Source organism: Corvus moneduloides, chromosome 21, assembly GCF_009650955.1.
Source record: "Corvus moneduloides isolate bCorMon1 chromosome 21, bCorMon1.pri, whole genome shotgun sequence".
Lineage (NCBI taxonomy): Eukaryota > Metazoa > Chordata > Aves > Passeriformes > Corvidae > Corvus > Corvus moneduloides.
Genome location: NC_045496.1, coordinates 4,818,686 through 4,940,581, shown reverse-complemented (window position 1 = coordinate 4,940,581; position 121,896 = coordinate 4,818,686). Strand labels below are relative to the sequence as shown.

At 48.7% G+C, this 121,896-nt stretch overlaps 5 protein-coding genes across 9 annotated transcripts in view; 3 read left to right on the top strand and 2 right to left on the bottom strand.

The window, feature by feature from the left end:
* Positions 1-2,546: 2,546 nt before the first annotated feature.
* Positions 2,547-11,122, top strand: PRDM12 (PR/SET domain 12). Its single transcript, XM_032130946.1, has 5 exons — positions 2,547-2,765; positions 3,558-3,748; positions 4,707-4,862; positions 8,509-8,620; positions 9,532-11,122. The coding sequence occupies exons 1-5, from the start codon at positions 2,552-2,554 to the stop codon at positions 9,912-9,914; spliced, it is 1,056 nt and encodes a 351-aa protein (XP_031986837.1). The 5' UTR covers positions 2,547-2,551; the 3' UTR covers positions 9,915-11,122.
* A 937-nt stretch (positions 11,123-12,059) lies between these two features.
* EXOSC2 (exosome component 2) lies at positions 12,060-16,247 on the top strand. Its single transcript, XM_032131077.1, has 9 exons — positions 12,060-12,217; positions 12,299-12,400; positions 12,485-12,530; positions 12,794-12,883; positions 12,995-13,060; positions 13,207-13,275; positions 14,128-14,304; positions 14,480-14,608; positions 15,449-16,247. Exons 1-9 carry the CDS (start codon positions 12,093-12,095, stop codon positions 15,527-15,529), a joined length of 885 nt encoding a protein of 294 aa, XP_031986968.1. The 5' UTR covers positions 12,060-12,092; the 3' UTR covers positions 15,530-16,247.
* A 5,603-nt stretch (positions 16,248-21,850) lies between these two features.
* ABL1 (ABL proto-oncogene 1, non-receptor tyrosine kinase) lies at positions 21,851-99,930 on the top strand. 3 transcript variants are annotated; one of them, XM_032130593.1, is made up of 11 exons: positions 21,851-22,707; positions 77,018-77,191; positions 77,922-78,217; positions 83,319-83,591; positions 87,435-87,519; positions 87,883-88,060; positions 90,230-90,414; positions 92,536-92,688; positions 93,328-93,417; positions 93,740-93,904; positions 96,258-99,930. In XM_032130593.1, exons 1-11 carry the CDS (start codon positions 22,572-22,574, stop codon positions 97,955-97,957), a joined length of 3,435 nt encoding a protein of 1,144 aa, XP_031986484.1. In that variant the 5' UTR covers positions 21,851-22,571; the 3' UTR covers positions 97,958-99,930. The 3 variants fall into 3 exon arrangements, with proteins under 3 accessions (XP_031986484.1, XP_031986486.1, XP_031986487.1); XM_032130595.1 differs by lacking the exon at positions 21,851-22,707 and adding an exon at positions 67,235-67,840; XM_032130596.1 differs by lacking the exon at positions 21,851-22,707 and adding an exon at positions 75,046-75,091.
* Positions 99,931-103,139: 3,209 nt separating this feature from the next.
* QRFP (pyroglutamylated RFamide peptide) lies at positions 103,140-105,368 on the bottom strand. Its single transcript, XM_032131305.1, has one exon. The coding sequence runs from the start codon at positions 105,366-105,368 to the stop codon at positions 104,982-104,984; it is 387 nt and encodes a 128-aa protein (XP_031987196.1). The 3' UTR covers positions 103,140-104,981.
* Positions 105,369-107,664: 2,296 nt separating this feature from the next.
* The window catches only part of FIBCD1 (fibrinogen C domain containing 1), a 17,081-nt gene continuing 2,849 nt past the window's right edge, over positions 107,665-121,896 (bottom strand). For all 3 annotated transcript variants that reach the window (XM_032131302.1, XM_032131301.1, XM_032131303.1), the window contains exons 2-7: positions 118,131-118,607; positions 117,064-117,223; positions 116,208-116,344; positions 111,130-111,226; positions 110,613-110,792; positions 107,665-110,332 (exon numbers count right to left, since the gene is read on the bottom strand). In XM_032131302.1, the coding sequence (XP_031987193.1) occupies positions 110,073-110,332; positions 110,613-110,792; positions 111,130-111,226; positions 116,208-116,344; positions 117,064-117,223; positions 118,131-118,604 (1,308 nt within the window). In that variant the 5' untranslated portion in view covers positions 118,605-118,607 and the 3' untranslated portion in view covers positions 107,665-110,072. The remainder of the gene's footprint in view (positions 110,333-110,612; positions 110,793-111,129; positions 111,227-116,207; positions 116,345-117,063; positions 117,224-118,130; positions 118,608-121,896) is intronic.

Sequence of the window (121,896 nt, the reverse complement as noted above, 5' to 3'; positions counted from 1 at the left end):
AAATTGGTCTCAAAAAGACCATGAAAGATTGATTTGCTCCACTTTTCTTCTGCCTGACATTATTTCTGAGGGTCCTGAATGGGAAACCAGAAAGTCTGGGACTGGAATAAAGATGTTCTCTCTGTAAGGGGGAGACGGGGGGGAAAAATGCCCATTTACTCCTGGCCCATCAACCCTGCAAAACAGAGCAAAAGAAAAGAGGACTGTGGCTATTCAGAGTCAGACCAATATGTACACCTCCCAACAATATGCCAATATACTGAGGGCTTCTCTATTAACACCCATGAATATTAAAGTGCTCACTAAACGCTCAGAAGGAACTTTGGGAATATACACATGAAAATACAAGCAGCATTGTGAGGGGCTCAGAACAATGGGGCGGCGATAATGGCCCTTCTCTATTAACAGCCATGAATATTAAACTTGTTTCCTCTTAAATGTTAAAAAGGAGGGATAGCTGCGATATTAAAAAAGAGAAATGAAGAGCGAGGGAGGGCGGGGGGCACACAGCAAAGCACCTTCCTAGGACCGGGAAGAAGCTTTGGGAAACAGCTGGGGATATTTAAAACCACACAGAAAATGGAAGAATTTTTTTTCCACCTTTTTCTATCACTCCCCCCCGCACCGCCGATCCCCCGCAGCCGGGAGCGAGGTTCAGCGCAGTCCGCACCAGAGCCGCAGGGGGTTCAAGAGCATCTATTATTTTTTGTCCCGGGATAACTTGAAGGTTTTCCTGGGGGGGAAAAAAAAAAAAGGCAATCCGAGGGCTGGCTTGCCTCGGCGGCTAAAGGGAGCCGGTGTTTGGAACCTTTCCACCTGATGCGTTATGTTTAGCAAGGCTGAAATATTCTGATGGCTCCTCTAGCCAAAGTCCAGAAAAAGAAAATAAACTTATTTTTTACGCTTATTAAACCCCAAACCAATCCCTGGCAGGTTGTTAACCTCCCCTTTCCAGGACAGCGCTGCCTCTCGCCGGGCAAAGATCCGAAGTAAGCGCAGGTTTGGGTGCGTTCCTGATATCTGCGTTGCTTCTTGATTGGATTAATAGAAATAATTGCACATGGGTTGTAACATCATTTCACCCAGGCCAGAAGACACGCCACAGCTTCACCCTATAAGACACCCACCCAGGGGATAGGGTGGGGATTTGGGCTGTGCTTGGCTGCTGCTCCGGGCACGGTGAGACTCGGCGGGGCTTCCCGGGACTCCGGGGTGCGGGAACCGGCCTTTGAGCGCCTGAGGATTTTGGGGGCCCAGCCTTCTTCCCCCAGCCCTTTACAGCCCCTCGTCCCCATGAAAATCAAAAGAACAAGGCTAAGGAGAGGGCTCTAAGCTCCGACACAGCAGGACTGGGTTTAAATCCGGGAAAGATTAACCCTTTGCTGAGCCGGCAAAGCTCGGGTCCGGAGGGAGCGCTGGGTTTGGGGGCACCGCTCTGATGCCACCTTGCTGGGGAGCAGTGGTGGCTGCGGGGCTCCTGGGCTCGTCAAGGCGGGGATGGGCGCCGTGGCTGTCCGGGGAATGTCTTCGGGTGTGGGGACGGGGGCCATGCGGCGGCAGAGCCCCGGAGATACTGCAGCCTGCCCCGGGTTCGGGGTCTGGCCCTGGGGGGGACACGGCACGACATGGTTGCTATTGCAAGTAGACGGGGGATCCACGAGCTGTCCTCGGGCATCCCTGGGCACAACTCTCACAGGGATGTGGGGCTGGGGACCTGCCGGGCTGGCGGCGGCAGCCAGGTGAGCCCTGTCCTGGGGTCAAGCGGGGATCAACCCCAGGAGCGCGTCCCACCCGCCCCGTGCTTGGGGACCCTCTCCTGGATTTTGGGGGAGCAGCGCCGGAGCCTCCCGGTGCTGCCGGTCCTGGCCGGGAGAGCCGGGGATGCGGGGGGCAGCGGGGAGCCGAGCACGGTCGGAGCCAACTGCGGGAGGCTCGGCTCGTTCCCCCAGGGCCGCAAGGGCCAAACTCCGGAGAGCACCGGGAGCTGTCGGGCTCGGGGCCGCCGATTTCGTTGTGGTGCTCAACGGCCCTAAAGCGCAGCGTTTCAGCCCCAAAAACGAGCGCGGGGGCCAAGTGGGGAGCGGGACCATGCCCGAGGGTGCGCCTCGTCCGTGGGACACCGGCGGGGGCATTTCTGCCCGTTCCGCTGCTGTTCTGCCGTGCCCGGGGGCAGGTGCCTGGGTTTGGGTTTGGCCGGGCCGGGAGGTGCGGGGGGCCGAGCCGGTGCGTGTATGTTTGTATATGTGTGTGTGTATGTGTGTATACGTGTGTGTGTGTGTGTGCGCTCGCCGTGTCCCTCCCTCTCTCCAGCCACCCCACCCCCGGGAGGGGAGGGAAGGAGGAGATGGTGGGGGGGGCTCCGACGGCTCGCCTCGCTCCGGCAGCCCCAGTCTCTCCGCCAACGTCAGGGAGGTCATTAATAACCAATTAGGAGGGTCAATGAAGCTCATATATAGCCGGGCGGGAGCCGCCGAGCCGAACGGAGCCCAGCCCGCCGCCCACCGCCCGCCGCGCCCGGCCCCGTCGCGCTCGGCCCCGCCGCCTCGCCCCCATGATGGGCTCGGTGCTGCCCGCCGAGGCCCTGGTCCTCAAGCCCGGGCTGAAGCCGCAGGGGCTCTCGCTGGCCGAGGTGATCACCTCCGACATCCTGCACAGCTTCCTCTACGGCCGCTGGAGAAACGTCCTGGGCGAGCAGCTCTTCGAGGAGAAGAGCAGCCCCAAGACCGCCTTCACGGCCGAAGTCCTGGCTCAGTCCTTCTCCGGAGGTGAGTGACCCCCCCGGACCCTCCCCGATCCCCCCGGTTTTCCCCATCGGCCCCGGGCCGGCTCCCGGTGCCCGGCGGCGGGATGCGGTCCAGGCGCCCCGCTCGCCCCGGGCGTGGGACTGGGGAAAAAGGGCTTTAAATTCATTTGGTTAACTTGGGCTTGACCTGAGAAAGTTCCCACTTAAACCGCGGGCTGGGGGGGCCGGGGCCGTCCCGCATTCAGCCGCTCGGGACAATATCTTTTCTCTCGCCCCGGCATCGCCGGGGCGTCCCGGCTCCCTTTTTCCCCTCTCGGATTTCTGTTCCTCTCTTAATTTACCATGAAGGCTAATTCCATTTCCATTCACGATATGTCAACCATCTCATCTCCCCATTTTGTAAGAGGAATTCCTGGGCCCTTTTAAACAAGCCCTCGCGCCATTCAGGCACAATGTACCGCTACAGCATTCCTAAAGGACTAATGAATTTAGAATTAGCAATTTCTTTCTAGTTGAGTTTAATGAATGCAGATCACTTTAACAGCATGACAAATTGCTGGATGGGCCGAAATAGACACCATTTAACCTCCTTTCCCAGCCCCGCTCCCTCGCCCAGCCCGGGATGCTTTTCCCAGGTACCTCCTCAATGCCCCGGGGGAACCTTGTACCGCTTTGTGGGAGCCCGGCTGGGCGTTTAAAAGGCTCAGCCCCGGGGTCTGGGCTGGGGCGGGGGTTGGGAGGGGTCCCCGCCGCCCCCGGTCTCCCCCTCTCTCCCCCACCTGGGTCCCTTTCTGAGCCGTCTCCCCCCTCGCAGAGGTGCAGAAGCTCTCCAGCCTGGTGCTGCCGTCGGAAGTGATAATCGCCCAGAGCTCCATCCCCGGGGAAGGGCTCGGCATCTTCTCCAAGACCTGGATCAAGGCTGGCACAGAGATGGGGCCGTTCACGGGCAGGGTCATCTCCCCCGAGCATGTGGACCTGTGCAAGAACAACAACCTCATGTGGGAGGTAACGAGCCTCCTGAACCCCGAGACTGGAGCGGTTTGGCAAAAAGCAGGGACGGGCGCTGGGGGTCTGTGCCGTGCTTGTGCACCTTCAGGCACCATCCTTGTGCCTCAGTTTCCCCACTCATGCAAATATCTGGGCAGGTGGGTTTAGGAACCCCTTGCAGGAGAAGGCTGAGGTTTCCTCAGACCTCGGGTGCAGCCAGCCTATAGAGGAGCCCCGAAATGCTGTTGTTCATGTCCCATACAGCCGGATCACACCCTGCCCTGCCCATCCCTGTCCGACTGGTTGCTGCCCACACTGGCCACAGTGGGCAAAAACAGCTCTACCCTGTCCCCTGCTCCCTGCTTTGCCCCAGCCCTGGTGAGGTTAACCACGAACAAAACTGTGGGGTTTGGGGGGGATCTGAGATGCCAGGACGTTGTGCACAGCCAATTTTTTGTTTCCTATTTTTTTTCGTTTGTTTGACTCAGACTTGCACTTCTTAACTATTTTTAATTACTATTATAATTTCATGCCTAATAGAAACTTGTCTCATCTTTCCTGCCACCCTGCAAAGCATCTTTCCAGGTCTGGCAGGCCCCTCCACCCAAGGCATTGTACCACTCCCAAGGCAGGTGCAGGATAATGAACAGCCCCTTCCTCTGGGGCTGAGTTGCTGGTGGGGCTCTGATGAGAAGGGAGATTGAGGAAGGGAGCTGGGTTATCCAGGGAGATAGGGGCTGGCAGGACCAGCCATGCCAGTGAGAGCAGGGCGCATTTCTCAGCCCCGCTGCAGAATCACAGTCCGGCACCACAAGCAGGAAGGGTTCGGCATCTCCCGGCTGCTGTCAGGGTCTCAGCCCTGAGGCTGTGCTGGCTTTGAGCTTGTCCCTGTCCAGGCTTTATCCCAAAGGCAGGGGGTGGAGGGGCTCAGCCCACTGTGGGCAGCATCACTACCAAGTGCTCTCTCCCTTCACAGGTGTTCAACGAGGACGGCACGGTGCGGTACTTCATTGACGCCAGCCAGGAGGATCACCGCAGCTGGATGACCTACATCAAATGTGCACGGAACGAGCAGGAGCAGAACCTTGAGGTGGTCCAGATCGGGAACAACATCTTCTACAAGGCCATTGAGGTAAGTGGGGCTGAAGGGCAGCTGGGCATCTGCAATAGAGGAGCAGGGTGGTGGGATCCCTCACCCTACAGACTTTTTCTCCCTTGTTCTTTGGGCTGTTGGTGGAGTGTCTGTGGAAGGACATGGCAGTTTTTCCATCCTTGGCACTCAGATCCATCAGGAGAGGTTGAAACCACAAGGAAGGGCCATTGCACAGGCTTCAGAGAGTAGTAAAGATCCCTTCTCCTCTCTGTTCCCTTTCTGTGGGCTCATGGAGTGATGTGTGTTAAACAGAGGGAGAATAGATCTTCGCTTGGGGTGCAAAGCATGAAAAGAGCTGCAATTCTGACCCAGATGGGGTTTTGGACAAGGACAGGGGTTAGATGCTCTATTGAAAAAGCAGGATCTTGTGCAGAACCTGCTTCTTTATAGCAGGGTAAAGTTTGGGAGGTCCTGTGAAACCCAGGTGCTGAGCACAGGCTGAACCTGACTCTACACTGCTTTGCCTGGACATCACACTCCGGCTGTGCAGGGAGCAGGGAGCCATGGAGCGGGTAGGGAGTGGTGCTGGTGCAGTCGTGCCTTGGGCTTTACACTGCGGGGAAGGGACTCTTCCTGCCCCCCTTATCCATGTGCTCCTGTATGAAGTGCTGGTTGGTGCTGGCGTGGCACTGGAGCAGGTACAGGGTCCCAGGGATGGCAAGGCTGCCATGCAGTGGGGTGATGGCTGAAGGACGCTCACAGCTCCCTACAGGAGACTCTGGGATGGAGGTGGGTGACTGGCTCCCCAGCATTCCTGATGACACGTGCCTACATATTGATGACAGTGCCAGAGCAGGGCGATGGTGGGGACCAGCCCTGCTTGTGTGCAGTGTCCCCATAACCCAATGCTATTGCAGGTGGAGAAAGGTGATGGCTTAGGGAGATGTCCTTGTGCAGCAGCTTTGGCTTTAAGAGTCACAAGAGGGAACATGTCCCAGTCCATCCCAGACCTGCACTGTGGGATTGTCCCCCTCCAGTATTGGGTTCAGAGTCTCACCGGAGGAGCGTTTGCAGCTGGGAGAGGGTGTCAGCCGGGAACAACCATGAGTGCCTGCTGGTTCCATGGGCACGGGCAGCTCTCTGGATCTATCCAGGTAGTGCTCCTGCACTGGCTTACAGAGCAGCACAAATTCAAATGCTCCATGGCACAGGACCACAACCCAACCTGCACTGAGCGAGCAGGGCTGGGTTAGGGATTGCTGCAGTTGGTTGGGAAAGGTGAATGGGTGGGTAGGAAGAGGATCAGATATTCTCTCCTGCTGCAGGAGGGTCCTGTGTCACCCTTGGGCTCTGCCACCTTTCCCAAGAGCTCCACACACTTCCCTCCTGTTTTCATGCTGATCACCCCTTCAGCTGTTCCCAGTTTAAGACCTGATATTCCTGTGGGCAGCTGTGCCTGTTGTGACAGCACCTTAAGTGTTTTTTATTACTGTTCTTAACTTACGCAAGTAAATAAAATAGTTCCAGGTAGCCGTGGTGTGATTAGGAACACAGCTGTGGATTTTACACCTTGTGCAGGCACAGATGAGGGGGTGAGTGAGTGAATATTTGGGTATAGCCATGATCCATCTGTGGGCTTGTTCCTGAGGCTGAAGCAGCGAGCAGCGGAGCAGGATGAGTTTAATTCCCTTGGCGTAAGCAGTGAATTTGAGATGCTGAGAGCGCTGAACGCCAAATGATGTGTGGGAGGAGGTGGGCATGAAGGATCCCTGCTGTCACACTGCTCCTCAAGCTCAGCAGGGCACGCACACACCGACCTGAACTTAGCACTGCCCTGCTCAGCACCACAGGTGTCCGTGTGCAGCCACTGTCACCCTCCATCCCCTACCAGTCCTGGTGGCTTCCCCACCTCCTGTCCCCCTGTACAGCCTCCTGCCCCTGCCTGCCGTGCCCTGGGCACAGTGGGCACAGTGAGCTCCCTGGTTCCTACTGCTCTGCACCCACCTCCGCTGCACCAGGGCTCCAGCAAAGCATCTCTTTGGATGCCTTTCTCACCTACCTGCCAAAAAAATCAGATTTATTTGGTGCTTTTTTCCCCTATTTGCCTTTAATATTTTAATGTGTTTTGCCTGTTCCTGCCCTTATTTGCTGATTTGTTTTTCCCGTCCTCTTTCTCAGCAATACCAAGTTGCTGCTGCTGGGAAATAAACCGAGGGCAGAAAGTTTTGGCCTTTGATCTGAAGGCCACAAGATTTCTGGGGGGCAATTTGAATTTGCTTTGGGATGTGTGCACATGGATGATCACCTGCTGCTGATGTGGCTGCAGCAGCTTCAGCAGAATAAAACACACACATATATGCATCCATGCAGATTGTTTTATCCTTTCAGCAATATTTTATTTGCTTGTATTAAAAGTGACTAATTTCCTGTTAAGAGCAAATAGCACCAAGAAACAGCGTCATCAGTTTGGGATGCAAAAGGATATCAGCTTCCTCTGCCTCCCAAATTCCTCCTCTGCAGCCCCAGTGATGTCTTTATGCAGATGAACAAAGATATGAAGCTAAATTCCTATTAATTTCAGATGCCTAAAATTTAATACATTTTCAGTGTTGAGGTGATTGAACTTCGGATCTGTGTTTCATGTGGATGTTGTTTTACTTGGATCTAACATGCTTAGTGTACAGAAATGCAGGACATTCCTATTTCTAAATTAGGTTCTTAACAGTAGGGACTGCTAGGGAAAATTTGTATTTTTTTATAAAGTGATGTTGTTATTAGTGTTGTTTGAACTGGTCTGAGAGGATCCATCTTCCCAGCCACGGCTGCTGCAGGAGGGGAGCCTTGAGCGGCGTTTCCTGGTCGCTCGCCTCGGCCATGCGGGAACATGACAGAACAGCAGGGACAGGAGAAGTGCCATCGCTTCAGGGAAATGGGAGCGTGGATGATGCAAAACCCCTGCCCTGGTCCTGTAGCTGTCCTTGGGCTCTTGCAGGCACTGCAGCTTTGGTGTGGGATATAAACAGCGTTTCACACCTGAGTCATGGTCTCTTACAGCAGCCCCGAGCTCTCCTCTGCTCTGCGGGCTGATGAGCCCTTTGCTGGTGGATCTGCATTTCCATCTTCTAAAATCAGCCCCGGCAGAGGTGGGTGGGAGATGCTGCCTGTGCCCTGCAGCAGGAGGCTGCTGATGGTTCCATCCAAAGACAAAATGCTCTGCTGGAGTCCTGAGCTGGGGCTGCGTGTCCCAGGTCCCTGCTTTGGTCTCTGCCACTCATGCTGGTTGTGGCTCCACAAATGATTTATTTCTCCATGTCTCTGTGTTCTGCCCTGTCCTGGTCTCCCCAAGCTGCTGGGACCTCTGGGTCCTGCACTCCAGAGACCCCAGATCGGTCCCTGTGCTCTGGAGCTGCATATTTGTCCATCACCCTGTTTGTGTCCCAGCTTGGGGGAGAGCCTGGAGTGGGTTTGTGCTGGTGCTGGGTGGTGCTGAACTGTGCCACCACCTCCCGTGCTGCATGCTGAGCTGTTCTGTGCCTGCGTGGGGGTGTTGAGGACTGCTGGCAGGTCCCAGATGGCAGCAGGGTCTCACAGAAATGGGGCACAGCCAGGGTAGATCTGAATGGATCAGCACAGGAATGGATGTTCATCACCCCCCCAACAACCCTGTCTTTATCTCTCTTTCTAGATGATTCCTCCAGACCAAGAGCTGCTGGTCTGGTACGGGAACTCCCACAACACCTTCCTGGGCATCCCAGGTGTGCCGGGGCTAGAAGAGGAGCAGAAGAAGAACAAACATGGTAGGTAACAAGGGTGCAACATCCCTGCCTGTTCACCCTGTGCCCAGCTCTGAGGCCGTAGGGCGGGCACAAGGCAGGGACATCCCAGGGGTATGTCAGACATCTCAGTTGTCTGTGGACAAGCACAGGGCTGTGACATGATCCATACAGCTTGAGCAGGCCCTCAGTAATTCAGGGTGATGCCTCCAGGCCAGTTTACCCACGGCTGTTGTTGGTGGGGTGTCTGGCAGTTGCTGCCTGACCCAGCCAGGCAGGGAGGAGCAGCGCAGGGTGTGAGTGGAAGGCAGCCCCAACACTCTGTGAAACACCAAGTGGATGCAGCTTCTACATCCCCACTCTGCATTTAAGGGACCTTAACCACCAACACAGGAGACTTTTCTCTCCTTGGGCCTTCGCTCTCCGCTTGTCTCAGTGACTCCCTGAGGTGCTTCTCTGTGGCACAGTACAGCTCAGGCTGTGTTTGGAGCCACTTCTGTGCTCCCTGACCCTACTCCCCACTCTGAAAGAGCCACGTCTGAGCCCAGCAGAGTGAGGGGAGAAGCTGGGACCAGTGCAGGGGCTGGACAGCATGGTTGGGGGTTCCTGAGAGTGCCTACACCCACCCCCTCCAGCTCTGCTGAAGTCCGGGCAGGAGAAAATTGGTCTTGTGTCCATCTATAGGGGATTCATTCCGCTCAGCTTGAATGCTCCCCTTACCTAAATCTGGGTGAGCCCATTCCTAGCACTGGCTGCATCCCAAAATCCTAAGAGCCAGCCTGGATGCCAGTCTGCCCAAGATAGGTGACCTCAGCAGCAGGGAGCCAGCAGGAAGGCACTGGGAGCTTTCCAGGGCACTCAGCACGCCAGGGCCTTGGGGTGGGGCGAGCTGCTGTGCTGCAGGGCAGTGCCTGACTGTCGCCTGTCATCCCCAGAGGATTTCCATGCGGTGGAGACGGGGGCCAGCACGACGGGGCGGATGCGCTGCGTCATCTGCCACCGCGGCTTCAACTCCCGCAGCAACCTGCGCTCCCACATGCGCATCCACACCCTGGACAAGCCCTTCGTGTGTCGCTTCTGCAACCGCCGCTTCAGCCAGTCCTCCACCCTCCGCAACCACGTCCGCTTGCACACGGGCGAGCGGCCCTACAAGTGCCAGGTTTGCCAAAGTGCCTATTCCCAGCTCGCAGGGCTGCGGGCACACCAGAAAAGCGCCCGCCACCGGCCCCCCAACGCCTCCCTGCAGGCCCATTCGCCCGCCCTGCCCGTGCCCCATCCCGCCTCCCTGGCCCATCACATCCCCACCATGGTGCTGTGAAGCCCCGGTGCGGCAGCAGGATTTGGGACAGCAAAGACTGGTGCTGAGACACGCGATGAACTGGCGGGGTGGCCCTTGGCTGAGCTGGGGGGCAGAGGCAGAGCTGCTTTGTGTCTTGGAGGGGTGTTGGGCTGTTTTTGGGCATCACTGACTGTGCGGGTACAGCAGGAGGGGAACCCCCAGCTCTGCAGTTGAGCCGTGCGGGATCATCCCCAGGGAGATGGGGCACAGGGTGGGCTGGTGGCCCCTGGGGTTGGCAGGGGAAAAGGGACTCAGCGGGATGTCCTGTGTGGGCTTGCCAGTGCACTGGGGAAGGACTGGGGCAGCTGAAAAGCTGGGCCTAGGTGAGTCACATCTGGGTTTTACAGATAAATTGGTGGAAAGAAACATTGCTCTTATCCCTCCTCCTCTGCTCCAGCAGACACATGCCCCATGGAAAAGCTGGCACAGCCCTGATGCGGCCATCCCTGTCATGCCTGTATGCCCCAGGAGTGGCTTTGGCCCCGGTGGCTCCTTTCAAGGGACACCTTTCCCTCCTTGGGAGCCCCGAGTTAGTGAACATTTGCATTTTCTCCCACCCGAGCCCCCTCTGCCTGCCCTGCTCCAGCCCAAGCCCTGCACTGGGGTCTGTCACCGCTCCAAGCAATGCCGTGGGCAGAGGGGACACAGTGCCAGCTGGGAATAACCATCCACAGGCAGGTTTTGCGGGAATCCTGAGCTCTGCCAGGCTGTGCCTGTTCCAGCCCTGGCAGCATTTCTCCCCATCCCTTTCCCAGCTGTGAAGGAACATTTTGGTTGGAACTGCTACTGCCCTCTGGGGACAGAGAAAACCTGTCCCCGGGCCAGCTCTGTCCCCAAGGACAACTCTAAGCGCCCTCTGGAGTCCCCATACTCCGGAGGAAGGCTGTGTACCATAAATCTTAAAAGAAGGTATTCCAATATTAATTATAAGTCTAAGATGTACAAAGTTCTCACAAACCGTGTTCTACTTCCAGAAGAAAATAAACAAAAACAAAAGAAAAAAACCCCCAAAACTGTCACTTTAACTTTGTAAATATTTATGTAAACATTATTTACAAGACTTTGATATTATATATTATTTGATTGTATATGTACACAGTGTAAATACATTTGTACCTCTCTTGTATTCTAAATAAAAATTACTTGGAACATTTATCATTTAGAAAAGGGAGAGCTTTATATTATGTGCCAGGGGAAGGATGTGGTTATTGGGGTGAGTGAAGGTCTTAATTAACACAATAATCTGTGAGTGAGATGTGGTGTCATCTGCGGGACCAGGAAGTGCATCTGGGAGGGGGAAAAACCCCAGGTTTTGGCTAAAGAAGCCCCTTTTCAGGTCTGAAAGCTGGGGTAAGTGCTGGCTCACTCCCACGCAGGTGGTATCTACAGATTCCACCCTGCCAGCCCTACTCTTGTGAACTTGTACAGTCGCTCTTTGAAGCCACAGCTATTGCTATCCTTCGATACATTCCATGAATTAGCACCCATATTTTGGCTGTGATGGGATACAGGTGCAAGCCCTGCTGGAAGGAAGCGACACATTTGCTGACGGTCATCGCTGACTGCTTTTCCCGTGGTGTTTCCACCGCAGCTCTGGGAGCCGAATCGGTGCTTGAATTAAATGGGTAAAACTTTTCAACGGATTTATCAGCTCCTGCTGGCAAAGCTCCGCCGAGGGGAAGGGGTCAATCCGGAGTCCCGCGGGGATGTTAAAGCCAAGCGTGAGCACCGGCCAGCTGGGGAGGGCAGCAGATGACTGCCCTCAGGGGGACACCTTGTGTGAGGGGCACCCCAAACTGGGGGTGCTGCTCCCCGCCTTGACCCACAGCACTGCAGCCCGGCCCGGGCTCTGGGGCCCGGTGAGCCCCGGGGCAGGCCCGCCGGGTCCTCCCGGTTTGCTGGGCGGGGTCTGGGGGAGCGGGTCACCGCCAGGGGCTGCCCGAAGGGTGCCGCACCCTGCCCATACTAAAGATGGCCGAGGCGTCCTTGGGCCCCAACGGGGCGAAGCCCGCGAGTCCCCTCCCTGCCAGGAACAAACATGGCTGCCCAGTCACCGCCCCCCGCTGCCCTCACTCAAGATGGCGGCGCCCGAGCCCTCAGGCGCGCTCTCGCCAGCAGCCATCATGGCTGGCGGAAGGCGCGTGCGGCGGGGCCAAGATGGCGGCAGTTACCATGAGGCTGCCGGCGCTCCGCGCGCCCGTGGACTCCGGCGCGCCCCGGGGCGGCGAGAAGCACCTGGTGGCACCGGGGGACACGATCACCACGGACACGGGATATATGAGGTGCGGGCAGCGGCGGAGGGGAGGTGGCGGCGGCGTGGCGCGGCTTCGGGCTGTCCTTAGGTAGCTGCTCTCTCTCCCCAGGGGCCACGGTACTTATGTGGAGGACGACAAGCTGATCGCCTCGGTGGCCGGCGTGGTGGAGAGAGTGAACAAGCTGGTGTGCGTCAGGGCGCTGAAGGCCAGGTGAGCGCGGCCGCGGCGGGTGCGGGCCGGCGGCGTGGCCTGGCTCGGCAGCGTGAGGTGTGTGACCGCCGCTCTCTCTGCCAGGTACAACGGCGAGATCGGCGACATCGTGGTCGGGAGGATTACGGAGGTAAAGCCCGGTGTTTGCCGCGGTGCTGTGTAGGAGGAGGAGAGTGGTCGTGGCTCAGTCCGACCCAAAGAGTTTCCCGGGCTCCTGAAACGCTGATACACATCAGTGTCCCTGCGCAGGGTACTGGGAGAGCGTGGATTTTAACCGCGATGAGGCTGGAAGAAGCCAGCAGAGATGTCCCCTTCTGCAGCTTAGTGAGCTGCAGCTCCCATTCCGTTTTTGAGTGTGTACCAATAGGTTTTGGGGTTTTTTTTCCCCCTTAGGTTCAGCAGAAGCGATGGAAAGTGGAAACGAATTCCAGGCTGGATTCAGTCCTGTTGCTGTCGTCTATAAATTTACCTGGTGGGGAGCTGGTGAGTGTAGCTGGTTGTGTTTTACATGGCATCCTAAGGTCCCCCACAATGAGCTACTGATGGTTGTTTTCTCATTCTGGGCTCCATGTAACTTTTCTTGTGATGTTTCAGAGAAGGAAATCAGCAGAAGATGAGCTTGCGATGAGGGACTACCTGCAGGAAGGGGATCTCATCAGTGTATCCTTCTGCTGCTCCCATTGACAGAACAGCCAAGGGTATGGGAAGAACAGGCAGAGTTTGGCTGGCCTGGCTGGGGGTGAGAGCTGTGCCAGGGTGGCACTGGGCAGCCTTAGGGACCCTGTTTCCTTAAGTGGCACCAACAGGCAGAGGTCCAGTCTATATTTTCTGATGGGGCTGTATCGCTGCACACCCGGAGCCTGAAATACGGGAAGGTGAGTTGTTCCAAAGCCCTTGATCCTGGGATAATTCTGCACCAGCTGACTTGTATAAGGCCATTTGGAGGCTTTTTAAAGAAAAGAGCTCTCGAGTAGAGCAGGATGTTGCTATAACCCATTCCTGTAGGATAGGAAGACTCTCAGCTCCTATGTGGGAGCACCAAGCAGTTTCCCTGAAGTAGAGGAGGTGTCCTTGTGTTGCCCTTTGAGCCACTGCTCTCCCTGTCCACAGTTCCAGCCTGCTAGTCCTGTTTCCTCCACTAGCCACTTGGGAATTAAATCCTGGGGAGAAATCTCCTCACTCCTCTTCTGCTGGCTGTTGCCCCTGTGACTTGTTCCTCTCCCCAGGGCTCTATTTTAGGCTTTACGCAGTTGGCGTTTATCTCTGGTTTTGTGCATTGATATAAGCCAAGGGGCCGTTGGAGCGTAGGCTGCAGTTTGGGATTACCAGACCAAGGGTATTAGCACTTAAAAGATGAAAGGGAAGTGTGCTTATTGCACAGAGGGTGAAGGACAGTGATTGGATTACGAGGGAAAGTGTTCTGCTAAACTGGGCCTCTGACTCCTCATTTTTCTGCAGGGATGGTTGATGTGTAGTTACGATCAAGATATTATGAACATCCGTGCTAAGCACTTAGAGTATTCTTTGTCTTCAAAGGGCTGCACAGGCATTAGCTAATCCTCCCAGCGCTCCCAGAGGCAGGCAGGTTTTATATTCACTGTTTCACAGGAAAAGGTGTTAAAAAAGAGTGGTTCCTAGGCCAGGAATGGAGTGTGTATCAGTGACACGGTGTGGTCTGTGGTGGCTCATGATGTCTCTCATGCTGAGCCTCATGGTCTCCTCTCCAGCTTGCCCAGGGTGTGCTGGTTCAGGTCTCTCCCTCCCTTGTGAAACGCCAGAAGACTCATTTCCATGACCTGCCCTGTGGTGCATCCGTGATCCTCGGCAACAATGGCTTCATCTGGATCTACCCAACTCCAGAGCAGAAGGATGACGAGGCTGGAGGCTACACCACCAATTTGGAGGTGAGTGTTCAGGGAAGGTGAGCCTTCTCTTACCAGTGATGGTTTTTAGTCTGACATAGTCAGAGGCATATAAGTAAGCTGAGACTTTCAGGATCTTGTGTTAGGTTCACAGCAAGGCTTTTTTACTTGCATTATTTCCCTGTACGTTCATCCTTTTTCCCCTGTCCTTCCTCAGCCAGTTCCCTTGTCTGACCGGGAGGTGATCTCACGGCTCCGAAATTGCATCATGGCTCTGGTCACTCACAAGATGATGCTCTTTGACACCAGCATCCTGTATTGCTATGAAGCATCCCTTCCTCATCAGGTACAGGAACCAGTGGTGTTTATTCCACACTGAGGGGAGGGAACAGAAAGGCTGCATCAGTTGCTGCTGAAGTCAGAGTTTCCTTTGAGTTTCCAAAGCATCCTGTAGTAAGTGACAGTATGAGCTCTCCCCTTCTGCATAACATAAATTGCCTTGCACAATTTCAGGGATTGTTTGAAGAGTTCTGCTTCTGGCAGAGTCTAACTCTTCCTATAGAGAGATCAGCCCCTTTTTTGATAGATGTTGTGTATCCCTTGCTGGGATTATGGACCCTTTAATTCTTGTGAAAACACTTCTAAATTTAGCATTGTGTCAGGGTACAGTGCATTTTATGAAGCAATGAAAAAGTAAATGTCATGTATTGTACAGAGAACAGTCTCATGTCTCTATTCATATCCTGCGCTGCTGGAAGGCTGGCTCCATTTGACCTCTTGCTGTACAGCTTTTCACTGTGATTCCTGCCATCACAATCACAGGGAATTCTCTTCCCATAAATAAATGAGATCTGAATTGTCTTCTGCTTTCATTCCCAATGAGGCATTCTTCTGAAGTATAATTGTGTTTAAGTCATCTCTGCCCTTCCCAAATACAGTGTGTGTCCTCTAGGGAAGATAAGGAGGGTTAGTAGCTGCTCCTTTGATTTTCTTTGGTCTCTGTAAGAATTCCCGATTGGCAAAGTTGATTTTGCCTTGGACCCTCTGCCATAGGTCTTTTTTCACCACAACCCTCTAAACTCCCTTGCTGGTCACTGCCGTGTATCAGGGACCTTTGTCTCCCCACAGAGTGTGCAAAAGTAGTAGCTGCTTCCTGTTGCTAATACTGCTCTTCTTTCCACTGCAGATCAAGGACATTCTCAAACCAGAGGTGACAGAGGAGATCGTTCTGGAAGCTCGACAGAGGTTGCTGGATTTGGAGGGATAGGGCACAAGGCCAGAAGCAGTCATTTGAAATCCCAGCATGGCAGCTTTGATTCTCAGTATTATATGTTTTTTTCAGTGTTCTAGTCCCCAATATTCATTCCACACTTCAGAAACCACCAAAATTCCTCACTCCTAGGATATCTCCTGTGTCCTTTTAGTACACAGTAGTACTTAGGTACCATAGCCTTTTAGTGCAATGGCTTGAAAAATTGGTATCTGGCCTTTAAAAATATGCAGATGCAACTGGGACATGTCTCCTAGCACCTGTTGCTGTGTCTAGTGCCCCAGAACTTTGTGCAGAATAACAGAGAGGAAGGGATACATTTTGTGATGTTTCTCTCTCCCCAAAAGATGATTTGGATTTTAATTTACTTGTGATACAGATCTGCCAGTCTGTCCCCTGACTGAGAGCCCTTGTTTCTAAGAATGTAGATCCAGGCACAGGTGTTTAGAGAACAGGAGTATCCACACCCTTGCTGACCATAGTTTGGGTCTGGCTGTTCATGGCTTGAATGTCTCAGGGGTATGAGATGGGATGTGGCTGTCGCTGTCCATATGATCCAGGAGCTGTGCACAAGCAGTGTCCTGGTTTGTGTGTATCCTGCTGGGGGTTTTTTTATGCCTGATGTGGTGAGCTCCTCTTCTGAGGAGGCACCAGTATTGTTTTGTATTAAGTATTTTACATTTCAGTAAATTTTTTGAAACAAATCAGTCCTTCAGCAGTGTGTGCATTGGCTTGGTTTTGGTCTAGCTTGAGAGCTATGGTTGGCTCAAATTTCCTTGTGCCAGGACACCTGGAATGGTTACACAGTCTTATCTCCCCTTCAGCTGCTGCCCTTCATTCCAGCAGGACTTGACCGTCCTCTTCAGCCCTTACAGCGTTCCTCTGTAAGGATTGCCTGGTGGTGTTCACAGAGGCTTTCCAAGCATTGCTTCCCTGCAGGATCCCTGGGAGAGGTGAGTCAAGCAGAGGTGACTGGAGGATGACAGGGAGCCCAGTATGACACTGGTGAAGATCTTCAGGCCAGTGTAAGGGATGGACATGTGAACCAGGTGTTGGCAGGCAGTCAGTCACATTCTCTGTGCAGAATGTGAGGATTTCCCTGAAGCATCCTCTCAGCTCTAGGTGCCATATTAGAGCTGTTGTATTCTCTATAGTATCTATTTGTATTGCAAATACATCCTTCCACCACAGCACTGTAATTCTTAAAAAGGATGATAAAACTTCTGCCCCAATTGTCCGTGAAAACAACTGCACGTTGCAAATTTGCACTCTTGCCTCAGGCACAAGGGATAATCCTTTACTCGGTGTTTTCCTGGGAACTAGGAATTCCCTTCGTTGTTGTCCTTCCAGCTGGGGCTGCTTTCCCTGGGGTCCCGAGCAGGCACTAGATGGCACCTTTGGATCGCGTTTGTGGCACTTCCCTTCACCAGCAGCTCCGCCTCGCTGCCCTGCCAAACAGCAGGGCCTGGACGGCTGCCACCAGCGCTGCTGCCCAAATCCTAAAGCATAATGGGGCTAAGGACAAGCAAGGACATGGCTAATCCGTTCTGCTGCTGCACAACTGCCCGTGCTGCCTCTGAAAATAGTACTGAACTTGTTGGGGGTATTGCTGGAATGCTCCACAAAAGACCTGGGAATTGTTATTTTTGCATTTTAAGAGGATTCCCTAATAAGTGTTGCAACAATCACATCCTCAGGATGACTTGGGAAATTTGAAAACCAAAGCTTGGTGGTGACTTTCAGGTCTCCATGAGGCTGCTGGTAGCCACCTAACTTACACCAGCATGGACAAGACTGGTTCAAAAAGGCTAAAAAAGCTTTAACAGTCTGCATCCTTTACTTAGAAAAGTACTTTCCCCCCTCCCCCCACCCCTACCCAATTGCTGTAGTTTAGCAGCTGTTTATCTTATTACCACATGGTAAGATTCACATGGGGAGATTCAGGGATTTCTACTGAAAAACAATTCAAGATTTGGACTGCTTCAGTTCTGAGCTTTCTGATTCCTCCTGCTTGCTGTAGCATTCCTGATGTTTTGGCATTAATGATGTGTTAAATGGGGGAAGTATGTGACTCATCCAGTTCCCTTATTCCTGAATACCTGGCATTTTTGTTTTTAAACCCAAGAAGAGCACCAGCTGGTGAGGTTTGGTTATGGATCTTTCCTGATGGGCGGGAACCAAAGGTCTCAGTATTTTCCCCCGTGACCATGAAAGGTAATTACTGATCTTTCCACATTCAGCCAGTGCTGTGCCAAGACCTAAATTCTGTAACAAGGCTTCAGCAAGGTCATTGCTGGCAGTTCCTGCAACCCTATCCAGGACAGCTCTGCAAACCAGCAGGTAACAACAAGCCAGCAACAGCAGTGTCCCCTTGAATTCTTGAAATAGTCTGTGGGATTTTGCTGGGCAACCTCTAAGCAGGAAGGGTGAAAAGGAAGAAACTATGGCTTCTCTGGTTTGGAAAAAAAAAAAGTAGTTGAAAGCAGCAGTGGGGAAAACCTAGTAAATGTTCATTTTTATACGGGGAGCTAAAAGGCCCATGCAGGCATTAAAACAGCTCAGATCAACTTGATTTCTTTATTAAACAGTCTGACACTGTTTGTAAAGCAGCTGTAGCACCTCCTGTGCTGCTTACTCCAGGGTTAATACATGGTGCAGATGTGCTCAGAAGTTGAGTTAGTAGCTAGTTCCCTTGCTGGTGAGTGCTGCCTGTAGGAATGAGAACACAACATCACTCATCTGCAAAAATAATTTTCTTGTTTCTTAGTGCCAGTGTTCATGTACTAATAGGAAGAATTCCTTTACTCCTAGGAATAACCACTGGGATTTTAAATTTGTGCTAATGGGTTATTAATCCAATTACTGCTGCTTATTGCATTACTTCTGTCTCATCCGTGCACAGTTTTGCTGTTCAGCTGAGAATGGTACAAATAAAAAGCTTTGAGCAGACCTGAGAAGAGACTGAAATCCCACTGAGATTAGAGACATCTTGAAACGGTTGTCTCAGGTTCCTGAGGACTGTTAATTAACATGCTAAGTTTTATTATTTGGTGAAGAGGTTGAAGCTTTTAAGGTATTGTTATGAAGAAAACGTCACTGCAGCTGCTGGGTGAAGTATACCACACTTAATGGGAGGTAAACAGAAAAAGTACTGAAGTATCTCTTAGGAAAAAAAAATCATACATTGTACACAGGCTTGATTGAAAAAACATTCTGTCAGTTTTTTTATTTATTCTGGATTCACACAACTTTTCTGTCTCTGTCTTCTCTGACAATTTCTGAATCTACTGGGCAACTTCCAAGTTTAACATGAGACAACCATGTTCACAAAAACTGGCAGCAGGGTTGGGGACAGCAAATGTAATACCCTTCAGGAAGGGGAAGAAGGCAGGTATCTTGCTGTGACATTTGGGAGTGACCACCTGACTCATCTGCCTGCGTATTGTCCCACATTAACTACAGCAGTGCTCTGGGAAACAGGAAATGCTTTTGGAGAAACTGCTGAGTGGAAAGAGGCTGGGAACTGCTGGCAAAGAACCTGCCCCACTTTGCTGCTTATGCTTGCACAGCATCGGAAGGAATAACTGCCTGCTGGCCTGAATGACAAACTCACCTGGTCTGTTAAATAAAAAGTAAATGCATTCATCTGCACAGATCTCAGGTGAGCCAGGGAAGAGCATAGTTACAGCCTGTACCATCCACAGCACATCCCTGGAGGTGTTCAAGGGGCAACCTGATCTAGTGGAAGATGTCCCTGCCTGTGGCCGGGGGGTGGAACACGATGGCCTTTAGGGTCCTTTCCAACCCAAACAGTTCTGTGATTCTATGAAGTCCAGCATATTTGCAATTACTTTTGCTTAATTTGGTGAAGGTTTTCTGAGTATCGTGGACTCATGGTTGTCTTCTGGAGTTTACTCTGCTTCAGCCCTGCCGTGGTAGGAGAGATTATCCAGGATGCTCCAGTCAGACCCAAAAGAGAGTAACTTCTTCAGTGAAGAATGGTTGGTACCGGGTTTTGTAACAAATTTCTCTTGTGCTGCTTGGCCTGTGCTGACAGACAACTTCATTTCCTCACTTTACTTCAATCCATGGGAGCCGAGCAGGGGGTTAGATCACCTCGGTGAGAGGCTGATCTCCATTACTGAGATAAACCTGGAGAAATTCTGCGGAGTTCAAGAGATGTGACCCTGGATTTGTCTCAGCACGATGTATCAGAATTTCTCTCTCCTGTGTGTGTGCAGCACAAACAGCCTCAGTACCTGCAAATTGAGCCATTGATGGAGAAATCCAATGGAAATGGTTTGAGCTCAGTCTCCTGACTAAGAATTAGTGATGTAGGAGCAGCCTGGCACAGCAGAGGTGGAAGATCCTGCAGGGCTGTATGAAGTGCTACATTTTGGATGCTATTGTTAGAAGATGAAAAATACAGGTCTGCCAGAGACCTTGAATATGGCGTAGGAGACATGGAGTGTGTTTGGATTTGTCACAAGGGAGGAGTCAGCATAAACAAGCTGCTCTGTGTCCTGATGGTTGCCCTGAGCAGGAGGCTACAGCACAGAATTGCAATTGTGTGTTCTCCTGTTGTCGAGTGGGAGCAACCACAGACCTTTGACCAAAACACCTTGACCTCAAGCTGCTGCCTTGACCCTCTTCTATCCCCAAGGTGAACTGGAGAATGTATGAAAAACTAAATATCTTCAGCACCACCATCTGCTCTTTAGCTTAGGGAACTCTCAGTGCATGCTGAAGGATTCAGGAGTTTACCTCCATCTTTGTACCGAATGGTGCACAAAAATAGGTCAATAAAATATTTTTTTTAATTGTCACATTCACTGGCCTCAATGGCTGGTTTTGGTATCGAGTTCTGCATATGCTGACAGCATTAATAAGGAAGTGAAGTCCTTTGTGCAAGCAGGGTGACAGATTCCTGGCTGTGGGAAAGCTGATGGCTGTGCACAGAGCTGATCCAGTAAGGATCTTTTCTTCCCTGTCCATCTCTGCAAGCATCCAGGGTCCGGAGCTGGCCAGGGGCTGTGAGACGCCTGCAGAGCCAGATCGGTTGGAAAACAACTTGGGTGGCCTTTGTAAAGTGGTAGAGAATTTCACTTGAGCTTTTTGGGGCCTTATCTGGCTTCAATTTTCCTCACCTTCCCCTTCATGCTCTCTCCATCCACCTCTCCTTCCCCTTAGACCCCTTCATGGCACTCTCATGACTTCACTTTGGAAGTCATGAGGGACTTTTATCTCCCCCAGCCCCATTCCCTCATCTCTCCCCTCGCTGCCTCCTCATGGCTCACCTTACCCTCCTCTTCCCCCCCATTTCTCACTGACCCCCAACCCCTGCTCAGTCCCTCACTCCCCTCAGAGGTTTTTTTTCACAAAACCACAGATTAGTTGGGGTTGGAAGGGACCTCTGGAGATCAAGGCAGGGTCACCTGGAGCAGGTGACACAGGAATGTGCCCAGGTGGGTTTGGAATGTCTCCAGAGAGGGGGACTCCACGCCCTCCCCGGGCACCTGTTCCAGAGCTCTGCCACCCTCAACCTAAAGAAGTTCTTCCTCATGTTGAGGGGAAACTTCTCGTGTTTTAGTTTATGGCCATTGCTCCTCATCCTGTCACCAGGCACTACTGAAGAGAGTCTGGCACCATCCTCGGACATGCCGTGGATATTTACATGGATTGATGAGATTCCCCTCTCAGTCTTCACTTCTCCAGACTAACCCGGCCCAGCTCTCGCAGTGTCTCCTTATGAGAGAGATGCTCCAGCCCCCAAATCCTCTCTGTGCCCTCCGCAGGACCCTCTCCAGCAGCTCCTTGCCCATCTCGTCCTGAGGCGCCCAGCACTGGGCACAGCACTCCAGATGTGCCTCACCAGGGCCGAGTACAGGGAGGATCCCCTCCCTCGCCCTGCCGGCCACGCTCCACAGAGGCTTCTCCCCGGGAACCCTCCCCGCTGCCCTTCCCGGCCCGGCCGGTCCCTGCAGCCGGGAGCTGGGCCAGGATCAGGCAGCGCCGGGCGGGAGGCGGGGGCGGTGGAGGAGGAGGGGCCGGAAGGGGATGTGACCGCCCGCCCGCCGGCCCGGGGGTTCCGGGATCTCCCTCGCCGCCTCCGCCGCCCCCCGCCAGTCCCGCAGCCCCGGGGTACCCGCGGCCCTTCGCCCCGCTCCTCCCGCCCGGCCCCGCTCCCGCCGCCGCCCGCCCGCCCGGGGATGCGGCCGGCGAGGTCCCCCCCGCCTGCCCTGGCCCGGCTGCTGGGCAGGAACCGGCCTCCCGGAGCTCCCCGGCCTCGCAGCCCCGCGCCCGGCTCCGCCTGAGGCAGCGGGCACGGGGCGCCGGCCCGGCCGCCCCAGCGCTGCTCCGACGCCGCCATGGCCCCGCCGGGCCCCCCGGCCCCGAGGTAGCGGCGGTGGAAGGAGCCGAAGCCCGGTGACCGAGGAGCCCCCGTCCCATCCCCGCTCCCCAGGGAGCGTGCGGAGCCCACCCGGAGCTGCTGCTGCTTCGCCTGGAGAGCTGACATGGTTCCAGCGCACCTGGCCCTGCTGGACTTCAGCGCTACTTGAAGCCAAATCCGTGGCTCTTTGGCCTTTGCTAACTCAATGCTATGCAAAAGAAAAGGAGGAAAAAAAAAGAAACCTTGACACTGGTTGTGGTGGGAATGGCTGTTTCCTGCCCTGGGTGAGCCTATGTGTGGTTTCTTGCTTGTGTGATGAACTAATTCTCCTTTACCCGGTGGAAGACACACTACAGATGGCAACCTGAAACTTTAGTAATGCTTGGTCATTGCTGAGCGGTTGGAACTTTTACTCGGTTTTTTTTTGCATAAAGTCACCTAAGGAGCCTTGTTGCTGTCTTCAGGAGCATTGAAGGAATTTGTCTGTCTTAATTCTTCACCTCAAGTGACTTTATCCCACCGTGAGTGCGGCCAGTGCACCCACCTAAATACCTTCTCCTTCAAAATTCCTTCCCAGCCTGGAAGATCAGGGATCACAGACTTCTTCAAAAACTTCTCGTCCTGGGAAAGGCTGCCCAGAGTTACTTTATGGGGCAGCAGCCTGGAAAAGTTCTTGGGGACCAAAGGAGGCCAAGTCTGCCTGCCCTGCACTTCATCAAAGGAGCAGGGAAGAAGGAGTCATCGAGGCATGCGGGCCCACACTGCAACGTCTTCGTGGAACATGGTGAGAAGTTTCAATTGGTATTTGGTTTAATTTGGGTTTGCTGAGCTAGGTACAATACTGATTTATTCAAGACCACAGAGCAGATACAGGTGCAGACATGTACTTTATGAAAGTCTTGTTTTCTTTCCCTTCCTGCTTAATGCAACTCTTCTGTGATTGTTTAAGAAAATACTTGGGTCAGATTGCCTGAAACCTAAGGTGAGGTTATTGTACAGCTAAAAGTGAAATGCAAGGAAGTAACTTTTTAACGATGTACAAGTATCTCATTTCTGCCTTGGTTATGTCCTGGTTTGCAGTCTGGGAAAGTGTTTGATCCTTTTTGAATTGTCTGTGTCATGGTACAGACCATGCTGTGGTCAGTGACAGGTGTTCTTTAATTATCTTTACCGAAGAGACTTTGCTACTTGGAAGGGAAAAAACCCCTTATTTTGGAAAGTTTGTGAACTTACTGCTGTTGTGAAAAGAGTTTCTTGTTGCATTTGGAGCACCTTTGTTTAGTGATCTCTCATAGCTGGTTAAACCTTCATCTGTGCTGTGATGGATTGAAGTGCTAGAGGCCAAAAATTTGGGGTAGAGCAACCCTGTCACTTGCTGCAAAGTATGAGGGGAGTTCAGAATCTTAGAAAAGAAGCCAGATGAAAAACTCAGTGGGACTCAGAGGTATATTTGGTGACTGCATCAAATATTTTCTTCCTTAAACAAACAACAACAACAAAACAAAACAAAAAACCAAAAACACCAACTGCCCCCCAACCCCAAATAACAAAAAACAAACAAAAAACCACCCTGAAAACAAAGAAATTGTAAACTGAAGGCATCTCTACAGAAGTGAGGTGCAGAAATGCATTGTTTTGCTGAAACTCTCTGCAGTAATCCTTGCATTTGCACAACACTTTTTTAATTCTAACGTTCTCGGAGATGATGTGCTGCTGGCCGCTGTCTTTGGCTGGAGAATGTGATTTTGACAAAGCTTCTGCAACAGTTTTGTCCTGCAGAGGAGGATTATCTGTGAACAAAACAAAACTGCATCTGTAATCTTCATATAACTAAAAATTGAAATATTTGCTGTGTCTGAGAACAGAATCTAGTTACAGGAAAAGTTTTGATTTGTTCTTACTTTTAAGGGCTTTGCTTTCAAACTTTTTCTCATTCTGTGTTTCTAGAAGAGCCCAAGAAATTCTCTGCAGTGTTCAACAAACACACAGAGATCCTAGGTTTGTACTGCTCTGCTGAAATACTGTTTTGAGTTACTTTAATGTTTTATTTTCCCCCACAATCTCTGTGTGCTGAGGAACTTGAGGTAATTAAGGGAAGTATAAAGAGAGTATAAAGGCCGACTTGGCCCTCTGATGTTAAACCTGCTGCTGGATTTTTCCTTGCTTTCAGTCCTGTGATATACCCACTCCTCCACCCCCAGTTCCGTTCCTGCTTTTCCTACTTTGGACAGAGTTTCAAGGTCAGATGAGATACAGCCAGAGCACTAGCTGCAAGCAATACAATATTCTTAGTCCCTTTGGTGTTTTGCTGTAGCAGAAGAGCCAGAAACGCTCCTTTTTGATCATCTAACAGCAATAGGCAGATGGTAACTTCTTGCCAGTGTGACCTGAGGTCAGCAGATCCCAGCACATTCACGAGGAAAAATGGCATCTCTAATGTCCGTGTGCCATATGTCCACGAGAGACCGTGGTGTCTTGATTTAGAAAAGAATAAACTTGAAAGAGGACATCAGGGCTAGGACATCTGTTAAGAGAACTGCAAAAGATCAGCCTCGCTTATACGCATGAGGAAAAGTTTCTTCCTTTGAGTGGATGAAAAGGTTCTTCCAAGTCCTGGCAGTAGAAGGCAGTATCACCATTTTTTGTTTAGCTCTCTTTTGAATTTGGGCTGCTCCTGTCCTGAAAAATGCTATATTAAAATATCTGGACAAATTAAGAGGGGAAGAAAGTTCATTTTAGAAAGCTCTTCCTTTTCCTCTCAGTAGTTTGTCTTTGAAATACATAGACTGACATACTTTATAATTAATGAACAGATCAGTATTTAATGCCTTCAGTCCTGTTGAGATAATGTGCCATGGGCTGTTGTTCATAAAAATAAAATTGGTGTTTTTTCAGGGCTTAAATATTTGCACGTTTGCCTTTCAGTACTGTCATCACACAGTTTCTTCTAAACACCAGACACTGTATCTGGCTTCTCTGTCACACTGTGAGTACTAGTCTGTCCCAAGAAAACCGTGTTTCTGGCTTTTCGTGACTAAGAAATGCTTAAGGAGAAATTCCATGGTGGGCCACTTAACCCCCTAGAGACGGGTGAATTCTTAAATGTACTTGTCTGAAGTTCTTGTGTATTAAAGCCCATGATAAAACAAACAAAAGAAGTGGAACTTTTGGTGGCAGGGCTCTCCTTTTAGGGTTGTGTTTTTATAAAGGTATTCATGATCCTGTTTTGGTGAGACCACTACCTGCAAAGTCCTAGTGAGGCTCATTCAGCAGGCACTTAGTGGAAGGTCTGGACTGCTTCAGATTTTAGCTGAAAGGGTTAGTGAATATTATCAGGTACTAACTGCGTAAGGCAAAATAACTTTCAGGAAAGTAATTCCATTTCTCGGTCGTCGCACTCTCCGTAGCACCCAAAGCAACACACTGAGAGGCTTCTGAAAAGCCAAGGAGGCAACTGGCCAGAAATCAGCTCTGCTGGTGCTCAAATGCTCTGTGAGAATAATGCAGAAAGGCTCTAAATTTTGTCATGAGCTGACAATTGAGGAGTGCCTTAAGGGGAAAAAAGTAATCTATGGGCAAGTTTTGGTCTTCTCTCTTTGTGCTGTTACTTTCCCCATGGAGGGTGTTTTACAAGCTGGAGTTCATGCTCGTGTCGTTACCCGGGGCAGCAGAGTAGCCCTTGCTGGGATTTTACAAATTTCACCCTGCACATTACTCCAGCTCACATTTTGCTTGCAAGCTTGAACTTGAGAGGAATTATAAAGGCAAAGTTTGCTTCTTTCTCTCTGCTTTGCTTAGTGAGAAATGAGTTTATAGTCACTGCTTTTTGGGAATATCCAGCTGAAAGAAAAGCTGTGGTCAGTAGAGACAGTTAATGGGAAAGACTTTGTCAGTGCACCTTGAAATTTGCACACTAGTGTATCCTGTGCCTTTCCAGAACGTTAATTTCGGCAAAACTCAAACTTCTGAAAAGAAAGGTATGTTCCCACAGGGCTCAGCTCTGGTCCCAGAGTAGGCAGGAGTTGACTGGAGTGACTGGCAAACACCACACCTTCTCTGACTGTCATGTGGAGGTGTTGCTGCACTGAATGATGAGCAGATTCCCTGAAGCATCTTGGCTGAACAGTATCTCCAAGCAAAAGCAGCACTTGAAGGCTTAAAAAATGAAGTCTAATCATTACATATGTGATGCTGAGGTGAGGAAGAAACTGATAAAGCACTCAGACAAAAATGGCCTTTTCATAGTGATAGAATGTGGTCTTAGAGTTTCTCTTCCAGCAGGTGAGTGATAGGGAAGCTTAAATGAGCTGTTTACCTCACTGTAAAGAGAGATAAACTGCAGAACTGGGTCCATTTTTTTATACCTTTAGTGCTGAATATAGCTGAAGTCAGCCAACTACAGTCTCTGTCATATTAGATCTGAACTCTTTTTCTTACAAGGGTGCTGAAAGTTTTACTGCTTTAATTAGGAAGCAATTGTGCAAAATGGATCCATAGCACCAGCTTGCCACAGCTGCCAGTTGGAGATGTGCCCTATACAGTTCACTGTGGGGAAAAATCTCAACAATTAAAAGTACCCTTTCCTACATTATTGATTAAAAATAAAATTTTAAGGGTCTATGTTTAATAATATATCTTGTTTTATGCTGTTAAATTTCATGTTTCAAGTGTTTGAATTGTGAAAGCAAATAAATTACATTATAATCATTTCCAACCATATCCTGGGCTCATCCCACAGTGTGGGCAGCAGGGCAAGGGGGGAGATTCTCCCCCCTCTACTCCATTGTGCTGATACTGCACCTGCAGTGCTGTCTCCAGCATGGGAAGGACATGGACCTGTTGGAAAGAGTCCAGAGAAAGCCATGGAGATGCTCCAGGGGTTGGAGCCCCTCTGCTCTGGAGACAGCTAGGAGAGCTGGAGGTGTTCAGAGCCTCAGAGAAGGCTCCAGGAAGACCTTACAGCCCCTTCCAGTGCCTAAACAGGCTCCAAGAGAACTGGAGAGGGACTTTGGACAGGGGCCTGGAGTGACAGGACAAGGGGAAATGGCTTCAAACTGATAGAGGGTAGATTAGATATAGAGAAGAAATTCTGCCCTGTGAGGGTGGGGAGGCCCTGGCACAGGGTGCCCAGAGAAGCTGTGGCTGCCCCTGGATCCCTGGAAGTGTCCAAGGCCAGGATGGATGGGGCTCTGAGCAATCTGGGGTAGTGGAGGGTGTCCCTGCCCATGGCAGGGTTTTGGAACAAGATCATCTTCAAGGTCTGATTTTTGTACTCATTATCCTTTATCCTACAAGCGAGCTCAATATGTATTCGTTATATGCAATATACATTTATTAGATAGTCAATTGCCCATACATGGAAATGATTTAAATGAGATTCCTTCCATACTAGAACTGTTTCTTCAAACCCATGTACTTAAACCCCTCTGCATTTATCTCTTTCCATTGTACCTCAGGGCATTTTTATACTTTGTCTCTGCTTCACCAACTGCGAAACCTGAGACTTCAAAGAAACTGCTTTACTACTGTGGACTCCACTTTAGACCATTCACCTGAAATTGGATTGTTAGCACTGGCCTAATTGGAATCCATTTTTTAGAGTCTGCCTTCAGTATTTCAGGTCTTCATTCTGAACTGACAAAACTTTCTTCATTGTTAGGCTGGAGATTTGGCAGCTCCCAAATTTCAATTTCCATCTCTATTAGGAGAGACTTATCCCTGGCTTTTGGGATCATTGCTTCTGTATCCAACTTCACTGTGCCTCAGTATTAGCCTGGTTAATGCTGACATCTGCTGCATGCCGAATGCAGATTTGTTTATGGCCTCTGACTATATCCCTTTTCATGATAAAAAATGCTTGCTGTATTTTTGACTGCTCCAATTATCAAATACCACTAGGTTTTGCTAAGAAGCTCCTCCACAAAACTTGATCTGTGGTTGGAATATGTTTGGAAAGAGACATAAGACTTTCTAAACTGCTTTTCCACAAACCGAGGTGGATGATGATGATGATGGGGAAAGGCTAATCCCTTTCCTGGGCAAAAGCAGTTCTGTTTTGTGCACTGACTAATCTTTGATAACTTGCCATATTTAAGCAGTTGATCTCCTTCATGACAAATAGGTAGCAGTTGCTCATATGCCAGGCTTTCATGAACAGATTATGCTAGTTCTGCTTCTTATTTACAATTTTTAACAGGGAAGGCTATGGTAGGAAATCAGGACAGGGAGGCAAGAGAAAGCTGCAGGGTGTTAGAATAGAAATCTTTCCTTGTAGGTGATCATCTCTTCAGCACACCTCAACATTTACCATCAAGCTCGCAGTATTTTACATTGAAAAGTTTAAATCTTAAGCTTGAAAGTGTGAAGTTGACACAGTCCTGTTGCTGAGAGTTGACAATCCTGGATTTCATCCCTGGTGCTCTCAGGGTCAGGCTCTGTGGCATGTGGCAAATCATGAGGGTGCAGAAGGGTGAAAGTGGCCTTGGAAAGTCCTGTGCTGTTGACTGTCACTTCAAGGTGGGGATGCTGATGGGTTGTGCCTTGGAACAACAGGGATGTGTTTCCAGCTGTGCTTGTAGGAGCTGTGGTAAAGCAGACAAGAAATAATGGGATAGCGTTTTGATAGCCCTGGTATGGATGGGACTGTAACCAGTGCCTTGGCAGGTGCCAGGTGAGGAGTGCTCTTAGCTGACATCAGGCAGGGGTGGTGCAGGGCTGCAGGAGTTAGTCCAGCTCTTAACACCCAGCTGATACCAGTGTTGTGGTCAGTAAAGTTCATAGCACCCTGCCTTGAGTTTTGGAGTATTTTAGCATCACCAGGACATTCCTGCAGCTCCCTCAGTGTACTTGATCCACCCTGTAAAGTTTAAAACCTGGATGACCATGGTGCTGTGTGGGTGGACATTGGGTGCGTTGCAGGTGCCATCTCTTTCAGCTGTATAAAACACTCTGATTTGCATTTACAGAGACTGAAGGAAGTGTCTGAAATGCTAATGGCCTTCTGGAGTTACTGTTGCAGATGGACTTTGCTTTCTTTTCTTTGTCGGGGGAAGGGGCTGCCTTCTCTCTGCTGTGTCTGTTAAGAGCTGTGTGAGGAGCACCGGTGTCTGCACCCAGCAGCGCTCAGCCATGCTGTGCCATTCTTGTGAGAAGTAGTTAGTCTCCTTAGAAAAGGTCTGTTGTGAATCCCAGAAGTCCATTGCTGTAGGAATATCCAGAGCAGTTCCAGCAGAAGCAAGAGGGACTCTTGTTTCTTTGCTTCTGTGAGTCTCTCATCAGTCAGCTCTTACTCTGCTCTATGTTGATTGAAGATCGATCTAAACAATCTGTAGAGGTTATTAATCTGCTTGCCAGAGTGTCCGTTTAATTGGTTTAAGGAGGATTCTTGGGCAAAAAGGTAATGAACATTCAATTTTAGTGAGTAAAGCTGCCTAAGGCAATGTCTTTCCTTAGTTCTTAACTAAATTAGTTCTTACTTAGATCTTAGTTCTTAACTTTGGCCTTTCTTTAAAGTTCTGTGTTTAATGCGAGCGTTGCACTTAGATATTAAGTATAAATTTTTGTGAAATGGCTGGAAGTTTCATCATGCTCATGGCAAGATTTGATATAATTCTGCTAAAATGGTGTGTTGTGCTCTGGGAGGAATCCCTTTCCACACATCTCCTTGTAATGCCAGGACAAGTGTGTCCTGAATACCAGCTTGCTTTAGTTTTTGCTTAAGTACTTTCTGAAATTAGTGTTGAAATTAGATTTAGGGGGTTTTTTTGTGTGTGTTGTTTTTCTTTTTTCCCAGCATTTTTTCCGGGCTGTTACCAGCTGGGTTGTGAAAAGCAGGAGCTTGCTTTTATGCAGAGTGATTGCTGCTAATTTACATGGACGTAAGCGAGCTCATCATTCTTTCATGAGTGAGGAGACTGCCTGATTTATGTTGTGTCATCTCTGAGCACTGTTTTTACCTAATGAATAGAGTTTCACAACAGATTATTAATCATTAAGACTTTGGTTTCATTGTGTGTATTAAAGAATCAATATTGCTACACGTCGCCTGCCTTGAGAAGCTGCTTATCCATTAGTGACGCTTTTCTAAGGCATTCTGGTGCATTTATCATTTCAGCTGACTTTTCCTACCTTATTCCTGCCACATCTTCCTGGGGCCTGAGCTATGTCCAGTCTGCCTCTCTGTAGATTCCTCCTTTGAAGTGCTGTCTGAGCAGTAGCAAGTGTTTTTTAGTCCAGTCTCTCCTTAGAGCTCATGAAATAGTAAAAGGCTCAATGTTCCTCTGCTGTGGTTTGCACTCCACATTTGCATCAAAGAGGGAGTGATGGCCTCAGAAACTGGGAATAATGTGGGATGAAGACTTTATTGAATTACATACTCTGCTGCCTGTTAAATGCCTGGGGTTTGGATGGCAAGGCTTGCTGGAGGACAGGATTCCCCCGTTTGCTGACCTGCTGTTTGTTCCCTGTCCAATGTCCATCTCTGCTGGAAGTACAGAGTGACCTGGGCATGTTCCCTGTGTTTCCCGTCACGCTGACGCTGTAGAGGAGGAAATTTCACTTGCTCTGCGCATCCAGAATCTACCAAAACACACACACATGAGCTCTGTCAGGTTTTATAGTGACCCCAGTGAGCTAATCTCCTGCCAATCCACACCTGGGGGAACTGATGGCTATTTCACGGACTTTTTTTTGTGTGTGTGTTCCCAAAATAAACAAGGTTGTTTTTCCAGAGGCTGAATGTGTGAAATGGTAGTGGGATAAAGACATGGAAACTTTAAATAGGAAATTCTTTGGGCTTTCAGGAAATGTTTGCTATGTCATTCATGTTCAAGTTGCCCAAATTCAAAGGCTGCTTGTTAGGTTCTGCCTCATTTAACATACCTGATGAAGGGCTGTTCCCAAGTTCTCAGTTCCTGGACTGACCACAGAGAGTTATCACAGGGCTGTTATGCAGTAAACACAACTGTTTTCACTTGGATTTTTGTGAATAAAATTATTTAATTAATTTAAAGTGTTTAAAATTATTTACTTAATTAAAATGTAAGGTTTATTACAAAGGTGTAAAGCAAATGAAATTGTCATTTGGGGCACTGGCCACCAGATGTCTTCTGTGACTCTTCACTAACTTGCTCTGATTAAAACAATCCCTGCAGTGAGAAGCATCTTGGAAATGAGCAAAAGTTTAATGGTGAGCACCAGGGTCAGAAGTGACAACCGTGGGTTTCAGAAATTGTGGCTGTCAAGTCTTTTTAGATACTATTAGAACCTGTAATCTTTATGTGCTTGCTTGCTGATGAAAAAAAAGGTTGGTAGGTGATGTTTGCTTTCACTGTTAATGGGAAAATCTTGCTCCCTCTTCTCCTCAAGCTCCATTTCAGCCCGTTCTTTGTTTCAAAAAAAAAAAAAAAAAGAAATAGTTTTCAGTTCTGCATTCCTTTTCACTTATTGATATCTTCTGCATTTGATCTAATACCCCTACTTCTTTTGTTATGCTGCACTGACTTTTTTAAAACAGAAATACTTTCCTAATATTAATATTAAATATTAGATTCCTCTTGGTTTAGAAACTGATTTGGTAAATCTTCTTGTAGCATTGAGTTCAGCATTTGTGAACGTGAGCTTTTGCTGGCAAGGATGCTGAGGGAATATCTGGAAACAAATTCAGCCTGTGACAGTTATTTACACAGTTGGTGTTGTCTGAATGTCAGAATTGCTCTCACAGAGCTAATTGTGGAGTTAAATTGTTATGAAGTCTTAACAATGCTTACAAAAGCAAAGCTGTAATCTAGTAATACTCTATTTTACTCAAATCTCTTTTGTGTGGGAGAATTTTATAATAACGAAGATGATTTAGTGTATCTAGCAAAATAGTTTAAGCTATAAATAGGTGTGTGCAAATTGGGCTTTATTTTTATTATTTTTATTGGCTCTAAGTTCTTTTCATTCCTTATGTAAGTCTGACTACACGTAATGTTCATTTAAAAACGATGTCCCATTTTAGCTTGAATAACTGGAACAGCTATTAGAGCTATTGTTGTCTGGCTACATCTCATGTTTGCAAATAACTTAGGAAAGCTCAAATGAAAAATTTTGAATGAATGCCAAGCTGTTATTTCTTCTTTAATATATTTAGCTGGATAGATAAGAAGCTGCATTTGAAAGTCTCTGCAGCCAAACCTTTACTTCTTACGAGACTTATTGATGGATTGCACTAAATGTGTTTGCTATATACATTCTTTTTTTTTCTCAACGTGGAGCTATTTAATAGAAAATAGATGTCCTTTACAGGAAATGAACTGGAGGGAAGACAAGGCTCTTCCCATCATTTGATACTGTTGATGTTCATATAGAAGCTGCAATTTCCCTGGGCTCTGCAGATTGTCTGTTGTGTCTAAATAGTGCCTCCCACACTGAGGTTTGGATGTCAAGGTGCTATCATGTTTCAGGTATTAAGTAGTAATTATTGTTATGAGGTGATCACATTAGACAGTGTAAGTGTTGCTCAACCTTTCAAATTCCATGTCATTAGGAAAAAAAAAATGTGTTGGGGAAGCTTCAGTCTAATTTAGCCCTCACTGTGAGAACTGCTGGTGGGTTTTACCTTGCTCTGCTGAAAAGTGGGGGTAGAAAAGGCTTTTTATGACCACAGGTACACCACCAGGTGTGGTGTGGGTTGTTGTGCTTGCTAAATACAACTTGGAGACATAATCTGGGAGTTAATTGTGGACTTGCTGCAGCAGTGGGTCTGGAGAGGGCCAAATCCTGAAGGCTGTGGCTGGTTAGCAAAACACACTCAGCTACCTCTTAAGCGGGTAATATTTTGAGCCAACCAAAAGGATGAATTAGAATAAGAAAGGTTGGATTTTTGGAGGCAAATGCTAGCTTGAAATGTTAATGTAATCATCTTGGTGACTGCAGTTTTGCCTCTGCAAAGCAGAGGCAGTGCATGACATTTCATTGAAGACCTGCTGCAATGTTGATAAGCTGACCTCTCCTGAGAGGAATTGTGAACTTCACTGAGCAGCAGTGTGACTTTGTAATTGTGGTTAAAAACACAGGATTTGAAAAACATTAAATGAAAATAGATCAGTGCTGCATTTATTATCAGGTAAGGATTCAAAGAACTGTGAAATGTTAACTTGAAATACTTACATTCCACTCATAGGAATAAGTAGCACAAATCCAGTGAAGTGTTTTTGTTCTAATTTGTTAACTTGGGTTACTTTTCCCCAGAAAAGTGAGTATTGCTTTGTGTTGGCCATGCCCACATCATTTAGTCCTGCCTAACTACAGAGGCATTAAAAACATCGAGGTGAAAGACACAGACCAACAGAGCAGTCGCTTTCCAGCTCAGACATCTATGTCATCTGCAGCGTTCCCAAATTAGGAAGTGGTGGGCTTCAGCAGGACTCTGGAGCAGGATGATGTGGAGCCCCTGGAATGAGACACACTTCATGGCCATGGACAGTCTTGAGTCAGCCGGTGCTGAGGGTGCCTCGTCACCCCGGTGCCCATGAGTCAGGGCGGCGGCGGCGGAACTTTGTCTGCCGGGAGATAACGGGTGGATGTTGTGGCTGAAATGGGGAGATGGCTGGTGAGCCACTTCTGAAATAACTACATGGGATGGTAGCCACAGTGCTTGGTTGGGCTGAACTATTTTGGCCATTCTACCTTTAAATTGCTCCATGGATGTCACAGCTTTTAAAATTCCAGCTGTAGAAGGACGGCGGCTCTTCTGTGGTTATGAGGCTTTCATCTGCTGAAGTCGTATTTCAGAAAGTTGATGTGCTGCTTGTGAAATGCTCCCCTAAGGCAAACAAGCCCTTTGGGGAGGGGGACTGAGGGCTGGAGTGAATCAGACAGGCATTTTACATTTCAATTATTAATATAGTACTTTTTATGATTCTCAAATTGGAATTGCTAGCAGCTGAATTTTAAAAATGTACTAACTTCTAAAATTTTTAGGAGTAAAACTAACCCTGTGCAAGTAAAGGTGCTGTTTTCTACTCCAAGACCTCTTTACTACAGTCTTACACAATCACACTTGGATTTGAATTCTCTTTGTCTTGCTGCAGTGTGTTCTGCTGGTATCTGTGGTCAGCCATGTGGAGGTGTCAATTTGTGCAGGATCCATAAGGGATGAGTCCAGGGGAGCTCTGCAGCCTCCTCTGGAGAGTAAGGTCTTACCTGACAGGACTCACTCAAAAGGTAATTGCAGGGTGCATTCCTGACTTGTAACCAAATTCTGAATTATTTAAAATGGGTCCAGATAAGCAGTGCTATTAAAAATCATCATCACAAGGATGCTGAATGCAAAGCTGAACAAATGGATTTCTTTTGACTACAACAAACTGGATTCGAGTATATTGGACATTTCTCCTTGTGCCTCTCTCCCCATCAAAAAAAGTGTTTAAAAAAACCAATCTGAGTGCAATACTTCAGGCAAAAAAGGGGTGGAGGAGGAGGTCTGTGGGAGAGCTTTTGCTAAGTTCTGTCAGTGCACCTACACCTTGACTCCAAGGTGGGCCAAGCTGTGTGAATGCAGCTCCTGCCCAAACAAAGCCCTGCTGGAGCCAGGGATGTTGGAATTCACCTCCTCATGCCATGCAGCACTTCCCACTCCTCTGGAGTACAAACCACCCGTCCTGACTCTTGGTTTCAGAGGCTGACATGTCAATCTGAGCATCCAAGGTTTGCAGCTGTGGTGAGGGAATTGCTTTTAGCCCGGGATCATACCTGGGATGTTTTATGAAGCTTTGGCTTGAGGAGCTGGCCTTGCCATGGGTTGGCCTGGGGGTGTTTTATGAGATGCACAAGTAAAAGCAGATAACAGGGATGGGGGAGGAGAGCTATGGAAATGTTCACGGCTTCTCCCGGGCTCTTCTGCCGCTTCCTGCTGCGGGGGTGGCTGCGAGCCAGCCTGGGTGACAGAGCTCCTGTTACTGTGAGACCACAGATAAACCACGACCGGGGCCTTGGATCCTGCTTTCCCTTGTGCCACCTCCACTTTTCCTCCCACATCTGGCTCTTGCACACAGTTGCGATGTGCTACCAAACGCAGACCAAATAATACAGAAAGAAAAGCAGCTTTTTCTTCACTCCCAACATCAGTGTTATGTTGCGAAGAGTAATTGAGATTTTTTTCAATAATTTCTCCTCAGTGCTGGGATTGTCCTTGGATATATAAAATGTATATTTTCAGGCTGGGTAATTGAGGTTTGTGTAGGGAGTGATTCCAGCGGTGCACAGGTACTGAGGCAGATGAAATGCTGTGTTATTCCTTGCAGCAGGGAACAGCATCACAGGTAGTTAACAAGTACCTGCTTGGATTGTTCCTAAGTCAAAACCAGATCCTTCATCTTTATGTTCTTTATCATCATAAAGCTGCAACTTCTTGCTCTGTAACCCATATAAATTGGTTATAAGATTTCTTCGTAGAAGGGGAAGAGGGTTAAAAGTGTGGAAGTGCTTGAAGGTCCTCAGAGATGGAATAGTTTGTGTTTGCTGGTTTAAATTGGAAGCTCTGCCTTTTGTACAGGTATTGATGCCAAAATAGAATGCTGTGCACGTTTATTTGGCTTTGATTTATTCATTGGAGTGGGGGAAGATTAAACTGTTCCTGGATAATGCTCTCTAGTAGATGCCTATCCTATAGCCACCCAAATTTGATCCTTTTTAATCCTTCAAAAATCTGTGTTGTATATCCCCTGATATTTCACTCATCTTGTAACTGCTCACCTTTTGTCTTCCAGTGTGCTAAAGCTGATTATTTTTATTTGTTTTGATTATTTTGGGGTTGTTTGTTGTTGGTTTTCTTTGTCTCTATCCATTTGTTGCTTTTTCTCTTGGAGAAACAACTGTCCATTTTCAAATTGGATGCTCTTGCAGGTTGAGTGATTCCTTTGTATTGTGTAAGACTATGGAAATCCTGCTGTTGAGCTGAAGCAACTGAAATCCTTGTTTAGAAAAGAAAGTACTAATTTCTTACTGCCTCCTAGAAAAGCTGTTGGCCTGCTCCTGCAGGTGACCTGCCAAGGATTTAAGAAAGAAAAATTGGATTTTATCCTTTTTTCCCTGGCTTTAAGATAGTTAAAGCTGGCATGAAAAATGGTGGTTTTCTGAGAGGGGCTTTGTCTTCCCAAAGCAGCAAAAAAGAGCAAACCTAATCTTGTTTTTCTTCTCAGGTCAGCTTTTAAATTCTTGGATATATTAGCTTACTATTGAAAATAGTATTTCTTTTTCTGCCCCTTTAAGTAAAGGGAGATGGCTGCTTTGCCCACTCAAATCGATATTTTGGCATCTTTCTGTACTTGTTCCTTCTTGCTGCATTTTGGGAGGATAGTCCTTAGAGATTGGCAGTGTCCTTTTTGGGACAGCTGGACTTGAAAGGCCGGTGGCACTTGGGTAAAGTGTCATCCAGACATCCCTGACATCCCTGCTCTCCTCTCCCACCACAGCCTGTGACCCTTGAGCTATTGATCACTGCTTCTGTAATTATAATTGGTGTAACTCCTGAACAGCCTGATGGTAGAGAACACTTTTCCAGTCTCTAAGGTGCAAAATACCCCTCCAACAGCTCAGTGGAACCAGAAAATCAGACTTGTTCTTGGGAAACTTTTAGCTTTCTTGATGAGATGGATCAAAGTTTTTAGCCAAACTCATCTGTGTGACTGGATCCCTCTATCTGAACGAAGCCTGAAGGATTATGTGGACAGGATGCTGTTGTGAGTTATAACGAGAAGCTTTGTTTTGAAAACCGGTGTTTTTCTCCTACATTGCAATTACAGGGGATGGGGCTTAGATTTCCACTTTGTTCTCACCAGTTGTTGAGGCCTGACCTGGAGCTTGCCAGGAGGCTGGTGGTGTGATTGCAGCACTTTGGAGCAGGACAGGCACTGGGGACTTCCAGTTCAGACACTTTTTCTCATCCAGCCTGCAGATTTTTATCTCCTTTAACAAACAGACGTAGAAATTGAAGAAACAATGCACAGGTTCATGTCTTGGCAATATCTCTTCTTCCATGAACCCTGACCAACACAGCGGTGGGAAAGAAGAAACATAATTGTAGCAAAATGTTACACGTGTCTCCTTCAATCTTCAAAGCCTGTATTTGAGGGAAAATTGTATTTCTGGACTCAATAGTCCAGAAACATTGTCCTTCCATTTCCTCTACATTGTCTCTTTCCTACAAATATTATTTTCATAAAATGCAGTCTGAATTAATGCCTTTTTTTAATATGTCTTTTTTGTGTCATAAAATAACCATTCCAGCTGAGATCGAGTTCATCCTTCAGCATCCATATTCAAAGGAAAAGTCTTAAGGATTATCAAAAAGCTAAAGCTGGAGGAGGCCATCTTGCCTTCATGATCCTTCGGGCTTTGAGATTTTGGTTCGGAGCACTTGGTATTTTTTTTACCTCATGTCTGGGGACATTTTATCATCCTCCTCTTTCCTGTTCCAAGCAATTACCATTTATTTTATCTTCAAGCAGCAGCCTGTGGCAATAAATTTTAGGAAATTCCTTCCCGCCCTTTATTAAGCCCTACATAATAGCTTCCACTACTCACTCATACATTCATTAGGAAGAATTAAACGAGTGCTGGCGCCCATTAGCAGAACATTTAATAACCTCTCCAAGGGAAGGTGCAGCAGATTGGAATAAATGAACAGGACCAAAAACAAATGAAATAACTTCATAGAATATGCTCAACTAATTCGTTCTTAAAAAAACTGCTTATTTACATGAACGTAGCACTTCAAAAGGTGTCGGTTTGAAACCCCTGGCAGAGGAGTCCCTGAAGATCTACAGGCAGTGACAGTGAGAGCGTGGGTGTGGTGCCTGAGGGAAGGATTCTGGCCATTTTAGGGAGAGAAAGGGCATTTTAGTGTGTCCTGCCCACTTCCCCAGCTGCTGATGCTGTCTGCAAGGCTGATGGCTGTGCTTATTGACTGCAGGGAGGACATCTGTCCTGTAGGAGCTGGGCCATACCTAATAGCTCATCTCATCTGGTAGCAGCCACACCACACTTCTTGGATGCCTGTGATGGCTGATCCCTGTCAGGATGGGCTATGGGAAAATCAGACCTCGTACCAGTAAGGAAATTACCCTTCCTCCATTGGTGCTTAGCTATTGTTTTAAAGAGGATTCACACTCAGCCGACAGTTGGCATAGGAGAGATCAGAGTCTGAATACCCCTAAGTGGCTTTTCCAGAATAAAGATAATATTGGAGGTATTGCTGTAGGGAATTTCCTTAGGAAATCTCAACTTGAAAAGCACTGGGACTACAGATAGACCTGGAGCTGCACATTACAGGAAGAGTTTTGCTGCTAGTTCTAGTACTTTCCGTTGTTTGACAGTATTTTAATTTTTATGTGTATGGTTTGATCAGTGCAGACGAAGGAAAGTTGCTGGGACTCATGTGGATCCAAGTGTTGTTTTGCTGGATATGCATTTCCTCTTGTCTTGGTGGAAAACAAACAGAGCTTTAAGATCTACTCCTGCTTGTAACTCGTGATAGCTCCGTACCCTGGTGTAAAACAAACACTGTACCCACGGTGGACTTGCAGTGTCACAGTAAATGTCTCTCAGCCATGCTCAGCAGCCTTTCCTCCTCCAGAATCTGATACTGACATGTTGTTTTCACACACTTCAAAGCTTCAGACTGATTTTCTCTTGAAAAAAAAGAAAAATTCTAGTAAATAAACCAAATGAAAATTCTACAGTTGCAGTTTTTATGGCTAACGTTTCTTAACAGCAGTGCTGACAACCTTAATTTCATTTTGCTGTTACCTGTTTTGGAGACAAAAATGTCATTGTTCAAATGTAATTCAGGTCTTGTAGATGACAGATTGTTTTCAGATTTTGTGTTGTTGGATTTTTTTCTGTAGTCATTTCTGGTCTCATTTGAGGAGCTCAACGAGTTGAAAATGGTGACACAGTAATTGCTGTTATTGAACCACAGATGCAGTTTAAGACTTTTACCTGGATCACTACATTTGATTGATATTTTAATTTGGTTTTCTGGCAGATGAAAGATAATGAGAATCAGTTTGCAGTTGGAAATATTTGCACTGGAGAATTCCTAATTTTTTTTTAATTATTGCTTTTTCCCTGCTTATAGTACATGTGCAAGCTTCCTGTTTGAGACCCTTCATTATATTTCAAGCATCAACAGTATCTGAATGGAAGGAATCTGCACAAATCATTTCAATATGCTGCTAATACACTCAGAATATATTTTTCTAGTCTCTGTGCTGGATAATAGCTTGGATAACAGCTTTCAGACACGTAAATAACATTGCAGAGAGATGGTGCAGACTCTTTAATGGATAAACGTATTTATGAACCTGGTTATTTGCATTGCTTTTTAAATGGGCTGATCACACTTCATCTGAGGGAAGAAGTAACTTGGGTAGATTTTGAGCAGATTGGTTTTGGCTCTGTCTCCTGCTGTGATCGGTGGACAATGAAGTGTTACTTAGGGCAGGACTGAGCCTGCAGAAGAGCAGGGCGAAATGCTGCTGATGAGCTGATTTATTCCCGTGGGGTCACTCCCCTGCTAGTAAATAGCAGCGTTGGTAATTCTTGCTATTTTCTTGCAAGTTTGCAGTATTTCCTAGTTGAGCCCTGGCTGCTGGATAGAGGCAGTAAAAGCACTGATCACAACCATCCAGCAGCGCTCCCTCCATCTCCAGCTTTTCCTTCTCCCCCACTGTTTTCCTTGTGGTGCCAGTTGGTGGTACTGGAGGAGATCTCTTTCCATTTTAATTACTCTGGAAGCTTTTGTCCCGGATTTGAGAAACTTTCCTAAAGGCACAATGTAGATTGCAAATGGTTGCCCTCATGCTAATATAAGCTAAAAATTGTAATAATATCTTTATTGCCTTGGAACAATTCCCTGATCCTTCCGTCCTCTCGAGCGACAGAAGCCATTCAGCGCTGTGACATTTGATCAGGAGTTCAGGCGGAGCGGCAGCTTGCTAATGGATTTCTGATTGTTCTCCTGGTCCATTCTCCTGATGAATGGTGCTCTGGAAGTCTGGGGAGCTGATAGAAACGCTCTGCCATCATGTCATTACCTGGGAGAGGACAAGAGCAGGTTTCCTCTCCTGTCCCCATGGCTTGCTCTCCTACTCAATTAGAGAGAGAGAGAGAGAGGAGCCGGCTCCCTGTTCGAAGTTGAAATTAGTTTTACAGCTTATATTAGATCTGGGCAACTGGTGGAATCCCTGTTTGCTCTGGGGAGGCTTGAGCAGGCTTTCCTACGGCTGTTTCACTCTGTGAATGCCTTAAAGCACTGCTGTTGCAGAGCTGCATGATGTAGAGCTGTTTGTGGGAGGTGTGTTTTGGGTTGGGGGGGTTTCTCTGCCTCCTGGACAAAACACCTTTTTATGCCAGACCTCTCCATTTCATGCCGGGGAAGCCACGTCTGTCTGGGGTCAACGTGCAGGGTCCCTCTGCAGAACTGCCTTCAATAGGGCTTTTATGCAGGGAGTTCTTAAATGTGCTGTGAGTGTTGGTTTAGTAACTCAGAGTATATGGGTTTGGGATGTCTACTTGAGGGCTTGTGGGTGCTAGTGGGAAAATTCAGGGTGATCTCTTTATTCCAGTTGTTACAGGACAGCAAGCATCTTGAAAATAAAATAACAGTGTAGAAAGAAAAGTTTATTCTTAGGAATGATTAATTAAAATGCTCTTATTGAGTTAAAATCAGCATCTGTGGCCCCTTTATCATCCCCAAGAACCTGAACCAGCTCATTCTTTTCCCTTGAAGGATTGATTCCCTTCTGACAACTCCCAGAGAGCCACAAAAGGGAATTTTGGGCTTTGTAATTAAGATATCCTGAGTTATTTCTGATTTGTCAATATGACTGATGAAAGGGGTTGTGCATTTCCTTTTCTTTCACTGATACACTCTTGCACGTGGAGGCATTTTGGGGGTTCTGTGGGCATCAGTCTGCGGAGTGCCAGTCTACAGACTTTACTGCTGGAGCAGTGGCACAGCTCTGCCTGGGGAGATCCCCTTCAGGCTGTGCACTCACATGTTTTGTTTTCTGGAAAACTCCAGGCTAATTCCGGCTGGGGTGTTGAGCCTGTTGAAGATAGCTGGTGACAAACAGTATTGTAACAGACCTACATAATAAACATTAATAATGCCTTGCAGGATGTTTTATTCCCATGCATCTGAGAAATACCTGCTGAGTGATCTAGCTCATATTTCAGTAGATATTCATCACCCCCCCTGCCCCCACCAGTTTTAGAAAAAGTAACTAATGAACTGTTGGCTTAGCTCAGTTTTGTGGCTTAGAGGTTCAGGCCGTACAATTCTTTCTGTCACAATCTCATTATATCCCACAGCTGCCTCTGGCCTAGTTCAGATGAACAGTATTAGCTTGTATTTAACCCCACACCCTGTGTGCATAGGCTGTGCTGCCTTTGCCTTGCACAGGTGAGTTGTACCAAGGTAAATCCTTTCCCTGCAGGCAGCTGTCCCTAGGGAGAGCTGATGGGCAGTACAGAAGTGACCCATGATCCGTGGGTTTTCAGGAGCAATTTTGATTGGACTCATCTTTTTGTGAGGAGAACATAGTTTTCTCAGGACATGCTGTCTTTTCATAGGATTTTGAAATGGTGCTCCCATAGTTCTAAGAAGCTTTTAAGCAAGATCTTCCTACTTCTCTAGGAAGGAGAAGGCCAGTTTATCCTCCTCTCTTTCTATTACTCACTTGTTTTGACTGGTATTATTGCTCTTCCTGATTTTTTTTTTCCTGTTTCCAGGATCTTTCTGGCTCTTTGATTTCCTGCAAACTGCTCATGGATCAGTTTCAAAGCCATCAAATACTGACCTCCTGGGCTCCTCACAGGAGAGCCAGTGTTCAGGCCACAATACCTGACGGTGTCACATTGCCCAGTCCTGTTCCTGCTGAGATGTGCAGCTGGAGCTCCCCTCTCTGCCCTTTTGTTTGACTCCTCCATAAAAGCAAGTTGATTATTTCAACTTGTAATAGTTACACCCCTGTCCTGTGGACAGGCTAATACCAGGTATCTGCACAGGCTTCCATTATCACTTCATTCATAGTGCAGAAAATGTGAAGAAATGTGTGGGGGTTTTTTCCTGTCAATCTGTAGTACTTTGGTTTAGTAACTGGTTTGGGGCCTTGTTTGCTGTTTGAACTACTCCATTTGGGTTTTTAGCGTTTTTTGAAAGCGTGCCATCAGAACAGCATAGTCAAATGTTTCAAAACTTTCCCAATTACGTAGAGAATAATCACTGTGCCAGAACCACCAGGAATCTTTCTTATCATACATGTTTTTTTTTCTTTGATTACAGTCTTGCTGAAAGACAGTGTTTAGGCAAACATTCCTCTTTGTGTTCCCTGGGATGGGCTGTCAGTTTGTTAGGCTTCCAGCAGTCCTGTTTATTCACGTGTGCCTTTGGAAGAGTTGCGACACAGCAGGCCCATTTTGCCTTTGTTCAGTGCTAAACAATTAGAAAATAATTTATGGCTTTGCTTTTGCTTTTGAATCTCCTAAGGAAATGATGGCATATTCTTACCCCAAGAGCTACAGTGCTGAGCTCTTTGCATGAGAGAGAAGCTGTTCCTCATCTGTGTTGGCACAGCATTGGGGCACTCTGCTGATGATTGGGCCATTTGGCTGTTACTTAAAATTAAATGAATAATGAATTTTCCCATTCATCCAGAACCGGGTAAGTGTTAGAAGTGATGTATGTGTTAGATCCCTGCCTGGGAGCAGCAGTGTGACTGAAGAATCAAATGCAGTTCGGGGAGGCTGGAGTATCCATGAATGTGTGGGATCATTACTACTTTAGGGTCCATCTGCCCCCCGCTAGCAGGTAGTTGCTGTGTCTAACAAGCAATTGAGGTTTTATCCTAACCCAGTAAAACAATTCTGTTGTGTGTATGGAATTAGCACCTAGGCTTATTGATCATCTAAAAGCGTTATCTTGGGCTGTTTAACCTGTTGAAGGTTAATTAAAAATAGGAATGGCCAGCATAGGGACCTGATTGTTAATCTGAGTATGACTGTGCAGAAGTTAGTTCTTTATGCACTGAAATTGGTTTATAAGCCTTTTCTAGATTGCTTTCCCTCCGCCCCCTGCTCTGTGCCTGGCATTTTTTTCCCAGCTTGACATAAATATTTGGCTAAGGCTAAAGGGATGAACAGAATTGCATACTATCAGCAGAATTAGAGGGGGAAAAAAGGTTATTCTGCCGATCACATCATGCGCTGGGTAGAGCGAAGACTTGACTTAATGCATCTTATTGTATTTGGCATATGCTAAGCAGGATGAGGATCCAGTGGGTGCAGGTCATCGCCCACTGCCAGTTTCCCAGGCTTTGGGAGAGCCCTCCATCCAGGAGTTTCAGCGAGCTGCGGGCTGGAACGAGCGGCATGTGTCGGTACCCGCTCTGCAATGTGACCTCTGCTGCATTCCCCAGGCTCATTCCTGGCATAACTTGGCTTCTCCATCCCCACCCCCTGTCCTGGCTGGTTCATGGTCAGGCTGGAGAACCATGGTAACCCCAGAACCAGACTCAAGGCCTGCTTAACTGTGTGCTTGGAGCCTAGAGACCAGCTCAGGGCCTGAGCCCACCACGACACAGCAGGAATGATGTGTCAGGAGGGGATGGCACCTAGAAAAGACTCATCCTGTGACTGATGTGCTGAACCAGCCAGCCATCACTGCTGTCCTAGCAACACAGCTTGCCAAGCTTTAGACGTGTGCAGTCTTCACCATGCAAAGATACTTAACCTTGTTAAGGGTAGGGTAACCTCTTCTAAAGTAATTTAAACAGGAAAAGAAACCTGTAATGCTGGAGTAAGTGTAAATTACTGGGTTATGTGTCTGTATGTGTGACCTTTGGATTATAGCAAAGTGTCTAACAGGCAAGACCTTTTGCCTTGGGTTTTCTTCTAGAGTGTGCTCATCAGACTGAGAACAGCTGCTGGTATGAGATATAATTAAGGTTTAATTGGTGATGTCCATTAGGAGAATAGAGTAAGGAACACTGGGAGAAAATAAAGAGAATAAACTGTGAAGGTTGAAAAGAAGAAGAAAGTTTAAAGAATACTGAGCTGAGAAATGGGAGCTGATGCAATATTGGTGCAATGGAGGAGCAAAAGAAAGGGCTGAGGAGCCACACTGGAGCCAGAGGGCATTAGAACAGCTGAGCTGGCAGAGCAGATCTCAGAAGTACAATTGCCTGAATTATTCTGGGATGGAAGAGAAGAGGGGCTGAGGAACATCAGGGCATGAATTTGAAGAGCTTGGAAGTGAAAATCAGTGGGTTTTAGATGACAGAAGTATAAATGTTGAAGGGCAAGAGGCCAGTTGGGATGAAGCGATGAAGTGGGAAGGTCTTTTGCTGGAGAGCCCTGCAGTTCTTGGAGAATGGATTGTAATGGTTCTGCCCCAATGGATGGGAGTGGGTGTTGAATTGCTAGCAAAATGCCTTTTCTCCAAAATATCATTGTTAATCTCTTTTAGTGTCAGTGCTGTGTTCAAATAGGAGTTTACAGCCCTTGCTTTTGTCTTGTCAGTGCTTCGGGGGGGAGGGTGGTTGTTTATGTCAGGCACATTTGCAGTGGCACAAGAGAGGTGAATTGCTCTTCCAGTGGTTGGTGCCCCTGCTGCTGCTTGGGGACAAGGCCACCAAACATCACAAATCAAAAGCTCTGCAGCCATTCCAATGCTCCAGAGCCCTGCTTAGCAGACCAGTTTATCCTGGTGGAATTGCAGGGGTGAGAAAACCTGAGGGAGAACTCCCTACCTTCCTTGTGGCTCTGCAGGAACAGAGGCATCAGGAAATGCATTGGATTGTCCTTGGCCGTGTAGGGAGTGGGATGAATTGAAGGCTGATGGCCATTATGGATTGCCTGGGATGTTTTGCCCTATAAATTCTAGCCAAAATGAAAATAGCTCCTTTAAACAAAATAGTCAGGCAGGCTCTATTTAAACATCCCCTTCAGTTTCCTTTCTTTTATATTACTTGCCTATGTAAGTTTGAAATTCTGCTGTTGAAAATGGAAAACTGCACATTGGCAGTTTCCACTGAATTTTCTAATTGTGAGCATGTGCACTCAGTGCCTTCAGATTTTCATCGCGCCCTTTAGCAGGGTTGCTTCAAACTCTTTATGGAGGGAAGTGCCTTTTCCTAAGAACAGGGGAATGTTTGAAATGTTGAGAACAGATTTAATATCTTTTGATGAGAAGGTTAGCCTGGTGCTTAGAGCAAAGTCCTGGGAGCTGTAAAAGTGTAGGGCTATTACGCCAGCAGAGCCAACTGACTTTCCTCTCTGTATGACCTCCAGCAAGTCCTCAGACCTCTTTGCATATCATTCAACCCAGCTGGAAAACTTAAGTAAACAGCAGGAACCTTGCTGCAAGCCAGAAGCCTCGACTGACTGAGTTATTCTGGGGAAATGGACTAAATTGTGAATTAGAATCAGGTAAACAACATGTAGATTGAATTGCTTTAAAGAGAAAATAATTTTGTAAATGTCCGAAACTGCTTTAATTTGGCTTAGTTTGAGCGTATGGAGTGATTGCTTTGTCCTACTTTACAGCAAAGGAAAAAAAACAATCTACTTGCAGTTTCTGTTTTCATCAGACTGTTTACAGAGTCTGTAGAAATAGAGTTAATATTTCTATCAGACACATGCTTGGGCTCTATGCCACACGCACACATTTTTAAACCCTTCAATCTTGTATCATTTATGGAGATGATATTGTCAGAAATAGTACTGTAAATAATTTATTCTGCTGCCAGTGCTTTTTTAAAGGTCTCTAGGCATGAGGCAAGATTTCCTTCAGGAGCTGTAAAGCTTCCAGATCAGTTTGCTATGGCAGGAGGATTTATTTTTTTGAGAGAGACAAGAAGGATGGTGGAAATGATGGGTTATTTCAGGGCGTGGCTGGCGGCTGTTTCTTTTGCATCATTTTTGGGATCTAGAATAGAGCAATTAGTAAAGTGGAATCATTGTTTTGTGGGTTCTGTGGCACGAGTTGGGTTCCTTGGTGCTCCCAGCCTCCTGAATCCACAGATGTCCCTGTCTGTGTCAATGCCCTGGAGTGTGGGTCTGATGGGTTCCCTGTGGCTGTGGCAGCCAACTCTGGTGCTGGAAGCAGCCAAGGGGCAGCTAAACCGACCTGTTTTCAGCCCTGGCATGCAGGTGTGTTGTGCTGTAACAAATACCAGGCTTCATTCAGCCTGGCAGACTGTGTTTTTCACTGCATTGCACAGCCACAGCAGAAGCACAGAGACTCCAGTTTGCAGATTTGATGTTTTCCTCTCTCAGGTGATGCTGTTTTTAACTACGCTGTCAGCTGCAGAAGAAATGTGGCACCATCTTCTCTTTGTTTAGAGCAATTCCTTTGTGGGCGGCTGGTGAATCCAGCAGCTGGCGAATCCTTTGCAGCTGGGCCTGCCAGCCTGGAACAGAAGATGGAAATCTGTCAAACTTCTGTAACTTCTGAGAGACGGGAAACTTTGTTGATTGAAGAGAAAACCCTATAGCGGGCCTAAATAAACATCAGCTTTGTGCTGGGAGGCTTGCAAGAAAGTCACTACCTCCAATTTACTCTTGAAGGTCTTCCCAGATCTTTAACACTGTTTTGGATTTCTGGGTAACGAATAGAGAGTGCAAAGAAAATTCCATGTTAACTCAGTTTACTCCCCAAATAAACTAGAAGGTAAGTTTCTAACAGGAAAGCAGGCACAGGTAGCCTAAATTATCTCCAAGCTTCAGGACTTGATGACCCTTATGGGTCCCTTCCAACTCAGAGTATTCCGTGATTCTGTTATTTGCTGCAAGTTTAGACCCAGAGAGCTGATGTAGCTTTAATGATGGTGCATCAAAGCTCTTTCTAAAGCACTGGCAGCAGTTGTCAAGAGACTACTTGGGTATCACGTGCTCCATCAGTGTGCTCTGATGGTCTCTGTTCTCTGGATATAGTCTGTATATAAGCAGTAACCCATGAAAATTGGTTGTTGATGTAAATCTTGGTGGTTCCTGGCAATGCCCTTCCCTGTCTTTATTCACCTTCAGTTACATGTAGAGAGAGCACAACATCAAATGAATTAAGATCCTAAGCAACTTAAAAGAGAAACAGTGGCGTTTTTGCTGGGAGGAGTAACAAAAAGCACAGCCTGGCTACTGTTTTAGTGCAGATGGCTACTTACAGGTATGGGATGAAACAAATCGATCCTGTACTTCCTGTACGGATCACAGTGTGCCTGATGCAGCTGAGGAGTCTTCCATCCCTGTGGGCACAATGGTTTTGCCAGCAGCTTCACCAGCCAGGCTCCAGCTTGATTAATAGATGAATCCTCAAATGCCTGCTTTGCGTAGATGTATGTACTCTTAAAAATTGCCTTTTGTAGTGCTTTGGGAAAACACTAAGTATCATAGTTAAAAATAACTTGTATCACTTCGTGTCAGGTATAAAACATTGCATTTTGACTCAAACTGCAGATTAAAATGGGAGGCTGTGTCTTTCCTTCTTTTTGTTTTACAGCCCCCAGGGTGGCTGTTTCACATGAAACAGTGTCATCAGGCTTTGTTGTCAGTGATTTTTGTGCTTCAAAGGAAAAGATCAGAAACTGAATCTACCAGTTTTTATACTGAATGAACAAACCTCGCAGTATTTGAAGTTTCCTTCCGAGATAATTTTTTTTTTTTTTCCCATGGCTTATTTTGGTTTAGTTGCACGACCTATCCTGACATTTCCCTCAGTGTGCTGAGATGTCTTGGGACAGTGGATTTTTGGTTGTCTTGCTCCAGCTGATGGTGTGTTTGCAGCTCTGCTGACCTTGTGCAGCCGTTCGGAGCTCTGCCACTTGGTGACAGTCTTTTAAAATAAAATCATCACCACTAAAGGAAGGTTTGAGCTCAACTGACCAGTGTGTGTTTCTCCACAGCAAATCTCAGAGTAAAGGAGGATGCAGTTCAGGGATTTGTTTGCATGTGAAATAGAGTGCAGGGGTTCAGCTCCTCAATGCCAGTTTACTCTAAATACCATGTTACCAGTTCTCATTAAATCACTCCCTGGAATATCATGTGCTGGTGGGACTTTTTTTGTGGAGCAGTCAAACGTGGTAAATGGCAGGTCTCCATCACTGCAATGTGTCTCAGGTTGTCACCAGGGGTGACACATATCCACACGTTCACACCTTGTGAGCAGTGTCTTAAAGGCTGTTCAGGCCATGCTGCTCATCTTTCCATGCAAAGGCACAATCCTGGTGCTGGTGAGGTTTTTGCTAATTTATTCTAGACAGTGAATTTGTTAGCTGGCCTTTTTTCAAGTGAAGAAAATATGTTTCAGGCAGGTTTCCTGGGTAGTGTCTGCATGGTAGCTGGTCCACACCTAATAACTGATAGCCAAATTTAACCCAGGAATAGAGGGAGAAGCAGGGAAAGCTCATCTGTCAATCTTCCTGCACAGTAGAAGCTGGTGAGACCAGCATATATACTGTACTGGACTAATCACAGAATATCTTCATTGAATCATTCCACTTTATCTTCTCTTTCCATTCAAATCTGGCAAAATTCTCCCAGAATGTCAGAGCAGTAGAATAAAATAAAAAATTAAGTTTGCTCTTTTTGTGCTGCTCTACGGCAACACTTTGCCTGTTGAAACATTCATGAACCCATCCAGTATTAAGTTATTTTAGTGGATTTCATGCTGCTGGTGCCAGGAGAACCTTTCTAGCAGCGATAGTCCTGAAGCAAATCAGTAATCTCAAGAATTTTGGATCAATTTTCTTGGGTTCTGAAATCTGGTGTGCTGCAAAGTGAGATAATTTGTGTTGTGTTCAGTTCAGAGCAGAATTGCGGAGGTACCCAGTAAAGTCAAAGCGCTAGTGATTTTCACAGAATTATGGAATTGCTGAGGTTGGAAAAGCCCTCCAGGATCAAGTGCAACCATTAACCCTGCACTGCCAAGGCCACAACTGTCCCTTTTAGTGGTTCTTTCATTAATTTGCAGCTCTATTGCAGGATTATAAAACAGACAGAAAGAAAACCTGGTAAAGGCTAGTTTCCTCTAGAATAAACCAGCTTAATGGGATTGCTGAAGGCAACAGAGAGATTTTGATGTTGGGCCTGCTCCTCACCTAATGCAACCTTCGATTAAAACATTACAGTGTTTTGATTAAACATTACAGTGGAAGTTTCCTTGTTGTATTTTGCTTGTTTCTTAAATTCCCAGGGCAGGAACATTGGTGTTGTAGAAAATGATTTTCCATTTTCAGCATCATGATACCTCAGAGCTGTTTCTGAGCTCGGGGAGTACAGGTACCTGCACAGCACTGGCTCGGATGAGCGAGATTTCCCTGAGCTGAGGGCTGGACACAGGTGAGCAGGGGAAATCTGGCTTCTGGAACCACGACAGCAGTCCTCTTATGTTTCCATCTTGCTCAGTTCCAGGCAAAAAGTCATTCCCAAGACAAACTCTGAGGGATACTTGTTTTTGTGCAACCTGAGCTGCAGCAGCCTGTCCTGGTGGTGTGGGTGTCTGCTGTCTGTCTCTGACACAGGACAGCAGTCTCTCTAAGCCGTCTTTCTGTCTCCAGCAGCAGTAGATCCTCTGTCTGGGCAGAGGATCCTGTCTGCAGTGCTGCCTCAGCTGCTGCTTTCAAACAGTGTCAGATCTCGCCTTCTGATTCTTAATGGTCTGGAGAGGATGGAAGGGGGAGGAGAGGGCAGAAATCTTCCATATTCCTGATTTTGACATGGCAGCAGTGGTAGAGCTTGGTTTTCATTCTCTGTTTAAGGCAGGGTGTGGTTCCCTTCTGTAAATTCTCTGATGCAAAGAGAAACACTCAGAAAATACATCTTTATTACTGCAGGTGTAGGATGCTTTAGGGTTACCTTGTCAAGCTCCAAGTTTCCAGCATAATACAGTGTATTTCTCAGAGCTGTGGATCAGCAGCACCAAGGGTCTGACCCTCTTTCAGTAGGCTGGTACCTAGTTTTGGATTGTGTAAGTCATTAGTTTGGAACACGTGGCACAGAACCATAGCCAGAGGACAATATACTGGATTATTTAGATAGCTTGATGTGCCAGGGAGATGAATTTTGACTCCATTCCTTTCAATCTTGCTCATACACTGAAGGAGCAGGGGAGCAGCTTCAGCAGCTCAAAGCTGGCCTGCTCCAGCTGCCCCAGAAGAGCTCTTGGTTGTGTCAACACCAGAGACTCAGCTCTCTTGGAACCCAGGTCACGAAGGATAGCATGAGGCCATTTTTTCTGAGTTCTTCCCCTTTTCTGCAATTCCTGAAACATTAATCAGCCTTTTTGAAATAACTGCCATCGTTTTCCAACCAAGGGTGTCCGTGAAGCAGCGCTCTGTCGCTGGCCACGATGACACTGCTTGGCACGAGTGGCTGCCAGGTGAATGAAAGTTGATCTGGAGCTGTGGAGCGAGTGGAAATAATGTGGCCTGGGACATGTGTATGCAATTTGTGCAGATGATTCAAGTGAGAGCCATGGCAACTGAGATAAACAGAGGGAAAGATAGTGGAAAACCAGCAGTGGCTTCATTTTAGTAGCACAGCCTTGATTCCAGAGAGCTCAGATGTTTACTAGAAGAGCTCCATCTTCCTGCATCTCTTCCTTCCCACCACCCCCATTGCTCTGCATGCACTTAGTCATGAGATCAGATGGCTGCTTGGATGAAGCACTGCAGGCCAAATTCCACTGATCCTACTTGAGCAAAAAGCCATCACCTGTCTTCAAATACAGGCTGCAGAATTTCTCTCCCTGTTTGCACACCTGTGATTCAAAGGACCCTCATAAAAATGCATCTCAGAGCTTCCCATGAAACAAAACGCACTTTCTGAAAGTGTTGCAGATTATTTGACCTAGTACTGAGCTTGGGATGTGCTTTTCTTAGAGGTAAAACTATTGGGCAAAATCAAAGCCTCTGCTGTGCAAAGGTAATGTCTAGAATGGAAAGAGTGGAGTGGAGCACACCAGGATTAAAGCACACCACTGCTGCTCTTCCCGTGTGAAGTCAGAGTGAAGCTGGCTGATCTGGGGCTGTTGAATAACAAACAGCTCTTGAGAAGATCAAGTCCAACTTCCATGCCAGGGCTCCATCGCGTGCTTGGCAGCGGGGCCGTGCTGGTGTGTGGGCTTTGGGCAAGAGAAACCTCAGGCTGCAAGTGGAAACAACCCAGCGAGAGCAGCAGGCGCCTTGTGCTGTTCCGCCGGGAGAGGATTGGGAACGAGGACCTGAGTTCTGTCTCCAAGTAAATGATCCTGTGCTTGCTGCCCGCGGTTGTGTAATCTGGCATAGGGCTGCAGTTTGGGTATGCTTATCCCAAATCCACCCCCCAGGGGAGCTGCTGGTGATTCACCTCTCTGAATCATAATTCCTGACACTTTTCTAATCGCTGTCCTTAGTGCGTCCTTGGTTCACGGGCTGCCAATCCAGTCTGATTGGAAGAAAAGAGCTTTCAAGCAGTTTAAAAGTTTGCCAAATTCCTACACCAATGCATTAATCCCACATCAGGACTCTGTGGCTCATTTCTCTGTTGCTTTGAGTGAACCAGGAGACGCAAAAAAATTAGAAAAAGAAATTTAGTTAGCAGTAGAAATGTGATAAATGACCAGTAACTTGATAGTGAGCAAAAGCATTCCTTGTGTGCAGTTTTCAGTTCACAGTTTGTAAAACCGAGTGTGTTTTTCTGATAGAAAATCTGCTCTTTTTGTTAAGAACTGGCAGGATCCTCACTCCTCTGTCTTTCCAAGATAGTGCAAATACTAATTTAAAAATCTATATCTAAATAAAGTTGTTTGCATATATTAACACTAGATATCTTTTTCACATGTGGTTCAACATAAAGCTCCCAATGTCTGTACAGAGAATGCAAAGCTCTGTGTGCTTTTTTTTTTTAACGAATGACTGAAAATAAGGATTAAAGCAAGTTTTGCAGGTACCCTCCAAGTCCTCGTTTTGCAGTAGTAATGGAGCCAGGGCTGTGGTTTCTGAACTCTTGGCCCACGTGAAGCCATCCTGCACTTCTTAGCACGTACACGTTCTGGTCCTGCTGCCTGCTCTTCTCCTGGCGTCTCCAAGCTCCTCATCTGCTCCATATTCTTAGGCTCAGATATTGCAGTGCTTGTGATAACACGTGTTACTCTGCAGTGTGAGGAAATGAATGGCAGGTGCTCCCTGCGAGGCAGGAATCAGGAACCCTCTGGTAGGGAAAGGCTTTTCACATTCTGCTCTAGAGAGTGAAGTGTGAACAGGTTTGTCTTAGACATTTATCTTCCTTAAATTGGCTTGAATGGAATGAGCAGGCTCTCCAGCAAGAAGGCCTTTTCCCTAAGATGTGTGTTACTGATGTTAGTGGAGATGATAAAACAAGACACCCATCTTTCTCTCTAAATTTGTTCTCCACTTCATTATCCAGTTTTACATTTTTATGTCACTTCCAGTTCTCTTATCATGGTGAAATCTTTCACAGTGGATAAAAGCCGAAGGCTACAAGCAAGAAACCAGAATTTTTCAGCTGCCTTTGCTATCAAGCTGCAAACATCAGTCAGAAGTCCAGTGTTTATTTTGCTTTTGTTACCATTCCTGTATAAAAAAAAATGTACATAAAAGGGCTGTTTGCTGACTTGCAGTGACTGGGAGAACACAAAGAGCTGAGTGAAGGGATTCAGAAGGAAGAGAAACAGAGTTCAGTCTTGAGTCATGGAAAATGCTTTTCCCAATCCAGTGTTTTTTGCATGCATCTCTCCCCATGGTGGTTTCAGGTCTCTTCACAGAGTCCACCCAAAAGCACGTATGCTTAACCTGTTGGATTGTTCCCTAAACATTCCCTCCTGGAATAGATTTTCTTTTCTTTTACCTGCCTGCCCTTGCTGGGAAGATAGAACTGCAAAGGTGGGAATCAGCTTGGAAAATTTAAGTGTCATTTTAAATTTTCAGGGTGCTTTGAAAGGGTGCAGCTTGAGAGCAGAAGTTTGCACTCAATAATAGAGCTAGAACTACAAGCCCATGGGAGTAGGGGCAGAGCTAGATGGGTCAGAGGAAGTGGTGAACCAGTGCTTGTAGGTGTTCTGTCAGGACCAAAATATTTTCCACAGGATTCAGAGTGGAAACTTAAGCTTTCCTAGAAGTATTCCCAGGGAGAAGTGCCAGTGATTAATCCATTTGCAATAAGGATAGGAACCGAAGTTTGCCCCCTGCTTCGTGAGGTGATGCCTGCTCAGGAAGAACACCTAATTTTCATGGTTCTTTGGTGGCCACTTTCTGCCTGGAAATGTTTGGAGCCTGTTTTGAAGCCGTGCAGAAGAGCATGCTTGCGTCATCCCGAAAATGCAGTGAGTCAGTGGAGTCCTGAGGGAGCTGTAACAGCTCGAACAGAAACTTGGAAAACGAAATGGGGATGGATTTAAAGATACAGCATTTGTGGCTGCTGCTCTCTTCAGAGATGGTCTGCACTCATTGAAGGCATTGGTGAGGAAGGGGTTCAGGTTTGCTGCTGTAAAATACAAGTGGAGCTTTATGAGTGATCCACCCGGGACAGGGTGTGGAACTGGAAGAGGGTGTTAAGCAAGTTCTCCTTGCCATTATACTCAGTAATTTGGTATTCAGGGAATCTCCATGAATTCTTCATTGATATGTGTATTTTGGTATGTTAATGAATAACTTATGGGGAGGGACAGGAAGGAAGGTGGGGGCAGCCTCTTGGTTTGGCCCCCACTCATCCTTTTCCTTAACGTTTTCAACCGCCTTCAGATTTGGGATGGTTTCCACAGCATTACGAGCTGCGTGTTGCTGCAGTGCAGCTGTGTTGGGATTGCTCTTGGCCCAGCTCATCTGGCCCAGGAGATGCCCCAGGTCCTGTCAGAGAACCCTGTGTGGTTTGTAAGGATGTGCCCAGGTCCTTGCTGAGCTGTGTCACCACCATGGGGAGGTTTGCTGTCAGTGGATGCTGCTCTTTCTCTGTGTCTACCCCCAGCTAGACAAAGGGGACATGGTATACCTCCTTCCTTCAAACCCAATAGTGATCCACAGCAGGACATTTCAGGGATTAGGTGTACCCTCCTTAAAGTGCTTTCAGTTCCTGCTGTAGATGAAACAGCCAAGGTCTGTCATGACCATGTTGGTGTGCTGGTTGTTTTATTTGAAAGCTTTCAGGGGTGTGAACCACTGTAGTGTTTGGGTGCCTCAAACCCAAAGTTGAATTAATCTTTATGGTCTGTTTCTGGAGGGAAAAAATAGAAAGAAAAGAGGGAAAATGGCCTAGCATGGAAGTCAAAGACAGTGTCTTATGCTTCATATATTTCCTATTGGTTCTGCTTCAGAATTGAGAGCCCGTTTTCCTCATTTACCAGGCCAGCAGAACAAAGCTGTTCCTCCCAGCAGAGGTAGTAGAACACAGCAAAAAGTCCTGAAAAATCTCCCCTCCAAGTAGGCTCTTTCCCTGCTGGGACAGAGTAACTTCAGGTGCTGAAGTTTGTTGGTTTATCTGAGCAGGGCAGGGTAGCAGGCATCAAAGCAAGCAGGCCCTTTACAGGCAAGATGAACTTCCAGAGTGACTTTTCTGTAAATAAAAGAATGAGCTTCTGGAGAGGATGAAGAAAAATGAGAAAACCTGGCTTTTGCCATTCATTTGGGTTTTTTTGAGCAGGAGCAGCTCAGTCACTGGGCTCCCTCAGAGCTATTCTGACACTTTATTATCAAGAACATAAAAGCATTTTGTGACTGTGATGTGTATGCACCTCAGCACTACAGTTTAGCTGTTTTATTCAGACCAGGAAAGCTTCATTAGTTCATGTTGATTGAAGAGTGATACGGTTCCCAGCCATCCTAATGCAAATCGATGACTCATTTATATCTTAGAGTTGAATTTAAATTTCTATAAAATATTAGGCTTAGGCAAGTAATTGCATTACAGTTTTGCAACTTCTGTGGAAAATCTATTTTTTTTTTTTTACACCTGAGGCCATATTTCAAACCTGTGACCTCATTCTCATAAAGCAAAGCTATTTCATTACATCATAGCTGTGCAATTTGACTTCTGATAACTGGCATATACATTTATGTTGGAGCCATTAAATACTTGTCCACTTAAAGAGCTGGCAGGCATTAACATGTTAGCATGTAAATATTAATTTAAAAAAATTAGAAATTGGTATTCTTTTGGCCTTCTTGCTAGCAGTTTTGTTGAAAACAAATGAATGTTAGTTTTCCCTTCCATCATCATCCTTCTTGGTTTCCAGAAAAAATGATTAATGAGCTTTTGCCTTTGCAGCTGCAACATTTGATTGCAGTCTGACTTCACTAGTGATGAATACGGAAATATTTCTGCAGTTAATTGGATGTTATCAAATCCACAGCAGGTGACTAAGGCCATACTCAGATGTAGCTGTTGCAATAAGCAGGATCTTTGAGGGCAGGTTTCCCTCCATGGCACTTTCCCCCTTTGAACAGTGATACCAGTTCACACTTTATATTAAATAAATACTTGATGAGGAGCTTAGTGTCCAAGATCTGCTCCGTTCCCTTTGCTTTGAGGCACCGAGGTTCCCCAGCTGCTCTGATTAAAGTTCAGGTAAGTTGGATGGATTTAGGGTGGGAAAGGATCAACATGTATTTGAAACAGTACAATGCGTCAGTCTCATACAAGATGCCCATTTATAGGCTCCACATAAATGTCGAATATTTTAGCTTAGTATTTATCCTTAGCAATGGCCAACCGTCTTTGAATCCCCCTGAGTTCCAGCACTAGTGCTTCCTGCTGAAACGACTTAAAACACATCTTTGGTGCCTCTGCAGCTTTAAATTGCCTTTTTTTTTTTTTTTTCCTTCTCTGAGCCTCTTCTGTCACCTCTGTTTTGCCAGCAAGTCTTGTGAAAGCAGCATCCCTTGTGATTCAGATCAAATGACTGTCTGGCAGCTGGATGAGGACCCTTCTGTGGGGAGCAATCCAGGGCCATGGATGGCCAGACCCCCACCCTGGACCCCTCACTGCTTGGGGAGAGGATGCTCTGTACATGGGATTCAGCAAACCTTTCTCCCAGCATGTTGGGAGAGGGTAGCACCAAGATTAACAGGAATGATTTCTTGGCACCATCAGCTTGGGAGCTGCGGAGTTAAATTCCTTCCTCAAGCTTTGACCCCGCGGTAACACCTCCACCACACTGATTATTCATGTTAAAAACAAAAACAACAAAGGGATAATTGCCCAAATTTTGTAAAATGGCTATTTCTGCACATTCAGCCTCAGATGGCGTTTGACCCTTAATACAGATGGTTTCACTTAATGTATTTTGTTTAAACAATCCCTGTTCCTGGAAGTGGTTTCAGAATAGGCTGTTCCTCATTGCTGTTCATGTTTGCTTTTTCTTATGATATTATAAGAAGCTGGAAGAGAGTGGATTCAGAAAAGGGCAATAATCAGTGTTCACAGGCATTTGTGGAAGCCTTTGTATTTTCCAATTAACATGATGTTGACTCCTCAAGCTTTCAAGACTGAAGTGGTTTGGAGCACTTTTGTCCTCAGGCTGTCGAGCTCACTGTGCTTCTGTTACTCCTCTGTCTGTGCTAGGAGACCCCAGGGAGTCCCAGCACATTTATGTGGAACAGCTTGTCACCTGGGATACCTGGTTTTCCTCCCAGGATAGGCTTCTTGGTGCTCCAACACATGAAAACCTCCTTTCTCTTGGATGCAAACAAAGTGTTTCTCTGCAAGGGGAGAAAAAATGGTCTGTTGTGCTTGGAACTATCTCCTTTTCATGTCTGCTGGAATTTCTACATGTGCAGACATTTCGCAGGTGGTGCGGGGTGTGTTGGTGATGCCGAGCACGCCCTGGGTGAGCTGTGAAAAGCCTCCCTCAAGTTCAACGTCAGGAGTCTTAAAATCCTGCCCTGTGCCACAGCCACGAGGCAGCCCCACTTGATGGAAAGAATGTGAGTGCCCTTGAAGTACATGAGAAGTGTGGTTTATAAGCTGGAAGTTGGTGTATTGGGTGTGTTACTGAATGTTTCACATTCATGCAGTACCTTCTAACAGTGGCTCCTGAGGCTGGGACTTGATTTGTAGTTTGTAGATTTGTAGTAGTTACATTTGGAAAAAAAAATGGAGATGCAAGTCAGGTAATTGTTTATCCACAGTGATAGGAGAAATCTAAAGAAGAGTTGGAACTAAAATCATAGCATGTCTATTCATAGCATGAAGCAGAATAGTTAATTTTCCCTTATTTTATTTCTTTATTTTTCCTAAAAGTATTTTTTTCTTAAAATCCAGGCCCTGCTTGAGGGGTTGACAGTGTAAGCAAAAGGGACCCAAGCCATCATCAGGTCTTTCCAAAACAATAACCTGCTAATCCTCCCAGTGACCTTGTGATGTCCTTTATAAACACTTCAGGTAGAATTAAAAAATGAGAGATCACATGGTCTCTGGGGTTTTTCCATTTTATAAATGGTGTGTTACATGGCTTAAAATCCTTTTATGTCACCTCCTCAATATCCTCTACTGTCCATGCAGTGCCTTTGCTTCATCCCCCTTGACTCCAAAGCTGCTGAAGATTTCTGGTCCTGATTCTTTCTATGAATGTTCCTCTGCTTTGAGATTAATTTTAAAATAGGTTCTCCTGGCACCCTGACTGCTGTGCATGTGGGAGGGAGGGATTAGAGGAACACAGCAGCTCTTTCACCATCTGAAAATCCTCTGGTCACGCTGGACTTGCAAAGACTGAGCTGAACCAAGGCAAGGAGGAAATCAGGATGTGTGGCCTAACAAAAACCAGTTTGTTGACTTTTGCTCTGGGTATTCTCACCTGATGTCAGTTCAAGCCAAGAGCCTTCCTTCTCCTATATGTTCCAGGCTGCTTTTGCTAGTTCACTAATTTTTAGTCTTTATTCTTGTAATAACTCAGTATGACATCTCTAACTTGGCTGGGCAGGCAGAGGAACTTGCATATCACTGGCATCAGACCTCAGTATGGACTGGCAATCAATGAGAAATAGGAAAAGTCATGAATTAAACTACAGAGTTGTGGTGTCTTCTATCTAGAACTTCATGGAACAACCCCTGAATCAGGAGAGGCTTAGAGTGGAGCTGCAGAGGACACTTCTTACTCCAGAGGGCTTCTCACCAAGCTGTGTTTTCAGGGACTGTTGTCTGTATTGCAGCACTGCTGCATATCTGGGTATCTGTCAGCTCTCTAGGAATTTGAGGCACTGCATTCCCTAGATCCAGACTGGAGTGCAGCCAGTTACTCAAGGCTGGATGAAAAACTTCCATTTCAGGTGGAAGCACATCTCCCAGCACTGAATAACTGTGGTCTATTTGAGGGTCTCTGAATGATTGATGAAGTCTATCTATAGCTGGTCCAGTTCTATATTCACATTTATTTCTTTGGGATTTGTTTGTAGCTCTCTCAGTAGGAAAGGTTGCTATGATTAAGCTGTTTATACAACTTGTCAATACAGATGGTTTACTCAGCATTTTGAATTAAGGAACAGCTTTGCTGGCCCCCTCATGATGCCAGCACTGTTACTTGTGTGAACATACACTGATGAGAGTCTTCACATTCTTGAACTGGGTCACCACATGGTTGTGTGAGCAGCAGTGCCAGCAAAAGGGAGAAGATGGGAAAGGTGGGACCGAGGCACTCTATGTTTAGCTGGGGTTAACTGGCTGAGGACCCTCACTCTGTGTCAGCAGGATTTCTTCCCAGCTCGTCTCAGTGTTTGTAGCACTTGCCTGCTTCCTGCCCTGCTGCTCCATTGTGCAAGTTTTCAGAGCACTCACAGGTATTTTAGTTTTGTGTTTGTTTGTTTAAATATTTGTGGACATCCTCAAGATCCTCTTCTTTCCCTGAACAGTGAAGTGACTCAGCTGAGCCTGACATCAGAGAAGTGTCTAGCTCACCCTTTGGAGCGTGGTGGGATGGCTTGGAGGGTGCCAGTGGTTGTTATTCCTTGATACTTGGCACTTCTCCCTATTTTCTGTAGACAGAATCAGCTGGAAACCTCAGGCTACATGTAACATACCTGCTCTGGCAATGGCTGTGATTAATGATGGGCAGGTAAAGAGGGAGTGAATAGAAAGGAACTTTTGGGGTTACTGGAGACCAGTAGCACTGATTTCTTCTTTACACCTTCCTTTATCTTTCCACTTTTGCCTGGAAAGGCAGAAAACATACAGAGGTAGTGCACAGTCCCATGTCATTTTCTAAATCTCTATTCAGTTATGACAAGCATGATTAAGCATACCAAAAAACCTCATCCTGAAAGGGCTCAGCTTAATAACTTTTGCCCCTTATGAATTCAGCATCAGTCTTTTGCTTTGTCTTAATGGTGCAACCTAGGGAGAATGTTCCCTAGCTCTTCCAAAAAAATCCAAATTAAAATGCTTCTTTCAATGTGTTTTTATGTTTGGGAATTGGAAAAGAGCATTCAACCTTTGTGAGAGTTCAGCACTTGAACTGCATCCATTTATGCTCACCAGTGCATGAGCAAATTAGAGACCTCTTCCTGCATCCCTGCTCCAGTTCGACCAGGACAGAAGTGTATATATACATTTTACTTTTGTCTTTCCTCATGGTGAAGTAGCTAATTTCTGTCTGAAGTTTCTTCCTGTCGGCCCCAGCCTTCTCAGGAAAAAATATGGTCCTGCCTTTACGTCATAGTCCCAGCAGGATTCTTAAAACTTCTTATATTGTGTCCTGACAACAAAATAAAATGCTGAACTGTTTGGAGGGAACCATTGCTGCAGGCAGTTCTAATTAACTGGAAGCTTTTCCTTTCTGGGAGTATATATTTAATTTCTTACTCTGGGAATAATAAGCAATTAGTGCTATGGAGCACTAGGCACTTACCTGCACATCTGAGGGAGGCTGAGAGTAGATCCTGAGGGTGGATAAATAGTGTAATTCAAATCAAGTGACTGTAGATGGCTTTATATAGTGGGTTTTATGCTTATATGGATGCTTTTTTATTTCTATAGTTATAAAGGGCTTCTACTACTTTATCAAAATAATATGTATTCTCCTGTGGATGAATTAGTGACACCTGGAATTCCTGAACAGAAGGCACTGGCATTTGGGGGTTTGGGTTGGGTTTCTGAGGGTTTTTCCCTTGGTTTAAAAAAAAAATTAGTTTAAAAGAAGAGAAAAAAGCACACTCATTGCAGTGTCAAAATATCTGTACATTGTAAAGGTTTCTGCCCATTGATATTGATAGTGTTCAAAGGCACTTACTGTCTAGGATTAGATCCCTAGAGAAAAATGATCTCTGCAATTGAATTTATCCTATTCTCCTGTTGCTGTGTGCGTGTGTTACTTGAAATTTTCTGCAATTCACTAAATTATGATAATCTTTGGTGAATTCAGTGCTGGAAAAGCTTAGCTGAGAGAGGACAGAAATGATGTGTGGCTGGGAAGGGAACCTTCACCTGCCCTGAAATGGCTGTGGAAATGTTAATACTGCTGTGAGACCTCCTTTGTGTGATCAACTTCAAGGCAAAGGAGTTGAATTGCTACGAGGTTTGATGGACTATTTGTTTATTTGTGCATTATTATTTCCTCTGCGTGGCTTTTAGCCCTTTGCTTTTCAAGTACTTTGGTGATTCCCACACTTGTGGCAGCGGCAAAGCGTGCAGGACACGTCCATAGATCTGTGCCCCAGCCTAAACTCTCCAGCTGGGAGAGAAAATGCAGCACAACCACTTTGCCTGGGTGGGGAGAGCCAGCAGGAGAAAGGAGTTCCAGCTGGTCCCATCACTGGAATTCAACAGCTGATGCACAGAAGGTTTTCCACGTTGGCCCGTGCTCAGGGGCTCAGGACAGGTCAGTGTTCCCGCAGTGGGAATGGCGAGGTGCGGGCATGGATCAGGCGTGTGTTTACAGCCAGCCCTGGATAAACCTCTCCTCCTTCATGTTCCTCCTAATCCCCGCTGGGTCTCATGCGGCAGTGGTTCAGTAATACTTGTTTTCTTTTCTTCTTCTCCCCTTCCACCCCCTCCTCATGTGTAATTTGATCTCCGAGGCCTGCTCTTCTGCTTTGGCAGATTTTTCAGCTCTTGAATGGAAGAAATTAACCACTTAGTTACTGCCAGGACTAACCCCTGTTCACTGGTCTGTTCACTGGTCCCTCTGGCTCTTCCTGCGGATGTGCTTGGACTTACACAAGAAAAGCCCACAAAGTCATCAGCCCTGAGCTCCCCATTTTAACCTCTTCTTTCACCTTTACTTTTTCATCTGCATTTCCTTGCTTTTTCATTTAAAAGAAATACGGAAATGCTCCCACTCAAGATCTGAGTCAGTATTTGGCAAAGATATTTCTCTAAAATTTATTTGCTGATCCTTTCCAAGCATGTATGTTTTCTGATTGTGTCCTGGCTGTCTGTGATCTCTCTTTTCCCTGGGCTGGCAGAAAATACTGAACTTCAGCAGGATCCCTAAACGGATGGAATTCTACCTATTGCACAGGAACTTCCAGTCCCTGCTCACTCTTTTGCAACCTTAATAAACTGCCTGGACAATGGCAGTTCAATCATTATAGTCAGTAGGCATTTATGCAATTTTTGTGTCTTTAAGGCACACTGCTATTTTTTTCAGATCTGAAAAGTGCAAGAAGCTTCTTTTTTTCTCTTTTCTTGCAGATGTTTCAAAAAACATTCAGTGGAAGAGGCCCAAAACTTTTTCAGTGATGTGTGATGAGCCTCTTTGGACTCGAATTTAACCTTGCAGGCTTCCAATGCTAATACTCCAAGCAATTCCCAGCGGAGCTCATGACCCGTCTTGTGTTTTCACATGAGTACAGTGAATACAGATCACCATTGCAGGAATTTAATAGTTTGTGAAGACAGATCACCACTGAAGGAATTTAGTAGTACCTTCTGCCTTGTTACTACCTTAAAAAAATAAGGATTCTGCTCTGTTGCTTGAAAGGAATTTCAAACAGTTGAACATCCCATCTCTGAAATCCCACCACTTCCCAGCCGCCTCCTTCGCTCATGAAAATTGCAAATAACAAACATCTGTTAAATCAAGGAGAAAAACCAACAAATGCACATGTTTTATTGCAAAATCCTTGGCCTTTCTGTTGATGTGTACAGTGGACTTTTTGTAACCTGGCTTTTCTTGGTTTTTTTGAAGTTTCTACTTATGAGAGTGGGACTTCGTAAGTCCAAGTACCAGAAGTGTTTAATATCTCCCTGTACGTGCAGATACCACTCTGTGCTCTTGCAGGGCCTTTCATGCTGTTCTGAACGGTCACCGAAGGAAGAAAAACACTCTTTGCCCTCAGGTGTTAACTTGCCTTTGTTCAAATCCGTGTGTGGGGTTTTTTTATTTTATTTACAATAATACCTATTGTAGAATGGTCAGAGTAGTAGCAAGAGGCTTTTGTTTTTAACATGCTGTTTTAACTAGCTGTTGTAAACATGTCAGCTGGATCTCGAGAAGAGCTTAAACAGGAAGGTAGAACAGCAGTCTGTAAAAATGTTTTGTGTGTGAATTGGAAAAGGAGAGACCAAGGTTTCTACATAAAAAGCTGGAAGAGAGATGCTGGCAGCACTGGTGGAGTGGTTCTGAGTTAGGGCAGTGGTAGAGAAAGGCTGGCATTTACACACATCTCTGGCACAAAGGTTCATCTGGGCAGAGTGGTTTTTCTGGGTGTGCATTCCTAATGCCAGTGGTATTATGGATTCCTAGAGCTCACCAAGTAAGTGGTAGTTGGAGATCCCTCAGTATTGTGGTCACTTGGGCTTTCTCTTGAGGTGCGTGTGGACACACTTGGAGAGTTTTACTGGGCTGATGTAGAGCACATTCTGTGTGAAAACACCAGCAAGGACTTTTCTCACCCTCTGCTCATTACGTGGCAGATATTACAAATAAATCCCAAATGTCATTGCTTTCTTGGGTAGTGCTGTCATAGCCCAGCAAGTGAAGAATTTTGGAGTATCCTGGAAGACTTGTTTTCACTTGTCCTTTGGCGTAGCTACAAGGTGTCTGAACAATCAGTTAAGACTAAGAGGTGACTGACTCAGGAGACAGTTGCTTAAATCTGAGGTGGCTTTTAACTGGCTGGGTGTGGGATGTGCACTCACCTCTAAGCCTGTCAATCTTGGACTCACCTTCTGCTGTGCTTTCTTTGGCAGAAGGAATTTCTCTACCATAACAAAGCTCTCACAACTCAACGTGCTCGACTCACTGAAGTTGTTGCATTCACTGCAAACAGCTCTACAAGACTCCACCAGAGTTTTTGTGCTGCACATGCCAAAAAGGTAGAGTTTCGTAGCCAGGATTTTAAAGCTGCTAGTCCTCTCTATCTGACAACACTATCTTCCCAAGCCTTTGGCACTTCGTGTCTAAGAGTGGATGAAGCTGTTTAATGGTAGAGGATCTGAAAACCCAAAGGAAAACTGGAACCTGTCAGACAAAGCAGGACTAGCCCCCAGGAAAACAGGCAATGTTGCTGTCGGATCAAAGCCCAGCTTTGTTACAGCCTCATCTGTAGCACGTGCTGTGGTCATTCATGGATTTCAACATAGGCTTCTTTGATCATTTGCATATACACATGCACATATTTTTTATCAGGTAATGGTGTGAGGATGTGTTATTCCACTATGTGAAAAATGCCATCAGAAGAGAGCTGTGTAGCATGGGAGCGTTCTGTGGCATGGACCTATTTTTAATCCTAAAGAAAGTGACCTATGAATGCCCCAAATCACATGTAGTCTTACCACTTACTACGAAAAATGCATCTCATAAATTATGTGATTTGACTTTTTTTTTGCTCCAGAGACAAAAGAACTGTTTTACAGCTGACACTGAGTTAGTCTTTATGACCTGTGGGGAAATTCTCAACTGCATTTATAGAAGAGAAAGATAAGGACAGGTAACTTAATTGTAAGCAAAAATTTGCTCTTTTTATGGCATGCTCCTTTACTCCTTTGCTTTAACCACTGGTTTGTGATATTTCTATTTCAAGTGACTTTTTCCATCCCAAATCAGCTGAATGTGCCTATCAAAAAATGCCCAGCCTTTGGGACGTGAAACTCTGTTAACTTTCCATGTTTCAGAAAAGAATTTGAAAACAAAATTAAGCTCAGATTTTAAATGGGTGACGAACACTCAAGCTGTTTTTAATGGTATCGCAACAAAATTCACTCCAGCTGCTAACACGTGGGATCATGCCAAAACTCACTTTCTGTTCATGGAGTCCAGTCCTTTCGCTGCTGCTGTCGTGTGTGTGTGATCATTCTCTTTTGGAAAAAAATCTGTCCTCAAATTCTGGGTAGCATTAAGAACGTAAAGAATAAAATATCTGCCTGCTAGAAGCAGCTCAAACAAAGGCCATTGGCTAAATAGGTTTATGCTCTTGTAGGAGCATGAACAATAAAGGCTAATGGATACTGGATTGCATTAGTGAGAGCAGAGCCAGCAGGTCGAGGGAAGTGATTATTTCCCTCTTTTTGGCTCTTGTGAAGCCACATCTGGAGCTCCTTCCCCTGTAGCAGATGCCGAGACCCTGGAGGGGAGCCTGGCAGGGGCTGGAGCCGGCGGTGCCCCCCGGGTCTGAGGGAGCTGCCTTGGCCTGGTCGGGAGAGAGGGGATGGAAGAGGTCCCAGTGCTTTCATAAGCACCCAACTGGTGGCTAGGAAGACTCTTCTCAGAGGTGCACACAGCAAGAGGAGGAGAAGCAACAATTAAAACTAGCAACAAGGCAAAGCTTGGTAGGAATGAGAGGATAAGAAGTGTTTAACTGCCCAGCAGATTCGGTTAAAGTTTAGCTGCATAGAGCCTGGAAAATCCTGATGTAGAGAGATAGCCTCCCTCTGAGCAGGAGCTGGAACTGGAGACTTTCTGAGCCTTCTCCCAACCAAATTGTTTTGCCATTCTGCAGCAGAGAGCCTGAGTCAAAGGTTTCATCAGTCGCCGTAGTCCAGAAATCTGCACACGTTTCACGACTGATCTTATTCTAAGATGTCTATATGACAAACAAATGTGAGAGGGATTAATAGCTGGCAGCAGTAAGAGTGGCAGATGTTGTGTGACACTACCAATACGGCTTTTATTTCTGTATCACCAGTTAATTTCATGGCATTCAGGAAAGGCAGAGGGTATTTGCTCAAAGTATTTACAGCTCAGTTTGCCATGACACAAAAGAGGAAACGTTGAAGGATGATGTTTGTAGCACAGGGACCACACAAGCGTGCCTGCCTGGAAGCATAAAGGGAATTAATTTGTTTATCTATAGAGGAAGTTATCTCGGATAGCTCTTTGTGTTTAACTCCCCAAGTGGATGTGTTTCTCCTACACTGAGGTTCTTCTGCAAGTGGGTTAATTTAATTTGAGATGAGGCATTCTTCTTCAGGAATAAGAACCCCAGGAGTTCATCACAAATGTAATCCGCATTAATTCTGCTGGCACTCATTGTATTAACCTTAATTATAATGGGTGGGTGGTGTTCATGGGGGGCAGCCTTTGTACTGCCAGGGAATGCTTTGGGGATTCTGTGTTCCTACAGCTGCAGGAGAAGTGGGATAGGGATGGGGATGCTCGTCACGTGGAAAAGAAGTTGTGTGCAAGATGCTTGGTCTGCTCTTAAAACCTCGTTTCATCCCAGTTCCCTAAACATGACACTGGGCTGAAGCACGTGAGGACCGAGATCCTCCGGTGATTTGTGTAACCTTTCTCCTCCAAATCTGTGTTTAACTCCTCCTTTTTTTCTTTCTGTTTTTTTCCCTCCCCTTGCACACAAGTTCCCTGTTAGGCTGGCAAGGAACAAGTCGATAGGTGTTGGTTTCTCTTAAAACTCTGGTGCTTCCATAAAACAGAAATTCTCCAGAAGTGGGGAGAGGGTGGGGAGAACTGTATTGTTGTCTTCCCAATGTCCATGCAGGCTGCCAGCAGTGGGGATGGGATCTGGAGCCTCAGCTCTTTGCTGAACTGTCTGAATTGAGGAAATGTTGAAGTTCTCTACCTGCTTTCTGGTGTATTGAATGGGAATATTCATGTTTTCTGAGAAAAGTGTAAAAGCACTTTGAACATCATGCTGTCATTACTGTTATTTCTTTGCTAGAAATGTGACTTGTGGTATTAAAAAAAAAAAAAAAAAAAAAAGCAAATGCTCTTATTGCAGTTCAATATGGGTTGAGAGATCAAGGATTTTTTTCCCAGCTGTCTTTCATGTTTTCATCCCATGGATCAGAAGACTGAGGCAAAGTGATGCTGTAAAATAATGTTTAAAAAGTCTGAGCAATGTTTGCTGTTTTGGAGGCACAGACCTCAGATGCTGGAAGCATGCAGAGTTTCCCCTAAAGTATTCAATGTTTGAAAACGTTGGAGGGCAAAAGACCATGAGCACTAGTCAGTAACCTTGCCAAAATAAACTGTCAGATGTGAAGGCAAGTTTTCAGGGACAAAAACGAAGATTTGCTGCTCTGTTGACTCTGTGTGTGACACACCAGGGACTCCACATGTCGCGGTGTGGTTTGTGCTGGGATCAGCTTCCCAGGCCGTTTTCCCCAGGCTCTATGTTTTGTGCCCCTAATGAACTCTGCACCCTTGAGCACCTCTTGCTCCAAGTAGCAAAAGCACCCCAAGCTTTGGGAGGTAAAAGAGGATTTTTGAGTGGAAAGAATGCAGTTGTATACATACCCAACATGCTATCTCCTTTAGAGAGAGACAGATGGATGGATAGATGGATAATATATATAACAAAAATGATGGTTGTTTTAAACAGGCACACACAATAATGCCAGAAAACAATCTATAAAAAATGCATAACTAGAGAGCATTAACTGGCGTGTAGTCTTGAGAAACATGCAGGGGAAGGGCACAGTTTGTAGGGGAAAAGAAGAGTTGGTAGTGGGAGAGCGAGAACTTCTGGGCCCGTGTGCCAGAGGAGCAGCGTCCTCCGTGTGTAACCGCGTTAGCCGAAACCTGAATCCCTGTGCCTGTAATTAGCGCAGAGATGCTAAGACAGGATCCCTGGGAAGGAGCTGCATCTCCCCCGCCGTTTTTGAGCCGGGTTACAAATGGGCATCGCTCTCGGGTTGCCTCTCCCCGCTGCAGGCGCGGTGTTTGAACAGCCCCTTAATGGGCTGTGAAATGACGCGCTTTGAAGACTTCGCCGAGCGCCCGCGGTTCCTTGGGCGGCACGGCCGCGCACAAAGCGCCAGCGCGGCGGCGTCGCGCCTCCATCCCGCCTTTTCCGCGCTTTCCCGAACCTGTTGGTTCCCCCCTCGGCCTCCGCGGCGCTGGGAGAGGCGCAGGCAGGAGGAGGTTAAGGAGCGAGGGCGTTGCTGCCTGCCTGATGTCATGGAGGCCGGCGGCGGCTGAGGGGCCCTTTGTTGGCAGCGGAGCCCCAGCAGCGCCCGGCGGCTGCCGCGCACGGCCGGCACCACTGACTCTGCCCAACTTGGTTGGCTTCGCTTTTTCCCTTCTTTCTGCTTTTATTCTTTTTTTCTTTTATTTTTTTTCCCCCCCTCCCTTCCTCTCTCTCCCGCCAAAAGAGTTGGGAAGGAGGGAAGATGGCTGGAGTTAACTCCCCGGGAGAGGAGGTGCGGGGCCCCTGGATTTTCCGCCTCTCGGGCTCGCCCTTGTAATGCTTTGCGGAGCGCTGGATTTCGTCGAATATTCCTGGATATTTTGTTTTAGGCTTCTCCTGGATATGTTTTAGACTTCTCCTGGACTTTTTAGACTTTTACCGGATCTTTTTAGATTTTTTTTTTTTTTTAATTTAGACTTCTAACGGATAATTCCACACAGAAGAAGCTGAAGGAGGGGGGGAAGGGAAACCAGACAGCCGAAGCCAAACTCTAACAAATGAAAATGTTGGAGATTTGCTTGAAATTGGTGGGTTGCAAATCGAAGAAGGGGCTTTCCTCCTCCTCTAGCTGCTACCTGGAAGGTGAGTACCCACAGGGGCCGGGGTTGGGACGTGCTCCCGGGGGCACAACCCGATCACATCACCACCATCCCGGACACGAGTTTTATCCCTCGACTGCAAGTTGGGGCCAGGTTTGGGGGGATGTTTGGAACTGGCCAGGTTCAGGCTGGGCTTTCCCGTGCGGGGGTGAAAAACCGAGCGGTGTCGGCGGCGTGCGGACCCAGGTGCCTTTCATTAATGCAGTTACAGAGGGAGCGCGGCTCTACCATTTATGGTTGTAAAATGTCAAGTGATCTTATTGCCGGGCCCATAAACAAATCCCTATCTTCGGGCCTCAGCTTTATTTTTTTTTTTTTTTCTGGGGGGGGGGGGGGGGGGGGGTGGGGGAATCGTCCTTATTTTGGACGTGAAAAAACCCAACTCCATACTCAAGAAGAAAATTTAGATGAGTCCATCGGTAAAATATTTTCAGCGTGCGTTAATACGTAGTGCCTTGGTCCATTTTGGATATCCCCCTTCTTAGTGTGCTTTCCACAGGCATTTATTTAACCAAATTTTCTTGCATGTTTGCTTTTAAAAAGTGATTTTTGAGTCACACCCGTGGTTACTTGTAGACACTATGATGTTAAACATATGGACTCAGCTGGTTTGGATGGAAAGCCTGGGCGACAGAGGCACCGCGCTGGGCAGGGGGACTTGGGGCTGAGGTCTTGCTTGGCGTGACCTCAGGCAAGATCTTCACCCTGACGTGGCTTCATACCCTGCCTGTGGAACAGCGTTGTGGTCCCTCTGTTCAGCCCCTTTGCAGCATTCCCAGGGCTGTGTCCATCCCACTGGTCCGGGCTCCTTCAACTCCTTTTGTGTTGCTGGATGTTGTTTCAGTAAAAATAATCCTTCTGCCAGGAGGACCGTGCTAACTCATCAAATCAGAGGCACGAAAGGCAGCAGCTGATTTCCAGGGGCCTATCGCAAGTTGCTGTTGCTCGACTCTCAAATACTCAGTGCAGAAACGGCCCTCGGAAATTCAGTAAGTTAGGAATCTCAAAATCTACAAATGGCTGCTCATGGCAAACTCACTTGAAGAAGTTTTGGATCAAGAGTCTGTATTTATTGGATACATTCAGTGACTCTGAGGAATTTTATGTTCTCTAAAATCAAAGAACAGTTTCCAGAGGACTTTTTCTGCTTACTTAAAGTTTCAGAAACCAAATGGTGGGCAGATGCATGAGTAATTTTGATGTTTTTATGTGACTGAATTCTTCTGTGATCTTTTGAGTGTACAAAACCTCTGTCTGTGTCCCCTGCCTCTGGTATTGCTCAGGCTGTGTGTTGAGAAGGAGCTCCAAGCTGTTCTGGGCCTCCTGTCTGTGCTGCTGGATCTTTCAACACAGCCCTGGGAGAACAGGCAGAGCATCTGGGGCCTCATTTCCCTCTGCAGAAATGAATGTTAAAGGATGATGTTACAAGGGTGTTGCCCTGACTCTTTTTGCAAGTTTTCTCTTTTGTGTTCATTACAACCACTCCCCCCCATCCCAATTTGCAATGCAGTTGCATAATAGGATTAGAGCATGGTTTGACTTGGCCGTATAGGCAGTATGAGTTAAGAACGTTGGACACAATTAATATTGTAGTATTTCCACCTTTTGCTTCCCTGAGACTGTGGTTGCATTTTTTTTTTTAATGATGGAATGGGAAATGCACGTTGAAACCACTTTTAAACGATCTCTCAAAGTAGCTCAGTCTCACTTCTCAGCTCAGCATGGGGCAAACCCAAAGGCAGTGTCAGAGTGGGTGTTAAAAGTGTACAAATGTGGCAACTGCAAATTTAATGTGGCAGTCAGGTCATAGACAGCCCAGAACCTCCATAACTGATGGGTGAACTCCTGGAGAGCAGGGTGAGATACTCATCTGAGAAAAAAGAAGTTTAAAAAAGTAGGATTTTCTGTTACTCCTTTCTAAAGCTGAATGTATTCTTGGGCCACTTTCTTATAAATATTACTATGAAGTTGAAATCGTTGTTGAGGACTCCTCCAAAAGAATGGTGGTGGCTTGTCCCAAACTTCTGAATTCCAAAAGCACAAGTGAAATCCATTTGCTTGTGTTGCCCTTAAGAATGTAACAAGTTTTGACATACGGATTTGTTATTTTAAGCTTGGCAGATCATGAGAAGGGGGCAGGGTTCTGTCAAGGGTCAGAAACTCCAGATCATTGCTCCTGGATCCCTGTGAACAGCCTGTGATGGCCAGTTCATTTCCATGCACATCACTCAGCCTCTGTGAAGCTTCTGAAAGAATTAATGAGATGGTGGTGATATCATTGGAGGACTTAACTCTGCTGTTGTTATCTTAATTGTATGGAAAGCTGTAAGTTTCTTTACTATAATAGATCAGGAAACCTTAAACATAATGGCTTAAAGGCTGAAAGGTCCATTAGGTGCTTGGAAAACCAGTTGCAGCCAGGGGAATAGCTGAAATTTTACTTAATTCCTTATTTTTGTATTTATATGTTAACAAAAACAATTCAGTTCTTGATTCTTGATTGATGAATAGCATGGGATGTAGCAAAATCAAGTCTATTTGTTGTATTTTTAAACACACTTTTTGAGACTGCTGTTCTGAGTCTGGATTTGGTGTAAGGCACATGTGTAGGTGTACATGTCCTTTGACCAGGTAATCAGAAATGTGGTTTTTCTTTTCATGGTGGTCCCTTCTGAAAGGCTTTTATGCTCTGTTAGTTTGCAGGAACGAGGGTTGTTGGGAGATGCTCTGTGTGTGGTGTGGAGGGCTGGCAGGTGCTATGGCCCGTAGCGATGTGCTGCTGTGCAAGGGCAGACTGTCTTGCTCCCTGAAAAGGCTGAAATCTTCTCTTAAGTTGATCAAAAATAAGTTCAAACTGCTTCTTACAATGACTGAGTTTTCATATGGGTGTTTGAGCTGGGCATTTCTTTGCCCTCATTTCTATTCCCACTAGTAAATATTATTTTAAAATGTGACAGATCTGAATTTCTCTCATCTGCCTTCTCCTTTCTGCCTTTGCCAAAGTGAATAATTCCTCACCCACTTCACACCAAGAAAGGGTAAAGAGTAGAAGGGAAGAGGCAGAGCGAGTACTGCTGCCAATCTGATCAGGAAAACAGAACGTGTCCATGTCCCAAATAGGGGCTGAAATAGTCTTGCTGCCTTTTTGGGCTTGGCTCTATCACTGAAAGGCAAAAGCTTTGTTTAAAACCTGTCAGTGTTCTCTGTGAAGTTTAAAAAAAAAACATTTTGGGTACACTAGTAAAGTCCTTTTGTTTTCTCACTGAAAAGACTCCTGTCCTGCCAGCTGTCAGACTGGCTTTCCTTTTTTTTTAATTTATTTTTTTTAGCATGTCTTCTTACAGCTAGAGTACACAAGCCTGGGGAGGAGCAGCAACCTGTAGCCATTTCCCTGTTCCTGGAGAGGGATTTTTGTAATGCATTTGGGCACATATTAAGCCAGACCTAAATCAGCAGCACAGCAACTCATCTGCCCCAGTGTCACTGGGATCAGCAGGCAGGGCTTTGGTCACCCTGTTAGGGAGAAAAAATGCATAAACCTGGAGTTGCTGCCTCCCTTCTGTTTGTTTCCTCTCTTCCTTGACTGTTTTCTGCTCCTCACCTCATGGCCTCTCATCTACCACCACTCAGTAGAATTCTTGCTATTATACACATTTTTGGCTTCGTAGTGGCTTCTTAGTTCTGTGCTTGTTCCAGTGTTTTTTATTTGTTCCATCGTTACTAAAAAATCTGGCTGATGGTGCTTGCTATGGTTTCCCATGGGATGTGGTTAGGAAAGGATTATCATTTCACAGGAAAAGTTGTAACTGTTTTCAGACCTAAAACAGATCATCCGCAGTCATGTCAGTCTTCCCTGAGCAGTCTGTGGGGCTGCTTTGTAAAAGAAGGGAATATAATAGTAAATCTTGATGATTCTTGCTTGGTGCTTTCCCTGCCCAGGGCTCAGGATTGGGCACACTTCCCTACTTCTGCTGCTTTAGTAAGGAAACAAAACCAAAAGCTATAAAAGTGAAGTTGTCAGAAATACTGACGTGTCACTGAAGTTCACTTGAATCTGATTACTCTTCTCCCTTCCTCTCCCAGAGGTTATTGTCTAAGGTCAGGCAGAACTTAGTGGCAGATCTAGGAAGAAAGTTCAAATTTCTGCCATTCCATCCATCCATCTACAACTGTGATTAGCTGGCTGGAGAAAGTGGAGAAACACTAAGGGGTTATAAATGGAACAAACTCAGTGAATAAGCTCAGGTAGAGCTTGCAGGTCTGTGTAAGAGTGAACTTGCAGAAAAATCCAACAAAACAACCTGCAAACAAGCCAACAAAACAAAAAACAACAGTAAAACCTCTGAGATGATGGAATCATCATTTGGAGGAGTGGGAGATGCCACATCACCAGGGGTGCTCAGACAAGATTCAACACTGCAGTTGGCTGTGAGGGTCTGTTTGAGCCTGGACAATCCAGCAGGAGCCATGGGTGCCCTTGCTCTCTCACGCTGGCATTCAGCAGTCTTGGTGTTTGGTACTTGGAACACTGGAAATTCCTGGTGTCCATGTGGAGGGAGCACAGCCTGTCTGCAGGAGGAAGGTGCCTCGCCTGCAGGAGGGGAAAAAGGGCAGCACAGCTGGGGAGACTGGCCCAACTCAGGGGAATGGGGTTGGTTGGAAGAGGCTGGATCAGTTTCTGCACTATTTAATCGCTATATATAAATACTCAATGTTTAAAAAGTGGTTTTTATCCTCATGCTGGCTCTAAGAAGGTGGACTTTACAAGTGTCAGCCAATAGCAGGAAAACCAGCAATTGCCATTGTTGCAGAAGGGTCTGTGGCCTGGGCTGTGCAGTGGGTGATGGGAGAGGCTGAGCCTGATCTCACAAAAGGGATGGATCTGAAATAAATCACAAAACCTTGCTTCTTTTGGAAAGATCTGGTTTACAGGTTCTTTAATTTTATTTTTAAATCCATATTCCATCAGTCATAGGGAATCTGTGAGGGCCACTAAGGAAAAATACTGGAACAGAGAGGCAGCTGCTCCATCATATGTGCTCAGAGTCAGGAACATTTGGAAGTATTAAATCTGCATTGCTATTTGCCATTTATCATAATTTCTTCTGGGGGAAAAGAATAGTAGAGGGACTGTAGAGGAAGGAGAAGGCTTAGGTGGCATGTGCTGTGCTTCCAAAGAGATTACTGGATGTGTTCTGCACTCCCTTGCTCTACAAACCTTGTGGAAAAAATGCCAGCAGAGTTTGTAAGCCCACAGGATGTTTGTTTTGTAGGGAGACAGGAGGTCTCGTCAATTCCCTCGGGACTGCCTCACAGTCAGCTATGGAGTAGCCGAGTGTAATTCTGTACTCCTGCCTGTTTTCCAACCCTTCCCGTATGTTGTGAAGGAAATCTGCTTGCGTTGATCTAGACCAGAATTGTTCATATCTGAGAACTTCTCGCACAGCTCCTAACAATGATTCATGGCTTTGTATGAACAGTAATGAGCAGGAGATAGTTACACTTACGAAACCTTCTAGTGTATAAACATAAATACCTTCCAGTAAAAACTTAATTTGGGGGGGAAATGATGACATTCTTATGGCTAATGCCTCAAAATACAAGCTGCTGTTGTTTTATATCAAATTCCGCACTGCTTTAATTAAGAGTCATCATTTAGTTGGTGTTAGTGGAGAACTGAATTACAGTGCCGCTTTAGGACTCCTATCAGGAACCCAGGTGTCATCCAGAGCACGGCATGATCAGAGTAATAAATTGCAGCCTTGCTGGGTTGCAGCACAAGACAAAGTGGATGTGTGGAAGGAACGACAGCTCAGCGATAACAGATTGAATTACGCTCGCTTCCTGCCCCATCGCCGTGCCAGGATGGCCTCCTGTAGGTACAGCAGCCAGGCTGATTTATTAGGAGGAATCTGGCCCACTGAAGATCTCAGCAGTGCTGTAAAATTGTAGTTAAAACCAGCAGTAGGAGGTGAAGAAGCTGCGTGTTGAAAAAGACCCTCAATATGTAGGAATAGCAATGTCTAATTCCTGCTCTGAAGGACTGGAATGTCTGGGCAGATTTGCTGGAGAATCGCTCAGAGGGATAAACGCTGCTGACAGCCGGCTGTACGTGGCTCCCAGATGGATATGTCCTGTCTGCTTCTCTCGCTTCATGGTTTTGTGTCCTCAGTCTGCTGACAGTCTCCTCTTGGGGCCCAGACCTTTAAAAGTGTGTTTTGTCACGGTCTATCAAGCTTCTGCTACACTTGGGTCACCACAATTCTGCTCTTTCCTTTACGCTCTGCTCCGTGTTGACTCAGGGCCTCGTCCTCCCTTTCTGGACACTCCTCAAGCGTCATTCACCACCTTCCCCACCCCAATTCTTAACTTGGGGTTCCTGCCTTCTGGAAAAACCAGCCCCACTCAGCCCAAGAGTTGTGTTTGGCATCTCCCCATCGTGCTCTCCTGCACGGCACGTTCACACACAGTGTGCACCTCTGTTGGGGTACCTGTGGCTGCACGGGAGGGTCAGACTGGGAGAGACAGAGGGTATAAGCATCCTCTGATTTCACTGGAGGACCGGTGTGGTTTTCCAGCTTAGCAAGTTGTCATTTGTGTATTTAACAGCCCTTGCTCTTGCCGGTCCTTGGTTTTGCAGGTGTTGCCACTGAGTCAGTGTCTGTAGGAATGTCGTCGAGCAAAACCAGCCTTCCCTGACTCCTGTACCGCAGCTCGTGGGTGTTGTTGGCGGCTGGCACGGTGTTGTCTCACAGCTGAATCGAAGCACATACCTTGGCATCCGTGTGTAATGAGTCAGTCCCAGCCTCGCTGCAGCTTGGGCATGAGAGAGGGATTCTTGTGGAGTGCTTGGCTTTGCTCCCACATCCCCATCCCTGTCTGTGCCTGAGCCATCCTCTGCTGGGCTGCAATCACACTGGAGTTGGAGGGGAGCCTTCCTTGGATTTCCTGCCTTCCTGTAGAATCAGTGCCCTGTGTGGGAGTCACTTTCCTTTCTATCGGAGGTTACGGTCCATCCCACGGAGCAGCGAGTGCTGGTTTGTCCTGTATTTGGGGGAGAGCATCACAGCATTGCTCCTTGCTGGGGTTGTGTATCTGCCACTTGCAGCTCTGCTGTCTGTTCGTTCCAGGTGTTCACTGATGGTGTAACTCCTTGGAGTATCTCCAGTCACTGCAGTGCCCTGTGTTTGATAAGGGAGCTTAATGGGCTTGACAGGATCAAAGCGTTTTCATGGTAAAATGATTATAGCTTAATTTCTGAAAGTGGATTTTCTGTTTCTTTTCTCATTGTCACTCTTGAGAGAAACCCAGGCTATTAAAATACATTCTTCTGCAGGACACAGGAAGAGGAAGCCAGGATGAAGGTGCTTCAAAATAACCACCCAACACACTACAACTTTTTCTGATTGTGGAATCATTTAGAAAGTGGAATACTTAACTGCCCTGATTCACTATGGAAATATATCTCCCTACAGTTACAGTTTAGCTAGGAAAACAGCCCCAGCAGTGTCTGTGTTTGCTATTTTGCTCACATTTGTCATATATATTTTCCAAAGAATACAGTAGTACTCACGTACATAAATAACCACCCAGAGAGCCTTTACCAGTAGTCACCTGACCAACACATTGAGGATGCCAGATTGTCTTTGGGTAAATAGTGGCCACCACTACTATTTGCACTTTCACTATCAACGATAATGGATAATATTAGAAAATAATGTGTATTGTTAGGATTTGTAGGGTTGAATTTGGGGGGGTCGGTGGCGGTTTTTTTTTTGGCATTTCCCCATTCGGAACTTTGGACACATCCACACTAAACTTCCATGCCTTTTCTGGTGTCACTTGCATCAGTTCTTCACTGGTTTACTGGCACAGCTTATACTGGATTTCCAGGCCAAACAAACAGTAGCATTAAAACCATATTTTGATGGGATTGCATCTGTATAGCAGCACAGTGCTACTGAGTATTGCAGGTATAAAAAGAGTACTGTGCTCCCAGGTGACCTGACAGTGTAGGAAACACTTGGCATGGGATTTCTCTGTCCAGAGCCCTGTTGGGAGTGGAGGGATTCAGCAGATGGGGGCTGATGCTGTATAATGGAGGGCAGTTTGTGGCACAAGGGGCTGGTGTGACAGTGCCGTGTTTCCTGTCCCCAGAGCCGTGCTGACGCAATGGTTTGTGTGCAACACTGTGACCTCACTCAACAAACTCATCCAGATGGAGAATGACCCTTCAAAATACAAGTTTCACAACTTACTGTCCTGGCTCTGTGCCAGCACAGTCAGGCATGGTGCTGCTAGCACATCTGGGGGTGGCGTGTATCTGGAGCATTTCTGCTCCAAACTCTAGAATCATGCACCAAAGGGAAGGACTTGCAGGAACAACTGTAGTAAAATTCCCTGATGTATTTGGACTTGCCTGATACTTACTGAATGTTACATGCCTAATGTGCTCCAGTATACAAAAAACCTTGGAGGTTGGTTTTTACTCACCTGTAAAGCTCAGTTTTCAGGAATCTCTGTCTTTGGAGGTATCTCAGGGTTCTTAAAAATGTAGAAGTATGCTCAACACTGCTCTGGTTTGAGAGTGATGGGCAGGAGAGAGGGCAACAAAAAAGACACTGCCTTGTCCTCAAATAAGAGAAATGATTAAAAATACTATGAAGAACAGAAAGACCTAACTCCTTCTTAAATACCATGTCTTACAAATCTCACCCTGCTTGGCTCCATCTGCTGCACATTCTGGCCATTTCATTTATAGGATAATTAAGGGATTTACCTTTTAAAGGTCCTGGGTTTGTTTTCAAATCTAACCATTCCAGCAGTTAGGTGTGAGCCAAAGGATTTACAGGCAGCAAACAGCCTACGTGAGCTGCATTGACTGGAGGGATGGAGAGGGGCTTTCCTTCTCCTGCATGTCCTGGGAGGCAGGAGCTGGGGGCTCTGGCAAGGCTAGGGACAGCTCTGGAACTAGAGCATCCTGCCTATGTGGCAGGAGATCTGCATTAAGGCACTGTCCATATCTCTCCTCTGACGCACGAGGAGCACACGTGTCATGAAACAATGCAACTTAGAAAGTCAGAGTGCGTGGGTTGGCCAGATGGCTTTTATCAGCCAAAATGAACCTGCTTTTTCCTTTCTCTCCCTCTTTCTCCTCCAGAAGCCCTTCAGAGACCGGTAGTGTCAGACTTTGAGCCGCAGGGTCTGAGCGAAGCAGCTCGCTGGAACTCCAAGGAAAACCTTCTGTCCTGCCCTAGTGAGAATGACCCCCATCTCTTTGTTGCACTGTATGATTTTGTGGCGAGTGGGGACAACACTCTCAGCATAACTAAAGGTAAGGTCACTGGCCAGAATTCCACGGGGAGTGTGGGAGAAGGTGTAGGAAGGAGAGTCGCTGTGAAATAATTAAGTTTTACACCAAACCCCGTGGAATTTTTTTTACTATGGGAAATCATCTTAAACAAATACAAATATTTCACAAAGTCGTAACCTTTTTAAAGGTTATAACTGTCTCTTTTTATTGCATTGGGCGAAAAACTGTCTGTCAAAACTAAAGTCTCCATTTGGAGCAAAAATTTGAACTGAGAAAGTAACCTAAGCTGACTTCGGAGGCTGGCCTCTTATTTTCACAGTTCTCCAAAACACAGTCCCTATATGAAAAATGGCTGTACAGATATAAGGACCAGAAGGATTGAGTAAGAAAACACTGTATGTACGCTAAGTCACGTCTGCTTACCTTCCTAATTGAAATTATTTTTTTATTGTTTATCCACTCCAGTTCTTTCCTAGCTCCAACAAGCCAACTCAATTCAAACAAAATTTGCTTGATTCATTTTTTAAACTTGAGCAGTATTGGAGCTGGTGCAGAACTGCAGGAGAGCCTAAAAATCTGAAGTGTGTGACTTTATTTGGCTTGGAGAGGTCCACTCAAGCTTGAAGAGAAACACATGCACCCTGCTGAGTCAGATACCTATTCTTATAGGAGATTATTTACGCAGAAAGAACCTATCTTTGTCCTCAGCTCCTGGCCTTGCCATGCCTAAACACATTTTCTTTTTCTCAAGGTGAAAAGCTCCGTGTGCTGGGCTACAACCACAATGGGGAGTGGTGCGAGGCACAGACCAAGAACGGGCAGGGCTGGGTCCCCAGCAACTACATCACCCCGGTGAACAGCTTGGAGAAGCACTCCTGGTATCACGGGCCGGTGTCACGGAACGCTGCCGAGTACCTCCTGAGCAGCGGCATCAACGGCAGCTTCCTGGTGCGGGAGAGCGAGAGCAGCCCCGGCCAGAGATCCATCTCCCTGCGCTACGAGGGAAGGGTCTACCACTACAGGATCAACACTGCCTCCGACGGCAAGGTAGGCTCCAGGCTGTGCAAACCTTGCTGGGGTACTTGGCCTGCACCAGGTCCAGCAGTAGCAATCGAACTGAGTGGTTTTGAACTCTGGTCACGGGGCTCGTCATCTCTAGTTACAGTAGACTGTGAGATTCCGACGTGGCTGGGGCAAAGCAGTTGTATTCCTTTAGCAAACTGTGTAATACAGAGTAGTAGTAAAGCACTTTCAGGGAGAAAATAGTAGAGTTAAATTAGAGCAGAATCTAATAGATCACTAATAAGAGATTCTGGGAATTCTTGTCTCCTGTATTCAAAAGATAATCTCTTTGACTGCCAAATCAGAAAAGCCAGCACCTGTTGCTAATAATCCTGTAAATATTAGGGACAAAATGCTTTCTGAGCTATTCTGCAGTATTTTTAACTACTGTTTTGATTTCTCTACAGTATTTCAGCGTGATCATTGGAGACGGGTAGGCACTTTCACTTTTATATGGGCTTTGTCCCCAGTTCCTTCATTTTTTCCCTAGATTGTTGTGTGCTGTAGCAGTGTGGCAATGCTGTGCTTTGTGGATGCTGCAGAGAAATGTTAGCATAAAAGTGTAGTTTTCCACAGATTTTTGTTTTAATTTCATGGAAACATTTCTACTGGCATTGGATTTCGGAAAATGTTGTTTTTTAACAAATCTATTTTAAGCAGTGTCTCTTTAGATCCTGTGCAGAAGTTGACGTGTGGGTCTGGAGCATGGCTGCTGAGGCTCTTCTTGCCAGCATCTAATAGATGACAGATTCTGTGCCATTACATTTCTTCAAAAGAAAAAAATAAAAGTAATCAAGTATAGTAGCAGCCCACTGTGCCCAATTTTCCCTTGTCCTATGAGAGCTTTACTCTTCTTACAGCAATGCTGACAGCAGAATCTTTAGTATGAAAATACGGAGAACCAGTACACCGTGTTTCCTGTTTATCAGACTCAGCACTCTAAGACCTCCAATGAGATAACCAGATTTTATTCAGTGATGAAATACTTTTTGTCTGCTTTAGCAAATGGATTGTAACTGAGACAATTCTGACCATGTTATTTAAGGCAACATATTTCCAACTTAGGGTGCTTTGATTCTTCCTTTTCCCTCCCATGTAGACACTCTCTGTGGTCAGCATCAGATCTGTGAAGTGCTGACATGCAGCATACTTGAAGGACTGCATGGCAATCTAGAATATTATTCCTCCTCCTGTCTGTGTAGTGGATATTCCTTCTATTCCCATAGATGCTGGCAGATGAGCAGTGCTCACATGTGAACGTTTTGAACTGAAGGCTCCTTGGGTTGGTGTAAATAAGCATGTGTCCGTGAGGAGATAGCACATGTTCTCCATTTGAGCTGTAACAGGGTTTGGCATATGAAGGCTTTCATCCCAGCAGAGCTGTTTTTATCCCAGAAAAACAGTTCTGCAGAGCTCCAGTAATCCATTCAGGCCTGTGTTAGCCAGGTTAACTGTTCATTTTCCACAAAGTTGCTTGCGTTAGTGTTTTTGAGAAAAAGTGCAGGTTGGAACAATTCACTAAAGCAGATCTGCAGCTCATGGTAGTTGGAAATACAAAATTGAGCAGCAGGGGTGACCGAGACCTGTGGCTTTTGGGCATTGCAGGATCAAGCAAAGGGGTAGCCACAGTCTTGCTGATGCTGTGCCAAGTGCCAGCATCCCTGCAGAAGGGGCAGTTTGCCACGTCCATGCATCATGTGCTGCAGTTCTCAGCCTGGCGTGTTAAACCTCATCGGTTTCAATTTGCGTTAACGAGCAGGGCAGGGAATTGCGACATCTTAGCAGCAGATGTGTGGCTGGGCTGGGGACGCTGTGCTCTTCCAGCACCCTGTCCCTGGCTGTCAAAGCTGAGGAGCTGGGAAGAGAAACAGCCAATATCCCTGTTTGTCCCTCTGCGGAATGGAGGCTGCTGGAGCTGGTCCTGTTCTGAGCTGCTCGTGTCGCACTCTATTTATTATCGGCTTCGCAGCAGATCATGGCTGTGCTGGAGGAGAGCTCTTACCTTCACTGCCCTGAGCACCTGGGGCCCTCCCAGCCTGCTGTATCATTAGTCAGCCTGTCCAGGGAATTTAATATCTCCCTGTGCTGCAGTAAGGATGAATGGCTTTGGTGGGATCATATCCTGTGCCTGGCAGAACACGCTTCGGGAGAAAGAGGTATTAGAGAAACATGGAGAGCAGCTGCTGCTCGGTATGGTGGTGTGTCCTGCATTGCAAAGCCTTACCCAGACTTTTTCCTGGGGGAAGATTGAAGGGATTAGAAACAGAGCAGAGGTTTGTACATCTTAATTTTAGTACAAATTATACTGAATGCGTTGGTGTTCAACAACTTAAAAGAATTCCTCTGGGAATTTTTTCTCTATTTCCCACTTTAATGGGTCATATTTTTCTGGACCACCCTCTAATGTTTTGTTTTGTTGGTTGGGGTTTTTTTAAGGAAGGTATTAAAAGTGACGTTTCTCGATTTGGCTGGCACACTACAGCCAGTCATCTGGTAAACCACTTCCGTGGTACAGAGGACTTGGTTTTCCTGACTTGATAGTACTTGAGGCAAAGCCTTCTATTGAGTAACCCAATTGAATAAACAGCCAGTTTTTCAAATCCTGCTGTCCTCAGCATGAAGGAAGCAGGACTGGGGTCCTGTTTGAGTCTCTTGGATCCTCCAGTGGCCGAATTGGATGCAGACTTGAATCTTCGTTTTTTGGTGTGGATGTTCAGTTTCGTCTGCTGAGTGAGGAGAGGGAGTGCCATTGGATTCAGGATGTACTGAGGCTAGCATGGGCCAGTTTAACCACCTGTATAAAATACTCCAGCCAGGAAAAAGAGATGTGGTCTGGTGGCAGAAGTGCAGATGAGCAGCCCATTTGTGCAAGCAGAGCCCCTTGGAACAGGACTGGTGTTTATGGTTTGTTTGATACACAAAAATTGACCAAATAATGTCTCAACAGTGTAGCCAGGAAGCAAACTGTGAGTCCCTACAAAACTCAGGTGCTGGGTCTGTCACCTGTGTAAGAGTACAAGTCAGCAGCACCACATGGTTTTCTGCTTGGATATCATCAGTGAGAGGTTAGAAAAAACCTGCCTACAGAATAAACATGTTTACTGGTGGAAGTTTTTCTTAATGTAAATGGAAAACTTTCTGAGTGTTAAGGCATAGAGTGTTGTTCTTGTGGCCTGTTCTTGTGAGTCCTGTCCTCATTCTGCTACAGGTTTTCTCTGAAACCTTTAGCCATTTATTTAGCTTCTTTCTCCTTCTATAACAGGATCATACAATCTGTCACATTAAATACAGATGTCTCTAATTTTCCTGAGATGTAAGTTGTCATAAAACCATGGGGGAGCTTCCTTCTCCATGCCTCTCTAATACTTCCAAGTAATCCTGGAGTTCAGCTTTTTCTACATCCGTATTATTAGATTTTAATTCTCAGTGTAACATGGGAACTGCTCATACCACTGCAAGTACTTCAAGTCGTTCCCCAACAGGCGTGGCTTGTTTTAAATTGTGGTTGTACTGGCTAATGCTTGGTCACTCACACCAAGCAGCTGTAAAAGCCTCTTATGTTGTCACTTTTCTGTTCTCAGAACACCTGGTTTTAACGTGATTTCATGTCTTTGACCATGAAAAGCGTTGTAGGTTTTTGTAGGGGGTTTTGAGGGGATTTTTTAAGCCATAATGTTGAAATGAGATTTGCTCCAGTTCTTTACCAAAAGAGTATCTGACTCATTTTGGTAGAGAGCTGTGTACATGCTCCCCAGGAGGTTGCCATTATTTTCCAGAGTACAAAGACTTTAATCAACTTTGAGGGTGGTTTTGTCCCCTCCTGCAATCATTTTTTTTCTCTTGCAAATGCAGCTCCCTTTTTTGTTGGACATAACTCTCTTATTGCTGGAACTTCACAGGTGCATTTTCATTTTCCATCCAAAAATTCTGTGTAGGTGAAAGAAGCAGAATTTGACCCTCAGTCTTGGGATTTTTGGATGCCTGGCATCCCCATCAACTTCCCAGCCTGAAATCCCAAACAGATGGCCAGTGCACATGCAGAAACTGTTGAGTGTACATCCAGCGTGTCAGAAGCATTTAGGAAGTTTGATCATAGCTGTTGGCATGTGATGTGAGCAGTAGGACTAGTGTGTGGACTGGACAGGAATTTGGGTGGCCAACATAGTGCTGCTCTTCCTGCAAGCTTGTCCCTTGCCAGACCTTGGTCCTTTGTGAGAAATTGAGTTCTTCCATCTTCTGTGTTTTAGGCTAGACTATGATGCAAAATGCACTTTGATGCAAAGATTTTTCCCTTTCCTTCAGGTGTAACCAGCACTTTTCACATCATTAAATTTCTAGCTTTTTTCACCTTGCCTGGCAGAAGACTGGGCTTGAAGATGAAAACTGGAAACACACAGCTCTGGTGGGAGGGAGTCAGTTGTCTGTTATCTTTAGCAGGATTTTAGGCTTAAAATGGATCTTCTGTATAAATGTTAAGGAGGTAACAAATATGGGTTATCACGCCTCGCAGCAGGTTTTCATTCAGTGGTAATGATTTTCCTTCTGTGCTATTGATCAGTGCCCGTCACAGGAATGGAGCAGACCAGCTCCCTGACTTCATGCTAAACCTCTGCAGAAGCTCAGGCCTAAAGCAGGGAAAACTCTGGTTTGTCAGTGATACTTCAAAGAGAATTTAGACAGGTGAAAATGTCATAACCCAAATAGTAATAGTGAAATAGAGACACTGAGGCTGACAACCCCCCCATACTCTCCAGGAAATGTCCCACAATCTCTACCGACCAGCTTTTTGAAAAAAGGCATCTCAAGCGACAGCATGCCAGTCTAGTGCAATTTGCAGCCGTTTCTGCCCTGTTGTTTTGGCAAAGTGCATGTATTTTCTCCTGAATCCATGCCTTTCCCATGTAAGCATTGACTGTTCTGGGCTCTGGAGCTGGTTACTGAGCTTCTGGAGCTCACAGTTCCACGGCTCGAGTAGAAGCAACGGCACACTTTGCTTTCTCAATTTTATGATGCCGTTCCTGTGTACGAGCTCTCTGACGGAGCGGCATTACCTGAACGAGCTTTTCCCTTCCCCTTTGGTTCCCAGCTCTATGTGTCTTCAGAGAGCCGCTTCAACACCTTGGCAGAGCTGGTCCATCACCACTCCACCGTGGCAGATGGGCTCATCACCACGCTGCACTACCCGGCGCCCAAGCGCAACAAGCCCACCATCTACGGCGTGTCCCCCAACTACGACAAGTGGGAGATCGAGCGCACCGACATCACCATGAAGCACAAGCTGGGTGGAGGCCAGTATGGAGAGGTGTATGAAGGGGTCTGGAAGAAGTACAACCTGACAGTGGCTGTGAAGACTCTCAAGGTAGGACTCAATCTCGGAGCATTCCCCATCCAGCAGGAAGCAAGTCCAAGCTAGCTGCCTGCCCGCAGTTCTGGTTAGGTATTTGTGTTGATGGTGGCCCTCCCTTTGTGTGCTGTAGGCTGGAAATAGAGTATTTTTGAAAGAGCTTGATCCTCTTACGGTTTATATGATACCTCTAACAGTCGTATCTAAACAAAGGAGGATGTTAACAGCACAATTTTTACTGGAGAAAGGATGAAACCTTAGAAAAGTAAGTAGTGCTGCAATGTCTCGCATTCAGGGTGTGGTAAAGGTGAGCTGTTCACGGATGAACACACCAGCACAAGCTGGTGTATTAAGAAAAATTGTGGATTGTGAGTCAGTCAACATAAAATTCAAAGGCTGTGCTTCAGGGAGGCTTTACATGTTTTGATTTTCTGTCTTATGTGGCATCTTTCCCAAAAGACAAGCTCCCTGTATTCCTGAAGTCTTAAGCAACTGTTCACAGCTGCTTCTTATCAAAAGACACAAGAGGAGGAAAAAGGGTATGCAAGCTAAGGTATATTAAAATTCATAAGTGGCTTTAATGAAGAACTGGATAATCAGTTCTGTTTCTGGCTCTGCTCCCTGATTTCTGCATCTTGGTTTCCTTGTCTCTTGAAATGCAAATAGTGCTCTGTGAGTTCATAAGGTCATTGCTTAATTCATCTATGTTTATAAAACTGTCTTGAGATCTTCTGGCACTATCTGCACGCATTGCATTTGATTGCTTAATAGGAGTTTATGCGAACTTGACACCATGTTCTCTCTCCTCGAATGGGGACATGGTATGGTCTTGCAGAAACAAACAGAACCAAGGATTTCGTTTGTTTCTTTTCAGTTTTTTTGCAATGGAAATTTTGAAGTGGAGAGAACTGTGTAGACTCTTCAGTGTCAGGGGAAGAACCTTCCCTTGATTTGGGGAAAATACTTCTTCCTTGCTCTCCGAGCAGCGGCTGCCTCAGTACTTCTGGGTTGCCATGGCTGCACAAAGTATTTTCACTTTGGCCTTTTCTGTACTCTGGAGGTTCCTGCTGCTGCTCCCAGCGGGGGAGTCCAAGTGCCGCTTGCACAGGGAGCGAGTGACATCTAGTGTTGTCCCTGCTCGGGATCGCTCGGAGCCTCGCGGTGCAGGTGAGCTGGGACGTGACCAGGATCAGCAAAACACCTGCTCATACTGAGGAGAGCTCAGCTCTTTCCCGGAGCACTGCTTGCAGTAACATCTTCCTGCTGCTGGTTGCAGTGTGAGGATTCCTGACGCTTTCAGACTTCTCATCTTGCTCCAAACTGAAGTTGTTGCTTTCGTTCTCTTCTCCCTAAAACCCATCAACAAAGACAAATTACATGTTATCCCATCAAATCTGTTTGTGCGAAGGAGAAGCCTTAATACAGACCGTGGCTGTTTCAAATATATCAAATAAATATTTAATGAAACACGACTAAAATGGTTCATAATGTAGTATGGAGCAGCATGTTCCACTGGGGAGTGTAAGAACAACCAAGAAGAGAGTTGAGAAACACTTCAACCTGCAATTATGCACGCTAAAACCATCCTTAAAAGCAAATTTATAATCCACCTTTTTTAAATCCATTAGTCTACTGCCTGACAGGTGGGATTATAGCTTTCTTCAAAGTTTTGGGAAACATTTTAAAATCACATTTATATCCCAGTTCTACTGGGAAAAACAAGCCTTTTGCAGCTTCTTCCCAAATCTGCAGATGACTCATTTTATTTTCCTTTGAGAGAATGTTTTTCAAAACTTTGTATGATTCTTCTTGCTCCTTCCCCATCTACCTCAGATATCTCTATACAAAAGATAAAGGAGAGCGAAGACTAAAAGAGAGAGGGGGAGAAAAGTCCTTCCAGCATCTTTTTGAATAATGATGCTTACGAACACCCATTTGTTGTTCAGTTTTCTTTCAAATGTCTAAACATAGCTCATGGCTGGCACAGAGCTGGAGAAGGAGCGATCGAAGCAGCTCGTGCTGTTCCTCAGTGTTTAACTGGAGAGGGCAAGACCATGTTTTGGTGCTGAGATGTTGCCTATTAAAACTCATCCCTGGCAGCTCTGTGAGTTGTACAGGACACATCAGTATTTATCAGGGTCTGTTATAACAGGACACACTCTGAATTTGTGTTTTTACCCCCAAATTGGACAGGAGCAAAAGGCAGTGGCTGTGGCGACAGGGAGCTCTGTGACCTGCACTGGACCAAGCGCAGCTGATCTTGACTGTGGCCACAGCAGGTTCTCCTGAGGGCCATTTAATGGCTGAGCTGCTGTGAGCTGGTCAGCTCAGCACATTTCTTACTGCTCACCTCAGCTCTGCTGCCACTAGGACTGCCTCTGCTTTTTCTTTGGATGTTTTTTTCTCTGTTCTTTATTTTTTCCCCAGCAGAGTAGCCTGCGTTTTAAATTAGGCAACATGTAACCCTGGTGTCCCTTAATGCCATGGCATGGCCCTGTGCTGTGCTGGGAAAATGCTGTACAGCCAGAACTGTTCTATTTCTGCCATGGTTTAGTACAGTGGGAGCTGGAAGCCGGTTAAGCTTGGTCCTTTGCACGAGATCAGGTTTTCAGAGAGATCATTGCTACAGTAGTTCTCTGTATGTGTCCTTCCTATTAATATGGTCACTGAGAGGTAAGAAATTTCAAACTGTGGAGCAGCTATGCAGAGGACAAACCTTCCACGGTTTGTGTAGCATGAATAAGAGAAAGGCGTATTTAGGATAATTTTGCAACCTGGATTATTAACCCAATTTCCTTTGCCAAAGGGAACAGTTTAAGGTTCTGCTCACAAGGACCTTTGGACTATTAGTTTTGACAGTGTGTTGGGCAAATCACAGCTGTCAATCAAGCTAATTGGCAATGAATAGTAAATGATGGAATGGAAGTGTTGGAAAAATGTTCTCAGTGCTAAGTGCAGAGCAGGGAGCTGGCTGGATCTCACAGTGGCAGCCCACTGTTATCGTTCTCACCAGCAGCAGTAAATCCTTTCCAATCCTTCCCTTAAAACACTTTGTCCATGTAGCCTGTCAACATTAATCCATCAATGAAAAAAAAATGGATATAGAAAGAAACATTGCTTTAGGAATAGATCTGTATTTTTGCACCACTTTGAAATGACCTTCCGGCCATTTGGGGTGTATTTGCTTCAGAAAAATACGTCTTTTGAGCAAGGTAGTATCTTCCTTGGTTCTGTGCTGTGCCAAGTAACTTCATGGCACCCAACAAATTGGTAGTGACACGTCTGCCCAGAACGGATATGTCATGGGTCAGGCTCTAAATGCCAGAAATGAATCTGTGAAACCTTGGGCTTTCAGTCACACAGTGGCTGCCATCGGTCGTGCCTCCCTGACTGAGAGGGGATTTCTTGTTCCTGCCCAGTGAACCCAAGGGCCTGCATTTCAGCAGCCTCTCAAGCATTTGATTGTGGTGTATCCTTTCTTTTGTGTTCGTTCTTGTTCCTTTTCTGTACTTTTTATTTCATGTTATCTTTTTTTTTTTTCCCCTGTTAGGAACAAGCTTGTTTTTCCTTTTCAGCTCGTGAGTGATCTGTGAGAGTCCCTTCACAAAAGGGATATGGATTTTCTTGCCCCAGAAAGCTCAGCTAGTATAAGAATTACAAAAATTTTTTTTTTTTAAATCATACCAAAAAATTAGTGTTTTTAACTCCCTGGCTTTGTGTTGTGGCTACAGGGAAAAATTACCTTGCAAGAACTGTGGCTTATGTTGTCACTTTGTAGTTCTTTTTGTGTCCTCATGCAAAAATCTGTTCCTCCTTTGTGTACACTGCCTTTGCCAAAGCTTTGCCATTGTTCTGCAGGAGGATACCATGGAAGTGGAAGAGTTCTTGAAAGAAGCCGCAGTAATGAAGGAGATCAAGCATCCGAACTTGGTGCAATTATTAGGTAAGTGATAAATACCAAGCAGAGGGATTTGAGCTAAACCCTTGTGCAGTGATATGGATGTTAAGGAGCAGATAAGCTGCTTACCATACCAAGGCTTTAAATACAGACACTTATTGTCTGGCAAAATTCACAATTTGTACCACTAATACATGATTTTTAATGATCTCGTCTTCCTAATGTTTAATTTGCCAGAGCCTGAAGCAGAAAATTAAACCCCTCTATTAACCACTTCCAAGCAGAATCCATTCTTTCCATGAGCCCCATTTTTCTGCCTTCTGGAGGTATAAATTGCCCTGGAGGACAAAACCTGAAGATTCACTGATATTCTCCAACACTCACCGTCAGCTTTATGTTGTTCCCCAGGGGTGTGCACACGGGAACCTCCTTTCTACATCATCACGGAGTTCATGACATATGGGAACCTGCTGGATTACCTGCGTGAGTGTAACAGGCAGGAGGTGAATGCTGTGGTGCTGCTGTACATGGCAACTCAGATCTCCTCTGCCATGGAGTACCTGGAGAAGAAAAACTTCATCCACAGGTAGGAAAGACAGTGAGCACCCTTGAATCTCGAGCACAGAGCACCCCATGATGTATTTTCCTGCCTTTCAGGCTATCACAGCATTGATTGGTGTCATATATTTAACACACTAGTGCATATCTGACACAGTCTATTAACCTGTCCAAAGGATGGGTTTTCTCTCAGGGCTTTTCTCTTGCCTTTGGAGAAAAGGGCAAGATGCAGGTGAAAGACACATCAGTACTTACCTATTTTGGGCAAGGCCTTAAATGTAAATTTAAGCCCAAAGTAATGGACTTTTAATGAACCAGACAAGCCACTTCCTTGTTTCTAACAGCCTTTCAAACCATCTGCAGTTGGTGATGCTGGGTATGTGCAGGTCCTTGCAGCAGAATCACCCTCGGAGCGCCACCTCAGCCCCTGTTCTTTCTGGTTTGGTTCGCTTTGTTTTCCGCTGCAGGGATTGTTCCTTGCTATTGTCCAGATTGTGTATTCACTTTAATAAGCATGTCTGCTGTCTTAAAAGTCTCAGGGACTCTGACCTTTAAAGTGTGCTGCAATTATGGCTGGAGCTTTGCGTTCCTCGTCTGCAGAAATGGGCTCCTGGCAATGTAATGACACATCCTGCAGCAGGGCTGGAGAGTGGCTGAGCTTTGTACAAGATGCTCTCGGTGTCGTAGCATGACCTTTCCTGCCCAATTAACTGGAATATGGAATTAGCACGTGGTTTTTTTCATAGAGACAAATATGAAGATCGTGTGTAAAGTTCTAGGTGCTCCTCTAAGCGATGAGTTGCCTTTGCTGCTTGAAAGGCCTGGTTAAGTGCTGCTATCAATGGATAAATTGAACAGTGATGCTGCCAATTAAAATTTCCAGCCTTTGATTTGCTTTGTTGAAAGGATTTTGTCCCTTCAGCCCACAGGAAGTAAACTTTAAAAACTCCTTTGTGTGAATCTCATTTGTCTTCTCTGCCATTCATTTCATTTCCTCTTACTTCTGATGACCCATTTATCTAAAATAAATAGTAGCGTTTTTCCTTATCAGCCAGCCCCATAACCACCTACCCAATTATTTGAAGAGAGTTGTCACAATTCACATCCATGGATTCAAATGCTGGGCTCTGACCTCATTTAATGAATCAGGAAGAAGGAAGAATTTGATTATGGAGAGGAGCTTTTATTTAGATACACGTTGTAGTAATCAGCATTGATAAGAAGGTACATTCAAAAGCACCGTGAAATTTAAATGGGCATCTAGTAAGATGTACTTTTTTCTGGTTTTTAATTTATTCCGATTGAGCAGAACAAGCAACAGAAACAGCACTGTCTGCCTCATATCTAAAGATCTCACAGGAGCTTCCTGGTACAATCAATTTTTAGTTCAATGTGACATAATCTGGAAAAGTGTTTTTAACAAAACCTAATATTAGGAGAAACGTGCTTCTGTGCTTTACATTTTTATCCTCCTGAAGCATTTCCAAGAATGCAAACAGCATGTACAAGCCAGGGAGGTGGTAAATGCAATGTGCACATCTCTCCCCTGCCAGGGTGGAGCCAGTGGTGGAAAAAAAGTGGAGAAAAAGTTAAATTTGCTTGTTGCCCAGTTCTTTGAAAATGCCAGCACTGATAGCAGAGGCTACAGCAGGTTTGCAAGGCCAAATGCTGACTGTGAACAAGTTGTGTGGTAAAAGGTGGTACACCAGGGAGATGGAAGGGCAGACCTAAGAGGTAACTCTGGTGCTTGAGCAAGGACTGGAAAAGGAGTTCTGGAGAATGACTGGTGTTGACTGGGGTGCCTGAAGCACTACAGAGGTGGGCAAGAAGTGAGGAATTGAAACTCGGTTTATTCAGTGCTCATCCCCAGCTATTGATAACTTGAGCACTGACATTTCTTTGAAATATTTTTATCCTGAGGGTGGCAGCTTTTATTGAAAGTGAGGGGGCTTCTTGAAGCTCTCACTTCAAATTAGAAGAAAAAAAAAAAAAAGTTCGAATGACAGTCTTACGAAGACGGAATGGAAAATAACTTTCCCTCTTGTGTGTGTGCATGTAACTCCAGAATTTCTGTGTAATATTTGGATCAAAATAATCACACAGGCCCAGGTTTCTTTGGGAACAGCAGGCTTCCTTGCTATCGCTAAAAGTGAGATGGTAAAGACTTCTCATTGCCTATTTTTGGTCTTCTTTTTAGGGACCTTGCTGCCAGGAACTGCCTTGTAGGGGAGAACCACTTGGTGAAGGTGGCAGACTTTGGCCTGAGCAGGTTAATGACGGGTGACACCTACACAGCCCACGCCGGAGCAAAATTCCCCATCAAGTGGACTGCACCAGAAAGCCTGGCCTACAACAAGTTCTCCATTAAATCCGACGTCTGGGGTAAGAATTTGCATGGACAGATGAATGCAGATGATAGTCTTCTTTTCCAGGGCTGTGAAATTAGGCCGTTGTGGAGCATTTCAGGAGGGAGCAGCAGGTTTCCTGGTTTGAGCCACGCTGTTCTATGAGCTTGTCAGAGTGCAGGACCTAATCTCTGCTTGAGCAGTCTCAGAGCAGAGCACAGAGAATGTCGACCTGATTTTAGATATATCCGAGTTGTTGGCAAATATGAAAGTAAAGGATACTGTGGTGTTGGTAGAAATGTATGAAATAGGGCTGGAGGGCACCAGTGCTACTGCTTTGATGGAGTCCTGGCACAAGACTATGAAGTGATACATTGTTATAAAGCCAAAAACTTTATAACTACTTCAAGGAGGAGGGAATCTGGTTCGTTTTATGTTAAAAAAAATAATTATGTGTGTATCTGTCTAGTGATAGCTCCAAGCTCATCTTTCTGCATTTTAAAAGAATAATCTTTGGAATGAGATGAGGAGAAGCAGAGGGAAAATTTGATGACAAATGGTTATTGAAGAGCCCTGAAGTGCTGGTGATAAGAGCAGGCTTAGCTAAATGGAGCTGTATTGTGTCAAATCTGACCACAGAAAATCTCATTGTACTTTTATCAGCCTGTCTTTGGGTTTTGTATCTCTGCTGTAGCTGTTGGTCAAATTCTCAGAAGTGCCCAGTGACATGAGATAGAAGTTTGTGGAATGTGGTCCCAAAGGCGCTTGGAAAATGATATCCTGAGCATCTTCTATATATAAACCAACAGACAATAGTGAAGCAGAGATGAAGTTTTCTGCAGTTTGGGGGAAAATGTGCAGAGAAAGGCTTCATGTTGAAGAAACTTTTAGGTAGATGGCTGATGTAAAATGTTTTGTAGATGAGGGAGGAAAAGCCAAAATAGCCTCCCAAGGAGTATGTGCTTGCTGACCAAGGTGTTTCTGCTGCTTTGGGTTTCCATGTGGTGTTGGCTGCGGAGTATCTGCCACAGCCTTGGGATGTTGCTGTACTGCTGTGGTGGCTGCAGGATCCCTGTTGCATTTCAATAGCAGAGTACTTAGGGGAGGAAAGATCCCAAAGGAATATGGGGTATCTTTAGTTAGGGTTAATGTAACCTTGGGAAGCAGAGTTGGGGCAGGGGACTTTGTGATCTCATCAGAGATCAGCTGTCCCCGGAGGCCAGGGCTGCTGCTGGGCACGCCAGGGTTTAGATGTTTTCACCTCACTGCCTCAAGACAGCAATCAAAGAAAATTGTGCACAGAAATGTCTAATGTAAATTACCCTTGGTGGCGTTGCCATGTAATGTGATGTGATTTCCTTACTTATGCAGAATTGTAATCGCTTTCTCTTCAGGTTAAGAAGAGAATAGGGTGACTGAACTAATTACATGCAGGTTGTTGAACTGGTGTTGGGTTTACTCTGTGTGCCTGACTCCTGGGTTAGCTGCCTGACCCCGCTGCTGACCTGCATCCCCACTGACTGCTGCCACTTGAATGCCTCGCCTGTTCCAAGACCCTTTTTGTGCTCTCCCCTTCCTGTTCAGCTTTCCCTGAGACCAAAATGTCTCACTCTCTCTGTATCTTGTTGGTAGCAACTGCTGAAACTTTCCTCTCACTGCTGCCTCCCAGATTGCCCATCTAGACCACGTTACAACTAAACAAGGGCACCCCAAAAACACTGAGCTATTAAAATGTGCGAGTCCTCCGGGGAGAGGTTGCAAATGAGAGGAGCTGTCACACTGAGGGAGCGACTGCAGTGCAGCAGTGAAGCGGTTTCAGCTAATCCACTGTGAAGTCTCTTAATTGTGCCTCTAATAGGACTTGAAGGATCTCAAGGCGTTCAGGTTTGAGACAACTGATACATTGAAAATTAGTCTAATTCTACCCTGTCATATCGCAGGAGACTTGTCTGTGCTGATGGAGAGGCTTGTTACGCTTCTTTAACATTTAAGCTGCTGCTGAGCATGGGATCTGAGCCATCCAGAGCTGGTCTAAGTGTGCAGCACTGTGTAGTGACTACTTCCACTAAACATCCTCTCAAATTCAAGATGAAAACAAAGCTTATTGATTTTTTTCCTCCCTTTTTTTTTTTTTCTTCCCTCTTGTTCTCTACTGCAGCCTTTGGTGTTCTGCTCTGGGAAATTGCAACCTACGGTATGTCCCCTTACCCTGGGATTGACCTGTCTCAAGTCTATGAGCTGTTGGAGAAGGACTATCGTATGGAGCGTCCTGAAGGCTGTCCTGAGAAAGTTTATGAGCTCATGAGAGCATGTAAGTGTTTCTTAGCCCTGCTAATGCTGCTTTTTAGGTCTGCAGAGGTGCAGTAAAAGTGCAAGGATCTGGCTATGTACAGCAAGGCACGAGAACTCCCTGCCTGTTGCAGGGAAGGTGCAGTGCTGGGTGGAAGTGTTTGGTTAAAACTGTGTTCCCTGGAGGATGAACACACTATGAAACCAGCTGTTCATCTCCACTGGGAGCCCACAGGCTCGGAGAGGAGATTTGTTGTGGATCTCAATGCTTCCTTTGTCTCCTTTTTCCTGACAACTTAAAGAAAAGCTTGTGCTCCAAGGATGAAGCAGGAGCTTCATTTGGCTTCTTGCAGGACTGACTGTGACTCTTCACTGTGGCTTTTTGGTACGTGACTCAGTGCCCTGCACTTTACCCCAGCAGTGCTCAGCACCTACTGTCACACACTGACACCAAAACCTGATTTAGGGAGTGCTGGGTGTCTGCAGCTGTCACTGAGCCAAAGTGGTTGCAGACACCCAGCACCCTGTAAATCAGATTTTCATGTCAGTATTTTATCTCAGTGTATTGGAAGGGAACTGTGATTTCTGGCTCCTCCTGGTGCAGGGTTCTGAGTGTCTGCTGCTGGAGGGAAGTTTTGAGTGGTGGTGTGGTTTTTTTCAGGCTGGCAGTGGAGTCCTTCTGATAGACCATCCTTTGCTGAGATCCATCAGGCCTTTGAAACGATGTTTCAGGAATCCAGCATATCGGATGGTAGGTCTGGGTCCCTGTTGGGGTGGGGAAAGGGCTGACTGCATCCTGAACTCTGCCCGTTATTCATAGACTGCTTTGCAATGAAACTCAGTCCTGTGTTATACAACCTGGTGTAAATGATGTAGAAAGCAGTTACTTGTTTACATGTGGGGTTTTTTTTCCTGGGCAAACATCTCATTTTAAAGGGCCAAATGGCTGAATAACCCCAAGGAACCCCTGTTTCATGTTGTTTCCTTTTCTTTTGAGCTATTAATTCCAAACAGAGCAGTAGTTTTTTATCTTCAGTTGATTGCAATGATTGCTTTTCTTCTGTGCATTGCAGAGGTGGAGAAGGAATTGGGAAAGAAGGGCATGAGGAGCGTAGTGAGCAATTTCCTCCAAGCCCCAGAGTTGCCAACCAAAACGCGAACATCGAGGAGAGCTGCTGAAAGCAAAGATGCCAACGAGGGCTTGGAGACTGCACATGCTCGAGGCCAGGGGGAATGTGGTAGGTTTTAATTAAAGTCATTATTCCTTCAGGAAATACAGGGGGAAACAAAATGCACATCTAGCTCCAGGCCCTCACGTAGGCAAAGCTGTGCCTAATAACAGGTGCCATCTCTCTGTACCAGCGCCGTGTTTCTGGGTGACAGGCTGCTGAGTTTGCTGTCCTGGGTCCAGAACTGCTTTTATTAGTTTTTTGGAAAGGTAGGTTGTTAATTCTGGGGCCAGATACACACAGCAGCTGGGAGTGTGACTCCTTAACTGGCTGAGGGACTGATGCTCTCCCTGCCTTTGCTTAGAGAAGCCCTTGGAGTTTTTTTAGCTTAATGGCTGTTGCCTGCAGCTCCCTAAAGACCAGACCCTGAGCACGGAGCTCTCTGATCATATCCTCTTCCCATTCCCTGGCAGGAGCTATCAGTGGGATCTCCCACTGCATCTGAGTGCTGGGTAATCTGCTGTGTTCAAGCCACTTTACACTACCACACTGCATAATTTAAAGCAAGGTGATAGCTAGGGTTTAGCAAGCCCCATCAGGGAGGTTTCTTCACTGTTCCATCCTACCAGATTTGTGCTTGCAGCACAGAAGAGTATTACTCTTGGCAGGCACCAAATATAATTTCAGCAAGGGACAAAGAGGTATTTACAGACTCTTCCATAAAATTAAACTTCCAATCAGTTTCTTCAGGCACTTACCTTCCATTCCAAGGTAATAAAAGCAGTGGTAAACAGCTGAATGAGTACAGGAGATTTGTATCTAGCTCTGTGTTTGACAAACAAGAATGTAAAATGAAATACAGTGGGGTTTTTTCCAACTCCTGTTGAGGTTCCCTCTTCTGACCGTTCTTGTGACTGAACTTTTCTGTGTAATGTCAGATTCACCCAGTAGTACATGTCTCAGTAACCAATGTCCACCTAGACAAAGGGGGGGCAGAAAAAAGAGGGTATTTAAAATGTTGGATAAAGAAGTATCAGTGACTCGGGAAGGAAAGTTACTTACCATATATAGGAAATATAATTGCCTATTATTACAAGCTTTTGAAGTAAAATAATTTCATTTAAATACTTGAGGGCTTTGAGAAATTCAGGTACAGCAGGCATAATATGATTTTAACATTATGCTGGGAATCATTTCACTCTTTACTGTGAAAGAATTTTTTTCACAATAAAGTTTTATTGCAGTTTCCCTTCCAATTGTCAGTGTTTCCATAGCAAGTCCAGCAGCTGGAAGCTGATCCTCAGTGCTGGCTGCTAGTTTTCTCTGGATTTCTGCAGCTCCACTGTGTCTGTACTCAGTAATGCCACGGCCTGGCTCTTCTGGCTGTCCAGGTCCCCCTGAGTCCTGTGAGAATGGTGTAACTGCAGAGTTCCTGTGCAAACATGTTGTCTTCTCAAAGCACACAACTATTTCTTTTCGAATTCTCTCCCCTCAGCCAAAATCCATTCCTCAGCCAAAATCCTACCCATAGCATGATGATCACCAGTTTGTGACTAAGAAGCATCCTTCCTTATGACTCTGCTTCATCTCCCTTCTTGATGCCTAGTCAAGCTGTAAATGTATATGCTGCCCTGCAGGCATTCCTCCTTTGGATTAGAATGCCACTGGAGTGCCTGGCCTAGGAACGAGCCCCTCTGTCAGTCAGACACAGAGACCTTCAGGACTCTGTATGAATTTATTATAAACCATTATTCATTTTTAAGTACTGCTTGTAAGTGGAGAGAGGGTCACCCCATCGCTTCCCTCTGCTGCATTGCTGCTGAAGGAGGTTGGTACTGCCCCTTTTCTGTTCCGGTACAAAGCTGAGCATCTTCGCAGTGGTATGACCTGAAGTGTCATATTTTGATCTCGATTTCTGCTCATGAAACAGTTATTTCCATTCCCCACAAAGGATGACATCAGGAAAATGAACGAGGAGCCTGGGGATGGAGGTGGGTTACAGAGGTGCCTTATTAATTCAGAGGGTCAGTGATTCAAAAGACAGCAATAGCACAGGGACTAAAGCAAAGGCCTCTTCGTATTTATCTTCTTCACAATGTCAAGTTAAGACAAGTCTCCAGATGCGAGGATGGGAATCTGAACACAAACATGTAGTGTTTGTATGTCACTCTTCCAGTTAGAAACCCACAGGGAAAGTAGTTTGGCAAGCCACCTCAGGAATGAATGGATGCAGCAGGATCACAGACCGTGTTCAGTCTAGGAGTGAGTGTGGCTGCACTTAGCTTTATTTCTGCTCTGAAGTTGTGTCTGTTTAGAAAACTTGCACCTTTTGGAGGTGCTTGCAGTGGTTTGATCCTGTAAGAAAATGGGTTATTCTGGCTCTTGGACCAATGCTCAAAACCTCTGTCCTTTTCCCATGCAGACCCCTTGGATCATGAACCTGCTATTTCTCCCTTGCTCCCACGAAAGGAGAGGGTGGCCCTGGAGAGCAGTTTGAATGAAGATGAGCGGCTGCTTCCAAAAGACAAAAAACACAACCTCTTCAGTGCCCTGATCAAGAAGAAGAAGAAAACCGCCCCTACCCCTCCGAAACGGAGCAGCTCCTTCAGGGAGATGGACGGACACTCGGAGCGCAGGGCGGGCGGGGAGGAGGAGTGCAGGGATGCTGGCAATGGAGCTTTCATTGCCCCCGCTGCAGACACAGCTGACCTCTCCAAGTTCCAGAGCCCAAGCAATGGGGCTGGTGTCACCAACGGGGTTGTGGCAGGGAACTCTGGGTTCTTATCTCCCCACCTACGGAAGAAGTCCAGCACGATGAGCAGCAGTCGAGGGGTGGCTGGTGAGGAGGAGAGCAGTTCCAACTCCAGCAAGCGTTTCCTAAGGTCCTGCTCAGCCTCCTGTGTGCCCCATGGAGCAAAGGACACAGAGTGGAAATCCGTGACTCTGCCTCGGGATTTGCAGTCCACGGGACGCCAGTTTGATTCCTCCACTTTTGGGGGGCACAAAAGTGAAAAGCCAGCACTGCCTCGGAAGCGGGCAAATGAGGCCAAGACTGACATTGCTGTCAGGGGAACAGTGACCCCTCCTCCACGGCTGCTCAAGAAGAATGAAGAGACCACTGATGACGTGTTCAAAGATGCAGAGTCGAGCCCTGGTTCCAGCCCTCCCACCCTGACGCCAAAACTTGGCCGTAGGCAACCTGCTGCGCCTCCTTCCTCCAGTGGGCTCCACAAGGACGATGGAGTCAAATCCAGTGCCTTAGGTACCACTGTGACGATGGACCAAGGTTCTGCTGCCAAACCCAACCTTGCTGGGTTCGTGGGGGCCAGCAGGGCTTCCTCTGAGGAGCCACGCCTGAGGAGGCTCAAGCAGACCTCGGAGTCGGCAGGGAAGGACAAAGGGAAGTTATCGAAGCTGAAACCAGCCCCTCCACTCCCACTGTCTTCATCCTCCGTTGCCAAGCCTGGGAAGGTTTCTCACAGTCCCAGCCATGAAGCAGCAGCAGATGTGGTGTCTGGGCCGAAATCCAAACAGTTGACTCAGGTTGGAGAGGCTGCAGGCAGTGATGCTGTCAAGCCAAACCAGTCAGGGGAAGGTGTGAAAAAGCTGGGGATCCCCTCTGTACCAAAGCCACAGTCCTCTACAAAGCTGCTGCTGAGCACGGCAACCCCAGCTGCCTCTTCCTCATCCGTACCCTCTGCCCCAGGCGGGGACCAGGCGTCATCCACAGCCTTCATCCCCCTCATATCCACCAGGGTCTCTCTGCGGAAAACCCGGCAGCCCCCAGAGAGGATTGCCAGTGGCACCATCACCAAAGGGGTGGTGCTGGAAAGCACCGAGGCTCTACGGCTGGCCATCAGCAAGAACTCTGAGCAAATGGCCAGCCACAGCGCCGTCCTGGAGGCTGGCAAGAACCTCTACACCTTCTGCGTGAGCTACGTGGACTCCATTCAGCAGATGAGGAATAAATTTGCCTTTCGGGAGGCCATCAATAAGCTGGAGAACAACCTACGGGAGCTTCAGATCTGCCCAGCGACCGCTGGCAGCGGCCCTGCGGCCACCCAGGACTTTAGCAAACTGCTCAGCTCAGTGAAAGAAATCAGCGACATTGTTCAGAGGTAGCAAGAAACCAGGTTGAAAAACAAAACAAGTGAATCAATCAATTGTAATGGGCCAAAGCCGACTGTGGAGAGAGTAACGTGTGGACTGACAAAGGAGCAGGGCGTTCAGGTTAGGGCTGTGCCAGGGACACAGACTGTGAATGGACACCCCAGCTCCCAAGGGCAGGGCTGTGTTCAGGAGGCATTTCCCACCCTCTGAACTCAGATTCCCTGTGTTTCATATAATTGTAATCGTCTTATCTGTGGAGTTCTTGCCTTGTGGACTACGAGTCTAAATGCTGATGTCACATCATGCCTTTTTATTAATATTTTATTGTTCTGGACAGACCGTTAAGACTGAAGCCAGACTGGTGGACACTGAGATGCCATCCTCCTCAGGAGGACTTTGTACTGCTTTTTTGTCCCCTCCTTCTGCCCCCCTATACATGAGGATGAGTGTTTGGATAGCAATATACCCACTGTATTTCTTGGGAGAGTTTGCCCAGCACATGGCCCTGGCCCAAGTCTGACATTTGCCTGACACTAACGCAACAGATTTGGTGCTTGGGAGGGAAGGGGGAAAAATTATTAATGTAAGGTTTTTTTAATGACAGAATGCTACAAGTGATGATTGCCCAAATTCTTCCTCTGATTCCACCTGCTACCCTTCATTTCTGTGTTTTCAGTAGTTTCTCAATGTTCTTCAGCTCCAGTGGATTGCTTGGGCTCACAGTGTTGGATGTCACAGCCCAGGAGCCTGTTTGCAGAGCTCCCTCGGCAGCAGAACAGGCCTGGAGAAGGCCTGGAGGAGGATGTGCTGTGGCACTCTCGTGATGTCTGACACTGATGGGGCTGGTGTTTGGGGTGGGGGTGCAGAGCTTGGGCAGCTGGGAGGGTGGCAGTGGGAAGGGATGGGTTGGGCTCTGTTGGAGCACACAGCTGTGCCTCCAGCAGCTGTTCTGGCTGAGCCTGCACATCACAGTGGGTGGGAACTGCTGTGTCTCCGGTTGAATTTCCAACTTTTTGTTTTGTGAAGGGAGATGGAGCCTGGCCTCAGCCCTCCTGCAGAGCCCTGTGCTTTGAGGGGTTGTGGTGCCTGCCTTTCTGTGCCACTGGAACCCCCCGGGAGGAGCTCCAGTGCCAGTACTTGGGTTAAAAGCATTTCTACCTTCATGCCAGCATGGTTCCATCCAGCATCAAAAAAGGATCTGTGAAGACTGCAGACACTTCTCTGGGGTGCATCTCCCAAGGAAACTGCCACAACATGCTGACAGCAAGACTCCTGGCCTTCCTTGCCAAGGTCTTGTGACCTTCCCAATTAATGCTGGGAACTAACTGTGACTCATGACAATAGTGAAAGAACAAGGTTTAGGGCTATTAACAGTGCAATTTAACTCCTCTTAACAGTTCCAAACATGAGAAAAACACATTTTCCATTTTCTGTTCCCCTGTAACTTGTGACCCCTCTTGTGTATCTTAAACACTAATTGCCTTCAATTGTATTTTATGCTGTTCTCTTTGGAACTGTTTGTTTTGTATATGATTTCTAGTAGTTCACTCGTGTGTGTTCACGCCACTTCTCGCCCTCACAAACAGCCATGACATGACACGTGACAAATGTTCAAAAGAAAATACACACTTCTGCCACAGGCTGCCTTTAAAAACGTAAGAAAAAACCCAACCCTTGAATTGTCTCTTTCCTGGAGGTACTGTTTTTACTTTGATAACATATTGTGCCACTATATTATGCATTTGTATCTCGTTATTACACACTTTTGTAGACTTGTCTTTTTTACAGTGTGTAAATAGCTCTGTCCTTCATCTCTGTGATACTTAAGGGGGTCGTTTCCCCTTTAATTTAGTCCAGTACAGATTGTTTCTGTACACGACTTCAATTCTTTCTTCTCTCTTTCTCTATTTTCCATTTTTTTTGATTTGTTTTTTATTCCAGTCTCTCTTGCGTAGTATATTTAAAAATAAATCAATGTTGAAGAAGACTTGTGTTTGTCTGTTAGTGAGACTTTCCCAACCCAGCTGACTTCCCTTAGACTTTGCCTCCAAAACCAGGAGTTCCCTGATCGGGGGGTTCAGCCCAGTGGGATGGTCAGAGCCAGGCCAGCAGCCCTTTTCCACGTTCTTTTGATCTGGCTCTGAAAAGTCAGAAGAGAAAAGAGATGCACAGAGTAAAGACTGTGTCATCACCTCTTTTGAATCAAAGACTTTGCTGTTGTCTTCAAGGAGATTTAAATCAAGAGATTTGGTGGAACTTTTCCTCTGTTAATGGTTTGTATTCTGCAATTCAGCTGCTGTTGTGTTTACCTCTTCCTCTGCTATGAAATGACCCATGAGTTTCTCTCCTCATACAGTTCCCTCCCTCATGTCTGGTTGCCCATTCTTATTTTCTGTTTCCTTTCAGCCTTTCTGGCTGAAGGCTCTAAATTATGAAGGAGGGATGTTTCCAGGTACTGAGCAGCCTCTAAAATGAGCCACTGCCTTGATTAATGAAGATGCTAAAGACTAAAGAAAGGATGAGAAGGAAACAACGGCGGGTGACAGTGCGTGGTGTGCCCGAGGTCCCACCATTCCACAGTGATGTTTTAGGGTTATAACCCAGTTCTTCCCATTTCTAATTCCCTCAGTAAGTCTATGGTGCAGTCTGGGGCCTGGCACTGGGATCTGCTCGCTCCTGGGCTGGGGGAACAATGCTCATGAGAAACCCTGGCCTCCTGTGACAGCAACTGCATTGGGCTGCTTTTGGTGAGGCTGAAGAAGGTGAAGGAGAAGCATGAGGGTGCACTGGTGAGTATAAACACCATTCATGGCCTGCACTTGGCAAGGCGCAGGCACAGCAAAGGGGTCTGCAGGGAGCGGAGCCGCAGCACTGCGAGGTCTGGGTGGGATGGTGACCAACACCCTGGCAAAGGTCAGTGTCCAAACTTCAATGTGGTGAGCAGCTGTGGGCTGAGGTAAGATGGAGAAGCTTAACGTGCCCCTAAGTGCAACCACTCCTGATGATCTGCATCTCTGCTGGCTTAGGGGCTGGTGCATGGTGTCGTGGGAAGGCAGAGGCCGGTTGACCTGGCTGCGGAAAGCCCCCAGATCTGTGGTGTTGGGAGTAAGAGACGGGGGATTAAAGGCTAAATTTAGCTGAGTACAGTAGGAGTTGATTTAACAGATCGATGCATTTAGCAGTTTGATTGCTCCAATTTTCAAGGCTATTGAGCTTGAAAGTGAGAGTGCTCTGAGGGAAAAATAGCTGTGTTTGTGGTTTTGTTTTGGGTTGTGTCGTTGAAATTACAATGTTCACTGTTTTACGTTTTCCTTTAATGTCATCTTGCCTTTTGTTGAGAAGTTGTTTGTCACAAGGTGTAAAATTTGGTCAGCGTTTTATGCTCACTCTTCTTACAAACCCCATGTTTTTATGGTCAGGCTGGCATGGCAGCCTGGCTGGGCCAGTGGTGTGTTCAGATGTGCCAGACCACTGCCTGTCACCTGGGATGGTCAGGGACAGCCCACAGCCTCTTCCTTGGCTCACATTCATCCTTCCACAATTGAAAAGAGAGGAAAATACACCTAAGCACAGTGTCATCTCTGAGGAGAGGGCTCCTGTCATCACCTGTGCATCTAAAAGGGGACTGGCAGCACAGTGGGACACACTCCTTGCTGAGGATGAGACCTGGCCTGGGTGGGCTGCTGAGAATGATGCTCCTGGATCGATTCCTGGTCAGTCCTGATGCCTTGGCTGTGCCAGGGCTCCTAACATTGTGGGTGAGGGACAGCCCTCAGTCATTTCAGTATTGAGGCCGGGCTCAGAGCTGTCCTGCCTGGCAGTGCTGCTCAGTGCTCAGTGGTAGATCCAGCTCAGCAGAAAGCTGACCTGCAAACCAGGCCATGCTGAATGTTTTCCCAGCGATCGCCCCCCTGTTGAGGGTTCTTTCTTTGTCCTACTATCAATTCTGCTGGTAAAGGTCCCACCTGTGCTCCTGGAGCCTGCATGACCCAGTTATGATACACAGAGCCTCTTCATGAGTCCCTTGGACACAATTAAACCGGGCTCTTCTTCTGCAGAGCATCCTTTGGGTTTCTGAGATTCGCTGTTCCCGTTGTGTGTGTTTGTAGTGCTGCAGGTCTGCCCGGGGGGAGGAAAGGGGAGAGGCAGCCCACGGGAGCGGAACAGATGAGCAGAGGCCAGGGCAGGGCTGAGGGCTGTGCCTGGGCAGGGAAGGTTAGCGGGGTGTTTCGTGGAGAGTCCCAGCAGTGATAGCAGTGTCTGCATCGGCTCCCGCTGTCTCGGTGCACTGGCCGCATGTAGAGGAATCCAGGGCCTGGTTGATCCAGTTCCTTAGGGGTTGGTGTGAGGTCGGGTTGCGAGCTCTCTGCCTCTCAAAGCTGTTCAGGGTCCCCTCGGGAGCTGCTCCCTTCCTCAGGAGGAGAGGAACTGGGAAGGGGTGTAGCTTCCTGTGGGAGCTGGGTGGCAGATACCGTGGCCAGTGTGCAGGGGTTCTTGGCATGTTCCCCCTCCTTCCTCCCAGACACACCCCCAGGCTCCAGGCTGTTATTTTCCATTCACTTTTACTTCCCCTCGCCACTATTAATCACCAAGGAGCAGGGATCAAGAGCCTGGAATGCTGCCTCTTCCCAGGCACCCCAGGCACCCTAAGGTGTGCTCAGGGGAGTTCAGGGATGCCATGGCCCCTCACCTGCCCCACGTCACAGCCTGGCAGGAGCCCCTTTCCAGACAGAGGGTGCAGAGGGTGATGGCACTGCCCTGGTGGCATCAAGGAGCCCTGAGGCGTGGGGGCTGAGCCCAACTGTCCCACCTGCCAGGTAAGTGCTCCAATTTTCAGTGAGTTCTACCGACGTTATTGCACATCAATCAAAGCCTCGTTATGTGTGTGCTTTTATGAGGCTCTTCTGAGCCTGTTCCTCTCCCGGACTTGAGTGCAAGAGCCCAGGCATCCCCGCAGCCACAGCATTGCCCAGCAGGTTTCCTTTCCCTTTCTGCAGCAGTCAGTGCCACTCTCCCCTGCAATGATCCATCACAGCAAAGCCAGGGATTTACCGGCCCTCACTGACCCAGAGTTACTCCAAAACTCTTCCCCCTTCCTCCCTTCCAGCCCTCCCCCCGACTCCAGCGCAGGGTAAAATTGATCAGTGCGTGTTTATTGATGGTTTGAACACTCAAAAGAAAGGGGGGTGGGGGGAAGCCGTTGCTGTAGAAACATCTATAAAGCTCCATCTCCGCTGTGTGATGCGAGCGCGGCGCCTGCGTCCCGATCCAAACAGGGGGCCTTCGGTGGGGCGGGAATTGAGAGGGATGCAGGTGGGTTCAGGGGTGCCTGGGGTGGGGGCTGGCGTGGGCTCAGCCACCCTGAGTGCCGTCGGTCGCTGCTGTGCTCCCCAGTGTGAGACGGTCAGGGCAGCAGGGATGCAGGGGCCCGAAATGCCCTTCCTCACCTTCGCAGCCGGCGCCGTCCTCGTGTGAGGGCCAAATCCTGCCACTGTCTGTGTCCCTGCAAACCTGGAGTCCCTCCCGTTCTGCACGGCTCTGATGAGCCTGGTCCTGTGCATCCATCGCTCCTCCCTGGACCTGCTGCCCCACAACTGTTTTCCCCTGGGTCCCAGCTCCTCCGTTCAGCCTCAGTCGCTGCTCCTGCTGCCAGAACAACTCACGCAGCACTGCATTAAGTGGTCTGTCTGCTTGATGGATATTACAATGCACCTCTTGCAGCCTGATTTAAGGGGTTTTTTTATCTTTTTACTCCCCCAACCAAATCCTGCCACGGTCTCTGATTTTTGAGGGTGCAATTTAGCGCTTGCGAATCATCTCCTGGCTCATTTTTGTGCCTGCAATGAAATACCAGCAGTGGCTCAGTGTGTAAGTTGCCATTAGTGCCTGCAGCAGGTAGTTAGAGCTCTAACTGCTGGTACCTCTGGCAGGCACAGAGTAAAACCGGCATTGGCAGAGCTAAATCTGCCCAAAGGAGGGGAAGGCAGCGGCTGGGCAGTGGGGCTCTTCTGTGCTACTGTGACTGTGCTGGCTTTTGGGGCTAATGATTCCCAAAGCTGCACCACTGGTGACTGGACACCCACCGAGCACCTCTCAGTGGCCCCAGTAGGTGCAGAAGTCCTTGTTTCAGTCCTTCTGAAGTTCTACTACTGAAGGTCAGTCCTACTTCAAGTTCTGCAGTAGCTACAGCTGGGAATAGGTGGTAATGGGACCAGGAAGGCATTAGGAAGGGCCAGGCTGTCAGGCAGGAGCCAGGGTGATGTGACAAGGACGTTGAAGGCTGGCCATCACTGTCTCACCTGGATGAGGAGTTTGGGGCTCGGGGCATGAGCAGGGAGGTGGGGCTGTGGCAGGACTGGCGATGCCAGGGCAGCTTTCTGTGCACGCACCAGGGGTTGTTAAGGACAAGATTTTCTCGAACCCCGCTGCTCTGCCCTGGTTTTGCAGGCAGGAGCTGCCTCGTGTAAGAGGCATTTGACACTAAGCAGAATTTGCTGCTGGAGGGACTTTTCCTTAATAGGCAGGAGAGCAGCCACTCGGTGGAGAGCTCTGAGGGACCCTCTCCTCCCTGACAGCTGGCCCTGGACTACAGGCACTCCCTGGGGACTGTCACCACCAGGACTATCCTGCTGTAACCCTCCAGCCTTGCTGCCCGGCCCTACTGCCCATCCCGTTGTGCCACCCTCCTCTGCCCATGCCCGTGTGCCATTCCTGCTCTCTGCCAGCTCTGCAGCACTGGAGACCTGCAGCACTGGGCCCTTTCCCTGTGCCCCAACAAGAGCTGTGTGTGACCAGGGAAGGGATTTGGTGATTTCTCTTTAAGGCACCCTCGTCTTCCTCCATTGCATCGGTTGGGAACAGGGATGGGAGATCTAGAGCAGAGCTGGGAGTGGAGCAAACGCAGCGTCCCCCCTCCCCAAGGCAACCCCAGCAGCAAAGCCCCCCGATATCCTTTTGTCCGAGCAAACCTAGGTGAGACGGAAGGGAGGGACGGGACGGGGTGACCCACAGGACGTGGGGAATCGAGTCCAAGCTCTCATCTCCCGAAGCGGAAGGTGAAGCCCCCTTTTTTCCTGTTGTAGCCGTTGATCTCCTCGGCCAGGTTCCCCAGGGTGCCGCTGCGCTTCTCCCCTCCGACGGGCAGCAGCTCGGGGTCCCCCCGCCTGCCCGGCCGCTGCCCGGCCCCTGCCGTGCCGTATCCCCGCAGCTCCCCGGCGATGCTCAGCAGCGCGCCCAGCTCCTCGCTTCGCCTCCGCTTTGCCCCTGCCCTCCAGCCGGGACCCCGGCCCTCCGCCGCCGTTTGCCAGCCGGGACCGAGCAGAGCCCCTTCCCCGGGGTCTCCCGGCTCCCACCGCTCGCCGGGAGGGAAGCAGGCTCCCAGGCTCAGGAGGAAGAGGCAGGACAGCGAGTAGGGTGCTCTCATCTGGGGGAAGCACAGGAAGGGGAAGGAATGTCAGTGAAGCCCCGAACATCCTCGGGCAGCGGCTGAGGCCGCAGCACGGGCTGCCCTCGGCAGTTCCCCATCCCTGCTGCGGCACCCCCAAACCAGCCCTGCCGCCCCTGCCAGAGCCCCCCAGGCACCCACTGCTCCTTCTGCAGCCTCCACACCAGCACCCAGCACCAGCGGGGCTGCTGGGGGCCTGAGCTCCCCCCTGCCTCCTGGACCCCCGCTGCCCTACATCGGCAGCAAGTCCGTGCTCACACGCTCCAGCCTTGCAGCTGCTCCGCTGGTTCGCTGCCGAGCGCTGGGCTGGGGGCTGAGAGGGCTGAGAGCCGGGCAGGGCGATGGGCTCCGGAGCTGCCCGCTCCGCTTGGAGGCACCGCGGGAGCATCGCCCTGATCGTCCCCATGAGCGGGTTCTGCCCGGGTGACGCAGGGGCAGAGGAAGGTGCTCGACATCCCTCTGCTTTATGGGGCTCGGAGCTGCCCTGGCAGAGGGGTCTGAGCAGAGCAGAAGGGAGTGAAGTCCTGAGCCTCGTGCAGTGCCACAGGCGGGGGTGACCTTCAGCAGGGGGAGGGCTGCTCTGCCTCCCTTCCTCCTCCCACAAAGGCTCAGAAAGAGGAAACGGGTTGTATTATTATTATTATTATTATTATTACTACTACTATTATCTGGAGGTATTGCCTTAAAAGCTGCTGCAGGTGCTGGGGACCAGGGTGTTTGCTCTATGCTGGCTTGAGGGGGCTGTTTCTCTCTCCTGCACCAGACCCAGGTGCACTCAAGCCCCTGCCTGCCCTTCCCAACACCCCTGAGCCTGGAGGCTTCGCTTTGGGCTTCACTCCCCACCTTTTTCACACCTTGCCTCTGTTCTGCTCTCTCCTTTTTGCACCCCTTTGCCCGTCGTGGAGCCAAATTGCTGAGTCCCGTCCTGGGGTCTGGGGGTGCCGGTGGGTCCCCAGCTGCTTCCCACCAGCCTTTGCCTCCTCCTGGCTGTGCTGCCCATCGAGGCATGGGTGTAAAGCAGGGACAGACAGACAGACAGACACACGGTCACCAGTCACTCACCTCTGCTCCTCCGCACTGGCTGGTGCTGCCAGCCCTGGCACCTCTCTGTCCACCCTGCGTCCAGATGAGTGGCCAGCCCACCTTGGGCCATTAAATAGTCACCAGCGCTGATTGCCATGTCACCCCTTGGACGTGTGGCCACAGAGAGAAGAGGGTGGGATCCTCGGGGAGGGGGCTGAAGAGGGGGATGGAGGGGGCAGGGGCTGGTGGAGCTGCCACAATGGGAGTGCGGCAACGCCACTCATTAACGCGCCGCCTTCGTTTGCTGCCTCATTTGGAGGAGCAGCTAGGAGCTGGCCTTGTGTCCCTGGCAGTTGTCAGGGATGCTGCCGGGAGGGAGGGTCTTGTCTAGGGGCCCAAGTGTGTCCCCCTCATCTGGCTGATGTGTCCTTGTGTGCGGCTGTTGGGGGTCCCACACATAAGTGTGTGTGATGGGTGCATAGGCACCACTGGAGACCCCTGCACCCCCAAACCCACCCAGAGCCTGGCCCCACATGGACATGCCCAAGTGCTCCCACCCTCTCTGGTCAACGCATGCAGCCACCAGTGCTGGGACATGGTCCCCAATGCACCTTTCTGTCCCCTCCAGGTCTGTCCTGGGCTGTGGCAGAGTGGGATGTGACACCCTCTGTCAGGAAAGGGGCTCCTGCCAGGCTGTGACGTGGGGCAGGTGAGGGGCCATGGCATCCCTGAACTCCCCTGAGCACACCTTAGGGTGCCTGGGGTGCCTGGAAAGAGGCAGCATTCCAGGCCCTTCATTCCTGCTCCTTGGTGATTAATGCTGTGGAGGGGAGGTAAAACTGAATGGAAAATAACAGCCTGGAGCCGGGGCAGCTGGAAGGGCCTGGGGGCATCGCTCGGTGCTCTGTCCACTGGAGCAGGGAGCAGGTCCCCTTGGCACAGACACCTGCCACCCTCCCAGTCCCAGCCCTAGGGCCACCCCGAGGTCCTGCAGGGCCTGGGTTTGGGCTGGAGCCCTGAGAAGCCTCCTCTGCTCCCTGGGTCTCCCCAGCTCTTGTTTTGCAGAGCGGTTTCAGTGTGGTGGGCAAGTTCCCAGGGATGCCATGCCATGAGCCTGGCACGGGGAAGGAGCCATCACCCAGTGCAGCGAGGAGCTGCAGTGACCCGCTGTCACTCCCTTTGCTGTCACCACAGCAGGTCCCTCTGGCCGTGTCCCCGCGCTGTGCCGTGGGCACGGCTGTCACACGGTGGGTAACGATGAGATCCTTTTATTAAGGAGTTTAGAAAGTCCACATGTACAGCGTTGGACACACTCACACATAACCTAGACTTCACAGCACTGCTACACACCACAGCCTGGCCCAGGGCTTCTCTGGGAAGGTTCATGGCCATATCCCAGACCCCCGGTCACCCCTGCCCACCCCTTTCCAGGGAGGTGTCACCACGGATGGGTTTAACCTAATTTGGGGCCATGGGGCAATGTGTGAGCTCTTGGGAATAATCCTGGGAAATCCTGCATCTTGGCATGGATCAAATACCTCTCGTGCAAGTCAAAACAAAGTCTCTGGGGGTCCCGGGTGACACGGGCAGTTACACAAGGGTGTGCTACCAACAAACCAACGTACAATGTTCCCTCCCTGGCACGGCAGAACACCACAGAGGGGTCTGGGGAGGGGATGAGCCTTCCCACCCGGCACATGGCTCCGTGTGCATTCCTGCCCAAAGCATCAGAAAAACCAGTTACAGCTAATCCACCAAAATAACTGATCGCAAAGTAAAGATGGGTGCAGGCAGGACCCTTTCCTGAGAGGTCCAGTGGAACACAGGAAGCTCCTTGGAAGCTGTCAGAGCTCCTGCTGTTGTGCTGAGAAATGCCACTGCTGAGTTCCCCCAATTCCCATCGCTCCAGAAAGCCAGCCTGGCCAGCTACTCCGAGCATGGATGGAGTGGGTAAAGCTGGTGCCTTCACTCAGAGCTCATCCTCACCTGAGGGCTCTGAAAAATCTCTCTGGCAGAGTAAAAAGCTGTGGTGATCCCAATGCATCACTTGTCCCTGTTTCCCTGTCAGGGCAGACAGACAGGGACTCACCCAGTAGGTGAGAGAGCTTGTCCAGCACAAGATCCAAGCTGGGGAAGGCTTAAAAAAAAGAAGAATCACAGAGGGAAGTAGAAACCTGGCACAGTCGGGAAGCTGAGCCTTTGATCTCCCCATGCTTTAAGCCCCCCTGGAAATGGGGACAGCGGGAGTTTTCCTCCCCTCCTCAGTCCTTCTGCCTGTCCGATGGTGTTTCTTGGGGCCAGGGCTCTGCTGTAGCACAGGCAGAAAATGATGTAAAGGGTGGCAGGGTTCCATCTGTCCCCTTCCCTCCCTGTTCAGAGTCTGCTCACATTTGGTTCTCGTTTTTTTTTTTGGACAAAATCCCCCATTTGAGTCCTTCCAGGGAGCCAGCAGGAGACATCAGTCCCGCACCCCATAGCAGCTCCTGCTTGGGCCAGCTGGTGCTGCCGCCTGGTTATCAGGGCCCTGCAGATGCTAAGCCCCACTCGGGGCTTCTTTTTTGCAAAACCTTAACGGGATTTGAGGAAATGAAAGGCTTTGGTTATCTGCAGGTGCCGAGCCAGCACCGCGGCTCAGCCGGGGTGAAGAGGAATGCAGGTGCCCAGGCCAGCAGCGAGCTGAGGGGGCTCACAGGGAGATGTGGCTGTGCTGCCTGAAGGGTTTGGAGAAAGGTCACAGCTTTTGGACGACGAAAGTTCAACATGAATCCAAATGGGTCTGGTTGGGAGGGAAGGGCTGTGAAATGCAGGCAGAGCTGTGGTGGGAAGTGAGCCTTTCTCGCCTCCTCCTCTTCCTTGTTGTTCTCCCTGTTTCCCCAGCACTGCCAAAACAGCTCTGTGCCGTGCTTGGTTCTGGGTGTGCGTCCTTGCAGCACTGTGCTGGCTCACTTTGGGGTGTTCTGACCTGCTGGGAGGCTCCAGGAGTCAGGACAGGGACAACAGGGACTAATGAGCTGGTGGTCATCCCTCCCCAGCTGCGTTGCTCTAGCAGGGGTAGAGGAGAGCATCCCGCAGTCCGGAGAGGGAATCACTGGCACAGTCAGGCTGGCCCAGCTGAGCCCTCCCCATCACCAGTAGCACCATTGGGGGAGCTGGAGCTGTGGAGCAGCAGCCTCATTCCAGTCCTGCGGGTTTGGGGGACCTGGGATTCCCCATGGCAAGTGCCTCCATTCCCTTGCCAGCTTGGCAAGCCCACTGCCTGGTGTCAGTGCCTGGAGCAGAGGCGACCAGAGGTGCTCAGCCTCCCTGGGCTGCTGCATCCCTCCCTCCTTCCCTCCAGGCAGCCTCTTCCCTTCCTTGCAGGACCCTGCTGGGCACCTCCCTGCATCCTCTCTGCCCCAGCCATGAGCACAGGCCGTGGGTCACACTCTGGCCAGGACACCCATTCTGGCTGCAGGGGAGCCGTGGCAGTGGGAAGCAAAGGTCTGGCAATGTCTGTGGGTGCCCAGGAGCTAAAGTCACCCTCGCTGGCAGCAGGTGCTCCCTAGGGGCCCCTCAGAGGTGGGCAAGCCTTCAGAGAGGATGGCAGCTGAGGGAATGGGTCTGCAGGGCAGTGGGGAAGGGCAGGGGACTGGGCACGGTGCGGGGGGCTCATGCCATCAGCTAATTCTCCTCCCGGATGGGCCGGATCTTCATCTCGGTGAACTTGAGGGAATACTGCCAGCCGGTCCAGGAGGACCACTCGATGCCGTCGGCGTAGGAGCTGTGGTGGCCCTTGAGGTACTGCCCGTTGAGGTTGGAGGTGTGGCAGTTGCGGTACCACCAGGCGCCGTGGTAGAAAGCGGCGCAGTTGTTCTCCGAGTGGTCGTTGTCCAGGTCCTTGGTGGTGAACTTCATCCCGTTGTGCTTCAGGAAGGAGTCACCTGTCCCAGGGAAAAGGAGTCCTGATGGGCACTTCCTGCCCTTGGACTAGGTCCCTGCCCCATGGGACTTCCCTGAGTACCCCAGTGAGGCTCCTCCAACAGGGCTCCTCCAGCAGATGCCCAACCGCAGCCCTGCTCGTGCCTGCAGCTCCCTGAGGCCGCAGGGATGCAGCCGCTGCTGCTGCCAGAGGACACTGGAGCACCCCAGCAAAGGGGTTTTATGGCTGTGGGCTCCCCCTGCCCATGGGCCCACGTGTGCCCCCCCATCCTGCTGCCCTACCTGCTGTCCCTGAGTAGTCAGCGATGCTGATGGGGTACCCGTCCTCCTCGGGGTCGACGGAGAAGAGCCCCACCCCGAAGCTGCCGTAGTGGGCGAAGGCGGTGCCATTGTCAAAGTCCTCCAGGTCAATGCGGAGCTCGTAGCTGCCCTGAACCGTCAGCAGATGGATCCTCTTCAGCCCTGGCAGAGGGAAAGGGATGAGTGTGGGGACCCCGTGGGGATGGGGTGGCCAGGAGTCCCCGGGGAGGGGGTGCCGGGTGGGACAGGGAGCAGTTCGCACTTTCCACCCCTCGCTCTGTGGACGTGCTCAGCTCGGGGGCAAACAGCCCCATGGCTTCCTTGCCCTCTGCAGCCACCCCATCCCCTCTGTGTCTGCCCAGCCCGTGACTCCCAGGACATGGGTGCTGTCCAGGGGGGTCTCAGTGTCCCTTCCATCACAAAGGAAACCCCAGACCTCCGCAGGGGAGCCCAGACTTTGCCAGCCTGCCCCGGATCGAGCACAGCCAACCCCACACACCTAACCAGTGCTCTCCTGTCAGCTTCCCGAAGCCGTCCCTGTAGGCTTCCCAGCCACGGAAAAAGTTCACAGAGCCATCCTCCCGCCGCTGAAACACCTGGGGAGACAAAAAGACCAAACAAAAAGTTGTGGGGCTGCTCCCAGCCTGCGTACCCCAGGCAGGTACCTCTGCTCCCCACCGTGCTGCCCACCTCCCCCTGCCACCGCCTAATTAGACACAGGCACAAATTAAACCCTGTCGGCTCAGTGATTACTCAGGGATGCTGGGGAGAGGTCCCCGGGGAAATGCTGGATCATTGCCTGCCGGCTCCCAGGGGTGGGTGAGTCGGTTCAGATAAAACCGATCCTTCAGCGGATCCTGTCTGGAAATGTGAGTAGAGCTCAGGGAACCTGCAGCTCCTTGGGAAGTCGTTGGGTGTCCCTGGCGTGGTGGACACCCTGCACCTGCCTCTAAACAGCCCGGCTCTGCTACCGCACATGGGAGCAGAGACACGGACGGCAGACCCCCAGGCTGGAGCTCCGCTGCCAGCAGTGGCTGCTCAGGACTGTGTAAGAACCCAGCAGCTGATTTCTTCCTCCTGGATCTCCTTGCTCTCCTGGGCAGGCACCCCATCATAAAGCATCATCTCTGTGACAGCCTCATTAGTCTCCCAGAGAAATTAACTGTGGGGCACTGACCGCCCCAAGCCCTGCAGAGTCCCCAGATCCCAGCCAGATCCCGGGGCTCAGCGCAGCTTTTCTGCTCGGAGCCTTTCCCTTTTCCTCTCCCATCTGCTCATCGGCGTGTGTGCTCTGTGACTTTCATCCCCTTTTATCCATAGTTTTGGTTTGATTTATTGACAACGATCCAGGAAATGCTGCTTCATGCCCGACCATTTGAACTTAATTAAGCCTCCAGCCCTGGATTAATTGCATTAAAGTTGGCTGAGCAAGCCCGCCCCACTCCCACCGATCTCCACACTCCCGAGGCCGTGGTGAGGACAGCTGGGACACTCGGAGCCATCCCATGCTCTGGCAGCCCAGGGGCCAGAGGACCCCATCTTCAGAGCTCGGCTGCGCTGCCGAGCTGAGCTTCCAGCATCCCAGGACTGGGGAATGCGGATGAGCCCCGAAGACAGCTGGGAAGCCACCATGCTTTGCTCCCCCTGGCTGCTCCTGCTCTCCTGCACATGCCGGGTTTCATCCTGGCGTGTGAAGCAGAAGGACCTTGTGAACCTCTCACTAGTTTGCCCCTCCCCAGATGGGCATTTTTGGGGCTGCGTGTGCTGGCTGAGGCTCCGACACACTCCTCGGCATGGCACGGCTCTGATCCTGCTGTACTTACCTTCTAGAATTAGAGCCTTAATTTTTATCCCTGTGCTGAGCACTTGAGAAGCTGTGGTTAAGCCCTTTTAAAGGGGCTTTCTTCAGGCTTGCTGGGAAAGGGGGACGGTGTGGCTGGACAGGAGCCTGAAGCTGATTTTCCCTGGCCAGCGTCGGCTCCGGCACTGCTGTGTGGGGAAGGCGGTGGACGCAGCAGCAGCGCTCTCTCTTAATCGGCTTTGGCCCACGGTTGTAAATAGGCCAATTGCCTGAGTGGTGCCCAGGGAAGCATGAGGGACAGGGCCCCGTTGGCTGAGCCTTGACACAGCTCAGGAATCACCCTGGAGGAGCCCTTGGTGCCGCACTGCCCACCAGGCTCAGCCCCAAGGGGGTTGAAACCAGGCTGGTTGCTGAAACCTGGTGAGTGCTGGAGGTTCTGTGTCCTCCTGAGTCTTCTGCTCCATCCTCATCATCTCCCATGCACAGTCCCTTCCGTGCTTCTTTTGTGCACCCACCACATGCAGGCAGGGATGTGGGAGCCTCCTGCTCACCCCCTGCACCAGGATGCTGGGAAGGCTGGGGTGACCCACAGGCTCATCGTGCTCCCAGCCCTGCCTCGCTGCTTTTTTCCTCCTCATCAAATATGCATCACTCCCTCTTAAGCAAAAAGGATTTCCCTCCCTTCTTTAAGGGCAAGGCTGAAATATTTATCTCCCTCATTCTCTGCCTCCTCCAGTTGTGCCCATGGTGAAGGGACAGGCTCCTACAAAGCTGCCAGCCCAGAAAAATGGGTTAAAAGCAGAGAAAATCGGGAGCACCTGCCATGGCACTGGCAGCCTCCTCTCCCTCAGCTCCACCAAACTCCTGGTGGGCTTGAAACTCCCCAGCTGGGGACATGCTCAGCCATCACTTCACCATCACTGCAGTGGCTCCTGGTCCAGTTTTGGCATCCATGGTGCAGATCCCACAGCCCTGTCCCCAAGGTGTCCTCTGAGCCCTGTCACAGCAGGGAGACCATCTTTGGGCTCAGCCAGGGAGAAGAGCCAGTCTCCAGGAAGTGCTGATCCTGTGGGACAGCCTGTGAGCACCACAGCTGGCAGCACTGCCCATCCCAGGAACTGCTCCTGCCTGGCCCTGCCAGCACAATTGTCTCGTCCCCGTTTGTGGTGACACATAAACCACATCCTCTGGAAACAGCACGTGTTTCTCCAGGCTCCTCTCACCCCCTGCCTTCGGTTTACCCCAGCCCAGTGTCAGTGCACCGGTGTCTGCTCAGCCCCCATCCCTCTCCAGGCCCTCTCCACTGGGGGACGACCAGGCTGGTGAAGCTCTCCCCACCAGTGTCCCAGCACAGCAGGTGCCCCTGAAGCTGGAAGCTGTCACTTAATATTACCACAGCCCTCGTCCTGCTGGCACAGCCTTTTCTTCTGCATCCTTCAGCTTTCCCACCATTTCCCAATACGTGCTGTGTGTGGAAATGATGCTGAGGCACACAGAGCACCGTTGCTTATGGAACTGAGATGCTGATCCCAGGGGATTTCGCCCCAGATGAGCAGTAATGGAGGCTCAGGGGCACTGGGAGGAGTGTGGGGCATTTGCAAAGACATTCTGAAGACAACATCACCTGAAAAGGCAACTTTTTGAGGCCTCCTGGGATGCTGAGCCTCTCCATACCTCTGTCATCCCGTTATTACTAATAAAGTGCCAGGGGTGAGTGTCAAGGGGGGAGCTGGGCTGGGCAGTCCCAGGGCAGTCACTGCAATCACAGTCAGTGCTGGGCACAGGATTTGGATGCTCCTATCAGCACCGGTGGGCACTGACCCAGATCCACATCCCCACCAGCTGCAATCGGGGCCCTGCTGCTGGTGGGCAGGACTGAGGGGGCACAAACCAGCTGTGCCTTGCTCAGCCTTCCCAAGGACGGGGACAGGGAGCAACCAGGACCCTGCCTCTGTGGATCATGCCATGGGGACAGTGAGGTGCTGTGCTCTTCCCCCTGCCCCACTCCCCGTGGCCTCTGAGCTGTCCAGGCAGGCTAAAGCTGAGCTCAGCAGCTCCCAAGCTCCCGAGTCAAAATTGATTCAGCTGCTGCCATCGCGTCCACCCACCCACCCACATGCAAATAAGCCCAAATGTCAGGAGTAATCGCTCCGGAGAGGAGGAGGAGGAGGAAGAGGAGAGGAGGAGGAGAGGAGGAGAGGAGGAGAGGAGGGAAGGGAAGGGAAGGGAAGGGAAAGGAAAGGAAGGGGAATTTCCCAGGCTCTGCACCACGGCACCCAGCCGTGCCATGGCTTACCTGGAGCCTGGATCAGCCAGATCCCCACACCCCCGGCCCCTGGGAGATGGCTGAGACAATCCCTGCACCCAAGGGGCTGGAGGCACGTTTGAGACCCTCTACTGCAGAGCAGCCCCAAGAAACAGGAGCCTGGGGTGTGCACCCTCAACCCTGCTCTGGCTGTCTTCTGCACCACTGGGATTCAGCCCCTGGTTTGGCTCCTTGCCTCATCAAGGCACGGCTGAGCCGAGGTGTTTGTGCCACTCCATGCCCAGACCCCCCGGTGCCGCCGGGCTTAGAATCACTCGCTGTGCCCCCTGCCCAGCCCAGCCCGACCCCTCCCGCCTGCAGCAGCTTTAAATAAGCCTCTGAGTGTCTCGCTAATCACCTTGGGCTGCTCTTCAGGCATGGCTGGGGCTGGTGGAGGCTGTGCAGACTGCGCACGGGGTTTGCAAGGACCCTCCGCACCCCGAGGAGCCAGAAGCGTCCCCCCTTTTCCCTCTGTGAGCCCCCAAGAGCTGAGGTCCCGGGGCTGTGCTGTGCCTCAGTTTCCCCACTGGAGCTGCTGGTAAGACCCAGACACCACAGGTTCCTCCAGCCCGGGGTGGGCTCTGGGAGGTCGAAGGCTCATCAGTGCCTGAGGGCAGGGGGGCTAAGCTCCCTCCTGGTGCTGCTCAAAGCTGCTTAGGGGAATCAGATCGTGGGGATTTGTTTCCTAGAGCACCCAGCTGGAGGGGTGCTGTCCAGCTCGGCTCATGCAGCGTGTCCTCAGGGCAGAGGCTGCCTGCCCACCCCTCCTGCTGAGACCCCACCACCTCCTGGGACCCCCTCTCTGTCCTACTGGCCCACCGAGCGATGTCCTCCAGGGCAGAGAGGCTGCTCGCACCCAAGTGGTGCCTGGGGCAATGGGGGGCTCCAGGCTTGGGGCTGGCAGTGCCATGTCCCCCCATCCCCCTGCTCCCTGCCCCCATTACTGTGATTACAGGGCCAGTGCAGCTGCCGTGGCAAAGTGAATCGGACAGGGAGTGAATCAGCGCAGCATCCGAGGTGCCCCGGGCACCCCAGCCTTAGATGAGGCCAAACGTGCCAGGTTTGGGGTCTGCCCTGAGCCCCAGCACCAGCTCACTGGGTCCATGAGGATGGGGCAAAGCACAGCCACATGCCCCATGGCACAGCCACAGCCACACTGTGCCCCAACCATGCCCCAGTCCTGCTGAGAAGGAAAAATTCCAGTGGTGGCATCCAACTCCCTGCCTGAAACCTCCCTCCAGCTCCAGCCAAGCTCCCCAGTCCAGGGCAGGGACTGGCCTCAGCTCAGGGCTCTGGTGGTGCCGCTGGGAAGCTCTGGGTGCACAGTCAGGCCCCCTTGACATTTATTGCCCGTCCTGATGACACATCCACGTGTCAGAAGTGACATCTCCCACCCCCAGTGCCCTGGCGCAGGGTCAGCCCGTGGCTGGCGGTGGCATCACCCAGTGTCCCCAGCATGGTGGCAGCTCACCGTCCAGCCGCCCCCGTCCGTCGTCATGTCACAGTAGACCTGGAAGCCGTCGGGATAGTGTGTGGGGAAGATGGAGTAAATCCCATCCTCTTGCTGTCCACTCGCATAGATGTCAAAGCAGTCTCGGGGCCGGGAGCCTGCAGCGTGGCATTGGGATGGGGTGGGACGAGGGGAAAGCTGGTTAATTAATGATCTAATTTAATGTCTTGCCATTTCTCCCAGGCTCTCAACCTTGCTACCAGCTCTAGTTGGCAGCTTGGTGCTTTGCTCTTTCCCTCTCTTCTCCTCTGACGCTCAGGGCCAGCAGTGCCCAGGGGGACGTAGCCACCATGGGGACCCCCCAGGAGCTGGTAGGGACTGACCCCATGTCCGTGGTGATGGCAAGGGCAAGATGGGGCCCAGACAGGGACAAGGGAGAGTCGATGCCCAGGGAGGCTGTGGGCACATGCTCCCAGCTCCAGGACAGACTCACTCAGCTGCATCTCAACCCAATGCTGAGGAATGTGACTGTTTATGCTGAGCCCGTGCAGGGCCACCCTCCACACCTGATGGAGGTGAACAGTGGCTCCTTGCTCTGCATGTGCCCCTGCTATGCTCTGTTGGGAGCAGATGGGTTTGCAGGGGTGTGAAGGGGCTTTTGTTCTGGTTTATGGACATCTGGGGGCTGCACAGTGAGAACCTCCCCTTCCAGAACACACTTTCCCATCTCCCTCCTTCTCCACCTCCTTGCCAGCCCCTGAACTGTATTAAATCCCTTCTCCAGGATGGTTTGCCCCATCCCTGGGTGGTTTTCTCCCTCCCACGGCAGCTGCAGGCACATCCCTCTTCCCAGGGACTGGCAGGGATGCAGGCTCACCGTTGGAGCAGCCCCGGGGCCGCGCTCCCCTGGCCGGCGCTCGCTGCAGGTCAGCCTTGAGCCGGGGCCGGGCCCCGCCACGCTCCTTCTGCAGCGTGTCCAGAACGTCACTGACGGAGCTCACCAGCCGAGCCATGTTGGTCTGGCTCTCCGAGAGCAGCTGTGTGACACATGGAGGGGCACAGAATTGTGGCTAAATTGGTAAATCCCTTCTACATCCCAGCCCCTTGACCACTCTGCCTGCTCCCACCGCTCAGCAATGCCAGGGTAAGGGCTGGTGGGGGCATAAATCCACAGCAGATCCCATAAAACATCTCTGTTGCTTTTTGGCAGGGGCCAGGGTCCAGGTAAGCACCTATTGCCACCAGGGAGGAGAAATCCCCAAACCTGGGTGCATTGGTGCTGCCACCCCATGGGATAAAGAGCATCTCTCGGCAAAGGACAGGATGACGGAGGCGGCAGGAATAGCCGTGTCCTGAGGCAGCTGCCAGCTCTTCATCGTCCCCTGAGGTGACCCAGGCTGGGAGAGTGACACGGGGTGGCCGTGGCACGGCAGGAGGATGAGGAGCGAAGTGAAGCACCGAGAAACAAGCAGCTCTGGACAGAGGCAGCTGAGTACCAGGAGGTAGTGGAGCATCCAGCCATGCCTGGATCTTGCTGCAACACCTGGCAGACCCCTGGCATACTCAGGTAAGCTTTCAACACAGCTCACTGGCTGGGAAATTTTGGGGACTGTGAAAAGGGGGGGCTGACTGCTGCATGAACTGCCCTTGAGAAGGTTCTGTGCTGTGCTTGGCTCTGACTGGAGCCCTCAAACTCGACCTGTATCTGGGAGGCCCCAGCGTGGGAGGCTGCACACCATGCTCACTGGCACTGGAGTGGCTTGGCAGGGAGACATTTCCCGACTTCCAATTCCCAAGCACCTGCCTTCAACCTCAGCTCCTTCTCCTGGAGCTCTCCCCTGGATACTGTGGGCAGGAGCTGCAAGCAGCCATACTCCCGGGGACATTGGGACAGGGTTTTCTATCCCCAGGGAGCCCTGCCTGGCACTGCCAGCCCCGGCTCACCTGGATGAGCCTGCCCTGCTCTCCCTGCAGGGCGCTGAGCTCCTGCCCCATGGCGCTGTGCCCCTTCTTGAGGCCGTCGCAGTCGGCGCGCAGCTGCACGGCGTGGGTCAGCAGCTTGGCCACCTCGTCTGCCACTGTGACCAGCAGAGCCTTCTGCTGGCTCTTGGTGGCCTTGGCCTCGGCATCGTGGTCGGTGATGGCGCGCAGCAGGGAGGTCTGCAGCCCCTCCATGCGGCCCAGCGTGCCGGCAGCGCTGGGGCAGTTGGGGTCGATGAAGATGTTGATGCGGGAGCTGTCGGCTTTCTCGATGGTCACCAGCGCGTTGGCTTCCTCGGGGTTGGTGCTGATCACGGGGGGCGACTCGGTGACGGGCGTGTGGTAGTGGTTCATGAAGAGGATGGCCCCCGTGACTGTCACCGCCAGGAGGACGGCCACCGACAGCAGGACGGTGCACAGGATGTACCCACAGCTCATCCTCTGTAGGCAGAGACACAGACACACCATCAGCACCCCTCTGGACAGACACATCCTGCGCCCCTTCATCCCAGAGGTAGGGTCAAACCCGCACGGGCTTTGGGGGGTCCGGCAATGACGTTGGGGCAGAGGAGGGAGGGTGGGGACCCCAGGGAGCTCTGAGGCTCTGCCAGGGATGTGGAGGCCACAGGCGAACACCGAGTGAGCAGAGCAGCTAAACCCACCTGGGAGTGGGGTATGAAATAATAACGAGAACGAAGGCACAGCAGCCGCCGGCTCCCGCTGGCATGTTTTATTTACGGCAGTGATCCTTGGCTGGAGCAGCCCTGGCTCCCCGGGAGATGCGTGTGGGGCTCCCTGCTGCCTTGAGCACAAATATGGGGAGAAAAGGGGAAAACACCTCGTGTCCCTCACAGCAGGGACCGCAGGGAAAGCAACAAAGGGAGGCTGTGGGTCAGTGCTGGGGTCACGTTGCCCTGAGCATCGTGGGGACCTGCTCTCCACGTGGCATCTCCCAGCTATGGCAGGCCACATATCTCCATCCCCCTTGTCACCTCATTTCCTGCTGGAGGGGGGCAGAGTTGCTCCCAGAGCCTTTGGATCAGTCCCAGAGCCTCCCAGCAAGGAGGAGTTGCTGTGGAAAAGGTCTCTGACCCCCCCAGCCCCTCTGGCAGCTCTGCTGCTGTTCAGACCCATTGGCTCAGCCCGTGGGAGCTGCTCCATGCCCACCAAGAGCCTTTTTCACCTGCAAAGCCTGAAGTGCCAGCGCAGGCAGTGCAGAGCGAGTCAGCTGCCACCTGATCCCGTCAGCTCCCAGTCCCCTTCCACCTCCCCTCCTCATTACACCTGCAGGACAGAGGCTGTGATTTTCCCCTGACCCTGGCCACGGCTGTCACAAGGAATTGCAGGGCTGGCAGCAAACTGCAGATTCAGAGAGACAAAGACTACTTTCCCCAGAAACGAGGGGAAAATTGCTGCATCTGCAAAGATTTCCCAGGCCCTGTCCCCTCCCGTGCACATCTATCTGGAGTGACACCTTCCTTCAAGCACCCTTCATTCCATTCACGCTCACGCAATCATTTGCATTAAGGTGACCCCAGCGGCAGCGGGGCTGGCTGGGGGGCCAAGGATGCACCACCAGCCCCAGGGTATGCCCCAGGTTTCTCGCCCACTCCCCCACTCTGCAGGAGTGAGGCTGCAGCACTGAATGGGAACCCACCTGCAGGGATCTCTGTGAGGAGAGTGGCCCAGGCTCAGCCCCTCGGTGCACATTAAAAGGAGATGTCAAAGGCAATAAGGGAAGTTTAGGGCAAGCAAGGGGCTGAGGAGTTTGTCTGGTGTGTGTAGATATGGAGCCCTGGCTTGGGGGCACAGGGGACACCCAGGAGCAGCAGGATGGTGGCAGACAGGGGTGGGAGATGCTCATTGCTGAGATCCTTGTGTGGACACCCAGGACCTGGGCTCAGCTGGGCCACTCAGCAGCCTGCAAGCACGGAAGTGACAGGAGGGGTGGCTGCTGACCAAAGACCACTGTCAGGTGGTTTGGGATCTACAGGTTGAGCAGGGACCATGTCCCTGTGGTGGTCCTGGCTGTGACAGCACCCTCATCTCCAGGACTTTGTGCCCTCCCATCCTGCTGCTGCTGCTCCCAACACTGCTGCCTTCCCCATCTTGAGGGGCACATGGATGGGCTGCAAAGGCCAAGGGTTCCCTCTGAGCAGTAAGAGTTCCCAGAGCAGAGCCATGAACAGATGATGTTCTGCTTCCCACAGCCACACAAATCCCAACTGGGCTGTAACACACCAAAATCTCGCAGCTCTGCCCGGATGTACCACCACACTGGAAGCTGTATCCAGCTGTTTTCCAGCCTTCAAGCCCCAGAACCACTGCCTTCCCACCGGCAACAGGAATTGGGGGCCAATCCCCTTCCAAAATGATCCCCTCTGCTTGCAACTGCAAGATCCTAAGTGGCGGCAGCTTCATGAGTCCCACGCATTTTGCTGGCAGGTTGTGTTACCTGGCAACCTGCAGTGGGGAGAGGAGGGAAACTCAGCCAGTGGCACCAGTAACACTCTAAACTGGAGTGGGGGTCCCCCCAAGCCCCTCCAGCACAGCAACACTGCAGCAGCATTCCCAGCTGCTGGCATGGGACCCTGCAGATTCCCCTGCCACACGCTCCTGCCTCACCATGACCACAGCTCTCATGATCCCTAGGGTTCCTGCTGTCTGTTCCATGGCCTTGGAATTCTCGCCAAGACTTTTGGACAGCTATAGGACATCCCCCTTCCCTGGTTACTGATGTTCTCCTGGGGACATCCATTGGGCTGGAGGTCCCAGTATCTTCAAATCACTCCTTCCTAAGGAGACCAGAAGCTGTGAGACTGAGTGGTGCTTGGGATGAGCAGATCTTCACTTGCAAACCTGCTCTGGAGCCTGGGAGGGAGCCCCAGGCAGGATCTGAGGGATGGTTGTGTCCTCAGTGCAAAGCTGAGCTGGGCTCCCCGTGCTCTGCACTGGCACAGGCAGTAGATCTATGCTTGGTCACCCATGGGGGCTGGGTCCTTGGTGACCCAGCCACATTTCATGAGCAGCTCTGGACCCCATCAGGCCCCTCAAAGCATCAGCCTACTCAGCCAGCGCTGGAGATGGAGACAAGCAGCTCCAGCACGTGCAGCCTGTGGGAAGGGAACGACAAAAGCTGGCTTGTCCCCTGAGCACCCGGTTGTGGCCGGTCCCTGGAGGGCATGGATGGAGAGTGGTGGCAGGAGAGGCTGAGCTTTGCCCTGGGAGATGCTCTAAGATGAGGAGGTCCCATTTGCTCCTGCCAAAATCCCTGCTCCTCCCCAGCTCACCAGACAAGCGCTGCTGTGGGACGGCAGGCAGCAGTCCAGCAGCCTGGCTGCTCTCCCTCTGGGCTGTGCCCTCAGCCAGGTACGAACCAGAACCAGAACCTATGTCCTGCTTCCGAGGCAAGTGGACACTGTGGTTTGCATTGTCCAGGCTCAGCTGCTGGTGCAAACTTCAGTCCAGGTACCCCCACCTTCCTGCCGGGGTCCACCCAGCGCTAAAGGCGCCCCAGGGCAGCAAGGGTCAGTCCCTCATCCCGAACCTATCGCTCATCCAGAGCTGCCCGAGCAGAGCAGCTCATTTTGCATCATTTTTCTCCACTGCTCCGTCCCTCTCGACCCTCCCTGCCCATCCCGCCCTGCTGCTCCGCCTGGCGCAGGGCTGCAGCCCCCGTCCCCTCGCCCTGGGCCCGGGCTGTGTCCCGGCCGCCCTCCCGGAGCCCAGC

Bases quoted from the DNA above. Each gene is read 5' to 3' on its own strand.
- EXOSC2 (XM_032131077.1), top strand. From the start codon at position 12,093: ATGGCGGCAGTTACCATGAGGCTGCCGGCGCTCCGCGCGCCCGTGGAC. The intron at 12,401-12,484 runs GTGAGCGCGGCC...TCTCTCTGCCAG, and splicing joins GTCAGGGCGCTGAAGGCCAG to GTACAACGGCGAGATCGGCG. The intron at 14,609-15,448 runs GTACAGGAACCA...TTTCCACTGCAG, and splicing joins AAGCATCCCTTCCTCATCAG to ATCAAGGACATTCTCAAACC.
- PRDM12 (XM_032130946.1), top strand. From the start codon at position 2,552: ATGATGGGCTCGGTGCTGCCCGCCGAGGCCCTGGTCCTCAAGCCCGGG. The intron at 2,766-3,557 runs GTGAGTGACCCC...CCCCCCTCGCAG, and splicing joins GGCTCAGTCCTTCTCCGGAG to AGGTGCAGAAGCTCTCCAGC. The intron at 3,749-4,706 runs GTAACGAGCCTC...CTCCCTTCACAG, and splicing joins ACAACAACCTCATGTGGGAG to GTGTTCAACGAGGACGGCAC.
- QRFP (XM_032131305.1), bottom strand. From the start codon at position 105,368: ATGAGAGCACCCTACTCGCTGTCCTGCCTCTTCCTCCTGAGCCTGGGA.
- ABL1 (XM_032130593.1), top strand. From the start codon at position 22,572: ATGGGGCAGCAGCCTGGAAAAGTTCTTGGGGACCAAAGGAGGCCAAGT. The intron at 78,218-83,318 runs GTAGGCTCCAGG...TTTGGTTCCCAG, and splicing joins ACACTGCCTCCGACGGCAAG to CTCTATGTGTCTTCAGAGAG. The intron at 83,592-87,434 runs GTAGGACTCAAT...ATTGTTCTGCAG, and splicing joins TGGCTGTGAAGACTCTCAAG to GAGGATACCATGGAAGTGGA.